Source organism: Mustela putorius, unplaced genomic scaffold (assembly GCF_011764305.1).
Source record: "Mustela putorius furo isolate JIRA1106 unplaced genomic scaffold, ASM1176430v1.1 tig00003972_pilon_pilon_pilon, whole genome shotgun sequence".
NCBI classification, from domain to species: domain Eukaryota; kingdom Metazoa; phylum Chordata; class Mammalia; order Carnivora; family Mustelidae; genus Mustela; species Mustela putorius.
The window spans coordinates 6,689,964-6,826,174 of record NW_025422115.1 but is presented as its reverse complement, the minus strand read 5'-3'; the positions used below and the strand labels follow the sequence as shown (position 1 = coordinate 6,826,174).

The following is a 136,211-nucleotide window of genomic DNA, read 5'->3' as shown; positions in this document are numbered from 1 at the left end:
AACAAGCTTTCTTTTAGTTAGTATTTGTATGATAATTTTTTCCATCCAAAATTTATTCCAGCTCTCCTGTACCATACATTTTAGATTAAAACAGCATATGATAAAATTGTTTTGTTAAATATAATGTGAAGTCTTTCTTTTAAACGAAGTATTTGGTCTGTTTACATTGAACTTAATTACTGGTCTATTTGAATTTTTCTTTTCTCTTTTCTGGGGCTTGTTACTGATCGACCCACTCTGCATTTCTTTTGCTCTCGTTTACTGTGTTCATATTCTCTCTCTCTCTCTCTGTCATTATTCTTTTCTTATTAACAGTGTAGGAATTACTTATTCCTATTCTTAGTATTCTGGGAATTAAAAATACATATTAAAATTTCCAGTTAACCAAGTACCTTTAGTTTCTTAAACAATAGTGCCCTTAAACATTTCATACCTCCCAACATACTATTTATTCTCTTTAAGAAACCAGTCAAGACATCATCATTGGTCTACACAGTTTGTGTGTGTCTTTGTGTGAGTGTAACGAAAGTTACACTCACACATAGACACATTCGTTGTTCCTTTTTTTTTTTGCAGCTTTATTTAAGTATGAGTGATAAAAATAGTATAGTATTTAAGGTATACAATGTGATTTTTTTTTAAAGGATTTTATTTATTTATTTGACAGAGATCACAAGTAGGCAGAGAGGCAGGCAGAGAGAGGGAAGCAGACTCCCCGCTGAGCAGAGAGCCCGACGTGGGGCTCCATCCCAGGACCCTGAGATCATGACCTGAGCCAAAGGCAGCGGCTCAACCCACTGAGCCACCCAGGCGCCCTACAATGTGATTTTTGATAGGCGTATACATCGTGATGTGATCACTGTTACCAAACTAACATATCTATCACATCACATCCTTACATCTTTGTATGGTGAGAATACTTGAGATCTGTTCTCAGCAGATTTAAGATATGCGGTAGTACATTACTATTAACTGTAGTCACCATGTTGTACGTTAAATCTCCAGAACTTAACTCATAATAACTGGAAGTTTGTACTCTTTGATCAGCAGCTCATTTCCCTCCCCCCTCCCCCATCCCAACCTCTGGTAACCACCATTGAACTCTGTATTGCTGTGAGTTGGTCTTTTTATTTTTTTCTTTAGATTCCACATACAAATGAGATCATGTGATGTTTGTCCTTGTCCCTTTTTAGGTCATCCTGTGTATTTCTTTGAGTGGTGATATGCCACTAGGTGCTTTAGAGCTCCCTCCAATGGTTGGTTGTGAAGCGTTTAAAAATGGCTGCTGCTGGGTGCCTGGGTGGCTCAGTGGGTTAAGCCGCTGCCTTCTTCTCAGGTCATATTCTCAGGGTCCTGGGATTGAGTCCCGCATCGGGCTCTCTGCTCAGCAGGGAGCCTGCTTCCCTTCCTCTCTCTCTGCCTGCCTCTCTGCCTACTTGTGATCTCTCTCTCTCTCTCTCTCTCTCTCTCTGTCAAATAAATAAATAAATCTTTAAAAAATAAAAATAAAAAGTAGGGAAAAAGTTTTAAAAAAAAATGGCTGCTGCTTTTCTGAACATCCTGGCTCTTTCCCTTCTTGCTTTTATCTGTACTCTTTTCTCCTTGTCCCTCATGCCCCTGTCCTGCTCAGTTGCAGTCTGGTCCTAGCAGTTTCTCCTGATTGTAGGGCTTTGTCCTGGATACCATTGATATCCTTTGGTATATATAACCATTGATATACTGGTGGTTAGTATTAAGAATGAGGGCCCAAGTTGCCTAGCGCCTTCGGGATTTATCCCAGGCTTGCTTCCCTCCTTATTGGCTGGCATGTGTAGATCTGCTGGCGGCTGCCATCGGACTGACTGACCACTGGTCGTGTCGGAGTACCCTGGTTTGTCACATGCCTCCCTGCTTTCCTTCTGCTGCTTCCTGTGCAAATGCTGGCCCCGTGCAAGAGGTCTTGGCAGCTCTCGGTGTTTTGTCCCTACCTGCTCCTATTTTAGGGTTCTTGCCAGAATGCCTTTTCATCTCCGTTAGTCATAGCTATTGACTGTAGGCTTTTGCTTTTGCTCTCCTTGCTGTACTATATTTTATGGGGTAATGTGGGAAGATTAAAAAACTAACCTGCCCTTGTCCCATAATTGAATCTTTTTTTTTTTAACTATACTCCTTGTCCTTGAATAATTATCCAAAGCAATATGAGGGAGGTTTGAATAAAGGTGCCTGCCCCCAATGACACGATGCCCATGTCACCAGGTACATACAGGTACTGGGGGAAAAACCCCCTCACCGCAGGTTCCAGTTTGAGTTTCCCTGTGTGAATAACTTCCTCTGAAGTTACATAAACTTTGACATGTCTTTCTTTTCTAAATCACTGGTTTAAATTCTAGCCCTTTGGAGGTTGCTACAGGAAATAAAATAATTTTTTTTTGTCTCTTCTGCTGTTGAGACAAACTGTTATGCCTTCAGATCGTAAGTGTAAGAAGTTCAAATCTACTTTCCAATTTGGTCAGTAGTAATTTCTTACACATTTGTGCTGTGCTAGTGCTGTGCTAGGCACTAGGGCAGTAAAAAAATAAAAAGATAAGAGGAGCCCTTGCTAGCAAAGTGATCTGCCATTTCAAAGCCTCAAAATAGCCTTTGGTTTTCATGTTCTTACATGTGGCTATTTCTTTTACAGGGTGATCTGGACCCTTTGGCATCTCTCAAATCACTGACTTACCTAAGGTATGGAAATGATTTGGTGGTCACAGTGAAGTCCTTTATATTAAACATTACTGGCCTTGATCTTAAAGCAGTTAGTAAGAAGGACCTTTTAAAAACAAGAAGTGAGGTTGTCTGGGTGGCTCAGAGGGTTAAGCCCCTGCCTCCTGCTAAAGTTGTGATCTCAGCGTTCTGGGATTGAGCCCTCCATCGGGCTTTCTGCTCCACAGGGAGCCTGTTTCCCCCCCCTCCTCTCTGTTTGCCTGTCTGCCAACTTGTGATCTCTCTGTCAAATAAATAAATCTTAAAAAAGAAAAAAAAAGTGAAAATACTTCCTTTATGTCCAATGCTCTATTAAAATGTCCCTGTTAACTTAATCACACTGAAATGTGAAAAAATGTGAACTTTTCCTTAGTTTATGTACTCATTTGAGTCTATTAAAATGGATCTCTTGAGTGCTGGGCTACGAACAAGATTGGCATTATGCTATTCCTTTTCTCGTAGTATTCTAAGAAATCCTGTAACAAATAAGAAGCATTACAGACTATATGTAATTTATAAAGTTCCACAAGTCAGAGTACTGGATTTCCAGAAGGTGAAACTAAAAGTAAGTATTGTTCTGTTGTAAATCATTGTAGATTCATGTGTTTTCTTTTATACTTTTTTTATGGATATTTGCAGTTGCCTAATGAGTTTTACTGTTGGTTTGTGATAAAAACGTGGGAAAGAAAATGTTAATCATTCATTTTTCATAGCAGAGTTTATAGCAGGACTTGGGTTAGCACAGTCTCGTGTGGACGCATTCAGGGGCAGCACGGTCTCAGACCCGCTGTGAGCACTGTGGACGGCAGACTCTGTTTAGATTACATTCCCTGCTGGAGGGCTTAATATAAGCCATTTTTCAGCAGCTTTAATTGTTAGAGTGATTCTCCCCTTACTGGGAATGTTTTTTAGTTTTGGGGCTTTTTATTTTTTTTTAACCATCTTAGTTCCTCCAGGGTTTCTCCTTGAAACTAGGATGGGGAACTTCCTTCAGGGAGCCTCAGCAGAGAAGGCAATGCCATTTGTCTCCTTTTAATTTCAAGTTGGCTTTTTGGTATTTTTACCAGCCCAGAGTGTTTCAGGAGAGTTTTCTTCCGTGTTTTCTGAGGAATGCATCTAAATGCATGTGGTATTCCTATTTCCATTAACTCTGTGTGTGGTGTTGCTGTAGGAGCGTCAGGAAGCAGAGAAAATGTTCAAGGGCAAACGGGGTGCACAACTTGCAAAGGATATTGCCAGGAGAAGCAAAACGTAAGATACGGATATCCAACTTCACTCTACTTCACCTTCAGAAACACTATCTGTCTGGCTTTTTGCCTCCTACAGAATTAAACAAAACACCTGTGCCTAATACAGTATTGAATTTGTGTGATGATAGCTCGTGACCGTCAGTGGTCCACACATCATATGAGATTTCTACCAGGTTAGCAAATCCTTCCGTTTCAGTCTTAATGCAACATTGTATACTTTTGTATGCTTTTTCGCTAGAGGAAGATGAGAACTGGGTGGTGTTTCTGAAGGAGAGAGTTTCTTGTATCAGTTTGTTAACAAAGATAAGATACTACACTGGTTGAATTACTTTCAAAAGCTTTTTTGAAAGTAAAAGAGAAGCAACTTCCATTGGTCAGGATTTTAACAGTTGCGTTCTTCCCTCCCCCTCCCAAGTTTCAACCCAGGTGCTGGTTTGCCAACTGACAAGAAGAAAGGTGGGCCATCTCCAGGAGATGTAGAAGCAATCAAGGTAATAAGTTGTTAGGACTCTTGGACTGGAGAGAGTTGCCATGGGTTTAGGACATGAAATTTGTAATAGACCAAGTTCTAAACATTGTAGAGTAGTCTCCCCTCTGCTTAGATTCCTGCTGGATTTTACGTATGGAAGGAGCTAGCGTAAAGTTACTGGACTTTGACTTGAATTACTTACATGATCAAGTCAAAGCAGAGGCAGCTCTAGTTCTCATTTTCCCAGGATTTTTTTTTTCTTTGAGCAGTTACTTAGTATGCTGTCTCAGTATTTATCTTAGTTTTTATTTTCAAAGATTTGCTGCCTGAAAGATCTGTGTGATGATCAGTGGGAAAGCCCAGTTTCATAATACTGCTTCCTAAATTATCCAGTAACATAGTTTCAATTAAGTGCTTTAATTCACTAAAATTTCAGGAATGTGCAGTGATTATTTGCTGTCTTGAAAGTGGGTCCACATCTGTTTACCAGTTTGGGCAGTTTATGATTGGGTTTTGGGTTGATTTCAACATGATAGTAAAATTCTTGCCTCAACACAACTATTTAATATTCCAACTCATAAGAGTTCCCATGTCTGTAGAGTTTTCTGTGTGTTTGATCCTCAGATGCAATTAATGGTCTGTCTCCATTGTTTTCTGTCCTCCAGAACGCTATAGCGAATGCGTCTACCCTGGCTGAAGTGGAGCGGCTGAAGGGCTTGCTGCAGTCCGGGCAGATACCTGGCAGGGAACGCAGATCAGGTCAGGACATAGTGGTCTGTCTGCAGACTTCCCAGTTAATATTATGTTTGAAGTGATTCCAGAACGGTTCAGATGCCATGACCCAAGAACATTAGCATCTAATATTTGCAAAATCCCTTTATATGCTTTTTGAAGATAAGTTACTTGATGTAGCATATTCTGGCATAGGACTCTGAGGATTTTTGATGTAAAAGCGTATGTTATTTCCTAGCCATGCAGTGAAACCAAACACTAGAGGGCACCATTGGACTTTCACCCATGTGTGGGGTGGGGGGTAGGAGGGGTGGGTGTGTGTTAAGTTAGATACCTTAGTTGGTTGGAAACACAAGCCTCAGAGCCAAACAGCATGAAGCTCAGATCTTATGCTCACCAGCTCTGATTTTAGGTGAATTTCTTCATCCTCACTTAATCTCAAGTGTGTTTCCTCATCTTTAAATTTGAGATAATACAGAGTACCAACTTCAAAAGGTTTTTGGAAGGATAAGTAAGAGAGTTCGTAGGTAGCACTTAGCGTAAGGTCTGACATGAGCATATATTTTGCTAAGTGTTGGCTGTTCTAATATTTGAATGCCAACTGTATGTTAGGCACCGGAGGTGTAAGACTTTGATTAGACCGGCAGTTCTCACTGTGTAGCCCTTGAGCCTGTGAGCATCTGTGGGGTCCAAACTTTGTATAATAACACTAAGGTGTTACTTGCTTTTTCCACCATTATTAACATTTGCACTGATGGTGCAGGAGTAATGGCAGTTAAGACTGCTGGGACCTCAGCACAGGTCAAGGCCATGGCCTAAAGTCCTCATTCTATACTGCTCTGCACTCTCTTAGTAGAATATACCAGTTTCACTTCAGAATGTCATTCATGAAGCAAAGAGATGAATATTATTAAATATCACCTTTTTTAGTGCACATCTTCTGATATCTTGGGTGATGGGATGGGGTCTGCACGAACCCGTGCCTAAGTTGGATGGTTGTCTCCATGCACTGGAGCAGTTGTTTTCATTGAGAGGCAAGCATCTTCTCGAATATGAAGTGAACTTGTCACTTCAAGGAAGACGAGGTAGATCTGTGGATTTTCAAGTAAGAGAGTATGAAAAGTTCACTGACGAGGTTTTAGACTCCACATTGCAAACTAACCCTTAAGAAACTATCACTTTTGTCAAGTTCTAGAATAGCACCAAACAGGAAAACCCACAACTGTCTAAATACACAGTTAGACTGTTAGAATACACCTTCCTTTCCTGGCTGCATGTCTGTGTGAGGCTGATTTTTCTTCATCTTCTTCAGTGAAAACGATGTGTGGCAGCAGGTGGACTGATGAAGCCAGTACCGGGGTCCAGCTGATAATTCTTCATCAGACATGACAGAGAGAGGCAAAAGTAGAAAATAATGCCAAGCTTCTCACTAAATATTTTTATTTTGGGAAATAAATATATATTATATATTATATTATATATATATTATATATTTAAATATATATATTTAAACAAAATAAACATTAACATGTAATGAAGACTTTTTTTTTTTCTTTTAAAGATTTATTTATTCATCAGAGACAGAGGCAGAGGGAGAAGCGTCTCCCTGCTGAGCAAGGGAGCCCTATATGGGACTTGATCCCAGGACTCTGGGATCATGACCTGACCTAAAGGCAGATGCTCTAATGAAGACATTTTTTAATGAATTACAATTTTTAAAATACTTGATCTTAAATTCTAATACAGTGTTGATGAATCTAATATGGTATTTATAAAGGTACATAAACAAAAGCTCTTTGGGTCTTAAACCAAGTGCGAATTGCTGAAGTAAACAAAGGGAGAGTGACATTCTAGGGGCGGAGAGGGGGAGCTACACAGGCAAAGCACCTGTGGCAAACGGGAGCCTTGCCCAGTTGAAATGAAAGAGGCCAATGGGAGTGAAGTTCAAGGCACAAGGAGAATGTGGTGAAGTGAAGCCAGCAGAGGAAGCATGCCATAGGCCATACAGCCCTGCAGACAGTGTTGGGTGCAGTCTTAAGTCTGAGAGCATTAGAAGTCTGTTAAAGGTTTTCAAGGCTCAGTGGTGACGGGTGGGGAAGAGGCAGTTCACAGTGACTTATTGTTACTGTGCTATGACAGAATTACTGAGCTGATTTGTTTCCCCCAGAATGTTTTATTTGGGCCTTAAAATCTTGGGATTTTCAGTATGATCTGGAGGTTCCCTGGGAGGAGGAAGGGAGATACAGGGTACTCCGTAGATTTCAGTGGGCCTAGACTTCTGAATACACTAAAACTTTACTGACATTCTTGTCTTGGTAGTTTTGTATCTACCAATCTGAAGTTGGGGCTAACTGTAGAAGCAGTAACCTTAAACAAGAGTCATTTTCCCAAACACTGATAGAGTTAAAACATTTCCTTTTTCCGAATACATTGACCCAAATATCTGCTGTAAATTGATGAAGAGACGAAGGATTTTGGGTTGTGGCCATACTTTGTCTGACTTAGAGATGGCAGAGTCACTGAGTATTCCCGTTAATGGGCATGTAGTAGTATCCAGCTGTTTTTTGAGGGTTCCCATTTTCTTTGCCTATGGTCGTGGTTAAGAACGAAACACAAAGTATAAGCTTTTTATTGTCACAAAAAATGAATTATCCGCTCAACCAAAATGGGTTATTAGAATGTCAGACAATGAGTTTGACTTTTATAAAATACCTTTGTGACCCTTTCCCTAGGAATTGACGATCCCATCCCATACCTCCAAAGACAGGTAGTCTCTGGATGCTAAGCTCCTTGAGGGCAGGTGCTGTGATTGAGGTTTTTGTACCTAATCCCGGAACTAACACGGAGTAGCATCACAGAATGTCCACTCGCACTGGGAGCGAGCACATGTTCTGAAATCAATACAACCCATGGTTTTGTGTTCTCTTCAGGCCCCACTGATGATGGAGAAGAGGAGATGGAAGAAGACACAGTCACAAATGGGTCCTGAGCAATGTGGCCGGAGTATCTGCAGGATGTATACTACACTTCCTTGGGACAAGTCCTGCTTGTTGAACTTGGAATAATAGCTTTGTTTGGGTCAGCAAAGTGGAGTTCATAAGCATTGTTGAAATGCTTAAGACTGTTGCTGGTAATTTTGTAATATTATTAATTTTGAAATCTAAATGCCAGTTTTCTACAAATAGTAAAAACACAGCGACGTTCACTGTGCTGCCAAGTTGCCTGTCTTGGTGGGGAGGTGCAGTGCAGTGAGGTATATGGACATGTGGATGTTGGAAATGCCAGAGGGCGGTGTTTCTGAGTACGCTTCCCAGGCCTCTATAAAATGTTTAGATTTTTAAATTCTTAATAAAACTCAGGATTATCTGTGTGCTGCCAGTTGTTATTAATAAGACTAATCTCTTGTGCATTTCTTCCCCACCCAAAGGATAACAGCTTCATTAAATGCAGCTGGGCTTTAATTACTGATCTGAAAAATTATAGGGGAATGCAACTTCTGCTTGTTGGAATCCAGGCAGAGAGGCAGCACATTCCAGTGTTTGGGACATGGTTGGGGGACAGGGGGAGTCTTGGCCCAGTGAACAGGCTACGGCAATTTATTCACAGCTTCTAGATGCTTTGTTCCATTTTCACACCCTGATGTGGCCAGTTTAGGTTAATCGTAAAAACAAGGTGGTGGAGGTGAGTGCCTTCACCATCTGTCTTTCCATCTGTGCAGTATTTCCATCTGCGGGTGTTGGATTGGGTGAGAAATGTGAAAAACACTCTTGTCAGTAGACCCCTGAACAGTCGTGGGTGATTGCTGGCGGCCGGATTCGCTTTTGTAAAGTGCTCACAAGATGCATAAGCCATGAAGGAACTCAGCCTTCATGGAGCTGACAGCCTAGCTGGGAAGACAGAACTGAGGGCAACAGTGGGGCTAAACCTGTGTGCAGTAGAAAAGAAGAGGGCAGAGCATTCAGAAAGGAAATGGAACTTGGGCATCAGGAGAACTTGGCCTGCAGATTTCCTCAGTATGGCCCTAAACCAGTGCTTACCAGCTCCAATGTGCTATGAACGTCAGGGCACCGTGTTCAAAAGCAAGATCATGGGAACTGGGGCTGCATTTCCAGTAGGTTCTCAGGTGCTATCTCTTAGAGGATGACACTCCCCAGACGATTTCCAGCCTCCCCTCTCATTACTTCCTTAACATCTACCTGATGCCATTCAGCTCCTAGAACAGTCCTGTATGACCCATTTATTGTTGGCCAGAACCAGAGTGCATTGCTCTGCTCTTCTTGTACCCTCACCTTGACAGACCGGAAGGCTGATGTTTTTTAATGATCTCCTGGGGCACTCAGGTACCCAGGAACTAACCCAAATAGACGTAGATGGATTTATCCACCAGAAGTTAATTTAATTTAATTTGAAAGCAAGATAATCCTGCAATTGATGCTCTGCTGTTCCCCTCACCAAGGTGCCCTCTGGGAGTAGAGCGTTAACTAAGTATACATGCGATCAGACCAGAAGACCTCCAGGGTGGGAAGGTGGTCTTAAGAGATCTTCCTGAGCTGGCTTAGAATTTAGCTTCTACAATGTCTTTCATGACAGAAGCCACGAAGCTGCCTTTTCTGCTTCCACAGAGCCTGTCAGTGCACATTGACCTGACACGGCTGCTTCTGACAGGACAGCTAAAATGAGTCCAGTTTTTTCCTCCATGCTTAAGATTCAGGAAAGCTGTTGCCATCCTAGTCAGGAGGCTCCCTGCTCCCACCATTTATGAGCTACCTATCAAGGGGACTCTGAATGGGCCTCTGGTCACTACCCTCCGTAATAACGAACTGGTTGCGGATCATTTCCCTCCAGTCACGTTCCTTACCTCTAGCTTACTTCCAGTCCCAGCTTTCAGGCCGTTGCCTGAGTGGATCTATACTAAACAGGATTGTTTTGGCACCAGTTTAGTGGCCTGTGGTTAATGATTTGCAGGGTGCTAAGACAAAAGGAGGTCTTGTTACAGTACTTACATGGTTGTCCCAAGTGAGGATTTTGCAGAAATTGACAAGATGAATGTGAGGGCTCCTTTGCTTAGAGCTCCACTAATCTCAGGACCAGAAAAATGGGGATTGTCTCTGCAGTTTTTCCCTGAAGCACTATGGTTTCAATGTGCAATTTTGCAGAACATGAGATTCACTCAAAGATAACTTCTGTCATCTTATAGTAGGAAATTTTTCCGGTGGCATAGTCATGGCAACACACAAAATAATTATTTCTGTGCAACTACATTGAGATGCTGATTTGAATATTACTAATTTTGTAGTATTGGTGAAGGATAGTTGGAAGAAAGGCACTCTGGGACATGGTGCCCTCCCTCAAGAGGAAACCACCCTTAGAAGGATTTTACACCACCCTGGAAGGGGCCCTCCAACCTTTCCCACCTGATAGATGACAAGAATCTGATTGGATAACAGGTGCAGGGAGGGTAAATCAGATTAAAACAGCACTCCAACAAAGCCCATAAAAACCCCTAGACTTAGAAACCTGGATGGCACCCGTCTGGGAGCCCTTTCCTCTTTGGGAGCTTTGTACTGTCACTTTACTGTCTTTGTGGTCCAGCACTCTTCATCTGGTCTACGTCTTCATTCTTCGGAGTGGCGTAACCAAGAACCAGGGCACTGAAGAAGAAGGAAATCCTGTAACAGCATTTGTAATTAGGTTTTGAGGTTCTAAGAACTATACATTTAGGAAATGTATGTAGTTATATATATACATACATAATTTTACATGTGTAGATATTTAACATAATTTAAGTGCCACAGTAGGGGGCTCCTGGGTGGCTCAGTAGGTTAAACGTCTGCTTTCAGCTCAGGTCATGATCCCAGGGTCTTGGGATCAAGCAGAATGTCCCCCACCGGTTTTCCTACACAGGTCGTGCTCTCTCTGTCTCTCTCAAAATCTTTAAATACTACAGTAGGAATCAACAAGAATGTCATTGAAAGGGTCATGCAAGTTTGAGAAACATTATTGTTTGATTGCCATCTCTGTAATCCCCCTTAGCTACCAACACCTTTAATCCTGCCTTTTCCCTATACTTTTGTGAAGAGGTGACGTTAGGCAGTTTATCGGTTAGCTATTGGCGCAATAATGCTGCCTAACAAACCACTCCAAAACTCGGGTTTTTAAGTGACAACCACCATTTATTCTCTTAGCTGGCTTTGCTTTTCCTTGCAGGTCTGTGGGTTAACTAGAGGATGGCTCAGCTTTGCATATCTCATTGTCCTTGGGCAAGTAAGCTAACTGGGCCATGGCACAAGGAGGAAACAATAGAGACTTCTTAAGACCTGCTCTGAAAACTGACTCACTGCTGAGTCTGCCTACTTGTCATTAACCTCGGCAAGCCACCTGGTCAAGTCCAAAGTCAAAGGGTGGGCAAATAATACTCCTTCCACCCTGAGGCTATTGCGAGGATATGTTGCAAGAAACAATGATGAATTGCCAGTCATTTAGTCTACCATGGTCTGTGACTAGTTGGGATATCTTTGTCCTGTTTTTGCAAATAACCCCTGAGCAGTTATACTGAACAAAGTGTATGTTAAAATAACTCTAAGGTTCTAGATAAGCTAGGGGAGATGCTACACCCTGATTAAAGTGACAAAGGTAATGCATAAGCCAGGGTAGGAAGAATAACTTCTATTAATGGGAATTTAAGAACAGCATTGTGCTAGGAACTGAGGCAGAACCCCTTTATCCTTGCAACCTCATAATTCAAAATATATTAGATTTTAGTTGAATATACTATTCATAATACTGTGAATACATATGTAAACAGAGACTCGTTTATAATAGTATGCAAAGGTACTTTATTCTTCGTGTTTAAAAATGTGCATTATTTTCATTACTGTTGTGCTGGTTTCTATTTTATATCACAATGTCCTGAGTAAGAGGAATTATTCAGTATTTTTGTTTAAATGACAGAGATTAAATGTTAAATTTATTCCATTTTCATGCCTGCAGACGTTGCAGGGCAGGGTCGGTAAACAAGGCAAAAAAGGCAAACTCTTCTCCCCCATTTAACCATATACAATATTTCGGCATTTTTATGATATGCAAGTTGACTTTGGTTTGAAAGCTGGCAACAGTAAGATAGGATCTCTACAAAGTAGGATCTTCCTCCATAGCTACTCCAAATATTATAATTCCTGAGCTACACTGTGAGCTATGAAATGATGTTCACTACAATATTCTTGAAGCTTTCACATCTTAATGTGACACCTCTGTCAAAATAGGGAAGTGTTAAAAACCTTCGCCAAGGCACCTGGGTGGCTCAGTGGGTTAAGCCTCGGCCTTTGGATCTTGTGATCTCTCAATCTCTGCCAAAACAAAAAACAAAAACCAAAACCTTCTTAGCCAACCCACACCAGCAGCAATTTTAATCACTAAGTTACTGTAAGAAAAAAATCAACTTACCAAACATTAATAGAAAATTGTGCCCAATCCCTTTGCAAGATATTAACGCTCTGAGAGACAAGAGAGGTCCTCATCAACTGCTTCCATGAACAGTGACTCCTATTGTATTGGGTACCTTATGTCCAGAGCATAACCAAACAAGCTGGGCAACTCCCATCTCCTGACTAGTTTATCACTATTTATACCCAAGGTATATTTATTTCTTTATTTTTTTTTTTTAAGATTTTACTTATTTATTTGACAGACAGAGATCACAAGTAGGCAGAGAGAGAGAGGAGGAAGCAGGCTTCCCGCAGAGCAGAGAGCCAGATGCGGGGCTCGATCCAGGACCCTGGGATCATGACCTGAGCAGAAGGCAGAGGCTTTAACCCACTGAGCCCCCAGGCACCCCCACAAGTTATATTTAAAACTGATCCCAAATCAAGTATTGCAGTCATAATTCTAAGAAATAGTTCAGTTCTAGCATATTAGGTTCCTGCAAGATACCAGATGGAGGGAGAAACCACTTCAAAACGAAGAGTGATGGTTCATCACCGTTTACAAGTGAGAGGAAAATATCAAGGAGAGAATAAAATGTCGCCCTCCTAAACTCATCAAATCAATGGCTGTCTCCACAGCCTTAACTGACAAAATCCAGAGTCCTCAATTTCCCCATTTCAAGAGCCCGTTTTCAAGGCGAAGAAGAGCTTTGACGTCGCCCCCTCTTCGCTGTCTTTTCACGACTATATTCCGGATTCTCCACCCTCCTTTCGAGACACAGCTAGGCGTGTTCACCTCAAAAGCTTCTCCAAAAACACTCAAGCCCAAATTTCAGATAGGGTGGTCAAAGTAGGCCTGGGAGCGGTAGTGACGGGAGAGGAGTGGAAGGCGGTGGAGGAAGGCTTTGCAGGCCAGGAAAAAGGGCGAGGAAACTTCTGAACACCTCCTCCCGCCCTGCGGCACCTAGTAGTGTTGGACTGGATCCGTGCTGGAGCCACTGCTTTAATTCTTTCCCGGGAGGTTTTGGCTCTGGAGGGGAGAAGAACCGTGAGGGTCCACGGGACTTCCTTAGCCCGAAATGGAACCGGGGCAGCTGAAGGAGGAGGCTGCCAGGGTTCACCTGCACGCCTTGGGGGCGGATCTCGGCGGCAACCCTCATCAGCCGGGTTTCTGCCGGCCTAGTTGTGTTGCCCAGTGGGCCCGGGGCAAGGACGTGGGCGCAAATTCTGCTTCCAGGCGGCCCCTAACCCCATGACCTCGGTGTGCAATCAGTACAAACGTAAACATGTCGGCCCGGAGACCCGTCACGCGGCTTCACTCGGGCGAGAAACGACGCAACCCTGCCACACCGCGCGGTGCAGGCCCGAGGCCTTCTGCCACCGCCCCGCCTACTCTTCCGGCCCCGCCTGGTTGGCCACGCCCTCGCTGTGATTGGCTGAGCCTCAGGGCGGGGTGGCGCCACCATTGGCCGGAACTCTGGGACGCTAGGCTCGAGAGCGCGCCACGTGTATGTAGGGGCGGGCCGGAAGGCGCAGGCTCCAGCTGACGCAGCCGGGCCGCGCGGCTGAGTGGCGGCCATGGAGCGGGATGGGCAGCAGCTGTCCGCGCGGCCGGCCCTGGAGACGGAGGGGTTGCGCTACCTGCACGTCACCGGTGAGTCGCCGCCGGCCACGGGCTCGTACCGCCGGCTCCCCCGGGCGCCGCCATGTTCGGTGGGTCGTCCTCTGCTGCGCGCCGAGCCGGGCCTGGGGAGGCCGGGGGAAGCCTGGCCGGCAGCCGGGAGACACCGCACGCAGGTCCGGGAGGAGGGCCTGGAGCGCGCGCGGAGGCAGTCCCGGAGCCACAGTGCTCTGGGCGGGGCCGTCGGGCTCCTTTTTACGCGAATCCTTTACTTAATGCGACAAGCCCTTCCGGGTTGCGGTGACTGGAGCCGCTCGGCCCTGGGCATTTTTCTATAAGTTCCTGAGGTCTGAAAGGCCTCTGCCCTCCCGAGCCGGATAAACTTCCTTTTCCCCATCAAAACCCGCTCTGCAGTGCCCTCCAGCCTCCGGACTTGCCCCTCAAATCCCCACTTGGTTGAGGAGTCCCTTCTCGGTGACCCCTGAATTGTGCTCGCTTCTATTCTTTCTGCCTGCTTAGGAGGCCATTTCCTCCGCTAGACCCGGAGGGTTTTGAGGGCAGGAGCTACACTTACGTCGTCTTCGTTGAATTTTATGGAAAAATGTGTAGTAGTGTGGTAATGACCTTCGGTTTCTTGAAAACTGTTTACTTCTTTTCAGTGGGCTCCCTGCTAGCCACCTATGGCTGGTACATCGTCTTCAGCTGCATCCTTCTCTACGTGGTGTTTCAGAAGCTTTCCACCCGGCTGAGGGCCTTGAGACAGAGGCAGCTGGACCGAGCCGCGGCCGCAGTGGGTTAGTGTTTAGAAGTTAGTCTGTTAGGAAGAGCAAGAAGTTCACGATTCTAATCTGTGTGAAAGGAAAGCCATTTTATGCTTCTGTAATTGATTTTGGGGAATGTGCGGTAGCTTTTCTTTCCTATTTTTTTTTTCTAATTTCAGGGATTTTAATGAGATGGAAAACCTGCTTGATGGTGGGTAGAGCACTCACTGCGTATCCTGTTAAATGGTTTTTCATTTATAGCGTGGATTGAAATGAAAACGTCACAGCTTCTCCAGACTTGCGGGTCTGCCTGTTGAATCTCTAGAACCATTGGGAGTGCAGGAAACGCAGCCGTGGTTCTTTATATCCACCACATTTTGATTTTCACAACTTCCTCATCAGATCCGATTTCAGATTAACCGTTGGTTGTTTCGAATACATATTCCTTTGGAAAACAGTAGCCTTTTTCACTAGGCAGAAGCTAGTTTCTGAGGACATATCTAAAAGAAACGTCAAGCACTTTTGAGAATGGCAGCTCACTGAAATACAAATCATTCTTCTGACTCAGCACGGTTAGAGTTTGGGGAGAAAAGCAAATGTCGTAATACAAAAGGAGTCACTAGCAGAAATACTTAGGAGTGTCCTTCTCTCAAACATATCTCTCCTCTCCTCCCATGAAATTCTGTGGTCCTGCCATTCTCTCAGTCTTTTTGATTGTTGGCTGTACTTCTGACAACAAACTACATATTGCAGGTGTACACCTTGCATAAATGCGGGATTTCAAGAGGGTTGCAGGGGTGTTAGGAAACAGCGTCGGTCGCCTGGTGAAGCCATCTCTACAAGTGTCGTGCTCGCAGGGTGAGACCCGCTGTTACAACTGAAAAGCAGGTTTATAAGATGACAATACGCTGGGCATTTTTAAAGAGAAGCTTATTTGTTTCTGTGAGGCACTGCAGAAAGTAGGCGTGCAGTCAAAAGTGTTATGTTGTGCTCTTGTACAATTTTGTAGGGAACATGGTTAAAAAAAAATCCACACTCGATTTTCTTCTAAGAATGACCTGAAAGTTAGAAATGTTACCAAAATTTACATTTCTGTGAAGTGGAAGTATGATTTTGTTTTGTTTTTAAAGATAAAGTTCTAGTCATATCTCCCACCACGCAAGCACAGACCCACACATCCGTTGCTACCTGGACCACAACACTTTGGCCCATTTTATGTGGATTCAATTAAGTGCTCTTTTTTCCACCACTGTGTAGGTACTGATGGTTGCTTATACTTTTGGAGAGTGCTGATGTGAACACATAGTTCTACTTATTTTTCTTTAAAAATGGCCACACCGCTGTGTGTGTGCCCTGAGGTGGTTCTGGACAGGGTTGTTTGAATACATGAGCAGGTAGAGAGCTTGACAGTGTATTTATATAAAACAAAGCAGAGAAAACATTGATAAAACTGGGGAGCTCATTTCCATTAATACTAACTGGAAGGATTCTTCTTTTCTGTAGAAACAAGCGTAAAATGCCTAAAGATCTTTACCTCTTTGTGCTATGGATCTGGGCTAAATAAGCGATGGCTAGTGGTCAGAAAATTCTATCTTCCCTTGTTACCTTTTCCAATTCTGGTCAGGTTGGAGACTGCATGATAGAAGCCCAGGTTGTGGAATGGAATCTCGGGGTGCCCCTTAGACCACTTACATTTCAGTCATGGGCCATGCCAGACTCTCTGAGTGGGAATTGCTGAGGGAGCCTGGAAGACATGTTTCTCATAGGGATATCTGGAGCCCTGGACCTTTAACGGGGGGCTAAGATCCATGGCAGTAGGACAGTCTTCTGCCCCCATAAGCAGCAAAATTTATGCACAGCAGGAGAATTTTCATGTAAAGTACATGTTTTTACACTGCTTGACATCAGTACTTCTGTATGCTTCTAATAATACGGACCTCAAGAGTTTCTTTTTTTCTCAAAATTTTTCCTGACATTTTAGAACCTGATGTTGTTGTTAAACGACAGGAGGCTTTAGCAGCTGCTCGTTTGAAAATGCAAGAAGAATTAAATGCACAAGTTGAAAAGCATAAGGAAAAACTAAGACAGGTACGAGCTGGTTTTAATTCAGTACGTGCTTTTAAGAAATATTTTGCTGCTTCGTGGGTGAAAGAGAGAGAGAGAGCACACGCGCGTGCGTGTGTGTGTGTATACGCACACTTGCCTGCATGTCCTCCCCACCCCTGCCCCTTAGGGGAGGTACTGGAAACAACTAATTATGGCAAAATCAATTCCACTTAGCTCAGTATTGGTCAGCATCCTTTCTTTGTGCAATACCTTAACCGTTTATGGAGCAAATACTCTTTAAAAAAGGTGTTCCTTTATTTACCTTTTTACTTTTCAATGGTCTCTTCACAGTATTCTCACCCAAAATTGTGTGTCCCTTTGCCATGCCACTGGACACACAAAGTACACAATCCACTTCTTACTCCATTGTCTGTCTCAGGCCTCATCTCTCACACGATCTAACTTGGTGGGGCTATTCAGTGGACTGAGGGAGAGCCGGGGGGAGGTCAGCAGTGGGCCCAACCCAGGAGTGAGATGGGGAGCAGGAAGGTGGAGTTTTGAAAGATGTTTTTAAAGGCATGTGGTTCGGTTGGGGATCAGTAGGAGGGGATTCTTTCTACTGATCCCCTGCAAACAGTGGAAGCATGAGGTCAGGTATGGGGGGTTAGCTGTCTTGGAAGAGCCGAGGACAGCTGTTGGAAGTGACCTGAGCAGTCCGGTGGGTTGTGCCACCTTTCACAGAAGCAAGGCCACCCACCAGATTTGTCCCAGTCTGTGTAACTGAAACAACCAGGTTATAGATCCTGCTTTCTAAGAAGTTTCAATCCAGATGTTTGTGGCCCTTCTTCATCTCAGAAGAAAGTGTCTGCATGCTCTAAGGCAACAGAGAAATTGGCCTTCCTGTTGGTTTTGCCTGTGTCTCTGGTGTTTCCAGGGTCCTGTGCCTTTCTGCCACCGCTAATGGCTCTTGTGGTTTCTGCATGGTCATCTAGTACGTGGCTGGTCTTGCCAGCGTGGCCGGAACCCAGGAGGAAAGGGCAGAACAAGACCACACCTCCTCCACAGGTTCTTCCTCCTTTGTCACCCAGTCTTGGCAGCCTTCTTCACTGTTCAGTTGCGTCCTTTCAACTTAAACGCAATCACTAACCTAGAGTGAACTAGCACATTACTGTTACTTACTTAATTTTTAAATCATACAAAGTAAAAAAAAAAGTCATTGTTTTAAAAATCTGTACCATGGAAATTAAGTCTCTGATCTCCTTGTTGCTCTACCTGCTGCTGCCCAAGCATTCCATGTTTGATTTTTAGGGTTTTTTCTAGAAATATTTATCTATAATATAAACACCTGTGGAAATTTTTCATTGAAATGGCAGCATGGTATACATAGATGTCATTTTTGAGCCATTCTAGTTTAGTTTTTCTCTTTGTTGATCTCCAGCCATTATTACTGTTTTGTTCCGAGAGCTGTAGACTAGGTTGAGTTCCTGCTTCGTGTCAGAACTGATGACTTCAGCATCTGAGTTTTTTGTGTGTGTTAGTAAAATAGCTTGATCAGTTATGCAGTTTGCTGATGTAGCTGAAAATAATCTTTTTAAAAGATTATTAAGACTTTTTAAAATTAGGAAAGGGACAAAAGCCTGTGTTTGGTTTTAAGATTGTTATAGCACATGGGGTTCTGTCTCCTGTACTTACAGGCAGAGTAGTAATAATAAACTGAATGAGTCTGTCTGACCCACAGCTGAATCAGCTCTCCTGCCTGCTGTCTCAGGACGCATCTGCTGTGTTCCATGCTGGGGTTCTGCATATCAGCTAGGAGTGTAGTCTAGCCTTCAGGCCAAGAGATGATTTCTTCCTTGGCCTCTTGTCCCTGCAAACAGTGGAAGCATGAGGTCAGGTATTGGGGGTTAGCAGCAGCAGCCCCTGAAAGCCGTGGAGAAATTTTCTGGAAATGTGCTTCCTAAGGCATCACATATCCCCATGACGTCACAGTTAACTGGAACAGAGTGAACAGGAGTTCGGGTCTGGCTTCCCTGGGAAGTGAGGAGTATAGGGCACAGAGGTTTGTGCACAGGCAGGTTGCAGTCCTGTGCCTGGCTATTGGGCAGGCATGCTGCTTTACAAGGAGGAGGAAGCAGAGGCGAAGGTCCAGGGCACTGGGTTTCCCTCCCGCCTGGAGAGTCTGCTTCCTGTGTGCTGACAAGCTTTCTCAAGTGCTCATTGTACACAGTTTTCTGCTGAAACTAATTTTCCTTTGTTTACAGTAGTACTTGACTTTTCAGAGTGCTTTCCTATCTGTTCACACTGGAGCCTCACAGTCTGCAAAAGCAGAGGGAGTGAGCGGCTTTCCTTAGGTACCTCCACCAGGCGGCACCAGAGTAGGCCTGCCAGCCGCCCTCACCCATTCCAAGTGCGAGTTCTTCCGTGTTATAAAAATGTCCTACTGTGGGCAAGTTTCAGAACTGAAACAGTATTCTTTTTCCATGACACTTCTTGCTTTCTTTAATAGTTTATAAAAACTCGAGTGCCTGGGTGGCTTAGTCGTTAATGTGTGCCCTCCGCCTCTGCCTTCGGCTTGGGTCATGATCCTAGGGTCCTGGGATCAAGCCCCAGGTCTGGCTCCCTGCTTAGTGGTGAGTCTGCTTCTCCCTCTCCCCACTCCTGACTCACGTTCTCTCCGTCTCTCTCTCTCTCAAATAAATAAAATCTTAAAAAAAAGTTTCTGTGAGTTAAACTCCTACCATTAGATGACAGCAGTGTTATTAACTAAAGAAAACACAGGTGAAGGTTTGGTTTAAAGGACTTTAAAATGAAAAAGTCACCAAAATCAGTGTTTTCTATGGGGAAAGATAGCAGCTTATGAATTCATACTGTTAGCTGTGCAATTCTTTCTCAGCTTGAGGAACAAAAAAGGAGACAGAAGATTGAAATGTGGGACAGCATGCAAGAAGGGAAAAGTTACAAAGGAAATGCAAGAAAGCCTCCAGAAGAAGATGGTCCTGGGCCTTCTACTTCGTCAGTCCTGCCAAAACGGAAAGCTGACAGGAAGCCGCTGCGGGGAAGTGGTGAGTACCAGACACTAAAAGATTCTGAGCAATTACAGGGTAGGTTTACCTCGTAAGAACAAGATTCTGTTTCTTCCTTTTATTATCTATAAATTGAAGCTAATTCCTAAGCTTGGGATTATGAAGATAAATAAAAGAAACCCATGCAAAGCATTCCTTAATGGCTGGCGGTCACCAGCTTGGTGAGCTCAGTGCCCTTGTTGCCCAGTGTCCCAGGACAAGGATGTGAGTGTAGGTCCTGTTTCCAGGAGGCCTGTACCCTCCTGGGCCTCAGTGTCCAATCAGCAAAGAAAAAGAAAAAACAGTAAACACTGAATAAGAAATTGAAAAGGGAGGTCAGTCACGGCTCCTGGGTTGTATGCCTCTCACCCTTGTCCCACATGGCCCTGGCAGGGGAGAGGTAAGCAGAGGGGCGAGGGATAACTTGCCCCCCGCCCCCCACAGAGGAGCATCACAGGGCTAGAACACTGTGGTTTTCGTCCTCCCAGCCATGGCCAGCTTGTTTCTTGCAAATAACTTTCTCAAGGAGACACGGACAGATACTCATTCAGAGCTTTCTTCTGTGTGCAACTCCCACCCCCCATGCTCTAGGTGATGTGGTCGCTCCCTGTCTCCATCCCATTCTTGAGGTCTTTCACATCCTTTTGGGAAGATGTGACTCACACACAAATGAAAATAAGTCATGTTTGTGATCTGCTAGCAGTTCCGCATGGAGCCTGAGGGAGGAGGGGCAAAGGTGCTGGAACGCTTTGTGGAGGAACCAGTTGTAGGCTGAATGCTTCTATTCCCCGTGGGAGGAGGGGCTGTCTGTAGAGGTGCTGCAGAGGCTGGCATCATGGGATCCTGGGGAGACTGGCACGTGGGCTCTGAGGCAGCGTGGACACAAGTTGGGCCACGCTTAAAGGCTGAGCCCTATCCCCTTTATGTCAGACACCCAGAGCTGGCTTGCTGGAGGAGTGATGTGTCTGAGAAGAAAATGCTGTGTTAAAACTTTCTCTCGGGATGCCTGGGTGGTACAGTTGGTTAGGCATCCCATCTTTGGTTTCGGCTCAGTCATGATCTCAGGGTTGTGGGATCAAGTCATGATTCCAGGGTCTGGGGATTGAGTCCCACATCCGACTCTCTGCTCAGCAGGGAGCCTGCTTCCTCCTCTCTCTCTGCCTGTCTCTCTGCCTACTTGTGATCTCTGTCAAGTAACTAAATAAAATCTTTAAAAAAAAAAAATCAGCCAGAAGATATGTTTTGGAGCAAACAGTGATATTTAGGAGAGGAGTGGGTGTTGTCGGAAATGTAATGGGTGACTTGCTTCTGTGTCTGGTCTCTGTCGTTTCCAGCAATCCTGAGCTAGGTGCTGTCGTCTGGCTAGCTTGGTTTTATCAATAAGGGAACGGAGGCATGGGGAGTTATTGCCCAAAGATCCCACAGCAAAACCTCAGTTAAGGTCTCACTGGCCAAAGCCTGAGCACTCAGCCTGGTCACCTAATGTCCATTCACATTAGGTTAATAATGTTAATAATATTCCCATTAACTTTGGGAAGCTAATGAGTGGGCGGGGTTAGGAGTGAGGGCGAGGGCCTATGCATGACTTAGGTCTGACCGATAGAAGGGCAAAGTTCCATTCTGTTTTGATTTTTTTTTACATTTATTTTCTGTAGCTTGCACAGTCCTTATTTGAATGTACACATTTTATGAGGCACTGCAACAGAAGCCTTCATATGCTTAGATCCAGTGATGTTGAGAGGTTTTGGGAACAAATTTATTGGATATTTTGGGGAGTTTTTATGTTTCTGAAGAGTTAAGACCAGGAAGCTAGATGGCTTCTTTTATTCCCACCAGAAAGTCAGTTCAAGCTGCAATGACAGAAGAAAGTATTTTTTTCACATGGTAGCTGAAAGTTTTATGAAAAGGTCTGTGAGAAGAGCATCCATATCTTCGTAGTGCTTTGTGTGTCAGGCTCATGATTTTATGTTTTATACAGAATGTTCCCAGTACTGTTTTGCTTCCTTTTTCTCATCCCAGGTTACAACCCTTTGTCTGGTGAAGGAGGAGGAACGTGCTCTTGGAGACCCGGACGCAGAGGCCCGTCATCTGGTGGATGAGGCTAAGAATCTTGCTAGTGTCGCTTTTGACATTAGCAAGATGAATCGGTAACCCTGAATTCAATTGCCTTACGCACACTTTTCACAGTGACTAGCCAAGGGAAGTGGGGTTTATTTCTGCTCTTAACTACACTGCGTCTTTAACAGTTGAAGCCAGCATAGGATATAGATGTCACCACTAGTGGTAGTGACAGTCGGTCACACTTCAGTTAAGCCAGTGACTGCAGTCATTGATTTCATGGGTAATTGCTAGTTGTTAGATAAAGCCCTCTAGGTGATTAACAGTCTTGATAAAAGAGACCTAGTGATGGTTCTTCACGTTAGAAGTCCTTGCTGGTCGGACAGTCTCTGTGACAGGTTGCGTTGAATGATGTCTTCCTTGTAAATGGTGAGCCCACCAGCGAGGATTACTGATGCAGACAGTTGATGGGGTTGTTTCTGTATATTTATTTTTATGTACAGAACTTTGTAAAAAAGAAACTGTATATATTAAAAAAAATGCAAAAAACATTTTTAGCATATTTATTAAATTCAAGGAAATTTCTTTATGAACTTAAATTTGTCTGCCAAACATTAAACACCTTTTTATCATTCCACCATAACCTCCTATTGCTACTTCTTTTCCCTACTCACTGTTTCTCTCCTGTGGTGAGCGAGGTGAGTGACAGTCAGCTACAATGATCCCCAGAGTTGGCAGGTCCCTTAGGGTTTGTCCATAGAGTTGGGTGCTCGGAGCTGAGTTGCTAAATTAATAGGATAAACAAACATCTTGTCTAGAAGTGTCTCGAGGGCCAACCAGATTGCTAAGGCCCCTTTTGGTTATTCCCCTCACACCATGACTCATTTGTTACGTTCTTGTCTAGAGGCTCTGTCTGGAGTACACGATACAGGGCCAAGGAGTATATATTTCAGGCTGGGCAGGATAATAGTGTTGGGTTTGTGTACTTTTTTAGAAAAAAAAATTATTTAAATTTAAATCCAGTTAATTAACATAAAATGTATTATTAGTTCCAGAGGTAGAGGTAAGTTATTCATCTGTCTTATATAATGCCCAATGCTCATGATATCATGTGCCCTCCTTAATGTCCATCACCCAGGGTTTGCACACTTTTCTACCGAAGATTCTTAGTTCATGGCCTATATGCTGTAGTTTACTGATCCTGCTGTCAAGTCGAGATCATAAGAAGGAACAAAATTAACCTACATAGTAGTGGTAATTAGCCAGAAAAGTATTCTAGAGTGGTCTCATATGTCTAAATTAGTCAACATTTGTTGAGTATCTGGTATGTGTGAAGGATTCTGAGGTCTTCTTGATATATACAAAGGAACAAATATAGTCTGGTCCTGCGGAACTCACAGTCTCTTGCGGAGGGTTGGGGAGAACAGAAACAGGACAGGACACTGGAAGAACAGTGCATTTACAAATAGGTTGGAATAGTCCGGACTAAGAATTCGAGTCTGAAGACATTTGAGTTTAATTTTGGGTGGGGACAGCGGGGGCTCCAGATGAGAAGGTCAGTAAAGACAAGGGTGAGGCTTGTAAGGTTTAGAACAGCCCAGTTCCCAGTTTTTAACTAGATTGGCTTTTAACCAGCGTAGAAGGTTTACAGCATGGGAAGTTTCAGACTTGGATTAAAGTATTTCATCCAGATTCATTGTTTACATTGAGAGATTCCCTTGTAGGCTCCCAAAGGAACTTCTTAATAATTCTTCCCTTCATGTATTTTCTATTTCATTTTAGAAATAGAAGGGCATATTTTGATATACTCTGAGATGTGACTCATCTCCCTCAAGCCTCATTTTTTCCATAAATCTAGAAATTAGTCATGAGCACATGGGAAGAATTGATGGTTGAACTCTGAGCCTTGATCACCATGGTCGACTTCCCTCTTGTGTTCCTAATGACCAAGGGCTGTGGATAACCAGCATGGGCAGCTATCTGGCTAATGAAACAGTTATATGGGATAGTATTATTAATAATGAATATTTTGTTGTTAATTAATATTATTAATGGGTGAAAATCGTGTGCTGCAAGCCTAGGGCAGAAAGCATTCCAAAAGGGTAGACAGAGGAAGCCAGGGATAGTGAGTCTTGCTCTCTTGAAAGGATGAGGAAGTGGGACTAGAACCTGAGGCCTGTGGGGAAGAACGGAGTGGGCCATGGAGGAGCCATGTCAAACTGGGTAGGACGCTGCCCATGCCTCAGTGAGGGGCTACAGCTGGGATGGCAGCTTGGAACTGGTGTGCTAGACGCGGGAGGCACAAGTGTTCAGTGATGACTGTGTGACCCAGTCCTTCCTGATCATGGGGCAACGTTAGTAGATTCTTGGGCAAAATACATGTGAATCATAAGTTGAAACTCTGGTAGCTGGAGTTCTGTCCTTGGCCAACACACCTGCCTCTATACATGGGGAGAAAGTCATTTGGGTCTTATCCCCTCCTCATGGACTCTACTCCTGCCTCTCCTGCCTCTCCTTCCTCTCCCTTCCCCTCTGCCATCGCTGCTAGCTCTTCACCCAATATTCACATGCTTTGCCTTCAGACCAGAACAAGGCCATATTGAATAAACCAAGCCCCGGCTCCCTCTGGTGCCCTTCTCTGCAGTGCAAGCTTTGAGTTGTCGCCTCCTGTCCTCTGCCTCTTGCCCTAACCTCTGCTTCACACCAGGCTCTCACTGGGTCATCGGATTTCAAACTGGTGGGACTGTTGGTCACAGTTTACCTGGCCTGGTAGCACTTGGCCCCTGCCTGCCACCCTCCTTTGTCTGCCGTAGCACCCCCACACTGGGGTTTACTCCCCAACTGCCTACACCTCTCCCTTTGGCAGTTCCCTCCCTGCCAAAGTGTTCTGTATTCCCTCTCCTGTTCCTCTTCCTCACCAACGCTCTTCTTAGGGTCCCCTGTGGTATTAAGTCTGATGGATCATTCTTGATACTCCCCTTCAGCAAGCATTATCTGCGATAATTGAGCACTCCTTGAAAAATACTGTTGTCTTGACTTCTAGAACTCCACACGTGACTGGTTTTCTCCTACCTTTCTGGCCACTCCTCGGTGCTTTGTTTTCGCACTTACTGACCACTGAATGCTGGAGTTAGAGGAGGTTAGAAGAGGCAAGAAGGTAGCCAATGTCAGTGGCATTACAGAAACCGCAGCTGTACAAACACCTTACTCCCTGGTTGGCTGGTGCTCAGCTGGTTAGCAGGTGACTGGGCCTGTGTTTCTCCATCTCCAGCAGCCCAGCTGGGCTTGTTCACGGGCTGATTCAGTTCTAAGAATAGTGTATTAACCTTTCCTAGTCTGTTTGCATCACATTTGCTACCATCCCATCAGCCAAGGCAATTCCTAAGTTCAGGCCCAATGCAAAGGGGAGAGGAAGACTGCTTCTCAAAGGAGGTAGCCAAAACCACGCACAAGATGCAGAGAAGGGAAATAATCTGGCTATTTGCAGTGGAAATACTGTAAATCTTCTTGGATCTTGTAATATCCATCTTTCAGCCTGTGAAATCCCCAGTCTGGGTCAAGGCTGCCCTCACTTGATCCTTGAGGACCATCCCCAAGATTTACAACCAAGAGAAATGCCTCGCAAAGGGGAAGAATCCAGCTCTGATAAATCTGCCACTCCCCAATCCCAGAAGGAGCCTGCAAAATGGCCTGGTAATCTGCAGGGGCCAGCAGGACACATGGCTCCCTCAGACAGGTTGAGGAGTCAGCAAAGGAGCTAACCGCAAAGGTGTAGTGGGCTTTAGGGAAACCAGTGAGGGAGGGTACAAGACTGGGGGCAGCTAGCAACACTGGGGAACCATTGATGCCCTCTCCCCACCACACAGGCCTGAAGAGGCACAAAAAGAACAGCTACCCGGACCCTTAGAGAGGGCCTGTGTGGAGAAAGCCACCTGACAGGCCTGCAGTAGATCGAGCCAAGTGTCACTTCCCAGTGAGAAGAAACCAGAATAAGTCCTCTGACCCCATTTTCCCACCCACCAGTCTCTGCCAGGGTCTTTCACCAGCTGAACTGAGCTGAAACCTGGAATCCCTGCAGAAAACATGGCAGCTAAACTGGTCAGCTGATCCCCTGGTGGTCGCTACAGGTTGAACTACATCCCCCAAAGGATACTTTGGAAATCCTAACCCCCAGGGCCTGTGTATGTGACCTCATTTGGAAATAGGGTCTTTGCAGATGTGATCAAGTTAAAAGGAGGTCTGGGGCATCTGGGTGGTTCAGTCAGTTAAGCGTCTGCCTTGGGCTCAGGTCATGATCCTGGAGTCCTGGGATGGAGCCCTACATCAGGGTCCCTGCTTGACAGGCAGTTGGCCTCTCCCTCTCCTGCCTCTCCCCCAACTCATGCTCTCTCTTGTGCACGTGCGCTCTCTCTCTCTCCCCCTCTCCCAAATCTTAAAAAAAAAAAAAAAAAAAGTGAAAATGAGTTCATTCAAGGCCCTACTGAATGAGGGTGGGCCCGAATCCAGTGTGATTGCCTACCAGCTGCTGGGGCGGCCCCAACAAAGCCCCATAGACTGGGTAGCTTCAGAGAACTTTGTTCTCAGGATTCTGGAGGCTTGAAGTCAAGGGTGTCTAGAAGCTTGCTTTCCTCCTGTCTTGCCTCTTCACAGGGTCTTCTCTTTGTGGGTGGGCACAAAGGATTTTGTCTGTGTCCCAATCTCCTCTTTTATTTATTTATTTAATTCATTAAATAAATAAATAAATAAATAAATAGACTGAGATCTCAAGCAGGGGGAGAGGCAGGCAGAGAGAGAGAGAGAAGAGGAAGCAGGCTCCCCGCCAAGCAGAGAAAGAGCCCAAAGCAAGACTCCATCCTGAAACCCTGGGACTACAACCCAAGCCGAAGGCAGAGGCTTTAACCCACTGAGCCCTCTAGATGCCCCCCCAATCTCCTCTCTTAAAAAGACCAGTCATGGGGTGCCTGGGTGGCTCTTGGGTTAAAGCCTCTGCCTTCGGCTCAGGTCATGGTCTCAGGGTCCTGGGATCGAACCCTACATCAGGCTCTCTGCTCAGCAGGGAACCTGCTTCCTCCTCTCTCTCTCTGCCTGCTTCTCTGACTACTTGTCATCTCTATCAAATAAATAAGTAAAATCTTTAAAAAAAAAACAGTCAGGGGTTGGATTAGGGCCTACCTTAAGCCCTCATTTTAATGTAATGATGTCTTTAAAGACCTTATCTCCAAATGCAGTCATATTCTGAGGTACTGGAGGTTAAAGCTCCAACAGGCGACTTCTCATAACACTGATCTCCATGTAAGAGGAGACACACAGAAGACCACTATGTGAAGACAGAGATTGGAGTGAAACAGCCCCAAGCCAAGGAACGCCTGGGGCTCCCAGGACTGAGACAGACAAGGAAGGATCCTCCCCTCAGGGCACTGGAGAGAGGCTGGCCATTCCCATACTTCAGTTTGGACTCTGCCCTTTAGAACTATAAGAGAATAAAACCCAGTTCGCAGGGATTTGTTAGGGCAGCCAGTGGAAGCAGCTAATAGAGTGGCCTTAAAGATGGCCTCCAGAGGTGGCCCTGAGGACAGCCCTTCATCAACACGTTAAAAACAGTGCTCACAAGGAGGCATCCGTGTTGATCAGTATCTAGGATAGAAATCATGAGAGTGCTGTGTAATTTGTTTACCCCTCCATACCCGCTGTCCACCCCATTCTTGCCACAAGAATCTGACCTGTATGAGCTCCTGAGAGCCATCAGCAGCAGTCCATTCATGCCGCTACCTGGGGGTGCTGATTCTAGGCCACTTTGACCACAGACTGAGATAAGAAGTCTAGCCAATTTGAACACCATTCCCTGGGGCTCCAGCCAACACATTAAACCCCGGATTCCATTTTGAGATGTTTGGCTCCAGTGATCCTTTTATAATTCATTGTCCTTCTGACACCTTTGGAGTCCGTTACTAGGATTCTCCCCAGACTCCAGCCAGCACAGATAGACGATGTCATGCCACACGTTACAGTGTATATATAGCTCTGCCCTCCCATTGCAGGCCTGGTAACTTCCATCTGGGCTATGTTGGGATCAAACTCTTCCTGTGGCCTGGAGACTCCGAGGAGGGGGAGGGATGAGGGCTGAGGCTATAATGGATGTCGGCAGGAGAGGCAGCTGCCGCAGGCGCAGGCGTGTTCATGGAAAGATATTCCTGTGGGGTGGGGGGGAGGCTGGCTGGGGCTGAGGCAAAGGGATTTAGAGGTCAAAGTATTCAGCTTCCTCTGTGTCACCACAGAGCTCAGGGTCCCACTCTTTCCCATCAGTGCCCTTAGCATGAGAGACCAGACAGGGCTGAGCATTTAATTGGCAACTCTGTAACCCTTGCAGTCAGGCTCTGGACAGCCATTTCTCTCCTGCACCCAGACAATGCAGGAATTCCATCAGGGCTTTCTGATTTCCCATTTGGGTTTGGCATTGACCAAAAGTAGCTACCTTCTGTTTGTCCTTCTCCCTGTCCTCACTGTACACTTGGGAGCCATCAGAAGAGGCCAGGTGCACTCACTGTCTTCCCAGTCCCATTTTTTTTTTTTTTTTTTTTTTACCACCAGGACTGTTTCTCAGCCCTTGGATCTCCTATTGCTTTGCTCTCCTCTCCTGTGACATCACCAGTGACACCTTGAATGCCTGAGATGCCACTACATGCCTTGGCTTACCAGTGCCCTGTTGCTCACTCCTTAAACATGTGAACAATGCAGCATTGTCCCCAGTCCCATTTTGAGGGTCTGCTTCCCACACCCACTCCCAGGACAATCATTGTAGGTAGCAGACAGGGTCTAGGCTAGAAAGAGATGGCCTGCACGAACTGGGCAATCAAGAAGAGCCCAACAGAGGGACTGCATACAAAAGCATGGGCAGGGTTTGGGATGAAGAAGGGAGGGTTTAGTGGCCCAGAGGTCACTGGCAACACTCCATCATCACCACCACACCTGAGGCAGCAAGGAGAGTACAGAGCTGGAGCCTTCCACAGAAGTAGGGGGACCAGACAGTGGCCTCTGCCATGTGCTGCAAATGCTCTCTGGCTCTCAGGTGGTTTACAGTAAAGCATATGTGAACAGTGAGGTTAGTAAAGGAGCCATATAAAATGAAGACAAAGAAAGGAGGAAAGGGACCATATATAGTTCCTGCTATTGAGCTTTTAATTTTGTTCTGAGCTTCTCAGTAACCAAGGCCAACAAGGAATCATAAGTTGTTTGCTTCTTGTTACTAGAAAAAAGATGCCAGGCATTTTGGGGGAAGAGAGTTGATCCTGGCACTAAAGCGTAAGATAAATTTCAAACATCGGACTGCAACAGAAGAGAAATCAATGCTAGAAGACATCATAAATGTGCCTAAGAACAGGTTTATGGTAAATTCAAATGTGGTTTTCAAAAACAAACCAGGAATGCTGTCTTTCTTAAAAAGACAAACAGGGGCGCCTGGGTGGCTCGGTGGATTGGGCCGCTGCCTTCGGCTCAGGTCATGATCTCGAGGTCCTGGGATCGAGTCCCACGTTGGGCTCTCTGCTCAGCAGGGAGCCTGCTTCCCTCTCTCTCTCTCTCTCTCTGCCTGACTCTCTGTCTACTGTGATCTCTCTCTGTCAAATAAATAAATAAAATCTTTAAAAAAAAAAAAAAAAGACAAACAGGAAAGTTAAGGGTATTGCATTCGTGAATAATTCAGTGGAGGCAATATTCATAATGGGTCAAGCCCAGGAGGGCCAGTAGGCTTCATCAGTTACTGGTAGTTAGTTACTCTCTGGAGTTTGGTGTGTTGAGAATCACCTGGCTCCCAGGGCTGTGATGGATTAGATGCTACCACAGGCAGGGAAGCAGGGAATGGAGGTATGAGTAGAGGAAATCTGCCAACCTTGGTCTAAGTCGATATGGGCCACTGGTCATATTTGGTCTTAGAATCTACAACACCCAGCAGAGTGATGGATAGCTTGTCCTTTCCTATCAGAGATTTTCAGTCTTTCACTGCCTTCATCTCAGCATTGGTTGCTTGCAGCACCCATGAGCATGCCCAGGGATCACCCAGAGTCCCCAACAGGGCAGCTGTAACTATATGCCTTTTGTACTCACCCCAGATACCAGAAGTGAGTGGAAGTGCTGTCACAGTAGGGATAATGTCATACCTATTTTAATTTCCAGTTTTACAAGTTACCCTGTAGATTCTGGGTTTTAGGTCATGTTTAGAAAGGCTTTTTCTACTCTAAGATTCCCTCATTCTCCCAGTACTTCTTTTAAACCTTTGATCAAAGGTTTATATTTGGAATTTACTTTGATATAAAAAGGAAGAATGTGATCTGACTTTTTTCCCCCAAAATTGCTATACAATACCATCTTCCCTTCATTTTTATACTATACCAAATCCCTAAATATATTCAGGTTTATTTTGGTCTCCAGTCTGTTCTGTGGACATCTATTTATGCATTCAAATGATAGGTTGAATTGTGTCCATTCCCTTCCCCTCTGCAAAAAGATATGTTAGAGTTATAACCCCCAGTACTTCAGAATAGGAAGGAAGGAAGAAAGAAGAAAGATTCATTGGTATTTTTATTGGGTTTATATTTTTCTTTTTAAAGTAATTTTGTGAAAATCAACATCTTTAGACTATGAAATCTTTATGTCTAAGGGCAAGATTAACAAATATAGCCACATAAGAATAAAACATGCTGTGGCTAAAACAACCACAAAGTGAAAGAACAAATTAGCAAAGAATATTTGCAAACTCCAAACCAATAAAAAGAAGGCTAACAGATCAATAGAAGAATGCACTAAGAACACAAATGGTAAGCTTCATAGAAAATTAAAATTGTTTCTAAACATAAATGAAAAGATGTTCAACCTCATCCCTATAAAAGGAATGCAAGGAGGTATCTTTGTTTCCCTTTTTTTATTCCTATCTAACTGGCAAATGGAAAGAAACTTAGTAACTTAAAGAAGCTTAATATATTGGCAAGGGTATGGGGTACCAGACACTCTCAAGTCTCATTTACTGTTGATGGGGGTGTATTTTAGTACAACCTCTACAGAAAGCAATCTGGATATATCCAAATTTTAAATAAACACAGTATCTTTTTAAAGATTTATTTATTTATTTTAGAGAGACAGAGAGAGAGTGAGAGAACACAAGTGGAGGGAGGGGTAGAAGGAGAGAATCTCAAGCAGACTTCCTGCTGAGCACGGAGCCCCAGGCAGGGATTGATCTCATAACCCATGAGATCACAACCTGAGCCAAAATCAGGAGTTGGACTCAACCAACTGAACCACCAAGGCACACAATAGGACACAATATTTAAATCAGCATTTCCTTTTCTAGAAAGAGGTCCTAAAATATATTCACACAATGGTGTGCAGATAATATTCTGAGGTACATAGTACAAGAGTGGTATATCTTATATTAGTACACAAGTTATGGAATATCCATGCAATAGAATACTAAGTAGTTGTAACTGTAAATGAATCTGTAGGTAGGACTACAGAATGGTTTATATTAAGTGAAAAAAGTGGGTCACAGAACAACATGTACAGGATGCTGATATTGAATTTAAAAAGAGGGATCATGCATGTATACACACCTGTACACACACATGTGCTTTGATATGCATCGTGTAATCTCTGGAGCGGTTCAAAAGAAACCAACAGTGGTGGTTGCTCAGGAGTGAAACCGAAAGGTTAACAATCAGGATGAAAAGAAAAAGTATTTTTACCCCTTTCTATCTTTTAAATTTTATCCCATATACATACATTGCCCATTCAAATAAGATATAAGTTTTTGGTTTTTAAACATTTTATTGAAAAAAATCATACACATAAAAATGCACACACTGTGGATATATAGCTCAATAAGTTTTTAGAAACTGATCCCACCCAAGTAACCAAGAATCCCAAACTATTTTAAATATAGATATAACCCATTCACAAACTTCAAGAGCTTGACTATTATTAGTAAATATTTTATTTATTTGAAAAATATATTTCAAGGACACCTGGGTGGCTTAGTTGGTTAAGTCACTGCCTTCGACTCAGGTCATGATCCTGGACTCCCAGGATTGAGTCCTGCATCTGGCTACCTGCTCAGCAGGGAGTCTGCTTCTCCCTCTGACCTGCTCCCCTCTCATGCTCTCTCTCTCAAGTAAATAAATAAAATCTTTAAAAAAAAAAGAAAAAAGAAAAATGTATTTCAACCACTCACAAACTTCTAGAGCTAGAGTCTTAACTTGTAAAAAGAAAAATTACATTTGGAAAACACCAGAATAATAATGATAATATTTTTTTTCCTTTGTCACATCCATCATCTGCTCTAAACCTGTGAAATAGGTTATTCCTGTCATTTGAGATCCATGAAGAAACTGAGATTCAGAAAAGCAAAGTGACTTGCTAATAAGTGGCAGAGCCACTTTAGTTTAAAAAAAAAAAAATTAAATTGTACTTGCCTCAGAATTGGCATTGGTTACTGTGACTCTCAAGCAAAGAATAGACTAGACACTTAAAATAGCACCCTCTCCCTTTTCTTGAATGTATTCCTGCAATGATAGACTGGGTGATTCGGGCCAGGCTTCCTTCTAAAAGAAACTTTTAAAAACCTGTACAAGATTGGTTTAACTTTTTTTTTTTTTTTAAATCATGCAATTATTAGGCCAACATCTGGGAATAAGGTGTGGTAACACAGAAAGATGTACAAAGAGCACTAGTATTCATTTTTGTCCTGGGACATTTGGCAGCCTATAGAGATATCTGAGAGGCTGAGCTGCATTCTTTTCTGGCCTCTCAAAATGAGAAAACATTGTCTGAATCTGGAGCCTGCCAAGAGTGAGAACCTTGGAAATCCCTCACCCTGACTTAAGGGCCTGAGCAGAGTTTGCAGCCTGACTTCCTGTCATCTTGGTGGCTTGGAGAAATCTCAGCCTGGCACCAGAATGAAGGTAGCCATGAACTGTAACTGTTCCAGATGCCTAAAAGAAACAATCACGATCTTTTCTGAAGGAGGGTAAGCCCATCTTACACTTCAAATTATTTCCACACATAATTTTTAAGTACTTGCCAACACACAATCAAAGATAATTAGACACATGAGGGGACAAGACCATATAAGGGAGAACCAGAAAAACAACAGGCATTGGACTCTCAGGGATCCAAGACATTAACACTCCCAGTATAACAACCATAAAATATTCTGTAAACAGAGATGTGTATGTTGTATTAGGAGATTTAAAAAAAAAATCAAGATTGAAATGTTTGCCAAGGAAGTAAAAAACATTAAGAAATGACACAGGATTTTTTTTTTTTAAGTAAATTTTAGGGTTGAAAACAAGTTGTAGCCAAAAATAATAGTTCATGGACAGGCTTAATAGCTGATTAGTCAACACTAAAGACAGAATTAGTTGAATGATAGGTCAAAATAAACAATCTGGAATGAAGCAAAGAGAAATAAAATTGTTGAATAATACAAAAACAAGGTATAGATTGTAGTTGATACATAGTAGATATAGAGAGAAGATCTAACATATTTGGAATTGTCATCACAGTAGAAGAGGAGAGAGAAAATCCGACAGAAGTGTTATTTGAAGGAATAATGGTAGATACCACCCCTCACCTGTTGAAAGACATCAATCCACAGACTCAAAAACCCAACAGAATCCCTATCAGAATCAATATGAAGAAGACTCTTAGACATAGTGTAGTAAAACTACTGAAAACCAAAGACAAAGAAAGAACTTAAAAGTCAGCCATAGGAAAAAGACATCTTTATAGGAGCTTATCATTGATGATCAGTTAGACTGATAGCTGGCTCCCATCAGAACAATTACTGGAGGCCAGGAGGCATTGGAATGATATCTACAGGGACTTGAAGGGAAATAATTGCCATCCTAGAATTCTGTATCCAAGAAAACTATTTTTCAATGATTAAGGCAAAATAAAGACATTTTTTAGACAAAAACTGGGAAGTTTATAATCAGCAAACCTGTACCAAGGGAATTCTGAGTTGTTCTTCAATATAAAGGAAAATGATCCTGGTTGGAAGTTGGAAAAGCAGGATGGAATGAAGAACAACAAAAGAGGTAAAAATGTGAGCAAATTCATGACTGTAAAAATAATATATCACAACATAATATATATTACAAAATCATATACTATCCCATTGTTTGTCTATAGCATAATTTAACCATTTCCCTATTATCAGATATTTAGTTTGTTTCCAACTTCTTGCAGTTATAATCAGGACATGATATATCTTTACAGTAAATCTAGCCAAGCTTTTTCCAGCCATGGCTTATGGATAATTTGATGGCATATTCTGATAATGCCTGCAGTGCAGTATGCTAACATTAAGGGCTGATTCATGCTCTGGAAACTAAACAAGTATTCAGAAAGGTTGGCATTCTCCACTTAGTTGAGAGGTCTAGTCACTATTCCCTTGGTTGTCATGCTGGTTATTAATTCTCTCTTAGCTTTAGTCCCATTCTTCTGTGGGTGGTGGTTGTGATGTGTGGATCGGGACGTGGCAAAACACATCTCTGCTTACCCAGAAGCTCCTTGTCAGTTACTGCCAATGGTGAGACTGCTAGAGGGAGGATGCAAGGCTAAGGGGGTAGGGGGAGGTGAAGGGAGTTTTCTCTCCTGTCTGCCTCTTTTTCCTATGAGCATTACCCCAGCCATGCTTCTTCATCCCAGCTGAGGCAGTGCCTTCCTATAGCAGCAGCTCATGTGATTCAGTTTTCCCTGTGACACAGGAGAGACCAACACTTACTGTCCAGGGTCTTGTCCCCAGATGTCTGAGTTTCAGCTCTGTGGTGCCCACCTCTGAGATTCTAAGTCTTTTTTTTTTTTTTTAAGATTTTATTTATTTATTTATTTGACAGAGATCACAAATAGGAGGAAGCAGGCTTCCTGTGGGGGTCTATACCAGGACCCTGGGATCATGACCTGAGCTGAAGGCAGAGGCTTAACCCACTGAGCCACCCAGGTGCCCCTAATATTCTAAGTCTTAAGAATCCTAACCTCCTCCCAATGTTCCCTCAGTCCTATGAATAGTAGGTCCTTCCATAGCTGCCACTTCCATGATATCATAGTGTTTCCCCTCACCCTTTGGTTAACAAGTTAACAACTTTGTGCCCAGTTAACAAGTCTTTATAATAAGTTCTTTCTTTTTGGATTTCCATCTCCTGCCAAGGTGGCATAGCATTATCTGCTTTACCCACCCACCTGAAACAACCAAATCAAATAAATAACAGTTTCAACATACTAGTCATCGGGTAATGAAAGACAGTGATCCTAGATAAATGAGAACAGGCAAGGTGGTCATATGGCTGCTCCAGTGACTGCTTTCAGAGAGTTTCCAAGATACAACATAGAAGTGAGCCCAAGACGTGCCTGGCTGGCTCAGTCAGTAGAGCATGCAAATTTGATCTTAGGATTGTAAGTGTTCGCTTCACATTGGATATAGAGATTACTTTAAATAGAATCTTGAAAAGAAAAAAAGAAGAATGAGCCAAGTGGGACCTTGCTGACTCCCAGAGTTGAATAGACTGAACTGAAAGTTGGGGGAGACCCAAGCAGTTGGAGTTTGCAATGACAGAGTACCGGGAAGAAAGATAACTCTTGAAATCTGCAAAGAATCAAATATTAACAGAAAGCTTGTTCCTACCAGCCAGAGTGGAAAATGTAATAATTAATAGGACACTGGATAAAGTATTCAGGAAAGTCTTGCTTCAGTGGCAGAAAATAATTAGTCTGGACTAGACCTGCCTAACAAACCATAAAAGCAAGACTCAAAAGGATCAAATTGCTTCCAAGACTTTCAACTGCTTCCCAGGACAAGATTTATAGGAATAAAAAAATATTCAGGACCCAAGGAGGCAAATTTCATAATCTCTGGAACCCAGAGAGATTACCAGGCATGCAAAGACGCAGGGAAACATGACCCATAATGAGGAAAAAATAGTTGAAAATGACCCATAATTGGCAGCGATGTTAGGATTAACAAGAAAGAACATTAGAACAGTTATAACTGTGTTTTCTATATTCAAAAAGTAAAGACATAGAAGATTTTACATATATCTATCTATCTATCTATCTATCTATATATATATATATACAGATATACCTATATGTATATATGATTCAAATAGAACTTCTAGAGATAAAAACTACAATGTCTGAGAAAACAGATGGGATGGGATTAACACTGGAATTAACAATGGAATTAGACATTGCAGAAGACAAGATAGTGGACTTGAAGGCAGGGCCATAAAACCAATCCAAAATAAGACCCAGAAGGAAAAAAAAAATTCCTTTTGGAAAAATGAACATCGAGCCTTGGAGCAAATTCAAACAGCTATATTAATATGCACAATTGGAGTCCTGGGGCTGGGGGAGGCCCAGAAAAAATAGTTGTTGGAGATACAATGGCCAAAATTTTCTAAGTTTTATGAAAAGTATAAAGCCAAGGGTCCAGGAAAAAATATGAAGAAAGCTATACCAGCACACATCATAAATATGTTGAGGAACACAAATAATAAACATTAAATAAAAAGTAAAAATGAAAAAGAAAATTAAAAAATGAGAAAATCTTAAAAGCAGCTGAAGGGAAAAAGACAATAGTACATGCAGAAGAACAGAGATGGGGGGAGATTACTGGGTGGCTCAGTTGGTAAACGTCTGCCTTCGGCTCAGGTCATGATCCCAGGGTCTTGGGATTGAGCCCCACATCAGGCTCACTGCTCTGCAGGAAGCCTGCTTCTCCCTCTTCCTCTCCCCTCACTGTGTCTCTCTCTGTCAATTAAATAAATAAAATCTTAAGAAAAAAAAAAAAAGAACAGAGATGAGATGATAGATTTATTGTCAGAAACAATTCAAGTGTAAAGGGATCAGTTCATCAAAAGGCCATAATTATGCATCTAGTAACAAAGCTTTGCAAGAAAAACTGATAGAATTGCAAAAATAAATAGATAAATCCATAATTGCAGTCAGAGATGTCAATACTTTTGTCAATAATTGATTGAACAAGTAAAATCAGTAAATGATATTTTAGACAACATTGTCATCCCAGTTGACCTAATTGACATTTATAGAACACTTCACCCCAAATTAGAAGGACAGACATTATTTTTTCCAAGCATACATACATACACAGAACATTTACCAAAATAGACAATATTCTGGCCATAAAATAAATCTCAAAAATGTTTCAAGACTCAAATCATACAATAGGTCTTTTCTGACAGTGATATAATTAAATTAGAAATTGATTACAGAAAAGATACTTGGACTCCACCCCCAAAATATTTGGAAACTAAGTAACACATCTAAATAATCAAGGATCAAAAAATAAGGGGGGAAATTAGACAATATTTCCAACTAAATAAAAACAAAAACACAACTTCAAAATTTGTAGGATGCTGCTAATGTAACAGTACTTGTGGAAAAATTTATAGTATTAAACACCTATATTAGGAAAGAAAAAGGTCTTAAATCGGTTACTTCTCCCAGCTTAAAAAACTAGATTAAGATTAAATAATATTTGGGTGGCTCAGTTGTTAAGTGTCTGTCTTCAGCTCAGGCCATAATCCCAGGGTCCTGAGACCAAGTCCTGCATTGGACTCCCTGCTCAGCGGGAAGCCTGCTTCTCCCTCTCCCACTCCCTCTGCTTGTACTCCCTCTCTTCACTGTCTTTCTTTCTGTCAAATAAAATCTCAAGATAAAAAAATTTTAAAAAGATTAAATAACATTAAACTCAAAGTAAATAGAACAAAAGAAATAATAATAGAACAATGAAAACTCAAATCAATAAAAAATGAGACAAAAATAGAAAAAAAAAACCCCAGTGGAAAAAAAGCTGATTATTTGGGGGAAAAAAAAAAAAAAGAGGCAACCCACGGAATGGGAAAAGATATTTGCAAATGATAGTACAGACAAAAGGTTGATATCTAGGATCTATAATGAACTCTTCAAGCTCAACACACACAAAACAGACAATCATATCAAAAAATGGGCAGAAGATATGAACAGACACTTCTCCAATGAAGACATACAAATGGCTATCAGACACATGAAAATATGTTCATCATCACTAGCCTTCAGGGAGATTCAAATTAAAACCACATTGAGATATCACCTTATACCAGTTAGAATGGCCAAAATTAACAAGACAGGAAACAACATGTGTTGGAGGGGATGTGGAGAAAGGGGAACCCTCTTACACTGTTGGTGGGAATGCAAGTTGGTGCAGCCTCTTTGGAGAACAGTGTGGAGATTCCTTAAGAAATTAAAAATAGAACTTCCCTATGACCCTGCAATTGCACCCCTGGGTATTTACCCCAAAGATACAGATGTAGTGAAAAGAGGGGCCATCTGTACCCCAATGTTTATAGCAGCAATGGCCACGGTTGCCAAACTGTGGAAAGAACCAAGATGCCTTTCAATGGATGAATGGATAAGGAAGATGTGGTCCATATACACTATGGAGTATTATGCCTCCATCAGAAAGGATGAATACCCAACTTTTGTAGCAACATGGACGGGACTGGAAGAGATTATGCTTAGTGAAATAAGTCAAGCAGAGAGAGTTCAATTATCATATGGTTTCACTTATTTGTGGAGCATAACAAATAGCATGGAAGACATGGGGAGTTAGAGAGGAGAAGGGAGTTGGGGGAAATTGGAAGGGGAGGTGAACCAGGAGAGACTATGGACTCTGAAAAACAACCTGAGGGGTTTGAAGTGGTGGGGGGGGGGGGGAGGTTAGGGTACCAGGTGGTGAGTATTATAGAGGGCACGGATTGCATGGAGCACTGGGTGTGGTGAAAAAATAATGAATACTGTTATGCCAAAAATAAATAAAAAATAAATTTTAAAAAATCAACAAAATTGAACAATATCTTACCAGACTAATTAGGGAGGAAAAAGAGAAGACACAAATTATAAATACCAGGAGTGAGGAAGATAGTAACACTACAAATTCAATAGATATTAAAAAGGATAAAAGAGAAATATTATGAACTTTATGCCAAAAAATTTGATAATTTAAGGAAATGGACAAATTCCTTGAAAGACACAAACTACCAAAGCTCACTCAAGAAGAAATAGATAATCTGAATATCTCTATATCTATTAAGGAAATTGAATCTGTAGTTTAAAACGTTCCTACAAAGAAAACCCCAAGCTCAGATGGCTTAACTGGTGAATTCTACCAGGGATTTAAGGAAGAATAATAAAAATTCTACACACATTTCTCCAGAAAATTGAAGAGGAGGGAATATATTTTAACTCATCCTATGAGGATAGCATTACCCTGAAATGAAAATCACAAAAACACAAAAAGAGAAACCACAGACCCACATCCTTGAGAGACCCCCCCCCCATGTACATAGGTGTTGAAATTCTAAAGAAAATTTTATGAAGTTGAATTTTATAAAATGCTATAATTTTAAAAGGTAGAGTGTTCATGATGTCATAATCAAGTGGGCTTGGTTTAACATTTGAAAATCAATCAGTATAATTCACTATACTGAAAAACTAAGAAAGAAAAATCATCTGATTATCTCAATAGGCACTGAAAAAGCATTTAACAATATTTAACATCAATTCCTAATAAAACTCAGCAAACTAAGAATAGAAAGAAACTTCCTCAACTTGATAAAAGACATCTACCAAAAACCTACAACTAACCCAACACTTAAAGGTAAAAGACTGATTGCTTTCCTTCCAAGATCAGACCAAGATCAGTCAATATTGTATGGGAGGTTGTAGTCAGTGTAACAAAACCAGTATAGGAAAACAGTGCTATTCAAACTGGGAAGGAAAAATTATTAATTAAATAAATTAAGTTAATTAAATTAAAAATTAAATTATTATTATGTGCAGATGACATGATCATCTAGGCAGAAAACTGGATGGAACTACAGTTACTAGAGCTACTAAATAAATTTAACATGCTTACAGAACCTGAGATCAATATGCAGATGTCAACTGTATTTTATATACTACCCACAAAATAGCAGGAAACTAAAATTTAAAAATTATATTCTCATTATCAAAAATAAATACTAAAATCTGATAAAACCTGTATTTGGAGAACTATCAACCATTTTGAGGGAAATTAAAGAAGACTTAAATAAAGAGATATATTATCTTCATAAGTCAGAAGTTTTCATATTGTTAAGATGACTTTTCTATCCCAGCTGGACTAAAGGTGCCAGGCAATATCAATCAAGATTCCAGCAGGCATCTTTGTAAAACTTGACAAAGTGATTCTAAAATTTTTATACAATGTAAAGTTATCCAGAATAGCCAAAACAACTTCAAAAAGAAAGAAAGAAAGAAAGAAAGAAAGAAAGAAAGAGAAAGGAAAAAGAAAAAGGAACTAACTTGGAGGTCTAAGATTACCCGATTTCAAGACTTATTATAAAGCTATAATAACCAAGATAGAGTAGTGTTGGTATGGAGACGGATAAATAGATCAATGGAGTAGATTAGAAAATCTAGACATAAACACACAAATATATGAAATACTGATTTTAATGATGTTGCCTATGCAATTTGGTGGAGAAAGATGGTCTTTTTTCAATAAAGAGTGCTGAAAACAAAGTTATTTGGGGAAAAAATGAGCTTTGGTCTAAATCTCCTACAAAAATTAAATCAAAAATAGTTCATAGACCTAAATACAAACCCTAAAGCTATAAAAGTTCTGAAAAAAATATAAGAAAAACCTTCTTGAGCTATGCAAAATTTTCTCAGCTACAACAGGAAAAACACAATCTATAAATGTCTGCACTTAAAAGATATTGTTAAAGGAACAAAATGATAATCCACAGACTGGGAGAACATATCTGCAAATCATATGTATGATTAAGGACTCTTCTTCAAAATATATAAAGAACTCTCAAAACTCAAGGAAAAAAAAAAAACAACAAACTAACAACCAGCTGGGAAGGTGGTGGAGTAGGAGCATCCTGAGCTCACCTCATCCCATGGACACACTGAGATAACAGCTACATATGTACAACTAACTCTGAAAATGATCTGGAAGTCTAGCAGAACAGACTTCCCACAGTTAATTGTAAAGGGGAGGCCCACCACAAAGAGGGCAGGGGGGACAGAGGTGCAGCTGAAAACCAGACCCCTGGCAAGATTAATCACAAACAGAAGGATACCATAAGCATGGAGATGTGAGAAGATTCGATCCTACACCAGGTACCCTAGGTATGGGGGAACTCACACTGGGAAGATGAGTCCCCATAACACTTGGCTTTGAAATCTAGTAGGGCTTAACTTTGTGAGTTTTCACAATCAGTGGTGCTTAACTCTGGACACTTTAAAAATGATCAGGTCTAGCTCAGAGAGTGCTGGAAGGCAATAGGAAATGGAGTCCCCACCCTTAAAGAGCCAGCATAATAAATAACCTAGTTGAGACAGCATAGAAGCAGCAGTTTGAAAAGTACCCATGGTATACACAAAGGAGATTTATTTACTAATCTCAGAATATGCTGTCAAGTGGCAGGAGACTTCTTTAAGAACAAAAATGCTAGTGTGGGCGCCATTTCTCTCCCTCCAACCTCCCCTGGTCTAGACAGTGGGGCAGTTGCAGGAACCAACCAGAAAACTGTACCTGTGTTGCTAGCACCATGCACTCTACCCCCATATTCCCTGGTCGGTCCATTCGATACATTCTGCCCCACTTGACAGGCATCCCTCCAAAGCAGTACTTGCCCCAATACCCTATACCCTATACCAATACCAATACCCTACAAGCAACCCCATAAGGGACTGCCAGCTCAGAGAGGGTGCCCTGTCCATCAGTGATGGCAGCCCTGGCAGATGGACTGGGGACAGACATCTGGTCTGACTGCATCCCTGCCTACAGCAAATATCTGTCTGAGGACAGCACGAGGGAACACCCTGATCTATGTGGCTATATAGTTCCAGTAGACAGACTGGTGTGGGGGTGTAGGTATCTGGTCTGACTGCTGGCTCTTCCCAACACTAACAACCTCAGTGGGCAGCCCAGGGAGAGTGCCCTGCACTTTGTCATGACCACAGCCCTCAGAGATGAACTGAGGACAGGCACCTGGTATGACTGACTGCAAGCCTGTGACAGCCCCAGACAGGGGCAGTGTAATACAGGGCACCACAGAACCTCTTCATAGGTAACTACTCTCAAGACCAGGAGACATAGCTGACCTTCCTAATACATAGAAACACACAGAAAGAGTCAGATAAAATGAGGCCAAGGACTATGTTCCAAATGAAATAATAAGACAAAACCATAGGAAAATTAATAAGGACACAGTGGCTTTGAATGACACATTAGACTAGATGGACCTAACACATGCAAACAGAACATTCCATCCCCAAACAGTGAATGTTCTTCTCAAATGCACATGGAACATTCTGCAGGATAGATCACATATTAGGCCACAAAACAAGTTTCAAATTCAAAAAGTTTGAAATCAACCACAACAGTATGGAATTAGAAAGCATTCACAAGAAAAAGTCTGTAAAGAACACAAATAGTTGGAGGCTAAATAACATCTATTAAACAATGAATGATTCAGTCAAGAAATCAAAGGAGAAATAAAAAAAAATAGATGGAGATAAATGAAAACACAATGGCCCAGAATCTCTGGGATGCAGCAAAAGCTGTTCTAAGATGGAAGTTTCTAGCAATACGGGCCTATCCCAAGAAACAAGAAAAATCTCAAAAAGGCTAACCTTACACTTAAAGGAACTAGCAAAAGAAGAATAAACAAATCCCAAAGCCTGTAAGAGGAAGGAAAAAATAAAGATTAGAGCATAAGTAAGTAAAATAGAGACTAAAAAGCAAAAGAACAGCTCAATGAAACCAGGAGTTGGTTCTTGGAGAAGATAAACAAAATTGATAAACCTTCAGCCAGACACATCAAGAAAAAAAGAAGACACAAATAAATAAAATAAGAAATGAAGGATAAATGAAACGGACATCACAGGAACACAATGAATTATAAGAATATTATGAAAAATTTTATGCCAATAAATTGGATAACCCAGAAGAAATGGCTAAGTTCCTAGAAACATGCATCCTTCTAAAACTGACTCAGGAAGAAGTAGAAAATTTGAGCAGACTACTACTAGCAATGAGTTGGAATCAGTAATCAAATAACTCTCAACAAACAAAAGTCCAGGACCAGGTGAGTTCTACCAAATATTTAAAGAAGAGTTAATACCTATTCTTCTCAAACTATTAAAAAAAATAGAATAAGAAGGAAAGCTTCCAGATTCATTTTATGAGCCCAGTACTACCCTGATACGAAAACCAGATAAAGACACCACAGATAAAAGAGAACTACAGGCCAATGATGAACATACATGCAAAAATCCTCAAAATATCAGTAAACAGAATCCAACAATACATTAAAAAAATCATTCACCACATTCAAGTGGGATTTATTCTAGGAAGGCAGGGGGTGTTGTTAGGTGGGGAAGGGATGGTAAAATATCCCTCAGACCAAGAAGGTACTTTGAGACTAAAAAACCAAACTAAATCACTTCATACCATTTACACAGAATTCGACTGTGAATTCTAACTTACTGGCAGGGGGATCAGGTAGGTGGCAATCCAGGGGCTACACAGCTATTTTCTGCCTCCATCTTGACCCTAACCCATAGCTTTTATAGAGTGGGGGATTATGGTGGTGGGGTCAAAGGGTAGTTATCTAAAGTGGGGTGTCCTGTGTACCACTTCAGGTACGATCAGATCAAGCTTCCCCGCATTCTGGTCAGGTCATACATTAACCTTCACAGGGCCTGGAACACGTAGCCCCAAGGGAGGTAATTGCATGGATATGAACAAGATGGAGGGCCAAAGATGGGGTTAGTGTTGTCAGCACTCTGCACTCTACCCTCCCATCTGTGTAGTTTGTATAATCTGTACATGCCATTCTTCCATGATGACTGTAGAGCCGGATATCAGGAGGGGCTTGCATCCCTATGCCACAACAGCAATATTAATATACCTATAAGACAAAGAAAATACTTAGAACCAGCATACTGGTTAATACTTAATGACGCAGCTGCTTGAGGCAGGGAGGACTAGTTATCACAAGTTAACATAAGCTTCCTCAGCAACCCTGTAAAGAAGTTCTCTCTGCAGACCCAACAGCTGGAGCGATTGTGAACTTCAACGTAAGTGATGACCATAAGACAAATGTTTTACAGGCAATAAAATATGGCAAAATTTCATTTAGCAACTACACAGTAGCAATGTGGTCCCCATGAGCCAATACCACCCTTGGCTTAGGTATTTTCCCTTGGCGATGATACCATATATTTTGCCCCTTAACATCATCAGAAGGTGTGTCCATATTGTAGGTAGGCGTTTCAACTGGCACCTATACTAACAACCCTACTGTAGTACCAAGGTCAGGGGTTCAGAAGCAGTTAATTGCATAAGTGTTGGACCCAGACCAATGTAGAACAAGGGGTTAAGAATAATACCGGATGTGAGCTGTTGGTCACAAGGGATTAGGACACCTAACCCTAGCTGGAAGTCAACTTCCAATGAGTTAGAGTCTTACCAGGTGGGAGGCCTTGTGGCAATCACAAAAAGACTTCCTCTTCCCACCAGAGAGGCCTCAACCTCATGCCATTATCTACACCCATTGCACCTGAGCTGTGGGGGTGTGGTTGGTTAGGTGTTCACATGCCAATGTGTGTCCTGCGATGGGCATGGCATCAAGGAGTCACGTGGCCTCTGTTAGTTGTGGAGAATATCCTTTGAGACAGCTGTCTGGTGACATTTTTAACTTTTTTTTTTTTTAATTAATGTATTCATCCTTTTGATTAGACCTGTGGCAGTAGGACTGTATGGCAGGTGGAGAGTCCATAATATATCCTAAACTTCTGGCCATTCTCGGACATCATGGCCAGTAAAATTTGTCCCTTGATCACTATTTGAATTGGTATTCTATATTTGCTCTCTAGTTCCATTAATCCCGAACCTGGTCTGTTAGACCCCCGGAGCCAGGAGCCCTTGCACCCTTGGGCCCCAGTTGTAAGAATCCAGTCAGACAGCAGAGGAATGCCAAATAGGGGGGGGGGTTCCTAGTAACTGCCATTCATGTACCATATATCCACTGGGACAAGCCTACTCCTTCATTTACTTGGGGAGGTGGGGTGCATCATGTCAGCAACTCCTGGAAGTTAGGCTGCATCAATGTGAAATGACTGGCCTTGGTAACAAGTGCAGTTCATGAGACATCAGGTTAGTAATTAGGCACTCCTCTGCTGTATGTAAGTGTGTCTTTTCCGTAAGGGCACAGGTACTCTAAGCTTTGCTGAACATGTCCTACTTCTATCCTCCTATTGACAGGGAGGTTCCTATCATTATGGAAAAGTCAGTTAGTCTTTCTGTCTATTGCCATGCAAGATACACAGCTCCTAGTTATTTCTCAATGACACTGTACCTGGTTTCTGTTCCCTTCCATAATTAAGACCAGAATCCTAATAGGATTTGTTTCCCATTTTATCATTGCCACAAGTCCCAGCCAAATCCTTCTGGATATGAATTTATGTCTAATTCACAACTCACATCTGGTATCAATATCCCCAGGGCCTCTATTTGTTTAACTACCATTTTTGCCTCCAAGAAAGCTTCCTTTTGGTTAACACCCCAATCCCCTATGCTTCCCTTCTAAACCAAGGCATATAAAAGTCTTAATATCTGTGCAAAGGGGGAATAAAAGATCTCCAGTAACCCAATAAACCAACAAAAGCCGTAATTCCTTTTCCACTTTAGCGACTGGGAAGGCTTGTATTTTATCAGTGGCCACCTCTGGGATCACTTCCGCCTCACCTGCCCAGATGATGCCCCCAGAACTTTACTGATTGACCCCGCACTGGGATCTTGTCGGTACTTACATGCCATCCTCGTGACTTTAAGTCTGCCTATAATGACGCAGCTGCTTGAGACAGGGAGGACTAGTTATCACAAGTTAATATAACATCATCTATATAATGATAAAGTATCATGTCCTCTGGCAATATCCATTTTTTTCAATCCACCATCCCATGACAAATGTGGAACTATGGAGATGCCCTTGGGGAGATGCCTTCTATAGGCTTAGCAAGACCCAATTGAGTTGTTTGTCTATATTTCCTCTTGGCATTCCAGATAATACTAGATCTTGCCACAATTATTTATGAGAGAACTTGATCGGCCCTCTTTCTGCCATTCTATCATCGGCAGGATCCTTTGGTTTTGTCTGTTTTTAACCCCTCTATTTCCCTGACAAATTCTTTCAATTTCATTAAATCAGCCATCATAGTGGCTACTGTAGCAATGGGTTGGTTTAACCACAGGGGCAAGGACAGATACTAAAGTCCCATACGATGCTTCCAGGGCTGACTGTAAGATACAGTCTTCTATATGAGGGGAAGATAATTCTTCATCTGGGCCTCTGAAATGCTGGGCATAAATGGCATGTTGTATTCCCAGTTCACATATAATTTCTTGTAGTTCTTCCATAGAGGTCCAGTGTAATAGGGGCGGTGGGTAGGGAGAAGGGAACATCCCCTTTGTTATGCCAGGTTATGCTAGCGTTTATCCAGTCCATCAAATTAGCTAAATGCCTGCGACTCTCACCCATGCCTGCAGTGTATATCTTTGGCCCAAGGTAAATTAAACTGTGATGGAGGCCATTTTTGATGTCTCAAACCCATTTAATATTATGTCATCCCCTCTAATATTCTAGTTGTAACTTCCAAGCTGCCACCCTTTTTTGGCCTTTTTGCTTAAAGAGGCCAGTTAATGCTACTAATTCAGGGTTGATTATTCCCTCACCGTCATTTCCTGATGCCTGGGAATTTTTTCTTGGTCATCCCCAGGCTTATGAGTGAACTGGGTCTTTGAATTGAAGGGTGTGCCTGTGAGTCATTTTCCTCCTCTATGATAATATGCTCCTCATCAGAGAAGTCATCCTCCTGGGGACTCCCATGCTTTAGGTCCCAAATCTGTTGAGATATAATAGTTTCTCACTTTAGTGCATGGTGGTCTGTACCCACTATCCATGCATCTTTAACATCTTACACGCCGTGGTTTCTAAGTGTTCCTCCTGCTGTTGGATTCTTTTGGACCTAATTGTTCCAGGATTTCTTTTCCTTTAGTGTCCAGGGTTCTTGGTCACGCCACTTCAAATAAAGAAGAGGTAGACCAGATGAAGAGTGGTGGGCAGCAAAGCAAAATTTATGGAACAGTAGTACAGAGCTCCCAAAGAGGGAGTAGATCCCAGAAGGTTGCCTTTGGAGTTTCTAAGTCTAGGGGTTTTTATGGGACTGCTGGAGGGCTGATTTTTTGTTTGTTTGTTTGTTCTTTTGTTTTGTTTTGTTTTGTTTGTTTTCAGGAGGGCTGTTGTAATCTGATTAGCCCTCCATGTGCCTGTCATCCAATCAGGTTTTAACCACCCCCTCATCTGGTGGAGGCCTCTGTCCAGGGTGGTGTAGAAGAGCAGGATGGGGTCTTTTTTCCTTTTATGGGTAGTTTCCTCTTAGGATGGGGCCCCTTGCCCCCTGCCTTCCTTTCTTCCAACTATTCTCCATTATAACGTTCATCTTAGATGAATATGCAGCTCCTATATTCTTTTCTAAAGCCTACACTTCTCTGGTATGTTCTAATTCTCTCCTTACAGGGAAATCCCTTTTGTAATGTCTCCTATTGCATAGATCAATGGCCAAGCTGGGGCTGCAACTACTTGTTCACTTTCCCTTCTCTGTTTCTTTTCCACCATCTTGTATAGGATAGTAAACAATCCCACGGGAGTTTTGGAGGCCTCCCCGTGTTCATGCACTGGTCTAAAATGCTCAGAAAACCTGGCTCCCTACATAGAGGTGGTTGGCCTCCCCGAACTTTCTCCCATGGATGTCCGGCTTCCCCCCAGCCCAGTCCCTTTACCCATTCATGTTTCGTTTTTGATCTGCCAGCTTATTAATTAATAGAAGGTGGAGGAGGGACAGCAAAGGGTCCTCCAGACTGAGAGCCCTCTGAGACTGTAAAACGAAGCAGATCACTCCCTACTGTTCACACAGAGTTGTATTCACAGTAATCTATTGACAGGGGGTGATCAGGTGGACAATGTTCCAGATGCTATGTAGCCCTTCTCCATCCCCATCTGGACCCTTATTCACCCGTTTTACAGAGTGAGGGGATCATGGTGGTGAGGTCAAAGGGTAGTTATCTAAAGTGGTACGTTCTGTGTGCCACCTTAGGAAAGATCAGAACAAGCCTTCCCTAATTCTGGTCAGGGCATACACACATTTCTAAGGGACCTGGAGGACATAGCCCCAAGGGAGGTCATTGTGTGGGCAAGATGGAGGGCTAAAGGTGGAGTAAATGTTGTCAGCCCTCCTACAAGTTGTTCAATATTCACAAATTGATCAACACGATATGTCATATTAATAAGAGAAAAGATAAAAACTGTATGATCCTCTCCATGAATGCAGAAAAAACTTTTGACAAAGTCCAACATCTATTCACGATAAAAACTCTCAAAAAGTAGGTTGAGAGGGAACATACCTGAACATAATAAAGATGATATATGTAAAACCCACAGCTAATATCATCCTTAATGGGGGAAGCCTGAGAGCTTCTCCTCTTAGGTCAGGAACAAGACATGGATGTCCATGGTCACCACTTTTATTAAACATAGTGCTGGAAGTCCTAGCTGCAGCAATCAGACAGAAAAAGGAATAAAATGCATCCAAACTGGTAAGAGAGAAATAAAATTTTCACTATTTGCAGATAACATGATGCCATATATTGAAAGCCTTAGATTCCACCAAAAAACTACTAGATCTGATAAATGATTCAGTAAGGTTGCAGGATACAAAAATTAATATACAGAAATCAGTTGCAATTCCATAGACTAATAATGAAGGAGCAAAAAGAGCAATTAAGAAAATAATCCCATTTATAGTTGCATCAGTAAGAATAAGATACCTAGAAATAAATTTAGCCAGGGAGCTGAAAGCCAATTAAGAAAAGAAGAAATTGGGAGAAGGGGGTGGGATTATGGACATTGGGGAGGGTATGTGCTTTGGTGAGTGCTGTGAAGTGTGTAAACCTGGTGATTCACAGACCTGTACCCCTGGGGATAAAAATATATGTTTATAAAAAATAAAAAATTAAAAAAAAAGAAGAAAAGAAAGAAAGAAAAAAGGAAAAACAACCCCTAATATTTTAAATAGGCATAAGCTTTAAACAGTTCACCAAGAAAACCTATAGTTGGCCAATAAGCACATGAAAAGATGCTCACCATCATTAGCCATGAGGAAAATGCAAATTAAAACCACCATGAGATTCTACTGCACATTTATTGGAAAGGCTAGAAAGACCCTGGACCATATTCCAAGTATTGGCAAGGATATGGAAGAACTGGAATTCTCACACAGTGCTGGTAGGATTATAAAATGGAAAATGGTTTGAAAGGTCCTTAAAAAGTTAACTCATACCTATCATAGGACCCAGCCATTCCACTCATAAGTACTTGCCCAAGGATAATGAGAGCATATGTCCGTACAAAGACTTGCATGTGAATGTTCATAACAGCTTTATGTGTAACAGTGCAAATCTCAGTGAGTGCAAATGTCCATCAACAGTTGGATGGATACGCAGTGGTATGTTTGTGGAATGGAATGTTACCCGGTAATAAAATGGAATGAACAATTAGCATGCACAGCGACAAGGATACATTTTAAAATAACTAGTGTGTATGTGTGAAAGAAGCCAGATGAGGAAAGTACATACTGTATGATTCCACTTATATAAAGCTCTGGAGAATATACACTGGCCTACATTGATAGAGGGCAGGTCAGGGCTTGCCTGAGATGGAGGCTTGGGGCAGGGACAGAGTAACTTTTGAAGGGGATGGATAAGTCTTGACTTACAGCCTTAACTGTAGTTGTCTTAGTCCATTTGAGCTGCTATAACAAAATATGATCTGGATGCCAACAAGGCTGGCTGAGGGTCCACATCCACATCTCAGCCCTCTTGATAACATCCTAACATGTCCTCCCCTGGATGCGAGGGAGCTCTGGGGGGTCCCTATTATAAAGACATTGATCCTACTCAAGAGAGCTCCACCCTCGTGACAGAATCACCTCCCAAAGGCCCCGCCTCCTAACACCTCATCTTGGAGATTAGGATTTCAACATAGGAATTCGGTGTTGGCAGGGACACAAACATTCACACCATAGCACTGATATGATATGATTGGATAATATGTGCAGCAAAACTTATCAAATTGTACATTTCGAACAAATATCAATAGACCTCAATAAAACTGTTTACAGAAATTCTTTTTTGTTCAAACAACAGGCCAGTTTTCTGGCCCCTGACTGGCCCCTGATGGCACAGGTGGTCCTGGGCAGGATCAGAGCTCTCTGTGGGATCTTTGAGTTTCTGTCAGCTTTGCTCTCTTGACATCACAAAATTTCACGAAGGATTAAGACAGAGGTGATTTGGGCGTGGTATATGTTCCAGGCAAATGTCACAGCTTCTCACCCTTGCCTCTGATGTTTCTGCTCTTTTAACCCAAGCACTTGGCTCTATTACTAAGGAATAAAATTTAGAAATAGAACGGATTTTGCAATGGCATAGATTTTTTTCTTATTTAATGAAATAACATTTAGTGGAAAATGTCAGGAAACCCAAACATGTAGAAAAGAAAACAAATTATACTAGGTCAGTAGAGTTTCCTCATTATTTTCCTTTTCTTTTAAGATTTTATTTATTTATTTATTTGTCAGAGAGAGCAAGTGAGCACAAGCAAGGGGAGAGGCAGAAGGAGAGGGAGAATCAGGCTCCCTGCTGAGCAGAGAGCCCGATGTGGGGCCCAATCCCAGAACCCTGAGCAAAAAGCAGACGTCTAACTGACTGAGCCACCCAGGTGCCTCTCCCCAATATTTCCAGCTTCACAGAAATGATTGAACTATTCTGTCTGGCAGCAGGGCTAGTTGAAACTTAAGACCGTTTCTAGACTACAAATGACTCATTTCAGGCCAAATGATACCTACAGATTGAAAGTGAAGGGGTGGAGAAACACTGACTATGAAAATGGATGCCAAAGAAAGGGTAGCAATCCTTATATTGGACAAAATAGACTTTGAAACAAAGACTGTCACAAGAAACAAGGAAGGACACTATATAATAGTAAAGGGGACAGTCCAACAGGAAGATTTAATAATTGTAAATATTTATGCACCTAACATGGAACACCCAAATACATAAAACAATTAATGATAAACATAAAAGAAATAATTGGTAGTAATATAACAACAGTAGGGGACATCAACACCCCCCCTTATATTGATGGACAGATCACCCAAACAGAAACCAAGGAAACAGTGGCTTTGAATGACACACTGGACCAGAGATTTAACAGACATATTCACAACATTCCATCCTAAAACAACAGAGTACACATTCTTTTCAAGTGGACATTGAACATTTTCCAGAATAGATCACATGTTAGGCCACAGAACAAGCCCCAACACATTCAAAAGCATCGAAGTCATGCTATGCATCTTTTCTGGCCACAACGCAATGAAACTAGAAATCAACTACCAGAAAAAAAACCTGGAAAGACCACAAATACATGGAGGTTAAATAACATGGCACTAAATGATGAATGAACAGGTTAGCCAGGGAATCAAAGAAGAAATAAAAACTTACATGGAAACAAATGAAAATGAAAACGAAATGCTCCAGAATCTTTGGGTTGCAGCAAAAGGAGTTCTAAGAGGGAAGTTTATAGGAACACAGGCTTACCTCAAAAAAGCAAGAAAGATCTCAATGAAACAACATGAACTTACAGCTAAAGAAGCTAGAAAAAGAAGAACAAAATCCAAACCCAGGAAAAGGAAGGAAATAGTGGAGATGAGATGAGATGAAACAAATGATATGGGAATTAAAACAACAACAACAACAACAACAATAGAATAGATCAATGAAGCCTGGAGCTGGTTCTTTGGAAAAAAAAAAAACAAAATTGATAAACCTCTAGCAAGAATCATTTTTTAAAAAATGTGAGAGGACACAAATAAACAAAATTACTGATGAAAGAGGAGAAAACAACCAACACCACAGAACACAAACAATTGTAATGGGATATTGGAAAACCGACATGCCAACAAATTGGACAACTTAGAAGAAATGGGCAAATTCCTATAAGTAGAAATAGAAAATTTGAACAGACCAATCACCAGTAAAGGAATTGAGACAATAATTAAAAACTCCCAACAGACGAAAGTCAAGGACCAGGTGGCTTCACAGGGACATTCTACCGAACATTTTAAGAAGAGTTACTACCCATTTTTCTCAAACTATTCCGAAGATTACAAGAGGAAGGAAAACTCCTAAGTTCATTCTATGAGGCCAGTATCACCCTGAGTCCAAAACCAGATAAGGACACACAAAGAAAGAGAACTACAGACCAGTAACTCTCATGAATCAAGATTCAAAAATCCTCAACAAGCTATCTAGGAAACCAAATCCAACAATATATTAAAAAGAATCACACACCATAGTCAAGTGGGATTTATTCCCAGAAGCAGGGTGGCTTAACATTCACAAAATGATCAGTGTGATACATCACATCAAGAAGAGAAAAGATAAAAACCATACGATCGGGGTTGCTCGGTGGCTCAGTCGTTAAGCGTCTGCCTTCGGCTCAGCTCACGGTCCTGGAGTCCTTGCATCCAGCTCTGTGTCAGGTTCCCTCCTCGGTGGGAGGTCTGCTTCTCCCTTTCTTGCTTCCTCTTGTTTGTGTTCCCTCTCTCGTTGTCTCTCTCTGTCAGATAAATAAATAAAATAAAAAAAGAGAGAACACCCTACCATCATGTTCATAGATACAGAAAAAGCATTTGACAAAGTACAACATCCATTCATGATAAAAACCCTCAACAAAGTAGGTTTAGAGGAAACATACTTCAACATAATAAAGAGCATATATGACAAACCCACACCTAACATCATAGTCAATGGTGAAAAGCTGAGAGTCTTTCCCCTAATACCAGGAACAAGACAGTGATGTCCACTCTCACCACTTCTATTCAGCATAGTACTGGAAGTCCTAGCCATAGCAGCCAGACAACATAAAGAAATGTAAAGCATCTGAATTGGTAAAGAAGAAGCAAAACACTCACTATTCGCAGATGATATAATAATATATATAGGAAATACTAAAAAGCACTATTAAAACTCTACCAAAGCACTATTAAAACTAATAAACGAGTTCAGTAAATTTGCAGGATACAGACTCAATGAGCAGGAATCTGTTGCATTCCTATACACTAATAATGAAGCACCAGAAAGTGAAAATTAAGAAAATCCCATTTATTGCTGCACCAGAACCAATAAAGTATCTAGAAATAAACTTAACCAAAGAGGTGAAAGACCTGTCTTCTGAAAACTATAGACCACTGATAAAAGAAACTCAAGATGACATAAAGAAATGTGAAGACATTCCAGGCTCGTGGATTGGAAAAAGAAATATTGTTAAAATGTCCATACAACCCAAAGCACTCTACAAATTTAATGAAATCCCTATCAAAATGCCAGCAGCATTTTTCAGAGAACTAGAATGAACAGTCCTAAAATCTGTATGGAACCACAGAAGACCTTGAATAGTCAAAGCAATCTTGAAAAATAAAAATAAAAGTGGAGGTATCACAACTCCAGATTTCAAGTTATATTGCACAGTGGTAGTAATTAAAACAGTATGGTACTGGCATAAAAACAGACACATGGATCTATAGAATAGAACACGGAACCCAGATTATATGAGTTAATTTTTGCAGCAATTATATGAGTTAATTTTTGACAAAGGAGGAATAGCTAAAGGGGGAAAAGACAGGGAAAAGACAGTCTCTTCAAAAATGGTGTTGGGAGGGCGCCTGGGTGGCTCAGTGGGTTAAGCCGCTGCCTTTGGCTCAGGTCGTGATCTCAGGGTCCTGGGATTGAGTCCCGCATGGGGCTCTCTGCTCAGCAGGGAGCCTGCTTCCCTTTCTCTCTCTGCCTGCCTCTCCATCTGCTTGTGATTTCTCTCTGTCAAGTAAATAAATAAAATCTTTAAAAAAAAAATGGTGTTGGGAAAACTGATCAGTTACGTGCAAAGGAATGAAACTGGACCACTTTTTCACACTACATACAAAAATGAGCTCAAAATGGGTTCAAGACCTGAAATGATGTGAGACCTGAAACCATAAAAATCCTAGAAGAGAGCTCAGGCAGCAATCTCTCCAACACTGGCTGTAGCAAGATTTTTCTAGCTATGTCTCCTGAGGTTCCCAGAAGGGAGGTGGGTAGGAGGGTGAGGAAAATAGGAAATGGGGATTCTAGAGTAACTTGTCATGATGGAAACAGATGATATTTAAAAAGACCACGTCTAGCTTGTGATAATAAAGCGTACTAGCTTTGAGTCTCCTCCAGCACTTGCCAGGTGGGAGGGCACATTTTCAGACTGCCCTCTGAGTTCAGGCGTGGGTGGGGGGCCTTTCTTGGGGGGGACACAACAAAGGCAAACATGAGCAGATGACCACATCAGCCCCAGTTCATACCAGCGCAAATGTGTGGTGGTGTTTGGAGGAGAATTGTGAAGATGAGGTTTGGGCCTCAAACATCGGCTTCAAGGGCCGGCAGATGAGCTTCTCCAGTATGAACTCCTCTGCAGCTGTGATCCCAGGCAGATGCAGGAGAAAGCTCCTCCCTTAGCATCTACTACCACGTGCAATCCGTTTACATTGGCTCGTCGTTATCATGGTGGGTGAAATCGACCCATTTCCCACATGAAAGCAGAGATCCCTGGCTCTCAAAACTCTCTGAGTAACAAAATCTCATGGGGGAGCTCGTTAAAACAGACACCAGTCACACTTCCCATTTCTCATTCAGCTTCAGGATGCAAGGGGTCGATCCTAACTGGCCCTTTAGCTCAACTCCTCTCATGTCACAGTTTCACCAAATGGTTGGCCATAAATACAAGACCGGGGTATCGCCTTGGAAGATTCTGGTAAAGTCAGGTCATTAGAAACAGGTTATTAGTAACCATAAAATAAAAAATCTGACTATTCTCTTTGGATCCAAGATTACAGATCTGCACTTACCAGGAATAGCCATATACCACAAGAGGGCGCCATTGTCACAATGTTCTGATAATGCCCGACCCGCCTCCCCCGCCCCCCCTTTATTGTGTTTAAGACTGTGTTACTCCAAAATAATTTGGACAGATTGATTCTTTCTTTTGAATGCTTAAAGGTACACACACACAAAGGACAAGGCACGAATCCCTAAGATTATAGAAGAACCAGGAATAAAGTACAAGATGGAACTAGGATTTAAAAAAAAATGGAGAAATAGATTCTGAAAGAATATAGGCATTTTGATGGTTTGAGTAGGCTCTTCATGCCTTTTCCATGCCGATAGAACACTTGCAATGATGTTAGGGAAAGCTGCCTAGTAAAATTTTGGTTAGCTCTCTGAAATTGCCATTTTAACTGATCCTTAAGTGGTGAGAGACGAAACTTGGGGGTATTTTTGCCTAGAATCTGAGACATTCTGGCCTGGGGTATTGGCTAATAGGCTGGTGGTGGCCCCCACAGAGCTAACCTGGTTTCATCTCTCTGGGTGCCTGGTCCCACTTCCATTAAACAAGGGCAGTCGCACCAAATCAGGAGTCAGAGAGAACCCGGGTCTTTGGTCATCAGTGCTCTGCTAACATCATCTTCGGGCTTCAACTGGTGGGAAATTGGTACCTTTCCTTGGAGGGTTTGAGAGATCATACAATCATGTAACAAAAAACCAGATGAAAATTTAAGTCCCCGCTGGGAAATCTCACTCCCTTTTTTTCCTTTCAACCACCAAGCCCCACACTTGGAGGGTGTTTTTGTTTTGTTTTGTTTTTTAGTTAAAAAAAAAGATTTATTTATTTATTAATTTAAGGGAGGAAGAGAGTAAGCATGTGAGTGGGGCAGGGGGATACAGAGGGAGAGAAACTCAAGCTGATTCCCTGCCAACGCAGGGCTTGATCTCAAGACCCAGGGAGCATGACCTGAGCCAAAATCAAGAGTTGGACACTCAGTGGGTTGAGCCATCCAGGTACCCCCAAACCTGCAGGTTTTATTCTCTTCGGGTGTTTTGTTATGAAAACCCTACAAAAATCCCTATTCTGTTTGCTCTTTGTTCTGTCCCTCTCCCCTCTCAGGGGGAAGGAGTGCTTCCTTGCTCTGTTTGACATCGGCAGATGATTTCATTCTCTGGGTTGTTGTTTCTTTGTCTATTCCCCATGAAATGAAACGGACACTTGGGTCTCATCTTTTAGTGCCACAAACACTGCGGCAGAGAATAACTATGGACAAGGGTCATTTTGTACTTGTATGGCGGGAGAACAAATTCCCAGAAGTGGCATTGCTGGGTCAAAACTCAATGAACTCAGAACTTGCCATTTTGACCAAAGCGCTCTCTAAGTGGGTATGACTTCACTCCCAGACTGTCAGAAAGTGTCTTCCTCCAGACTCTCCAACAGAGTGCATCACGTACCATTTTTATTTCGAACTCCTGTAGAGACCTTAATACCAGGTCTGGATAATCACCCTTCTAACTCATCAGATGGGCATGGGAGTGTTTATGACCCTGGTGTGGGCGTGACCCCAGGGTGTGTGCAAGGTCAACGGCATGGGATCATTTGAGCTGGTGGGTGTTTTCCCATTCTTGCTTTGCCCTTCGTGTGTTTGTGGATCTGAATTTCTGCTGCCTCCATTCAGAGCTCAAACCTTCTCCTGCAGCTTGAATATTTTATTTCCCAAGCAATTTTATGCTTCATTAGGCCATGAGTAAAACAGAGAAGAGTCCAAACTGCACGTTGATGGAACATTTCCGCGAGGCGCCCAGGCCTGACCACTGTATGCGGTCCTCAGGTGGTGATGCTGCTGGCTAGCTGACCAGTGACTGGGTTCTGGTGGTGGGTGGGGGCGCGACACTCCCTCTCCCCCATGGAATGGAAGCTTTGTCTTTGTGCAAACTTTCCAGCTGTGGAAACTCTGGCACCGCTCTGAAGATAAATGGCATTTCTTGGCAATGGATGGGAAAGGCAAACTTCTCTGCTATTCAGGGATTAAGTCTTAGCCTAGAAGCAAACTGTCCCCAGCCTCTGTGGGGAGGTTATCTTCCAGAGAACATTCAGGCAGTTTCTCAATAGCAGCCTGTGCTGGCGTCAGCCAATGTTTTCTAGTTAGTGAGATTACATCCCATCCGGCCAGCACACAGAGTCGTGCTGAATTTCTTCTGTCTCTCAAACACACACATAATGACTCAGTATCTGACAGAAGGAATGGACAAAGCTGATAAGCAGACCAAAGAAGCATGAAGAACATTCTAGCATGACCAGTGTCGGATCCACTCCCATCTGGAAGCCAGAACATAAGCCACAGTCGATTGCCCTTTCCTGCGTCTGCCTGGAAATGCTGCAAACAGAAGGAAATATTGAGCAAAGTAATTAGCTAATGAGGACCTTAAATGCCTGTTTAATAGTGGCATTAATAATAAAGCAAAGTTTTATTGGGTTAATAGAGGTTAAGTGGCAATCTTAGTAAAATGGTCATTATAGATTTTCTTCTTTGCAGGGACTGAACAGAACTTCTGAAAAGACGGATTATTACAACTCCCTCTCCTGCATTTGCTCCTTCTCAAAAGAGGTATTTCTAAAGGTTTTAAAAATGATTACCACCCTTTTTTGCAGGGCCCCCTGTCTGCGGCAGGAGTCCAGGGGCTGCGTCTTTAAAGAAGCCCTTACAGGGAACTCTGTCAGTTGCTCAAGGCTTGCTGCCAACAGACAATTGAGGTATTTACCAAGGGTTTCCAAGAAATTGCTGCAAATTATATGAAATGTTATACCTGTTACAGGCATTCAATGTATTAGCAACAGAAAAAAATGTAACGCGTGTGGAGACAGAGTTCCAATTTGTGAGAAAGTGTTCAGGAACGTAGGTGGAGATGAATTTTAATTACATGTCATAGAGAATCACACTGCATGAAAGCAGACAGGAAGTTAGATCATGTGGCGTTTTTTGAGCAAATTTCTAAATGTCAGTTGAGAATCACTGAGAAGGAACTTTTAAAACGAGATCCGTGGAAAGACCCGTTGGGACACCAGAACACTGAGGCCCTGAGGGGGGACACAGCGAGTCCCGATGGGACTTCCTCACACAGAAGGAAGACCGGAACGCCCACTCTGTACTTGACCCAGCCCCGGCCCCCATCTCAGGTGGGGTGTATGCAGTGGGGAGACGTCATCCTTTAATAACTCTCTAGTTTGGGGTTTCCCTTACAAGTTTTTCTGATTGTGGTTAACACTGCCCCCCTCTTTTTTTCTTTTTAAATATTTCATTTATTTATTTGAGAGAGAGCGAGAGAGAGCGAGCGCGAGCACCAGTAGGGGGAGGAGCGGAGGGAGAAGCAGACTCCCCACTTAGCAGGGAACCCCCTTCCCAAGGCTTGGTCTCAGGAACCTGAGATGGTGACCTGAGCGGAAGGTCGATGTTAAACTGTCTTAGCTACCCGCGTGCCCCACCACTACCTCTTTTTTTGTTTTTTAAAGGTTTTATCTATTCATTCGGAAGATATACAGACACACACACAGAGGGGGAGAGAGAGAGAGAGCACAAGTAGGGGGAGAGGCAGAGGGAGAAGCAGTCTCCCCACTGAGCTGGGAGCCAGACATGAGGCTCGATTCCAGGGCCTGGGGATCATGACCTGAGCCAAAGGCAGACGCTTAAGTATCTTAGCCACCCAGGTGCCCCACTACCCCCTTTTTAAATGAGAAAAATGGTCAATGAGTCCCTTAAATTAAGAGGGCTCCTGGTACTGTGAAATTGAGAAATCGTTCCTCCCTCAGTTTACTGAGGCAAAATGCCTATGAAACCCCATCTCCCTAGATCCTTGCCGGTAATGATGGTGCAGGGACTGACAGGGCTGGTATCTAACAGGCAGGCTTCCATACTGGACTTACCGAACCTCTTTGGCCCTTTGGGTCTTTGGCTGTCACTGAAGTCCTTGGTTCCAGGCATTGGCCTCCGGCCAGGATAGCTCTGCCTCAAAAGGGGGGCCTTGATGGGTAGGACACCTTTAGAAGCTTCCCCAGGAAAATTGCCTCAGCAATTCAGCTGCTGTTCCCCCTCTCTGTCCCCAGTATGGAGGTGTGCCCTGACCCAGTATGGAGGCTCCTGGGGTCCCTGGCTAACTTATAGGTCCTTGGCTCCTCCCTCCCACCATCCCTGGACTGGCATTCCTCTGCTTTTCCTTGGAGGAATTCACCTGTGTCCTATTTTCCTGGTCCAGGCTGCTCTACCTTCAAGGGCCAGGCTTTATGGAGAACAGGGAGTCTTCTAAATCATGAAGGAGACACTTCCATTGAGACCCCAGATGAGGCAGGTGACGTTATTGATCTAGGGGGCACAGGGACAAGTAGGAACCAAGGAATCGAGGAGGACAAAACATTCCACATCATTACAACGTTAAGTTTCATCACATGTTTATGTACTTTTCATCAGATTTCAGTCTAGAAGAGGACATATAGAGACGTTTAAAGCAGGTTAGAAAATATTGAACTCATTCAGTATGTCACCAGATTGAACATCTGTGTCTTGCCAGATTCCTGCTTTATGGAAATCATTGTGAATTATGGGGCTGTTGCTGAATTTGGGGCATCTGGTGACTACTTGGCATTTGTGGCTTATGGTCTTACTGGAAACCCCTTTGGATGGTTTTCGAGCCTATAATTCATGGTTATATGTTCTGTATTTTTCCCGAGACTACTGCTGGAGTCCTGTGTTCACTGTATAATGAGTATTTTATTTTTAGATGTGGATCACCTCTTAGGGAGGGAGTCTGTGGGGAAGGTGGGTAATGAACTATTTTTGAAATAAATAATAAGTGCCAAAGAATGTGGTAATATCCAAGGAATAAAACAACAGTGACCGCCATTCAGTTGCAGAGATTGTGTCTGTATCTCCCACAATTTACCACGTTCAGCTGTGTATTATTTCAAACATTTGGTCATATTAACCACAAGGAAAGATCCAAAGGATTACCCCCAAGCATGCTTACTTTCTGTCCCTAATTCCTGGATTCATTTGGGGGAAATGAAGGGGACCTCTCAGGCCCAGGAAAACACTTTGCTCTCCAGGAGTTTCATTAGAAAACCCCAAAGTATTGGCGACTAGGTAACAAGACTAATATTTGCTCTATACAAACATTTGTTATATGGACACTTTCTCAGCTTTTGTAGCTTTAGCTGAGTTTTTTTGTCCCCCCTAAAGAGGAAATGTATAAAATTTAAACTCCATCCTAGAGAATCCGTTATTCAAAACCTGTCTTAGAAATCCACGGCATTTTTATGGATGAACTGTGTAAAAATATTGACAAAGATTCAGGTAGGTTTGGGGTGCTAACCGACTATCTGCCCACAAAGAATGTAAATAAAAGTAGTGTTTACCATCCACAGGATTAACATCACCTACCATTTCTCCAACATCCATTAAATGCTAGCACTGTTAGGAGCTTGGACATTAAATATGGCCTTTTTTTTTTTTTTTAACTTAGAAACTAGGGGCAGGGAACAGGTAAGTGAATTCACGGTTCACTCTCCAAGCATGCACGTCTCAAACGGCTCCTGAACTGTTTATTCTATATGCGCTCGCTCCTGCCCACAGAACGGCGGGAACAAAGGTACAGTGTGAATCGGGAAGACGCGGACAAGGTAGACGGTCAGGTCCGCCTGGCTGAAGGGCAGGGCGTGGGGAGCGGGGTTTATCTGAGGACAGTTTCAGAGAGGGCACGAGCGCTTCGTGCCGAGTTCGGGGACCAAGAAGCCCCTTCTTCAAAGATCCCTCTTCAGCTTCGCGCTGGCAGTGCATCTCTCAGGATGGGGCCGCCTGGCGGGCACGGTCCCCGGGAGGGGACACCCTGGGGCCGGTGCTGGGCGCCGCCGCCAGGAGCCCGAGCGCGGACCGGCGGGGGCGTGGTCGCCGGGCGGATAACGGGCTGCAGGGCGCCGCGGTCCGGGCCCCCGCCCGCGCCCAGCCCGGCCCCACGCCCCCTCCGCCCCGGCGGCCGAGCCGCAGACTGTGCGGGCGGGGCAGAGCGGGGCGGGGGCCGCGCGCGCCGGGAGGCTTTTTTTTTTTTTTTTTTGTCAAACTTTGGCCACGTGAACCGCCCCCCATTCACTTTTGCGCCAATCCGGCGGCGCGGACGGATCCCGAGAGGGGCCAGGCTCCGCCGCCGCTGGGGCCCCTTCATAACGCGCCGTGCGTGACGTGAGGGGCTCCTGTTGCAATGGCGAGCTAAGCCGGAGGATGTGCAGCTGCGGCGGCGGCGCCGGCCACGAAGAGGACGGGGGCGGGCGCAGCGCTAGCGGAGCCGAGCCAGCCGAGAGACGCGGGCGGGGCGGGACGGGGGTGCGGACTCCGCTGCCACAGCCGTCGCCGTCGCGCTGGCCCCGCGCCCTCGCGCGCGAGCGGGAAGAGCCGCCGCCGCGTCGCGCTCGAGCCGCCACCGGCGCGCGCTGGGCATGGTCCCCTCTTAAAGGCGCAGGCCGAGGCGGTGGGGGTGGGCGTGCGAAACAAAGCGGCGGCGTGGGGCCTACGGACGGCTCGGGGGCCACGATGGGCGCGGCGGGCCCGCGGCGGCCGCGGCGCTGCCCGGGCCGGGCCTCGCGGCGCTAGGGCGGGCTGGCCTCCGCGGGCGGGGGCGGCGGGCTGAGGGCGCGCGGAGCCTGCGGCGGCGGCGGCAGCGGCGGCCCGGCGGGCAGAGCGGCACGGGCATGGCCGCGCGCGGCCGGCGCGCCTGGCTCAGCGTGCTGCTCGGGCTCGTGCTGGGCTTCGTGCTGGCCTCGCGGCTCGTCCTGCCCCGCGCCTCTGAGCTGAAGCGAGCGGGCCCGCGGCGCCGAGCCAGCCCCGAGGGCTGCCGGCCAGGGCAGGCGGCGGCGGCGGCTTCCCAGGCCGGCGGGGCGCGCGGGGCGCAGCTCTGGCCTCACGGCCCGGCCTCGGATGGCGGCCCGCGCGACAGCAACTTTCTCTTCGTGGGAGTCATGACCGCCCAGAAATACCTGCAGACCCGCGCCGTGGCCGCCTACAGGTGAGTGAGTCCCTGCTGTCTGGACTCCGACTCCTGTATTCAGCATCCCGGTGGGCGGCCCTGCCGGTACTCTCTTGGCTTGAGCCTCTTCCTGCTTTCCAGACCGCAAGCTCCCGCGGTGCGTGTGGGATCGGGGTGCCCCTTGGGCTATGGTTGTCCGACATTGGAAACAGAGGTCAGAGGCGGGATGGTGAATGCGACGCCAAAGAGTATGGGCTTTGGGGTCAGGTGGACCAGGTTGGCTCCCGTGGGTGTGGTCCTCAGCCTGACTTTGTGTAAGGCACTTCAGCTTTCTCCGTCCAAGCCGCCTTCTTTGTTAAATAGGTCTGACTGAACATACCTCCCTCGAAAGGTTGTTGGGAAACTCTTAGGACGCAGTATCTGTGATAGTAGTGGCAGTGGTGGTTATCGTTTGATTCTCTGAAATAGGTACCTTTGCTCTTGCAGAGCGAGAGGGGAGGTAAGTTAATGTAGTTAGAGCTCTAACATAGCATACTTGTAGATATCAAGGGGCTGCCAGCTACACACTCGATCCCACCAGTCTGTTGAGTTAATGGAAAGAGAGCCTTGGGAAAAGTAGTTCTTGGCCCATGGTAGATTCGGGCTTAACTATCTCCGTTTGGGGATGTGTGTGTGTTATCCAGTATCTGGGTCCTTGTTGGCCATATGAGTCATAAAAGTGACTGGAATCATGTTCAGGATTAACAGAGGGATTAACCAAAGTAACCTTTAGAAGGGCGATGATTTTGGAATGGCAGATTTGTGCTGGAGTGAATTTGAGGTAGGAGAAGGGTGTGGATCCAGTAAAGGGATTTAATGGAACCTTGTATGTGTGAAGTACAGAAATGCTCTCCATGTGGAGAAGATTTGGGATTCATTCAGCCACAGAACAAACCAACGCAGGGAGGTCCTCTGAGAAGGAACTTTAGAGCCCTCAGCGCTGAGCAAGGCCAAACTGGTTGCTCTTGGTTCTTTCTTTTCTTTTTTTTAAAGATTTTATTTATTTATTTGACAGACAGAGAACACAAGTAGGCAGAGAGGGCAGAGAGAGAGAGAGAGAGGAGGAAGCAGGCTTCCTGCTGAGCAGAGAGCCCGACGCAGGGCTCAATCCCAGGACTCTGAGATCATGACCGGAGCTGAACGCAGAGGCTTTAACCCACTGAGCCAACCAGGTGCCCCGGTTGCTATTGGTTCTTAATTTATAGCCAATCCTTTGAAACTTTGGCTTTTAAATTTAATCCTGGTCTAAATGTGCAGGCATTAGATATGAGGGGAAAAACATATATGGATCTTTATTCCTCTAAGGGAAGAAGTACAAGATTGAAAAAGAAGACAAAGAGCAATGGAGAATGTCAGCACTCTCAGTGCATTGACTCCCCATTCCTGCATCTTTCTGTGAGGATCATATTTAAGTCCAGAGCCTAGGTTCTGCCGGGAAGGATACTGAGTGCCTGAAAAACCTTAGAATGTAGTCACTTAGTATAAAATTAGACTGTGTTAGTGATTTAGGAGTCCCCAGGTGAAGATTTACTCCCAGATCTTCCATGAATTACATGGAATTTTATGCAGATGGTTCTTTTTGCCAAGAGAAATGGCTACATCTGAAATCAGGGCTGGGCTGTATAAATTGTTCAGAGAATGGTTTTGAAATGTAAGCCTACATAACTGCCATTGGGTGACAAGCCCTGCGAACTTGCAACTCTGGAGATGATTATCAAAGTAGTTTGGACAAATATTATATTGCCCACCAAACAGATATATTTTCATGGATTCAGAGTCAGTATAGACAAACCAGTAGGGGTCCTGGTACACCAGCAGTACTCAGAAAATGTAACACAAACTGGACCTACTCTTCTACACTTGGAGATGATCTTTTCCCTAAGCCCACGCTTGACACTCTGACTTTTGGTCTCCTTTTCCAAGTCTCCTACCTCATCTTTTTTGGATGCAGGATTTTTATCTCATTGTTTATTTTCTTTTGGACACTTAATGGAAAGTAGAAACACAATTTGCCATCTGGCCCCAGTTCTTCCTCCTTTGTGACAACTCTGCCTTTCTGATAAAGGGAAAACCCTTATGAGGAAACAGTTTATCCTACCCAGGCATCTGTCAGCTTTCCTGCAGCTCTTTCATCTTTTGATCTCAAAAAGTCCCATTACTTGAAGCTTGGGGGTGGACTTAGCTTTCCCATTAAGATCCTCTGCCTCAAGCCTCTGTTTAGGCCATTTGCAGGAGATGGCCCAATACAGTTTTAGTCTTAAGGAACTTTGGGGGAAGGCCTGAATTGGGATGGAGGTTACAGTGTGTAATTGATTATGGCTCTGCTGTGCTTTGCAACCCAGGCCGAAACTCCATACTCAGCTCTTAAAACGGAAGTTGCACGCCGTTTGGCATAAAAGTCGGTTTGAATCTTAACAGGTAGAACTGTAGTTTGGCACTGGGTGTGCTCAGTTCTAACTTCTCTCCTAAGAGGCAAATTCATTCTATACCTTTAGAAAAACTTGAATGTTTTTTAGTCTAATTTTTTTTTTCTTTTCAAAGAAAATTAGTTTGGCTTTATGGATGTAAGGAGATGCTGGCATTTTTAGTAATCTTATGCTAAGGTACTGAAAATATCAGAATTTAGGTCTGGCTACTAGTAATTGTTCGAGGTCCAGAAGGGAAATCTAAAGCCTTTGGGAAATTCAATGAGCTATGCCTGTCTGCACTAAAGTTAGTGCATTTTAATGATGGAACAGCCCCATCATTGCAGACTTGTACTTTCTCGACCTGCCAAATGCTTGAAGTGGTGAGAAGGGCCACCAAGGAATGTTAGCAGTGCAGCAACGGTTGATAGCATGCAAGAAACAGCATATATATATATATATGGATGCATTTATATATATATATAAAATTTATTTATTTATTTGACAGAGAGAGACAGCCAGAGACGGAACACAAGCAGCAGGGAGAGAGAGAGAGAAGCAGGCTTCCTGCTGAGAAGGGAGCCCGATGAGCAGGGAATCTCCTTCGGGACTTGATCCCAGGACCCTGGGGTCATGACCTGAGCCAAAGGCAAAGGCTTACCTATTGAGCCACCCAGATGCCCCAAGAAACAGCTTTTAAAAACCAGGCACAACAAACCTCAAAGTGTAGCTGATCAGAGTCTGACCAGGGCTAGTTTCTTCCATAGGCCCTGAGCAGACACCATAGCTGTTAAGTTCATAGGAGTGATCCTGGTTCCTAAAAGTACTCAGTTACACTTAAGATTCATCCCTTTATTCAACAAATACATACATGGGTCCTCTGTGTCGAGACTCTGTCGAGGACACAATGGTGAAGATGCTTGTTCTCGTGGCGCTTCTGTATTAGTGGGAACCAAGATGCTGAAAGAGTTAATGATGGGCACTATGGAGAAAATAAAACGGTAAGGAAAGAGTGGGGTGGTGTCTAGAGAACTTAGGATTTGGGCTGCAGTCTGGTGGTGAGGAACTTGTTCTATGAGTATCACTGAGGAGCAGGGGAGCAGAGGGAAGAGCTGATAGGTTACAGACAACAACCACCTTGGAAGGGAATAAAAGAAGGGAAATAAAAGAAAGCGGATGAGGCCTGATAATGTCTGGTCTCCTGGAATTTTTCCTAGGTGAATTAGAAAGCCTTTGGAGGGTTTAGACAGGAAAGGGAGGTGATGGCGTTATGTTCTAAAAGTTAATTCTGCCCATTGTGTGGAGATCGGATTGTAGAGAAGCAGGGAGATTTTAGGAGGTGGTCTGGCTGGAGGTGGGGGTGGCAGGGGGCGGCTGTGGTGGCTGTGGCCATGGAAAGATGTGGAGAATTCCAGGGGATCTGCTGGAGCAGAGCTCAGATGTGCTGATTGAACGCGGGTTGAGTGGTGAGGCATCAATAGTGCCTTCCAGGGTCTTGCCTTGAAAGACAAGTGTGAGTGGTTGTATTACTTACTGAGCTGGGTAAGGACGTGAGTCAACAGGTCTGGTTTTGCACAGGAAAAGTTTGAGGAAGGCCTTTAGACATGCAGGTGGATGTATCCTTAGCTTTGTAAATGCAGTGAATTTATGAAGAGGTTGAGAAAAGATTTACATCTGAGGTGGCTATGGTGCTGGAGCTCTGAAGCCTGCCGGAGGCCTCTGGGTTCTGCAAACGCATCAGGAAAGTTGTTTGGACTCATCTACAGAGTATTTGTATTCTCGGTCATTTCACTTCGGAATGGTACCTGATTCCTCCAGAGGGATGTATTGTGCCAGGTAGTAACAGATCATCAGATCCCCTGTGTTCCTTGTGTCTTTTGTTACTAGCTACAGTTCATATTATTTCTGTATTTTTTCCTTTGTTCTTAGTTTGATAGAAATTCATGTAGTTCAGTTTTTACTTTTCTGATTTTGGGGTTCCCCCCACCCTTCCCTGTCCCAAGCTCAAAAAATTAATGCCCTGGAGAGATTTTTTTTTTTAAAGATTTTTTTTAATAATTTGAGAGGGAGAGGCAGAGAGATCACAAGCATGGGGAAAAGCAGAGGGAAAGGGAGAAGAGGGAGAAGCAGGCTCCCCGCCAACCTGGGAGCCCGATGTGGGGCTCCATTCCAGAACCTGGAGAACATGACCTGAGGTGAAGGCAGGCACTCAACCATCTGAGCCACCCAGGTGTCCTCCTGTAGAGATTTAAAAAGCAATATTTTTTCCCCCTGATTCTAGAAAGGGTAGAAATCATCTCAATCTCATTTCCCCCCCAAAACAGTACATTGTCTTAGCAGCATCTGTTTAATAAGCTCCCTTTTCCCTACCAGTATGAAATGCCATCTTCATCATACTCAAAATTCCTGGGTATGTTTTGGACTTCTTATTCTGTTCCAGTGATCTTTCCCTCTGTTCTTATGCCAGTACCACCCTTTGAAATTACTGGAAGTCGAATAATTTTTTAATATCCGGTAGACAAGTTCCTCTTTGTTCCTCTTCTGTTTCAAACATTTCTTGGCTATACTTACCTGTTCTTGCCAGGAGAGTTTTGATACCATTTGGATTTTCTTTTTAATTAATGGTTTGATAAAAGAGAAAACATGCATACTTTGCTTTTTAGTCCTTTCTTTTGCCCAGAACTCTAAGCTAATCCAACACCTTATATTTGTCTTGGTTTTTACCTCCCCTGGGCTGAAGATGGGGAACCGTTTTGTTCTTTCTCCACTTTCTCAGAGGAAAGCGGTGGATGGTTTCCCTTCTTTGCCCTGGGAGTGATAAAGGGCACCATTAAAGATTAGCATCAGTCTGTAGGGAACTGTGGGAAGAAAGTTTGAGAAACACTAGCTGTAGCTATAGGAATCTTGTTGCAAGATGTTGTAGTAGTTAATGGCCTCTTCCGAATGCTTTCAGTGAAGGCACACTGTTCTTTTACCAACCTTAATGAGCAAACCTGAGTCCCTTTTCTTACTCTTGAACTCAGTAAACCATGCTTATCTTGAAACAGTTTAGAGTAATACTTTCTCAGCTAGAATTCAGTTTGGCAAAAACTCACTGCCTTCTATAATCCAGATAACTGACCTGTAAATGAACTTTTGAGCACAACCCCTTTCACATTGTGAATTACCTGTCTAAGGTGACTGGAGGACTCTGCAAGCCCTGAACGTGAGTTTAGCTTTTCATGTCATGGTTCCAGATCTTGGTGCCCTCAAATAGTTAGAATATTGCAAGGATAGCTGTGGTTGTCAGCAGAAGTTTATACACGGTTGTGTTTTCATCACATGGCTAGTTTCACTTCCCTTTTTCCTTCATTAAGCTGCTCTGTATTGAAAACAGATTAATAGTTCTATCCTGGCAGGGTTGTCTTCTAGGGAGGGAAAGAAATGGTAATACTGATGAGGAGGGCCTACAGGGTGCCTGAACCTTAACTGCTGTGGGGACACAGCACAAAGAGGCCTGCACTGATTATGAAGGGGATCAGGAAGGGCCTTGCCCACACACTCCTGCCCCCTTTCCCTCGCTTAGTCTTGAAGGAGTTTTCAAGGCAGAGACAACAGATTCCTGGAAATGTGGAAGAGCAGGAAGTAGTGAAGGAACAAGGGGATTGTACATTTTGCGGCTGGGATCTGAAATTTAGCATTTCCTCTAGAATTTTTCAAAGGGATTTAAAGATGTGCTCAAAGATCTATGCATGGAGTGGAAAATTATTTTTTCTTTTCTTTTTTTTTTTTTTCTAAAGATTTTATTTATATATCTGAGAAAGACACAGGGAAAGAGGGAACACAAGCAAGGGAGTGGGAGAGGGAGAAGCAGGCTTCCTGCTGAGCAGGGAGCCTGATGCGGGGCTCCATCCCAGGACCCTGGATGATGACCTGAGCCGAAGGCAGACACTTAATGACTAAGCCACCCAGGTGCCCGGAAATTTTCAATGTCTTCAGTGTCCTGCATTAGGAACTGTGGACCATAATTGATTTTGCTGATTTATCCATATTGTGACCCACTTCTCTAGCCACAAAAACGATGTGGCTGAAATTTGTGTACTGAAATGAAGAGCGATTCACAATATATTTAAATTAAGCAAGACTAGGGTATAAAATTATATTCTGGGTATGAAGCCACTCTTGTTTAAAATCAAAGAAAATAATCTGTATGTGTAGTATAGAAAAGAAAATGTGACAGAATATATACACAGTGATGTTCAGTGATTTTTCATATTCTTCTTGGCCCTTTTGAGTTTTTCTGCAGTGAACACTTACTTTGTAGTAAAGCTACAGAACTAGAGCATAAAAAAAAAAAAAAAAAGGAGGAGGAGAGGACAGCTCTTGGAAGGGAATGGAAGTGCAGTTTTGAGTGTGTTGAATTGTAGGTGCCTGCAACAGTGCTGGGCACAGGTGGTGCCCTGGGCTTGGGTCTGAGATCATTCTGGTTTCAGTAAGTAGCAGTTAATCCTGTCCTGATAAAGTATTCGGATACTGTAACTGTATTTACCTTAGTTCCGTAACTTCACAATTCCAGGTAGTGCTTGGGAGAATCAGGTGACAGAATTTTTAATGTGAGGGCCCTGGCTTCCACACACGAATGTAAATATTCAGTGTCTCCATCTGTCCTGCATGTGGATGGAATTGGGGGAACAAGAAATTTAGTTACGATTTAAAAGTAATGAAGCTCTCCCATCTACTCATCTTAACTAGGTGTCATTTCTAAAACCTCTGTAGCTGTGATATTTGTTCTGTAACCAAGTACCTTGGTTTGTGGATGATTAAAAAGAAGAAGGTATGGGGCTTCTGGGTGGCTCAGTCAGTTAAGTGTCTGCCTTTGGCTCAGGTCATGATCCTGGGGTCCTGGGATGGAGCCTCGCCTATGTGGAGCCTGCTTCTTCCTCTCCCTTTGCCCTCTCCTGCGAAATGGTTCCCCCTCTCCTCCCCCATCCAAATAAATAAATAAAAAGTTTTGTGGGTTTTTTTTAAAGGTGTATTCTGCTGATTTGGTGTCGACCCTGGGTTTGCAAACCCAGCACCTGAGGATTGTTGAAAATATATTTGTCCGTGGCATTAAAACAATTGCTTGTAAGTTGAGCCTAGGTGTGAGGGCTGCTTTTGTGTTGGGATTTTCTTCTGTTTCCAGCCTACTGCTGGAAAGTGATCTGGCAGGATTTACAGTAGTGAAGGGACCCAAACGGAATGAGGCTTTCAGAAGCTACCTTCAGAGTAGAGTTTCTGACTGACTTTCAACTAATCCAGCTCAGACTCAGAAGAGGTGTCCTCAGTGGACAGGTTTCTGCCAGGCAGACACAGTGGAAGTGGCTGAAGTGGGTGTAAGGTTGCCCTCCTTTTCTGGGATGACTGTTTTCTCAGCCTCCTCAATGGAGGAGGGACTGCAAAGAAAACGTGGGTGATAACCTGGAAAAAAGTGTGCGGGATGAAGGCGGCAGCAGAGGCTTTGGAATCAGACCCCATTTGAGTTCTGGCTTCAACATTTATTAGCTCTATGATCACGGGAAGTTATTTACCTAGCCTTGTGCCCCAGTTTCCTCATCTGTGAAATGTGGGTAACGGTACCGCACACTGCATAGAATTGTCACAGGCTGAGTTTCTCATGCCCGCAGCGCAGTGCCCTGCACCAGGTGACTGCTTGGCTGAAGGGTGGCTGTGGGCTGCTGTTCAGCGGGTTGATACCAGGAAGTGCCTTGGTACAGGAGACTGACTTGCAAAAGCGGTCGGCCAAAGTGGGTTCAGGGTGGTTTTATTGTTTGTGTCAAAGAACACTTTTTGTGGGACGCCTGGGTGGCTCAGTGGGTTAAGCCGCTGCCTTCGGCTCAGGTCATGATCTCAGGGTCCTAGGATCGAGTCCCGCATCGGGCTCTCTGCTCAGCAAGGAGCCTGCTTCTCTCTCTACCTGCCTCTCCATCTACTTGTGATTTCTCTCTGTCAAATAAATAAATAAAACCTTAAAAAAAAAAAAAAAAGAACACTTTTTGTTGCTGCTGTTTTTTGTGTGGCTTTGTTTGCTTAGATTTAAATTTGAAATGAATTTTGTTCATGTGTGATTAAGAATTAGTTGCATATTTACACTTTTAAATGTACGGTGGCAAAACAAACCATCTAAGGTCGCTCTCCCAACATTTGAAGCTTTGGAAATGTATCATGAGACCAGAATTCGCCTTCTATTATTAACACTCCAAATTTTAATTCTTAGGTTTCAAAGAGGGCGTTTTTGTGGTCTGTGCTGAAGAGTATTTCCATTGTTTGCTGTGAACCTGGGCTCAAAGGACAGGTTGCTGGTAGCCCTTAATATCTTGGAACTGCCTCCTGGGCTAGTGCCCAGGCCATTGTTGAGGTGGGAAGCTGTAATCCACCCGGCAGGAGGAAAAAAAGTCTTACTGCTTCTTTTCACCTTAGGCCCACTTTTTAGGATTAGTGGTAAAGAGTATAATTTGATTTGTCTTAAAAAAATTTTTTTCCCACTGTTTTATGATTTCTGTTCTCTTTCCCCACCTACTTCCAAAAGAATTGAGATTGCTCACGTCATAAGTTTACGCAGTAAGGCAGTTAGAGACTTTAAAAGAGGAAGCCATGTATCCGGAAACCACATAAGAGGAAGAGAAACCAGCTCAGTACGCTCCATCCTCATACCCGCACAGGACAGAGATAGTGGACTGAGTAATGCTTACAGCATCCGGCCCGAGGGCATTCCTTCAGCTCCAGGAGAGGCCTTGAGTTACCACTTGGTAGCTTTGGAAGACCTCTGAGTTCCCAAGGTCTGATCAAGTTCAAGTGCATGGCTGCTCTGACTGGCAGCAAAGAATTGCCCTCCATGTACTTTTTTGGGAGGGTGAGCTCAGACTGCTGCTCCATCAAACTTGTGCTTCCTATAAGGACACTCACTACCTGTGACTTCCTTTCCCTCCCCTGGACCCTGCGGGACAAGTTTCTGTCAGGTCTTAGTGTCTGGAATATCTCTCTTACTTAACCCTGAGCAGTGGGACAGAGTCCTGCAACATCTCTTGGTTGCCTGCTGTTTGGGACCCACCATTATCAGACAGAGAGACCATGTGATGGCAGTTGGTCTCACCACGTGGGCTCCCCCTTCAGGGTGGCATCTTTTCAGAGGACTCCAGTTGGTTCCCCGTTTCCCACGGGCATAGAGCCAAGTAGGCAGCCCCTACCAGGATTTCGCCATCCCTGGTACCAGTACTGGTATCCCGCTCTGACTACTTTTGTTTTTCTTTGGCTTTATTTTCTTGCTCTTGTTTTCATGCTGTATTCCTTTTGGTTAAGTTATTAAATTTCTTCTGTTATAGGAAAGAATATAAACATATGCCTTTAATTCCCATTATCTATCAGTTCTATAAGGGGAAAAAATGATTTCTCCCTTCCATGACTCCAAATTCTGAGATGATTTGATCAATATGAGTCCTTTCAAACTTACCACTATAACTGTCTGGCAATGTATTTAGTTGTTTTTTTGGGGAAATCACAGAAGATCTCCCCTTTTTACTTGTAAAAATTACTGTAGCTATTAAAATTTTAAAAATGTGAAAGTACTCAATCTCACTCCATTTTTCTTTTAGTTTTTGTCCATTGTGTAGAATAAAAAAATGTTTATTACAAAAGTAGCATTTTCTGATGTCAAATCTTTTCATTTCTGTGGATGCTTTCTAGCTTAAAGTTTTTTTCCAGATTTAAACAAAAAAAAACTTTCCCCCCAGCTCTGACTATACTTGTTGCAGAAAATTTAGAAAATGTAGAAAATATGAAGAAAATTAAATGTCTTCTGATCCTCCATCCAAAAATAACCACAGTAAACACTCTGGGGTAAAATTGTAAAATATTTTATTTTTGTATGTGTACTTTTGTTCCCTTAATAGTACACATCACAGGGATGTACCCTTGCCTGCTTGTTAAATTTACCCATGTATTATGAATGTGAACTTAGGATGGGAGTCATGCTGTGGATGCAGTTTTGTACACAAATGTATTTTATGTAGTTTTTCTTAAAATGATAACAGAAAGGAAGACTATGAAGTCCTGAGTCAGCAAAGGCATTCCTTAGCGAAGCTAATATTGTCCAGCTGCAGCACTTAACTGTGATTTAACTCGGTGTAGGGATAGTGTTTAGAGGCCTGGAGGAAAAGATGATAGCTTACTTGGCTCTCTCCAGTTTCAGTTGTCGTATCTGTGCTTTAGCAAGAGTTGGTTATCCGTGCATTGAAAATTGAGCTTGCTGGCAAGGACCTCTGCAAATGTTCTGTGGTTTCAATTAAGGGAGCATTCTTTGCTCCTGGTAACAAACTCGTCGATGGCAAAGTTGACATTTGCTTATGAAAATAAGGAGCTTGACCTGTTTCTGTCTCGGAAGGAGGGCCAGCTTGCTTCCTCAGCAGTGTCTCCTTTACTTCTTTCCCATCACTAAGGCACCCCGCCCCTCCCCCCGGTCCCCCAGGATGGTGAATCATGATTCCCGTTCCAGAACACTCGATCTTTCCTGAGCTCTTGAAGCCAAAGATACCCTCAATGAAAAGATCATACTTTCTTAAGGTTGGAGGATTTACAGAAACTTTTTGAGAGATTTCTCTCCAACCACCAGTCATTTAGAACAGAAAAGGGCAGCCTGAGGTTTTTCCCTGGGTTACCTAAAAAGGAAAAGATAATAATTGGGTGGAGTTACCATAAAACTGCAGAGAGGCTTTTAAGGATGGTTTGAGGTTAGATTGTCTGTTTTTAAAATTAATTGGTTTCTCTTCTTGGACAAATTACATGATTTCAAGTCATGGTATAGGCGTTAATCGCCTCAGCGAGGGTGGTTCTCGAGAGAGGCTGGCGCTTGCTGTCCGTGTCCTGTGTGCTGCAGCAGGTAGGAGCCCAGACGCAAAGGCACTCTGATGCTCGGGCTAATAGGAAGGATTCTGGCGTTTCAGAAGTGAAAACACTTTTAAAAGTTAAAGTCTCAGTAGGCTTCTACCCTAACGCTGATTGACAGTAAAGCGGAATTCTCCTAGATTACTCGAGTGTCAGGTTTTTAGCCAGAAGTGGTGAGGGGTGGCGTTTTCCATAATGTCTGCACACTGGTTGTCGTCCTGTAACTGATTGCAGCATGTTCAGCCCACACTCCCCTGTGCCCTTCATTTTCTCTTTCACTGTCTTACTTTATTTGCACACTCCTGGCTTCCCTAATAAGTCGCACTTACATAATGCTTCCTGCGTGCTGGGCAGACGTGAGCACTTTAGGTCGAAGAATCCACTGGCCCTCACAGCAACCCTATGAGGCAGGTAGTGTTATTATCCCCAGCTTACAGACAAGGAAGGGGAGGCACACTGTGCCTTATCCCAAAGTGGAGCCAGGACTCTCACCCCAGGAGCCTGATTCTAGAACTCACGCTCTGAACCTGTGTGTTGTCTCTTGAGGAGGTGGTTCCTTTGGAGGCAGACATTGTCTTACCCTCCCCATGTCTCTGGTAATGTCGTGGTGCTTTAGTATCTTAATGGCTTCTGGGGTTGGCTCCTTCTGCACTTAACATTTCGAACTTGGTCTGTTTTATTAATCACATTGTAGTTCAGAAGCAATGGGGTGGAAGCTAAAGTTAGGTTGATTTTATTCACTATTCATGTATAATCGATTATGAGATAATGCAGAGTGTTTATAACTTAAATTTCAGAAGTACTGTGAATGGTAGTGTATTTTAACTCCATCACGCCTGTGAATTTTACCTCTTAATTGTTTTCTGGTTGTGGCTTGAGTAAGTCAGGCTCTTTTTCAGCGTGTAGGGATCGTAGTAGATAGTAGTGTGTGTCTTATGGAAAGTGACACTTTAAGTCACTTTTTTCATGCAAGTGAGCAGGATGTATTGACTTCTTTTATGTGCCAACTATCGAAATTAATTACTTTTTCAAAGAATTGTTGTGACTGCCAAACAAAAATCATTTCTACTGAAGGAAGGAATCGGGGCTCCTTGACCAGTTGGGGGTCCTCTTAGTACATCTTCATTGTCACCAAGTTCCTGGGGTTGGGAAGCCATCTGCCCTCTAGATACCACGTCAGAAGGGGGTCTTCAGGGTATTGTACATTCTGTGTTGGTTGTAGTTCATTCTCATTTTTGAAAGAGACTTGTCTCTTTATGGAAAGGGTGGGTTTCTTTTTTAATTAATTGCCTTGCTCCGGCCACGTTCACTTTTCATCCCTTTTTTTAGGAGCTTATGTGAAAATTTGTGGAAATGCAGTACAGTCCCTGTGACAGCATCTAGAGTCCATATATGCCGAATTCTTTGTTAAAGAATTTTGTAAATGGCCTAAGACTCTATAGGTCCATTTTAAATCCATAGGCATAAAGGGAAAAACATTACTGCTACTGTTAAGACTGCTACTATTTTAACAGTAGCAGTAATGTTTTTCCCTTAAACATCATTCTGAGATGTACATTTCCCTGTCCCCACATTTTAACATCGCTGAAATCAGGATGCATTTTACAGTTGCATCATGTGATTAAGAATGTCACCTTTTTTCTTTGTTACTGGTACAAAAAACAGTGGTGTATTTTATAGTCGAATCCTAGTTTTAATGAAAAACGATGTATGTGTAGTCCTCAGAGTTTTTGAGAAGCATGTTTGACAGAAAGTTCGTTTGAAGTCATTTTGTATTCCTTACAATTTGGGTTAGGAATTGAATTTAAAAACCAGTAACTTCTTTTTAAGTGCATCATTGTAGATTGTTTATAAAATTACAAAAATAATACTGTGCTTTAGAAATTTAGTTTTGTAGCTGAAAAAGTTCTGGAGGCAGAGGGTGGTGATGCTGAAGTATGTTGGGGATGTGTTTAATGCTCCACTGAACATTACTCTTAAAAAATGGTTAAGATGGTAAATTTCAAGTTACGTGTATTTTATCACAGTTAACATTTTTTCCAAAAAAAGTAATATTATGCTTATAAAAAGTTTCCTCCATTTAGAGAGATACAGAATAAAGAAAGTTTTCTTTATCCCTTCCCCCATCCTTCTCATTTCCCTACTTCTGTACCCCTTCACCAGAGGTTTGGTGTGTACCTTTTTCGACTATTTCTCTCCCTAAGACTTTCCATTTAAGATATGTGTAATTTTCGTTGACTCGTCAAGTTCACTTTTCACCACTACAATACATATAAGTGTAACAGATAAGTAAAATAAAAACATATTGGGGAGACAGTCACCTGGGAGGGGTCCTTTTTTTTTTTTTTTATCTTATTAGGGCTATATTGACTGCTTCATTCACATACTGTGATGTTTTTCCTAGAAGTGGTCTATGTAAGTGTATTTTGTAGCTGGACTGCTTCTAGTATAAAGAAGGCACAGGGACAGATGTAACATGGTGGCCTTAAATCAGTTGTTCAGCAGCAGGAGTCCTGACTTTTTCCTTCTGCAGTGGGTGGAACAGTTAGCCCTGATGACACCATGTCTGGGTGGCTGTAGCAGTTCTCTGCTGGTGGCCTCAGCTGGCTCCTCCACCCCTGAGGACTGCGGGAAGCCCAGCTTTCATCCGCGTCTGGTCTGCCCCATTCTTTCGGTAGCTGGTACTGTTGAGGGGCCCCAGCTCTAGGGGGCCTGCTCCCCTCGTGGCAACCTGCCCTGTCCCCACGTGCCACTTCCTGGGCCTGTTTCTCATCCTCGATGTTCACTTGGGTCTTGGGGAAGCAATCTGTGCACTGTATGTCTACTTTGTGTTCTTTCTGTATGCTCTTCATGGTTGTGCACCTTTCTTTCAGGGTGCTGGTTTTAATTCATACCAGTAAGCCCATTGGTGTGTGACTGCCTTGATAAATGTCTGTCTCTCCTGATGACAGCTCTGTGAGTTGGCCGTCGGTGTTATGCTTGCTCACTGTGCATCACCCTGGCTTTGCACAGACTTGGCACTTGATGTGCATTCAAAGAAGCTTTGTTGAATGAAGAATTTGATTTTTTTTTAAATTTAATTTTACTTAAATTCAATTTAGTTAACATGTAGTGTATTATTAGTTTTAGAGGTAGAGTGTAAGGATTCATCAGTTGTATATAACACCCAGTGCTCATTGCATCAAGTGCCCTCCTTAATGCCCATCACCCAGTTACCCCACCTCCCCTGCAGCAATTCTCAGTCTGTTTTCTATAGTTAAGAATCTCTTGTGGTTTGTCTTCCTCTCTGATTTCTTCTTATTTTACTATCTAAGCGAAAAAAAAATCAATTCGAGAAAGACGATTATCATATGATTTTATCATATGTGGAATTTAAGAAATAAAACCAGAAGATCATAGGGGAAGAGAGGAAAAAAAGGAATTTGATTTTTGATTATCTTACAGAGTGGAGAAGTTTGTGGGTAAGGGCTTGGTAAGTATCAGAAAATTTACAGGGAGATCTAGACCTCAGTGCCCTGCCAATTTGGTTTTCAGACACAGCTAAAACTTATTTATCCTGGAACTATTTGAACACTTTATCGTTTTTTTTTGTTGGAATTCTTTTGAAAATGAATTTGGGCTTTGCAATACCCTTTAGCCTGGGTTTCTTTCAAGGGGAGGCAAACAGATCAAGTAGTTTTTTGTCATTCCTTTTGAACACACAGTCATTCAGCATGAGTAGATATATGAATTTCTGGAAATGAGAAGTTTGAAATAAACTGTTCTCTCACTGATACTTATTTTAATTCCAGAACATGGTCCAAGACAATTCCTGGGAAAGTCGAATTCTTCTCTAGTGAGGGTTCAGACACATCGATACCAATCCCGATAGTGCCACTACGGGGCGTGGACGACTCCTACCCACCCCAGAAGAAGTCTTTCATGATGCTCAAGTACATGCATGACCACTACTTGGACAAGTATGAATGGTTTATGAGAGCAGATGATGACGTGTACATCAAAGGAGACCGTCTGGAGAATTTTCTGAGGAGTTTGAATAGCAGTGAGCCCCTCTTTCTCGGGCAGACAGGACTGGGCACCACGGAAGAAATGGGGAAACTTGCCCTGGAACCCGGTGAGAACTTCTGCATGGGGGGGCCCGGTGTGATCATGAGCCGGGAGGTTCTCCGGAGAATGGTACCACACATTGGAAAGTGTCTCCGGGAAATGTACACTACTCACGAGGACGTGGAGGTGGGAAGATGTGTCCGGAGGTTTGCGGGGGTGCAGTGTGTCTGGTCTTATGAGGTAAGAACAGAAAAAAAAAAATCTGTTAATTTCATCATTAGTTCTGAACCAATCCTAGGAAATGAGTGATGATATCTTCTTTAAGGCTCAGAGTTGGTATGAGGGTATTATACATTTTTACCCAAGTTTTTAAAATTTGAATTCCTTCTTTGTATCTTTTATCCTTCATTTTTAGAACATACTTTCTATTCTTTGACCTGATACCTTAGTGAATAAATAATGGCATTTGGAGCCCAAAGAAATGATATGGTTTACTGTAGGTAACAGCAATATTTTTATGATTATCCAGAACATTCATTTAATCTGACTTCCTCTGATTCTGCCGGTGTGATTCTAAGTGTGTCAAGGTTCCCTTTCCCTCTTCTCCTGAAGGCCTGACTTTTCTGTTCATGTTGACCCACACAGTTTTGAAACTCAGCATGTTTAGAATTCATAAAAATGAGTAATGATTTAAAAAAAAAAGCCAATTGCATTTGACTTTACATTTATTTAAAACCTTGACTTTTTAGACAATATTTGTGACCTGGAAGTTTGCAATATGGTTGTTCTCTTCCGAATAGTTGGTAGGCAGTCTCGGAGTTATCTTGACACACAAGTGCAATTTTTGGTAGGAAGTCTACTTGTAGAGGTTTTGTCTTTAAATGTTCTCGAGAACATGAGTTCGCTTTTGACTTTTCTTTGTTTTTATTGGCAGATGTGCAACTCTTGCCTGCAGTTACAGGATCTGATATTAGTCAGAGTGGAAAAAATTATTTAGGTTGTGTTGTGTTTAGATTGATAAACTACCCATAGTTGTGAGGAACAGAGGGAACTTATAGACCTTTGCCCAAGAAAAAGAAGCACACTTTCTGATGTAAACTGTTAGCTTTTGTTATGAGTTAATTTTCTAAAGTGCTTGAGTGAAGAAAGAGTATTCTTGCCCGTACTTGTCTCCCCCCCAGACTCGCTATTAAAGGTTTCCTAATAACTGTTTCTTTCGTTTGAACTCTTAGGGAAGTGGACATTTTCAAGAAGACAGGAAGTAGTTTTCATGTTCATTTCTAATTATAAAAGATACATTTTAAATCTCAACTGTGATTGGAGTGAAACCTCTGATCTTTGTGGGTCTCCCCCCAACCTTGCATGCAGGGAGGTTTGGTCACTGGATCTAGGGGGGAGGTCGCTGTGGTCATGAATTTTTGCAGCGAGGAAGCCTCTTTAGGGATGTCTTGCAGTTTCCAGTAGAATACAGAAGGCAGTGTTTCTGCATTTTCCCCATTCTTAGTTTAGTAGTTACAACCTTAGCATGTTTCATTATGGTTAAAACATGTAGTGCCTTGTGTATTTTGGGATGTTTTATGCTATTTCTGATCTCTGAGAACCTAGCCTTCCTGCGGGAATTGTGGAGGATAGGCCTACTTTTGAGAGAGAATTTTTAAAAATACCTGTCTTATAATCTGTCACGTACAACGGTTACTTGTAAATACAGTAATTTGTTTTAAAATTAAAAGCACCACTTTTACTCATGTCCTTTCTTCAATACTCAATTATTCTATCATTTTGGCAGTGCAGAATTACATTAAACACTTACACAGTTTACAAATTTCACTATGTAAATTCCCTCAGATATTTCAAGGTACATGAAAACAATTAGTCTACTTTTCTTAAACATTCAAAATACCTACATCTCTACCTAGACAACAAATGTTTCCTATTACTTACAAAACTTTTAAGTTTAATAAATTATATATATATAAAAAATACTTGTCTTAGTGTTGTAGTGCTGTTGTATCTTACGTGCTGCTAGATAGACAGCCGCAGAGCCAGTACCTTGTTATCAAGAACTCTAACCTAGTGTTAGTGCGAAGACATTAGAAAGTATTGTCCTGGGGGGCTTCAGGGATTGAGAGATAGTTCAGCACTTTTTCCCCCATTATCTTGTAAGAACCAAAATTCTCTCGGGCCCGAAGTTGGGATGCTGGAAATTGTCCCTTCTGGATGCTGGGAGCCACCTCTTTGACCAGAAGCACCTGGCAAAGGGATCTGGTGGAGGAGGAAGCTCCCTCCCTGGGTGGTTCCCCATCCCTGCCTAGTATCCCTGAGGAGTGGAATGTGGAGGCCTGTGGGCAGTGTGGGGGTGGTGTCCCTGCTGCTTTTCTTGTGTTTAAGTGTCTGATGATGACAGAGCTTTTCCTAGGTACTGCCCTTCTGTGAGCTCCTTTTATGGGAGATTATCTTCTCCCAGAATATGGCTTGTCTTTTCACTTTAAATGTGATACTCAGCATACAAATTGTGAATTTTAAGTGTAGTCTAGTTTCTTTCTTTTCCTGTATGGTTTGTGTTTTCTGTGCCTTGTGTAAGAAAGCCTTCACTTCCTTGGGTGGCAGGAATGTCTTCTACATATTTTTCTGCAGATTGGAAGTTTTGTGTTTTATGTACAGTTCTTCATCTTTTTCTTTTTTTAAGAATTACATTTGTGGGCACATGTACCATTTTATTAGACCTTAAGTTTCTTTAGGCCTTTTTGTTTTGGTAGTGCTTAAAGTCCTCTTAACGTAAGTTATTATTAGGATTTATCATTGTGTTCACCACTCAGGCGAGAATAATCCCTCATGTGGATGAGAACTTTTATTAAACTTCCTGTAAATGTAGTTTCTCCATCAAGGTTCACATTATGAGAAATGATTGAGGTGGAGTCTTACGTGAAAGATTATTACGTTAAGCTTTGGGTCTCAGAAGGTGCTTATTTAGCTCTTACAAATCTAGATGGAGGGTGTACATTTTTTTTTTTTTTTGCAAGTTTGAAATAATGCCTTGGGATTACACTTAATTAAAATGACTCACAAGAAACAACTGTTACAATCAAAATCCAGATTCATTTCTAAGCTTGTTTTGATTTTTATTCTTGTTTATAGACTTGTTTTGATTTTTATTGGTGTTTATTAATATATGGCTTTAAAAAACTTTATTTGGAAATAATTTTAATTTTACAGAAAAACAAAATAGCACAAAGCACATCTGTACGCCTTATGCTCAGATTAACCTGTTAACATTTTACACCACTTGCATTATCATTTCCCTCTGTTCCTGAGTGTATCCCCCCAATCCTGCGTACAGGGACATAGGGCTGTTCCTCATTTAAGAGTAACTAAACATTGTGGCTCTTAACTTGAACTAACATCGATGTATTTTGACTAAGAATAGGGAAATGCTCTCATGTAACCATAAGTACAAATGGAAACTTTAACCTAGTGTTGATACTCTGATTTTATCTGCTGATGAGGTACAGTCCCACATCACAGGACCCAGCCCAGGGCGAGGGATTGCATTTGATTGTTGTCGTGGCTCTAAAGCCTCCATTAGTCCTGACCCTTTGCACAAGTCTCTTTCTTAATCCCTTGTGACTTCGGCATTTTTGATAAGTGGCTTTAAATACTTTATTTTCATAATAAAAAATGTGCTACCGTAAGGTGATCTTTAGTAATGCTCCTCAATGCTTACTGAAACCTCCCAGCCCAGAATGAGAATGTGGGCCGTGAGGCTGTTAACAGTATTGGCAAAGTGGAGCAGGCAAACCTGGTTCCCCCTTATCTCATGTGGGCTCGGCCTTACAACTCAAGTTACATGGGATTTTTTGAAGAAGTATTATTATTATTATTATTATTATTTTTCAAGATTTTATTTATTTGAGAGGGGGAACAAGTGAGAGAAAGGAGTGGAGGAAGGAGCAGAAGGAGAGGGAGAAGCAGACTCCTCGCTGAGCAGAGAAACAGGGATGTGGCGAGATTGCAGAACTCCAGGACCATGACCTGAGCTGAAGGCAGGTGCTTAACAACTGAGCCACCTTTGAGGAATTATTGAAAAATTTGAAACAATTTACTTAGGCAAATAAATGAAATACCATACAACTCTTTTAATAAGGGAATAAAAAGACAATTGATCTAAATAATCTTTTCATTTTTCTTTTGACTTTTTATTGCAGTGTATATTATACCTATGGAGAAGTGCACAGATCATCAGTAAGTGTAGAGCTCAGTGGATTTTCTTAAACAGAACACGGCTAGCTAACCAGCAACCGGATCTTGACTTTTTTAATTGTAATTCAACATTTGACTAGTGGTGAAGGTATTTCGAGTAGAAAATAATTGTTAGTAATGAAAGTGGGAGCTAGGCATAGGAAGATTTGGCAACTTTAAAAGATTTATTTCATGCCATCACATGGCTGAAAATTCAGAAGCTGAAAGAGTTTATCAGGACAAGTTTTCTCATCTCTGTCCACCAGGTTCCCCTCAGAGTCCACCACGGTGGTGCAGCCTTAACAGGTGTGCCATATGAAGATAAAAGCCACAAAGTCTATATATCCTCCCGCATGTGTTGCTTACTATCCGTATCTTGCTGGTTTTCACTCCCAAGTCTTACGATTTTCCAGTTGCTACGTAAGAATCTTCGTCTTTTTTTTTTTTTTTTTTTTTAATGGACATTCAAACTCTTTTCAGTTCTTTTCAGCAGTGTTTCTAATCAGTCCCTTAACCCAGTGTTTTCCGGCCTTTTTCACATCATGATACACACACTGAGGTATGTGGGGCCCCATAGGGCTCCTGCTAACCCACCCTCTACCCACGGCACTCCTCGACCCAGACCTGAAGGGATTGTCATCTTGGCCCAACTATGGTGTCTGGGATACACCAGTATATACGGAGACACACCAGCGTGATGCTCTGAGTTAGCCAATATTCATTAAGCAAGCATTAGTGAGCCCAGTACTGGCTTTCTAAACAGGTTGGAAACTACAAAAGCACAAAACACAAATGGCCGTTTTTTCTCTTTCAGGGCTGTCATCTAATTGAGGAGACTAAAATATTTATGAAATGGTTGAGAAAAATGTAAACGTGTAAAAACCCTGTGATAGTGATCTTAAAACAGTACAGGGAAGGGGTAAGATCAGTGATGTTCTTTTTAAGGAAGGCATATCATCAAGGGAAACTGGGAGTTTAGAGCAAAATATGTAAAAAGAGAAGGTTTTCTTTGTTAGTCTGACTGGCTTAGAAAGGAATGTTGAATATCTTTGTATCAGAAGCCTGGGAATTTTTTCCTTTAATGATGGAAGGGATAATGTTTCAGCTGCTGGTAGTCATGGAGCTGGTTTGTGTCTAGTGGTGCCTTCTTCACACCTTTAGGCTGCTTGTTACCCTTACCTGGCTGAGAACCAGGCAGGGCCCTAAATAGCTAGAATAGATGCTCCAAATACAGATCACTGTCACTGGTTGTTCTTTGAGGCAAAGCTCCTGTGTGGTTTTATACAGAGCCTTTTGTTCTGGCTTGAGGGTTCAGTCTCCAAGCTCTTAATAGATCATAAGGGCAAATTGTCATCCAAAAAGGGCGCTGCCATAAAAGACTATATCAGCAGTGAGTGGGAAGGATGTGAAGAAGATGTGAAAAATAAGATGAAATGAGACTGTGAACAGCACAGAAGTCTAAGACCCACCATTGTGTTATTGATTTTTAATTTCATTCCATATGGTTGGAGAACATACACGTTGTATTGTTTCAGTTCTTTTAAATTTATTGAGACTTTTTATGACCTACATATGGTTACCCTGGAGAGTGTTGTGTGTGTACTTGAGAAGAGTGTGTTGTACTGTTGAGTGTTCTACGGATGTCTCTTTGGTCTAGTTGATTTGTATGTTAATTGTCCTTTTCCCTGGTCATCTCTTTGTCCTACCCATTATTGAAAGTGGGATAGTGAAGTCTCTGATACTTCTGGATTGTCAGTTTCTCCCTCTCAGTTGTGTTGTTTTTTGCTTCATGTATTTTGGGGCTCTATTGTTAGGTGCATATGTGCTTTTATCATTATAAAATGCCTTCTTTGTCTTCAGTGACAATTTTTGTCTTGAAGTTTATTTGGTCTGATAGTATAACCATTTCAGTACCTTGTAGTTACTATCATGTGCTTTATCTTTTTTCGTACTTTTGCTTTTAGCCCGTTTGTGTCTTTTTTTTTTAAGATTTTATTTTGGTGAGAGAGAGAGAGAGAGAGAGGTGTGTGCATGGAAGGAGGGGCAGAAGGAGAGGAAGAGGGAGAAAGGGAATCCCCAGCAGACTCTGCACTGAGCGCCAAATCCGATGTAGAGCTCTACCTCATGACACTGAGATCATGACCTGAGCAGAAATCAAGAGTCAGATGTTTAACTGACTGAGCCACCCAGGCACCAATGTTTGTGTCTTTGTTTTTAAGATTTTACTTAATTATTAGAGAGAGAGAGAATGAATGAGATGGGGGGAGGAGCAGAGGAAGAAGCAGACTTCTCCACTGAGCTGGGAGCCAGACGTGGGGCTCGATCCCAGGACCCTGGGATCATGACCTGAGCTGAAGGCAGTCACCTAACTGACTGAGCCATCCAGGCACCCCGTTGGTGTTGGTGTCTGTGAATTTAAAGTGTGTCTCTTGTAGAGAGCATGCAGTTGGATCAGTTTTAAATTGGGGTCTTTAATCCATTTACATTTAATGTCATTACTGATAGGGTAGGATTTGTGTCTGTCATTTTGCTCCTCCTTTCCTAGGTCGTCATGTCTGTTTTGTTTCTCTGTTCCTGCAATGCTGCCTTCTTTTGTGTTAAGTGGTTTTTGTACATTTTCATTCTTTTGTCATTTCTTTTATTTTTTAAGAAGCTACCCTAAGTATTACAGTAAACATCTTAACTGATAAACAAGAAGTTTGGATTAATGCCAGCTTAATAACTATAGTATACAAAATCTTGGGCTTTGATAAAGCTCCATTTTCTTCTTATTCCTTCCTATTATTGTCACACAAGTTATATCTTATATGTGATAGGGCAGTCAACACTGATTTGTAATTACTGCTTTGTGCAGTTGTCTTTTAAATCAGATTAGAGGAAAAAATGTTAACAATATATTTATATTTTTATAAAATTTTTAAAAAGATTTTATTTATTTAATTTTCAGAGAGAGCGAGCAAGCGAGCATGCACACACAAGCAGGCAGAGTAGCAGGCAGAGGCAGAGAGAGAAGCAGGCTCCCTGCTGAGCAAGGAGCCCGATTTGGGACTTGATAGCAGGACCCTGGGATCATGACCTGAGCCGAAGGCAGCGTCTTAATCAACTGAGCCACCCAGGCATCCCAATTTTTACAAATATTTTTATAAATTTTCTGTTTGCTTATGTAGCTTTCCTTATTGGGCTCTTTATTCACATGTATTTGAGTTAATGTCATGTGTCCTTTCCTTTCAGTCTAAAAAGCCTCCTTTAATATTTCTCATAGGACAGGTTTGCTTGTAACAGATTCTCTCAGGTTTTTTTTTTTTCTTTCTTTCTTTTTTTTTTTTTTTGTATCTGGGAATGCGCTAATTTCTCCTTCACTTTTGAAAGATGGTTTTGTTGGTAGAGAATTCTTGGTTGACAGTCTTTTTCTTTCAGCACTTTGGATCGAAGCTCTCTGGTTTCCATGGCTTCTGGTGAGAAATCAGTTGTTCATCTCACTGAGGATCTCTCATATGCGAAGAGTCTCTTCTCTTGTTGCTCTTGAGACTGTGGCTTTCAGTGGTTTGATTACGATATGTCAAGGTGTGGCTCTCTGAGCTTATTGTACTTGCAGTTCATTGAGCTTCTTGGGTGTGTGGATTGTTTCTCATCAAATTTGGTCATTTTTCAGCAGCTATTTCTTCAGAGGTTTTTGTCCTTTTCTCTTTATTGTTCTTCTCATTATACAACTGCCATATGCATATGCTTGGTTCTGTTTATTTTTCTTTTCTTTATTCTTTTTTCTTTCTCCCTTCAGACTGCATAATCTCAACTGACCTGTCTTCAAGTTTACTAATCCTTTATTTCACCAGTTCAAATTTGTTGTGACTTTTTTGTTCCAAGTATTGTGACTTTCAACTCCAGAATTTCTACTTGGTTCTTTTTTTTTTTTTTTTTTTTTTTTTTTACAATTTCTACTTCTTTATTGGCTGCTCCCCTCCCCCTTTGTATGTCTCATAATTTTTTGTTGTAAACAAGACATTTAAAATAATATAGCAACTCTGGAAATCAGATTCTGCCCCCTCCTCAGGGTTTGATGATGTGGCTGTTATTTTGTTAGTGATTTTGGGGGGCGGGAATTTTGTAAAGTCTGTATTTGTGTGTGTGTGTAACTACTAAAATCTGCTTGGTTTGCTTTGTGGTCAGCTAATGATTGGACAAAGATGTCCTCAGAGACCTGGAACTAAGAACTCTCCCTGTCTTTGGTTAAGGGCTTTGTGTACTTGTTGGTGCTTGCCTGCAACGCTCACTGTGCAGTTTTCAACTCTCAGCCTCACTTCTTGCTTGTGCAGAGCCTCACGGTCAACCAGACGTGAGAGCTTAGGGCCTTCTCTGATTTTCCCTGGGCATGTGCACAGGTTCCCACAAATATATTGAAACTCTTCAAAGCCCCTTATGGACATGCCATAGCCCGACTTTTCTTTTTAAGCTTTTTGGTTAGCCTGTGTTTTACCCATACTGTTAGCCACCTCCTGAGGCAGCATGATATTCAACAATTGCCTATGATCATTTTTAACAAATATTTCCTCCCTTCCCCACCAACAGCTTTTTTGGAAAAGGAGGGCTCTGAATCAGGACAAATAAAGACAGCCTTATAAATAGGGTCTTCTAAGAAACCACTAGGCAGGTCAGATAATAACAGTTCTCTGGGAATGGGGCTTTGAAGGAGCTCCAGTCTTGCTCTGTCCCCTTCCAGTGGCTGTCAGGCTGCTGGCTTTCACCATGATTGTGGACTGTTGGTTTTCAAGGTTACCACATTGCTCTGGGCAACAGGGAAGAGGAATGGGCAAGTTAAAATGCCACAGGATTCACTATTCCTACTAAAATTTCACTGTTTTTCTTGCATAAACACTTCCTGGGTTACTCTAAGCCTTTGGCTAATATCCAGGTCCTGAAAAGGTTGCCTGAAGCTGTTTTTTGCCCATGTTCTCTTTGCTTTTATGGGGGGGAGAATTTTTGGATGTCTATACTTCATCATTTTCATTGATGTCACCTATGACCATCAGTAATGGAGCCTCAAGGGTGCCTGGGTGGCTCAGTGGGTTAAAGCCTCTGCCTTTGGCTTAGGTCATGATCCCAGGGTCCTAGGATCGAGCCCCACATCGGGCTGTCTGCTCAGCAGGGAGCCTGCTTCCTCCTCTCTCTGACTGCCTCTCTGCCTACTTGTGATCTCTGTCTGTCAAATAAATAAATAAAATCTTAAAAAAAAAATAGTGGAGCCTTAGCTTCACAGCTTAAAATTTGCCTTTTCCAATTGTATAAATCACTCTGAATATCCTCATCTTCTGCTTAAGAAGTCAGGGAATTGTGCTTTAAAAATTAGAAAAACTTTCAACCAATCAGAATATTCATATGTATTTATTTTTCAAATAAATTTTGAACATCCGGTAAGATCAAGACACTCTTCTATTTGGGGGCCCAACAGTTCAGAAAGGAGGCCTATTCTCTCCTATTCTGTTGGGGCTGGGCTGGGCTGGGCTGGGCTGCAAAGGGACAGAGAGTAAAGTGTAATGTGTGAGATGTTTAAGACATAGCAAGGGGACAAGTGTTGGAATAGGGTGAGCAAGGGACAAGAGGTGTTAAGATGAGGCCAGGTGGCACACATGTTGAGGAAAACGGGAGTGAGTGGTGAGGACGTGCCCTAGGACACAGTAGGCCTGGTTTTGAATCTCCACAAATCATTCATCATTCTTCACCAGCTGTGTGATCCCAGGCAACAAGCTGCATAACTTCTCTGGACCCTTACCTCCTTGCAAAAATGGCATAAGAAATTGCCTACCTTGTAGGAACGTTTCAAGGATACATTGAGATGCTGCATATTAATCCGAGCTAGTGCTTGGCACAGAGCGAGGGCTTATGAAATACTTCAAGTATCTGAAAAGCTAAGCTGTTCAGAGCCCATTCCGTGAGGACTTTGCATAGGTTTTGACCTGTATAAACAGGTACTTGAATATGATTTGTAGGAACACTGGGGTGTTGGACTCCTTGGTTTTTGCTTTTAAAATTTAGAGAAGAATATTCTGACAGAACCAGTCAAGGTTGACCGAAAATGGAGAAGTTAGTTGCTTTGGACCTGTAATAACTGGCAAAACAAAACCGTCCGTAAGTACGTCAACATCTCTGAAGTGGTTTCTCTGTTTGGGCTATGAGTCTTGTGCTTGCAAGGGAGGAGGTGTGGATCTAAAGGCAAAGGGCTCAGTCTTCACCAAGTTCAAATTTGGTAGGAATGTGTTAAAGATGTTCTAGGTTTCACATGTTAGTCCCCTTTCTTGTGATAAGGCTGCGGCTAGACATGTTACTGAGTTGACAGGAGAGGGCTCCTTAGCCATGTTATCAGGAGGTGGGATCAGTATATCATTTTCTTTATCTTAAGCTAATAGCTGAATAGTATTTTCTGTATAGTTGGAAAGATTGAGATCACATATGTCATCAGCTCATTTCCTGTGATAAACTGACAGTCTACTTTTTAAATCACGTTAGTATTCATAGTGCTGTATGAGCCATTTTGAGGTAATAAGAGTAAAATGAGCTTTAAGGACTTGCTATCAGTATGTGAAAGTGGACAAATGTATATGAAAAATACTGTACTACCTCATAATAGTAAACCAGCAAACCAGGGTGGAATAGTGTGAGCAACACAGGTCAGTGTGGAGGGCTGGGGAGCCACTGGGATGGGTGGGTAGGGAGGAGAGTGCACAGGAGGCTTGCATTATCTGGGTCACCCCCGTCTCTAAAAGTGACTGGATTTCTGGACTGTTCTGCACAATGAGGATGGTATCCCTTCACATTTGTAAGAGGTTGAGGGATGGCAACAACAAAGCTTTGTAAAATTTTTAATTCCAGTAATTAATTGTCCTTGTTGAACTGAACCGGTAAGACCATCTGGCACCGGCAGAGTGACCAGTGAGGGAACAGAGGCAAGAATGAACCCGATGGTAGCCATGTGGTCTGGGTCAGGAAGAGACAGTCAGAGGTGAAGCTCCTTCAGGCATAAGAGGGTGTGTTGGACGTCAGTTTTCCAGACTTAGTGATGGGAATATGTGTGTGTGTGTGAGTGTGAGTGTGTACTCCAAGCATTAACATGGTCCAGAGGTCTTCTGCTAGGCTGCTCTTTTTCAAAGGGAAGCTGTTTATACAAGAATCACTTGAGGTGTTTTCTGTAGAGCAGGTTTCCAGGCCCAAACTGAGAACCAGACTCTTGGTGGGTAGATTTCAACGATCTAGGCTTCTCCGATAGTTCTTCCTGCTCATCTTTGAGAACCATAGATGCCATGAATACTCAGCAACATTTCTTATGATCCAGTGACACTTTGGTACTAGGTAGAAACTGGAGTTATGTTTTGGTTAATTGGCATCTCATTTAGCTCCTGTCCTATGCGGAGCATTGCCCTGGTAGTGGAGAAGACAGAAAAGGGAGTTTGGACTGTGGTCTTTCCAGTATGAGACTTAGTCAAGGGGGCAGGGAAGCAAACTTGGCATCTCCCTCCTCATATGTTTGACAGACTAATGCTTTATAATCTTTCTTCCTTTCTTCTCTTCTTTAAGCCATGTTAATTGCAGTGAGTTGTGTAGCCGGATGAAAGTCCATGAGGGTTGAATGCTGGTCAGCAGTAAATCTTGCGTAATGACAAGGGAAGAAGTTCTATTTGATGTGATGATGAAAACAGAGAACTTTTGGCCAGAGATTAAACTGAAAAACACTTTAAAGCTAAAACCAAATGATATTTTTGAAGATCTTTTTTGTCTCTGCAATTGATGATTTAACAAATGTCTGTTTATGTGGTCTGGTTATAAATCTTCCTTGAGCCTTTTTTCTTTATCCTCAGCTTTTGCCTTGAACCATAACTTGCGATTTGTTTAATCAAACAAATGTCAGTTAAAAAAAAAAAAGAAGGAGTTACAAAGTCTATTAATTACTGTGGTGGTTTTAACATTCACAGGTTGTTTGGAATAATCTTCTCTCCTGGTGGTGGAGCTAAATTTCCCTCCCCTTGACTGTAGGCTGTACTCATTTTTAATGAATGGAGTAGGGAATAGGAAGGATAGTAACTTCTAGAAAACCTGGCAGACACCCACTTGATACCAGCAGTATTAAAGTAGTCATATTTATATCATGTACTCCCAAATGCGATGGGATGAGACGGCTCTTCACCTGTGCCTTAGTCCTCCCCAAGCCGTAACTCCAGTCTGGTCATGAGAAAACGTCAGATGTCTACAAAATACCTGACCATTGCCCTTCCAAGTGCTGAGGTCATGAAAAGCAAGGAAAGACTGAGGGACTGTCACAGATGGACAGAGACTGAGGAGACAAGACAGCTGAAAGCATTACAGGGTCCTAAATTGGAAGAGAAGAGGCATTCATGGAAAAACTGATGAAATCTGAATAAAGCCTATGGTTTAATTAATAGCATGCGAATGTCAGTTTCTTAGTTTTAATATGCACAGTGTAGAGTGTAGTTACAGAAGATGTTGACATTAGAGGAAGTTGGGTCAAGAGATGGGATCTCTCTCTCTACAGCTCTGCTATTAACCTGAAATTATTTCAAAATAAAAATTAGTTAGACCCCAGAGATGATCTAATCGGACACACAGAAGTGGAGTGTACGGTGTTGACCGCTTGGTGCCCTGGGGAACCGGGGTGAAGCCACGGAAGACTGGATCTTCTGTGAGTCTAAGTGGATATTGTGCAGGATGTGATTTTTAGCTTATTGACTTCTAGGAAATCCGAGACAGAAAGGTCTTTGTTTGAGAGAGTTTGCAGACTTCTAACCCTCATAAAGAGCTTATCATTTGAGCAGGCTTATAATGTACCGTGTTATTACTGTAAGAAATTTGTAATGGTACCATGACAGCAAAACTTTTCCCCTGCTAAAAAGAATCTTTCAGCATTCACTCAGCAATTTAATGCTAGTGCTCTTACTAACGTCATCATAGTTAACCCTATCATGTTTTGTTCCTGGGTTTTCTCTCAGTGAGCCCTTGTGAGGATAAAGAAATCGGTACAAGCTTGTTTTCTTTGCTGTCTGGCACTTATTTTCAAAGACTTTGCTTTTGAAAAATACTGTAGGTGCTACTTTTCCTTTTGTATACGTTAGCCCCTGCTTTCCCCTTCAACAGAATATTCAATTTAAAGACTGAAGACTTTTATTTATAATTATGTGGTTTACTTAAGGCAGAAAGATGAGTTCATTCTTGTTTTTTACCACCAAAGGAATGCCTGTTTACTTTTTATATTATGAATTGATTCTGCAGTAATTTAGAATTCTGGTTGTTATGGGTATGGAAATCGAAGTATCCCAAATGATATAAAAACACTTAAATTTTTTAAATGGTTAACTCCTTAAATGAGCCACCTGTATGCCTGCCCTCTGACAGACCCTACTCTAGACACGGGCTACAGCAGTGAGCACAACAAAGCTTTCTTGCTTTCTTTCTTTCTTTCTTTTTTTTAAAGATTTATTTATTTGAGATAGAGTGACAGTGACAGAGAGCATTAGCGGGAAAGAGAGGGAAAAGCAGGCTCCTGCCGAGCAAGAAACCTGATGTGGGGCTCAGTCCCACAACCCTGGGATCATGACCCGAGCCGAAGCAGACGCTTCAGTGACTGAGCCACCCAGGTGCCCCAAAGCTTGCTCCCTTGATGCATTTACTTCTTTATGGGGATGTGAGAAGAGACGAGTGTATACTGGAGGTGGTACTAAGCTCTCTGAAGAAATACAGCATGGTAAGGGGATAGAATGCTAGAGGGATTGGGGAGTGCCAGCCCAGCTGGGAAAGTGTAAGTGAACCAGGGACGATCATCTCTAGCACAGGGAACTGGGCATGCAAAGGCCTGGAGGCAGGAAGTGTATGGGTGTGTGTGATGAGGACAGCAAGGAGTCTGGGTGGCTGGGGCACAGAAGTGGAAGGGGCCAGATCCTATAAGGCCTGTCCCCAGTGAAGGCCATGGGTTCTGTACTGAGTAAGCTGGGCAGGCACCAGAGGATTAGGACAGTGGAGTCCAGGGAGCTGTTTCAAAAGGACCACTCTGGTTGGTGTGTGGAGAACCCTGTAGGGGAGCAGGAGTGGGGAGGAGGGAGACTGGTGAGCAAGCACTTCTGGGAACTCAGAGAGAGAGATAGCTGGTGCAGGCGATGAGAAGTGATTAGCCTGTGGATGAGTTTTCAAGGTAGAGCTGATAAGACTTGTTGAGCAATGATATGTGGGAGATAGGAAGGCTGCCTGAGCCGTCAGAGGGATGGAGTTACAGGGATGGGGGAAGACAAGGAAGTTCAGGCTAGAGATAGCAGTGCGAGTCAGCTGCATTTATTTCCATGGTACTTAAAGCCAGAGGAGCAATGACATCACCGAGGGAGTTAGTGGAGATAGAGAAAAAGTCTAGGGCTGAGCCCAGGGCTTCCAGGGGCTAGAAGTCAGAGATGAAGAGGAATCCAGCAAAGGAGACTGAGCCAGGGAGGCCAGGAAATAGGAGGAAGGCCTTACCTTTGGTTGACATTAGCTTAGTTTGAACTTGAAAGTATTTGAACACTCACTATTCAGACTTTTCAATCTCCTGATGACTGATGCTTGGGAATACTTCTTAAAAGTGATAAAGCTCAGGGGGGGAGCCAAGGACTGGTGGGCCACAGATGACTGGTGGGCCACAGTTGGGCAGAGGCTGGAATATTGTTTGATTGGAGTAAGTAGCAGTGGGGCTTGTGTCCCTGTGATACAGAGGTCATATTTATCATGGAGTTTGACATTCTGGTACGTTCATTTAAATCTGCATGGTTTTGCTTATTTTGAAAAAAGATAAGCCAGTCACTCCATAGAGATGCATGCATCGAGCAGCTGTTTCATATCTGTAACTAACTGATAGAGAAATATACCAGAGATGTAGCCTTTCTGGTATAATCTTTGACGTATAAAATTTCTAATAGACAAAGAGCTTGCTGATTACCAAGTGATCTAAGTCACTTTGTAATAGTTACAGTAGATTAATAAAGTTTCCAAGTGGGCACTTACCAGGAGGGCAGAAATTACTGTTAATTTCAGGAGAAAGTTATAATTGAACATCGATTCAGTTAAGCCTTTGTAGTAAATAGTTTGGTTTTGGAGAGGATGAGGGTTGAAGGACATCCTGCACTTTTGCTGTGTCTAAATGTGTCTAAACTGTGCTCTCCCAAGCCTTGGTTACTCTTTTCTCTGAAAACAGGTTGTTGGATGCATCCTGGATTGTACAGATGCTAATGTGCCCAATTCAGAATTTGAATCCAGGGGGTCTAACTGCAGAGCCTACCATCTAACTCTAATGCAATTCTGTTTTCTTTTTCTGTATCAGACTGCACTGTACTCTACCTTTTTATTGTAAGTGTTGCCAGGAGTCCTTTGAAAAGAACCAGTAACGTTCAGTTGTTGACAATTTTTAGACAAAGGGAAAACTTCCATGCTTCATGCATTTCTTTGGTAGGATATTTTCAGTATACTCATCTGTTTAAGATGATTTTCAACGGGCAGTAGTTAGACCCCATAGTACTCTGTAAGTTTGATTTGTTAGACCCTTGCCAAGCTAATGTAAATGTCTAGCTGGAAACCACTGGTTTAAGTGGGTTTGAAGTGGTGGACCTCAACCCATGAACCAACAAAAAAAGTGCTTGCTCTCCAGTCCCTAGATTTAGGAAGTTTTTAATGCAAAAGACAGGAGCAGAGAAAATACTCCTGGATCAGTTTCTCAGATCTTTAAGATAGTCTTAAAATTTCTCAAAAGTTACTTTAAAGATGCTGATTGATCAGTCTTCTGAAACAAGTCCTCTGAATTCTCTGGCCTTGATGAAGGTGTTTATTAATGGTATAATTGAATTTTTAGGTAGTAGAGAAGATGGTAATATTCTGCATTCAGAGTTGATTTTATGTGGTATTCTGAGGCCATCCCTCTAGGAAGAAAAATAGTGCCAGATCTTTGGTTAGAAGTCTTCATTCTCGGCTATAATTTTGTAGGGGAAATCCACTGATGTCATCTTGACTTAGAGTATGTGTAGTAGATTGAGTAATGGCCACCCAAAGATACCAAATCCTGATCCCTTTAATTAGTAAATACTATCTTATTTAGAAAAAGGGTCTTTGCAGATGGATTTAAACTAAGAATTTTAAGATGAGGTTAACCAGTTGGGTCCTAAATGCCATTGTTAGAGTCCATATAAGAGAGAAGCAAAGAAAAATAACACGGACACCAAGGAGAAGATAGGCAGAAACTAGAGCATTGTGGCCACAGGCCCAGAAAGCCAGTAGCCATCAGAAGCAGGAAGAGGTGAGGGGCACAGTCTTCCCTAGAGGGAACACGGCCCTGTGGGATTTCAGACTTGCAGCCTCCAGAAGGTTGAGAGAGTGAATTTCTGTTGCTCTAAGCCGCCTGGTTTGCAATGGTGTGTTCCAGCTGTTCAGATGAGTACAGTCTGTAACCCAGACATGTAGCCCCTGGAGAGAGCAGGACAGAGGCTCCACAGTCCTATCATGTCGCTGTGGCCCGAGGGAGACCCCTCTCTTTCTCTAGTGTTGGGGGTGTTTCTTAAGTCATGTTGTGGTAAGTACTTCACAGATGGTAAGCATTCACTAATGGCCATTCTTAGTGCTTGGTTTGTCCTCACCTGGTTCTGAAGTCCCACCCATCAGAAATCAGAACTTCTGTGCGGATAATTATACATTACCATGTAGCAGAGACACCTGAGGCGCTAAAACACAGGCTGTTGAGCCCCATCCCTGGACCCGATCCAGCCCATCTGGGGCAGGGCCTGAAAACTGGCATTTCTAACAAGTTGCCAGGCGGTTCTGATGCTGCTGGTCCAGGAACCACACTTTGAGAATCACTGGGCTAAGGTTTGGCGTGGTTTACAGAACAGTGAGGAGAGAGAGATTTAGATTTGTTTGTTTTGTTTTAAAATAAACTTTGCCTTTGGGAGAGTTTGGGATTTATATATCTTTATCATGAAGATAAAAGCCATACTTTATTTAGATGTTTTTAGTCTATACCTGCTGTCCTTTTTTTTTTTTTTAATTTTAATCATTGCATCTCCTTGGACCCCTCTGGTCTGTGACCGTTTCTTCTGCTTTCTTTGTTTTTGATGACCTTGACATTTTTGAGGAATACTGGTTAGATATTTTGTAAAAAGTCCCTCTTTAGGATTTATCTGACGCTTTTCTTGTGATCAGACTGGGGTTATGGAGTTTGAGAGGAAGACCACAGAGGTGAAGTGCCATTCTCTGCACATCGTATCAGGAATAATACCGTCAAGGCGACTTAGCACTGCTGACGTTAGGGCAAGTGGTTGAGGGAGTGTTAGGTTTCTCCTCTGTAAAAACTCTCCTCCCCTTCCCCGAGTATGCCTTCTGGAAGGAAGGCATTAAGCACAGTCCACACTAAGGAGTGAGGAGTTATGCTCCCACAACCCGAGGTTGGACTGACTACATGTATTATTTAGAATTCTGCACAGATTTGTCTGTTCTTGCCCATTTATCTATTCAACTGTTCATTTGTATCAGTGAGGACTCATAGATGTTTATTTTGCATTTCAGGTTACACATTACTTAATTTGGTTGCTAAAATTACTCCACCCTGTCCATTGGGAATTCTTTCAGTTAGATTCCCCCCACCTTTTCCTTCCCCTTCTCCCCCTCCCCCTGTTCCCTTCCTCTCTCGAGCACTTCCTTAGTCTCTGGCACTAGAAGATACTGTAGGCTCATCTTGTAAATTTTTTGCTGAAGTCCTGGAATCAGCCCTTTTTTTCAAGGAGCCCACTCTCCTATTGGAAAATGGCACTAGAAACCAAGATCTGGGTACTTGGTGTACTTGTTGCTGTTGGGGTGTCAGTTGCTTCTAGGTCCACTCGTATGACAGAGCCAGGAGGCTTGTGTGTGTACTGGCCCACGTGTATGCACAAATGTGTAACCATTTCTGAGTGTGATCTCCTGGATCTACATAGTAGGCATGCGACGTCTCTAGGTCAGATCGTCAGCACATGGGGTGTTCCGGCCCCCCTCCTTTTGCTTTACTGTAATCTCCTGCTTGAGCAGTGAGAACCCTGTCTGTCTCCACTCACCATCCCTTTAGTTAATTGTTCAGTCCCAGTGTTCATGTAGAGTGGTTTCTGAATCTAACATGTGTCCCCATGAGAAACCTTATCAGACACAGTGCTCTTGGACAGTTTCATTTCCCCTTAGTCTTAGTTTCTACTCATTTCCAAACTTAGGTCAGCAACCTTCCCCCCCCCCCCTCCCCTTGGTGTGATTGTCTCATACATTTGTAGAACAGTTTCTTTTGTCATTGGCTGCATTCCATCCTGGAGTCCCCTCTCCTCTTAAATGACTTAAAAAAAATGTTTATGTTAAGGTTCACTGTTTGTGCTATAAAATTCTCTGGGTTTTGATCAGTATGTACCCATCATTCTCGTGTACACTGTGTGCAGTATAACGTGTCCATCCCTGTGTCCACAGTGTCCTGTGCCCCTCATGACCGTGTCATACAGAACAGTTTCCCTGAACTACAAGATCCCAGGGTTCTCAGTGCTCCTCCCCTGCACCTTCCACCCTCGTAAGTCCTTGGCAGCCTCTGATCTTTTAACTGTCTCTGCAGCTTTGCTTTTTCCAGAATGTCATAAGATTGGAATCATACAGTATGCAGTTTTTTTTGGACTGGCTTCTTTCATTAGGAGTATGCATTTCAGTTTCATCCACCTCTTTTGTGGCTTGATAACTCATTTCTTTTTATTACCCAATAACACTCCATTGCCTGGATGTTCTACGGTCTGTTCATCTCTCGCAGGACATTTTGATTGCTTCTGGTTTTGGCAATTACGAATAAAGCTTCTATAAAACATTTGCATGCGTGATTTTGTGTGGGCATACGTTGTTAGTCGTTTGGGTAAATATTTGGAATTGTGATTGCTGGACGGACGGTAATAGTGTGTTTAGCTTTGTGAGAAGCTGCCGCCCTCTCCCAGAGTGGTTCTTCCGCGCTGCCTTCCCTCCAGCAATGAATGGGAGTTTCTGCCACTCTTAGGCTCTCAAGCACTTGGTGTCGTCAGTGTTCTGGATTTAGCCATTTTAATAGGTGTGTAGTGGTCAAGGAGGAGGTTTTTATACCCTACTTAATGGTTAGTCCGGGCTGATGTGCTTTTATTTGGTACTGTTCTAACCGTTTGTAATCTGGGCAAGGGGCTCTTTCCATTTTTGTATTTTAATAATATTAAATTTGGGCAGGTTTGTGCTTGACTATAATGAGGATATGGAAAATTGTTGAATTGATCTTCTCTGAAGATGGATTTGATTTTTTTTTTTTTCTTTCCCTCCATGTTCTTTTTTTGGTTGTTCATGTGCCTTAGGCATCTAGAATATTAATGCAGAGCACTTAACCTTAACAGTAATGGCAAAAGTTTTCAGAACAAGTCTGAACAGCTTAACAGAAGATGATCACATTCTGTGTTTCATACCGAGGTGAATATTAACAAAAGATGAGAGTGATTTTGAAGAGATGTACATGAATTGTTCATCATTTGTTCATTCATCAGTTAGTTAATAAATGCCTCCCAGGAGATGGTGGTGTGGTAAAGCAGGGGTACCAAGCTGAGTAAACCTGTACCCATCCTTGCTGTTGTGGAATTTTCTAAAGGGAGAGACAGAAAATATATAAACATCTGTGATTCATTCAACACTTAGCAAAAAGTTGTGTGCTTCCTGTGTGCCTGACACTGGGAAGTCAGGGGTGAGCAATGGGGAGGTCCCTGCACCCCCAGAGCATACGTCTGTGCAAATGCACTATTGCATTCTTTACAGTGTGGGGTTCTCTGTAGTACGAAGACAAAGTACAGAGGGCTGTTAACAAAAAGAGCAGGAAGGTCTGACCTGGGCTGGTGGGGCAGGGCCGCCTCTGTGAGGGAGTGTCTGAAGGATGAGTTACGAATTCAGTAGGTTCAGAGTGGGAGGTGGAGGATGAGGAAGGTAAGAAGTAGAAGGAGCCAAGTTGAGCGTATTCAGATAGTCGTTCGTGCCTGGGATGTTCTTAGAATCAGCTTGCTTTCATCCTGATGATTTTCTCCCAGCAAGCAGTGTTACAGTGCTCAAACCCCAACCCCTTCCTCTTCATAGGTAAATAAGAGTGCCCAGTGGAGTAATTCAGAGTACTTCTCGCAGAGACTAGCTTTTTTTAGATGCCATTTTTACCACCTGATAGAAACAGCACAGACTAATGCGCGAGTAAAAAGCATTCCCCTTCTTTTAGCCAGGCAGCAGAGTAAAGATGAAAAAGACAAGAACCTTACTTTCAAGGAGCCTCTAGTCCTTCAGGGGAGGGATGGTGTATAATCCCACATCTCTCAGAGAGGTGGTACCAGCAGAGCCAGGGACAGGGTGTTCTAGGAAACCAGTGACAGACTCTGGGGGTGGAGGAGTGGGTGGCATGGAGAAGTCCGCATAGATGGGACTCTTACCCAAAGCCTTGTTGACGGACTCCAGAGGATGGCCAAGGTCATATAGCAGTCTCTTAGAAGCATGTAATAAAAATGCTGGCATCAGAGAGGCACCTGGATAGTTCAGTTGGTTAAGCACCTGCCTTCAGCTTAGGTCATGATTCTGGGATCCAGGGATCAAGCCCCATATTGGGCTTTTTACTCAATAGGGAGTCTGCTCTTCCCTCTGCCTCTGCCCCTTCCCCTGAGTGCGCTCTCTGCCTCTGTCATGCTCTCTCTCAAATAAATAAATAAAATCTTTAAAAAAAAAATGCTGGCACAAGAACACTCTAAATCTGTTTACAGTTGGAAATTATTTTGATTTGAGCAATTATTTTGGAAGAGTTTACTTTCCTCTGTATTTTAAAATTATGTGAGAGTCTGTGCCCTGGCAGCCCCTTGTAAGTCTTACTCAGTAGCCACTAAAGATTCTATACATACCCCTTCGTTTTTTTAATGGCCTTTCAAACTTCAGTTTGCTCTGATTGTAGGCTTAGTATACTCCAAGAAAATCTTTTAAATCATTGGCTCCATGAGTGATGGTCTTCACCTAGTATTTTCAGCTCTTCATACATCGTTTAATGTACCAAAGTACATAAAAATTTATTAAAATTTTAGAGGATGTACCAACTGAAAATAGTCTTTTTTTTTTTTTTTAAAGATTTTGTTTATTTATTTGACAGAGATCACAAGTAGGCAGAGCAGCAGGCAGAGAGAGAGGTAAGCAGGCTCCCCGCTGAGCAGAGAGCCCGATGCGGGGCTCGATCCCAGGACCCTGGGATCATGACCTGAGCAGAGGCTTTAACCCACTGAGCCACCCAGGTACCCCAGTCATTTTTTTTTTTTTTTTTTTAAGATGGTGGATAGAGATACAAGGAACTTGTGGGCTGAGGCTGATGCAGACCTTGCTATGGTCAGTGTCTCCCCAAAAAAGGGATGTAAAAATGGTAGTGTTTTATGATACAAATAGGCCTGGTAAGTCTGTGTCCAGTACCTGTGGGGACAGGGGAAGTATGAGGTGCCTGGTGACGTGAAGTTGCCACTCTCCACCGCACCCCTGTGTCTGACATGAGGGACTCCTCCGTCTCTCCCCCGTCTCGCTGCTGCAGTCTTCCTCCTTACCGTGATATTTTTATTACAACTTCGGTCTGAGTTTGTCGGTACTCACAGTAGCTACTTCTGATTTTTAAACTTAAGAGGATTTGAGATTCAAAGCAGTACTTTGAGATTCAAAGCAGTCTTCCTCCTTACCGTTGATATTTTTATTACAACTTCGGTCTGAGTTTGTCAGTACTCACAGTAGCTACTTCTGATTTTTAAACGTAAGAGGATTTGAGATTTCAAAGCAGCACCCATGTAGGTATCTCGGTATCACTGCTAGGCTGTTAGAACAGAGTGCATTTTTCTGGCAATTGCAGTGTTTTTGCAGGGACAAGTACGGTTTCCAGAGGTTGGTGTCAGGTGTGGTAGAGCCTTCAGCCTCTTGGCCTCCTGAGCTTTCTGCTGTGCGATCTTACCATTCCAGTGTGCCTGTGGCCACATGTTTCAAAGCCCTGACCAAAAAAAGGTACCGTCTAATCGCAAACTGTTTAATGAGTAATTACAGTCAAATCTTAACTCCAGCGTTAAAAACAGAGCTCAGTTTTGAGCCTCCCCCTCCCCGCTGCCCCTGCTCCAATCCTTTTTTTCCTTTGCATGGTTTTTACCAGAAGCATTCAGAGAGTTTTTCCAGGGCTAGTGGGTAGGTGGGGGAAGAGAAATACTAAACCAAGAGTTAAAGACAAGTGCTTGGAGAAGCTTGATCGGCATTTTAACAGCACTAAACCTGTAGGAATCTTAAAGAGTCGAAATTATAAAGTTGAAGGCACTTTTTATATTTTCTGTGTTGGTCTTGTCATTTAAGTTGTCTTTTAGTGCAGATCAATCACGTGCCAGTAACCTTGTTTGTAACATAGCCCTGTATCTGCCCAGCCTTCCCATAAGCTAGAGCATGCTACTGTGTGCATCTTAAACAAACACGTCTGGTGTTGGAGCAGTTTCTGATTTGTTTACAGCTGATCCTGGAAATTTAGCACAGAAAATACAGAAAATTTCTTTGCACTGCCTTTTCTTCTCCTTTGTTGACTTCGTGCAAACATATTTCATTATTGTTGCATAGCAACTGACTTTGTGTTTATCATTTTTGTTTAGCAGTTTTTTTCCTATGGAACGCTGAATTTGTATAACAATTTCCAGTCTCGAAGCCTCAGTGATGAAGGTTTTTAACTTAACCCTTTTTCCTTGAAACAGAAAAACCTACATGGCATTCTGGGTATATATCCCTTTGTCATGTCTCTAAAGTTTGTATGAATTGAGGTTCTGTTAAAATAGATGGCATTTTCAGTGCTCTGAATGTTCTCTTTAGTCACCTCCAATCTGAAATAGTTCTGCAGCCTTTCTTGCCTTGATGTTTAGACCTTGACACTCTGGGGGATTACAAGCCGGTGGAGTGTTTAGCCATTTGGATTTGTTTATTGTGTCCTCCTGATTAGATCCAAGTTGTGCATTTTGGGCAGGAATATTACCAAAGCAATGCTGTGCTCATCTTTTATTCCAGCAGGTCATGATTTTGATTTATTCTGTTATTGCTGGTATTAACACTGATCACTTGATTGAGGTGGTATCTTCCAGTTTTTTACTGTAAAGTAACTTTCTTTTTCTCATTAAGAAATGTCCTGTGGAGAGATACTTTAAGGCTGTGTAAATATCCTGTTCCTCATCAAAATCACAGCTGCTAGTTTTAGCAACCCTTGATGTCTCTTGGCTGAATACAGTATTATTATAATGATTGCCAAATGGTGCTTTTCTATTTCCCTTCTTTCTGCTTTTATTAGTTGCAAGTAAGGAAAAGCTTGTTTTTCCCATATATCTATTCATGTGTGTGTTTGTGTGAGTATAGACTCATTTATTCCTCATTTATTCAGTGGGTTACAGTGCTTTATTCATTTATTTATTTATAACTATTTCACCCTGCCTTCTTACTCACCTCCCTTCTGGCAACCTCCAGTTTGTTCTCTGTATTTAAAAGTCTGATTTTTTTTGTTTGTGTCTTTTTTTTTCCCCCTTTGTTTTCTTTCTTAAATTTCATATATGAATGAAATCGTAATGGTATTTGTCTTTCTCTGACTTATTTCACTTAGCAATACTCTCTAGCTCCATCTGTGTTGTTGCAAATGTCAAGATTTCATTCTTTTTTATGGCTGAATAATCTTCCATTGGATTTATATACTACATCTTTATCCACTCATCAAATCAGTGGACACTTGGGTTGCTTCCATATCTTGGCTCTTGGGTTATAATCTTTTACTATTAGTTTTCTGTGTTTAAATCATCCCAGATTCATCCAGTGACAGACAGCCCTTTCTTGCCAGTTTCTGTGTCTTTCTGATGTGTCTCTGTCATTCTTGGGGCGATTTCTTGCTTTCTGGCACAGCAGAATATCTCAGGCTTTTATATTTTTCTCTGCCACAGCTTTACAGTCTGCCATTTCTCTAAGAGACCCTAGTTCCTCTTCATGAAAAATGTCTAGAAGCCTAGGCCTCTAGGCTCTAGGTGTGCTCAGTGCTGTTGGGGTATTGCTGCTCCCAGCACTGTTCAGTGAACTAAACCAGACCAAGTGTGTGTGTGTGTGTGTGTGTGTGTGTATCTGTGAGTTGATACTGATACCCCAAATCCCATTTCAGCACTAAAGAATTTATTCCTATTATCTTCCTTCTCATATTTTTATCTCCTTTCTTTGACAGTTGAGTCATCTAAGTCCCATTATCCTCAGATATAGTTACTCATTGGATTAATTTGCATTGTACATGGTCAGTCCACTATTTCTGTGACACTCGTGAATACATAGGTACCTTACCTTCAGGGCTCCAGCACCCATTACTGGGCCACTGTGCCTGGCAGCCCTCTCCCCATGATGGGACCCTGTCTTGCTCAATCCCACTGAGCACTTTTACTCCAAGAAAAAGGGGGCGGGTGGGCAGGAAGTCTAAATCCATCTTGAGATAGCCTTGTATAATTATAGTTCCTTTGGGTAATACCTGCCCATGTTACAGAGCAGCATAGTCCTCCTTTTAAGAGGATTTCTACAACTATTGGTAAATTTAGTAAAACAGTCTTCCTGTTTTGATAATATGGTCCTTGAAGATCAAATTTCTTTTTGAGTGTTTCTTTGCACCAATGTTTGACTTGTTTTTTTTCCCCTGGTAGATTGGGTCTTGTCTTAACCATTTCTGTATTCTAAGAGGCTTCTGCATTAGACACTTAGATGTTTGATAAATTAGCATAGATAGGGAATATGATAGAGGTACCTTGAGGTTTAAGAAAAGTATTCTGTTAACATTGAAATTGAAATATTGTATAAAGTACTAGAGTCTATAGCTGTTGGCGGCCAGCCAGCATCATGAGTTGTACTCTCAAAACTGGAATGAATAATTTTTAAAATACTGTTGTTAGTTGGCAAACTTGAGAAGCACTTGGTGATACTAATTCTTCCCATTCTGAAGTTTTATATGGGTGTAACTTTTTCCTCTTCTTTTAGCCAAAGATTCTTTTTTTTTTTTGTTTCCAAAAAATGAGGTATAGAAGAAAAGCCTTTTATTCCCATTTTAGGTAGTGAGTGGTTTCTTTTTCTTTTTGACTCTAAATGCTTGTTAATATGAAAAACAGTTGTCAGGAGTCGACTGTTTTTGAGAAATGTACTAGACAAATTTGTTTCAGATAGCCCATTTAAGACCTCACCCCTCCTCAAATTTTGTCTCTTTGTTTTTGGTTTTGTTTTGTTTTGTCTGGTCTTGTTGCTTTTGACATATAATTTTAATTTTGGAATCAGGTTTCTCCAAAATGGTATCTAGGTATGTGCTGATCTATGCCAGTAGCCAGAGGATAAATGTGGCCTAAGACCCCAGAACACTGTGATGCGTCAGGATTGGGAGAGAGAGAGACATTTCACAGTGACACAGACATGGGTATCAGAGAGTATAATGCAAACTTGTATGCGTTTTTTTTTTTGTTTTTTTTTTTTTTTTGAGCAGTTACCTGTAGTTTTATTTGTTTGTTTGATTGATTTTTTACTTAATTTTATTAACATATAATGTATCATTTGCTTCAGGGGTACAGGTCTGTGAATCATCAGTCTTAAACAATTCACAGCACTCACTATAGCATATACCCTCTCCAGTGTCCATCACCCAGCCACCCCATCCCTCCCCCACCAGCCCCCTAGCAACCCTTAATTTGTTTCCTGAGATTAAGAGTCCTTTATGGTTTGTCTCCCTCCCTGGTCCCATCTTATTTCATTCCCCCTTGCCCCCGCCTCTCAATTTCCTCGTATCAGAGAGATCATATAATTGTTTTTCTCTGATTGACTTACTTTGCTTAGCATAATACCCTCTAGTTCCATCCAGTCATTGCAGATTGTAAGATTTTGGGGTTTTGATGGCTGCATAGTATTCCATTATACACACACACACACACACACACACATACATACCACATCTTCTTTATCCGTTCATCTGTTGATGGACATCTAGGCTCTTTCCATGGTTTGACTATTGTGGACATTGCTGCTATAATCATTGGGGTACACCTGCCCCTGCGGATCACTACATTTGTATCTTTAGGGTAAATATCAGTAGTGCGATCACTGGGTTGCAGGGTAGCTCTGTTTTCAACTTTTTGAGGCACTTCCATACTGTTTTCCAGAGTGGTTGTACCAGCTTGCCTTGTATGCATTTTTAAGAGTAAAAATGAACAAAGAAATTTAATATTTATCAGAGGACCATTTAGGCTATGCCTTTAAACTGTGGGAGTATGCATTCATTCTACCCCACCCTTGGGGTCCTTCAGTGTGCAAAAAAAAAGAAAAAACTGCACTTGTTTTCTCATAGGTCGTATAGCACTGTTTTAATCCTTGCTTCTCTTCTGTAGCTGGTTTACTGATGTGGTCTAACTCTGCTTTCATTTATAGCTTCCATAGCACCTAACTTATGTAGGGCACCATACTCTGCCAGTGAATACTGTGATAACTTTATTTTCTGAAGTGTTACTTCTATGCAGTTGGCGCACAGAAGTGCTTTGTTCCAGACCATTTTTGTAGGAAACCAGTCTCAGCTGTGACCCAGCAGTTAGCTTAACTTTGTCTTCAGAGCCGGGGATGCGGAGCTCCTTATTCACTGCCCCCTGTGTCACGAGGTGTCCTCCACCCCACTCCTGTCCCCCATCCTGTCTCCGTGGCTTAGTTGCTTTCTTTCATGGACTACATCATGTACTCTTTAAAGACAATCACCCGGGAATTGGTGCTCCTGCTGCTTTGAGGCCAGTTAAGTTTTCCATTTTCTGTCTATAAGCTCATGCCTGGCATGTGGGCCTGACCATGCCCCTGTGGCCTTGGTCTGTTTCCTGGATTGTACCTCTTTGCCCAGAGACTGCCTGTAGGACTGAAAGGAGGGCAGGCTTGGGTTTGGCTTTGAAGTTAAACTTCTCATTTCATCATGCAAACACTGTGTCATAACCATCAAAAATTAAATGCCCTTAAACACTATTATTTTAGCAGTGGAACATATTACTAGCTATAGGTACTTGAAATAGAAAACAAAACCATGTCTCCCGACAGGGGAGACAACAAATTATTAGGAAACTGTCATCAAAATTAAAGTTCTTCACTTTGAGCAGAGTAAGCGTATATGGGTCTTTGAGCAGAATAAGTGTATGTGGGTTTGTGTATCTGAATATTGGAGTGGCTGATACTAATAGTCCTCACTAGAAATGTCAGATTCCTAATGTTTTGTAGTTATAGGACCCTTTAGGTTTGAATATGTATCTTTCAGCAAGTAGCTAAAATAGGATCTGGTAGAGCTATATATACTTTTTCCTACTTATCAGGAAGCTTTGTAGAATGCATGTAGATTGATGGCTACTTTATATTAAGGGGAAATGTAAGAACCAGTCTTTTTCTTGAACAGCTGATGAATGTGCTAGTTCTAGTAGTACATTCTGGGTTTTTTTCCCCCTTTGAATCATCAGTGTGTATGGTGGTAATTTAGTGACTAGGAGGTACTTTAAATTATTGGTTATAATAAATTGATGTCATGCTCGCAACACAGCAGGCAAAAAAGGATGAATTAGAGACAGAAATAGTAACAGGTTTTTGTCCAGGAAACCTCAAAGAATGTAATGAAGTATTGCCATGTTGATTATTTTAAAAAAAGGAGAAGGGAAAAAAAGATCCAAGGTAAAATACTGGAACCTTTGGCTTACTAAAACAGATTATATAGATCAAAAGGTTCTTGCTTTAATTGCTAAAAATTTCTTTGAACTGCTAAGGAACGCTTAAGAAATCTTTTTCCGTAGTTTGTGATTTTTATTTGGGTGGATAGAGTATGTAGAATTGCAGAAAACCATCACTATCATTTTTACCTCTCTCCTTGGTATTTTTTTTTAGATTTTGAAATAATTTTAGCCTTAGAACAATTTCAAGAACAGTACAAAGAACTCTGATATGCCCGTCATCCAAGTTCCCTGATTGTTAACATTTTCTGCATCAGCCTTAACCGTTTTTCTCTATCTGTGTATATTCTTTCTTGAGCCGTTTGAGAGTAATTTGTAGACATAATACTCTTTTTTGCCCCTAAATACTTGTGTGTATTTTCTAAGAAGGATACTGATTTATATAAACACAGTGTGATCGTCAGAGCCAGGACATTAACATTGACATAATACTGTTTGCTAATCCACAGACTATATATCACTAGTGTCCTAATAACATCCTTGATAGCAAAAATAAAAACAAACTAAAAACAAACAAACAAAAAGTACCATCCAGAGTGTAGTTCAGGGTCATATAAAGCATTCACTCAACATGTCTCTTAGGTGTCCTTTAATTTTGACCTTGCCTTTGACATTCATGACCTTGACATTGCCAAAAAGTACTGTCCAGTTATCTTGCAGCATCCCTCAGTTTGGGTTTATAGGCTAGGTCCCTGGCTGTGACATGTGTTCTTCTTGGGGCGTCATATCAGGGTGCATACAATGTCATTATGACTCCATGGGCACAATTAACTGGTCTTTTGCTAAGTCTCCACTGTAAGATTACTGTTTACCCATTTAATTAATACATATTTTATTGGGAGATCTTTTGAGAACCATCCTTTTCTTCCTCTAGTGGCCATCCACTAATTTTAGCATCCATTGATGATTCTTAACCTGAATTGATTACTCTGTTTGTCAAATGGTGATATTCTTAACTTCATCAGACAGTAGTTTTCATGCCCAGCAGCTTTATAGAGGGGGCTTTGGGAAATTGTTTACTTTCTTAGAAGTAGTTTGAGTGACTCTAAATTTTGGAAGCCTTTGTATTGAAATTAAGTGGTGTCTGTGTCTGTCTTGTCCTCTGTTGTTTTGTTCTCTTCGGTGTATGTCCTCCATCTGTAGAACTGGTGATGCTGTGTGGCTGGGGGGACTGTTGACAGGATTTCCGAGTGCCCCCAGGTGCCTGCTCTGCTGTTCCATATTCTGCCCCCCTCCCCCGCCCCGCCACTTCCCTCTTTCAGGGGCTTATGGCTCTGGAACCCAGCACATTCAACTTTAAAGCTCGGTTTTGGGAATACAGTTCTTACTACAGTTGATCTGTGGCTGTTTTCTTTACCTGAAATTAGCTGTTATTGAATCCTGTTATCACATATTTTAAAATTTTTATATGTTAAGTGATGCTATTAATGTTTTCTTCTAGAAAGAAGTGGCCAAGTGGCCTTTCTATGTAGTGCAAAATAGATTAAAAAAAAAAAAAGGAATCTAGGTCTATGTATAATATAAACGCAGACCATGGCATTTCCTCCGTGAATTATAGTTGGTTCATGCTTGTAGGAAAAAAGCCATCTAAAACACAAAAACAACCTGTGCCACCTTTTTTTTCCTTTTTTGATTTCCTTCTTTTTTAGCTTCTTCTTAATTACTGGTCCTCATTTTATAATCTTTATTGTTTAATCTTAACTACCTCTCCAAAATTCCCAAACATGCAAACTATGTATAGATCAACCTTTTTAAAGTATTAAAAAAAAAATTAACAAAAAAACAACAGCCTAATTTGGGATCACCTTGTCCCATCTGTACCGGTGAGTGCTGCCAGCAGTCCCCGATGCCCTGGTCCTTCACTGCAGACCATACCTGTAATCTCAGACCCCACCGCCCCCCTTCCAGACCTCTGCCTCCTTCTTCCGTGGCAGGCTAGGTAAGAGAACTTGTCAGAAGCAGTCTCTGGAGTTGCTAAAGCTCACGGAATGCCGTCTGGCCCATCACATTGGCTCAGATGGAAAGCTCCAAGGCAAGTAGTCTTGTCCTCTACTGCAGTGGTGGGCCCGGCTGGCTTGCTGCTGACTTGAGATCACGGCCAACCCATCACATCACTGGCAGGCAGGCATGAAGGCAGTTCTCTCCTGGGCTCAGCTCAGGAGAGGTGGAAGGTGACAGTCCTCCTTTCCTTCCTATTCATCGGATTAGCCTGGTCTCCCTGAGAATACATACATCCCTCATATGAAAAAAAAAGGGGTAGTCCCTCCCAGCCCAGGGCCACCAGAGCTGCCAGGGAACGCCCGTCTGCGTTTCTTCCCCGCCGCTGATACTTCTGACCTCTTGTAATCTCTCCATCCCGTGACTCACAGCTCTAACCTTGAGCTGAGATGTAGCTCCTCTGATTTGGTGCCTTCTTGCCAGCCCTCCCCACTTGCCCCGTGGTCTCCTGGAAAGGAGCCCCACTTCTCCACTCATTAAATGCAGCAGGTTGGCCCCAAAAGGACGCTAAGGATTGCAGCTGCGATTGCTAACCAACAGCGTCTTTCTTATGTAGTGCTTTCTAACTCTGTTCCCCACCTTCTTCCATAGGACTCGAGAGATGGTCCTTCCTGCCAGAGTGCCTCTTTGTTGGTATTCATGGGAAGGGTCGGGGGAGGAATAGGCCGCTCTTCCTGAGGTCCCTTTGTCCAGACGCCAGCCTCATTATATCTTTATGTGGTGGGTTTTGCCGGGGATGTGCATCGGAATTCCAGGTGGTGGAGAGTCATGCTCTTTGCTGTAAGACGCACACAGGAGACTGATCTTCTGTCTTTCCTCGTAAGCTCTCCTGACACACACAACTCCCTTGTAGGTACACCTAGGGGATCTTGGGAGAGAATGGCATATTGTGTGACAGAAAGTGCACAGGCCCTCTGCGGCCCACAGACCCAGGCTGAGGGAAGGGCTGAGTCCCAGGGAGGCTGACCATGCCTGGAAACTGACCTGTATGGAGAGTAGGAACCTGCTTGACCCAGTCACAGAGCTGCCACGGAATTGGGCCTGGCGGTGGTGGGGGCTAGAATGTGAGGAGACCTAGGGGTTACCCAGAGGAGCCCTTTCGGTGGATTGAATTATTTCCAGCAAGATGCAACATGACTGAGGTTCTGTATTTGCTAGAGCACCCCAGCAGGCATGGGGGACGGTAAGGCCAGGAGTGGGGAGGACAGAAGGTTTGGGCTGTAGCCGGGTGAGTAAAAAGGAGGGTCAGAATGAACTAAGAGCCTTGCTGGTGGGTTGTGGGAGGATGGATGCTTTGGAAGGACTTGGGCTGCATTGCCCAGAGTCACTGGTCACTGACTGATTTGGGGGTGCAGGTGGAGGCAGGGAGCGGCCAGTTGTCCTTATCAATGCCTGTTTTATTGTACTAGAGAACTGTCTTCAAATGATCTTTCAAATCTTGTCTGTACTATTAATTTGCCCTAGATTGTAACCCTGAAAGGGATTTTCATGTTTAGCCCCCTTATCTCCCAGTTAAACTGGGACTTGCTTAAGGTCAAACCGCCTGTGGTACAGAGCAAGCTCTGGTCTCAGTGCTTGCCACACATCATACTTAACCGTTGCATTTGCCATTACAGCATAGCAAACCCTAATAATCTTAATTTTGTAGCAGGGGTGGGGTCATAGGATTTTTTTTTTTCCCATTGAACTCTACATCAAAAACCAATGTAGTCTTCCTTTTTTGTTGAAATGTCTCACTTTTTTTTTTAACCTTGAAACTCATAAAAATCAAAATAAAAAATGAATTCTGGAAGTAAGTTGGCTCATGAAATGACTCCAAGTGGTGAAAACACTGTATCTTATTCAACCTAGCTTGTCACCTGAGTGATGATGAGTATTTGGAATTCAAAATAGTTACTTCAGGCTACAGAGTGTTGGACGACTATACAGCTTTGCCTAGTGTGTGGTGAGTAGACAGGAAGGACTTGTATGAAATGAATTGTGTGTATGAAGTCAGTTTTTCTTGTACCTTATTCACAGTGATGCTTCCGAGAGCTTTTGTGACTCATTCATATCCAGTTGCTGATGCAGCTGGAAAGCTGGTTAGAAATAGGGATAAAATGAACATACTCTGCTGGTTCGCGGTCTTTGAGGGTTCTATTTTGGGGAGCGCTGTGTCTGTTTTTAGTTTCTTGAAACTGCCTTTTATGCACAGAACTGAAGTAGAATGATTGTATACCACAAAGTATAAGGCATGCAGAATTTGATTCATTGTGTTTTCTGTTTCTGGTGTTATTACTTTCAGGTTTTTAATTTAGCTTGAATCAAATATGTTGGTTTTTGAACAACTTACATAAAATTTTAAGTTTGAGATTACTTTTTTTTTTTTTAAGGAGTCTTGTTAGCACCAAAAGGTAGGAAACCAGAGGTGTTGGGTTCCACAGACGTAACACGGTGTGCTGGGGAGACACAACACAACCTAATGCTGGTCGAGAGTGGGAGGTCTGGGGTCAGGGAGCAGAGAGCAAGGACACGTCAGCTGTACGTGGGAAGGGGAAATCACGTGGGGAGAACACTGCATCTAGAAACGTGTTTTGTTTAGACAGTCTGCACGCGCCTGGACTTTATCCACTGGTGGAGGTGCTGTCATGGTGAATGGGCCTGGGTCAGGGCTCAGTGGGCTTTTTCTGTCAAGGGCCAGGCAGTAACTGTTTTAGGCTTTGGTGGGACATAAAGTCTCTGTCTCCACGAAAGCATCCAGAGACAAAAGCTAAGCAAAGGTGCAAAGCCATGTTCCAGCAAAACTTCTAACAAATAGCAGGCCAATTTTCAGAGTTGGCCTGGGGATGGGAGTTGCTGACCTCTGCTCTGGTTGCAGACCTGAGGGTTTTGGTGCCTGACTCTGCTCATAACTCTGTTCTTCGTCAGTTCAGCCACTTTCTTAAAGCCCTTTTTACGCTTTGTAAAACGGGAATAATACATTTGACCTTCAAACAATACAGTTGGTTCGGGGCACCCTAGCTGTCCAAAATCCACGTGCCGTTGAAAAGACAACTTTTAACTCCCCCGGAACTTACCTGTTCGCACCCTGCTCTTGATGAGAAGTCTCACCTAAATAGTCGATTAACACTGATTTTGTATGTTATGTGTTGTATGTTATATGTATTATTTACTGTATTCTTAAAATAGAGTAAGCTAGAGGGCAGAAAATGTTAAAAACCATCAGGAAGAGATAATATACTTATAGGACTGTTCTCTGTTTATTGAAAAAATCTGCGTGTAAGTGGAGCCAGGCAGACCAGACCCATGTTGTTCGTAGGTCACCTGTACCCCGGCTGGCATGAGAGAATATGAGATAATATGTAAGCTCATATTCAGAGGATAGTAGCAGTTGCCCTGAGTCCTGTGTGAGATGTCATCCTGTCAAGTTGCATATAAAGCATAGTTTATTCATTGGCTCCTGCATTGACTCCAGAGGCAAATTTATAACTTTTGTGACTTGCAAAAGGGCCAGCCACTGTAACAGGGGTTACAGTGAGGAATGCAGCAGAGAGAGACGCTGATTTCTTTCTTGAGGAACAGTTGCTGTTCCAGGGGAGCAGGGACTCTGTTCCTTATGGTCATTTAGGGAACGGGGTTCTGCTGCTGCTTCTCTGCTGTCGCCCGTGGCATCATCCTCAACCGCATGGTTATGCTGCTCTGGGGACCAGAGCTGCAGGAGGAGAGGGCAAGAGCCTGTGGGGACAGAGCCAGGCCTTGAGGAGGCACAGGCTGGAAGGCGAGCCCATGGCTTCCATTCGCACTCTGCAGAAGAGGACTTGGATGTGTGGTCACGCCCAAGTAGCTGGGCTGGCGGCCGGACCCAGCCACAAGCTTCTCACCACGGTGGAAGGGAGGACGGTCCCAGCAGTCAGTTCACAGTTGGTGCCACGGGACCCAAAGCAGACTTCACATATCGTCCCAAACCTCTTCATCCAGGGTACACCCTTCTGCGGGTTTGGGGATGGAGTTAGTGTTTCTTGGGTTGTAGGCGCAAGGCGATGGACTATCGCTGGTGGAAACTGTGGCCATGTACAGAGGCCAGACGTTGAAGAGCTAGAGTTGGGCAGCACAGTTTAGTTTTTAACTTTTACATTAAAGAGCTCCTAATAGGAGGGGCACCTGGGTGGCTCAGTGGGTTAAGCCTCTGCCTTCGGCTCAGGTCATGATCTCAGGTTTCTGGGATCGAGCCCTGCATCAGGCTCTCTGCTCAGCAGGGAGCCTGCTTCCTCCTCTCTCTCTGCCTGCCTGTCTGCCTACTTGTGATCTCTATCTGTCAAATAAATAAAATCTTTAAAAAAAAAAAAATGCTCCTAATAGGAGATCCAAATAGGAAATAGTCTTCTCTCAGGCATTTCTATTGGCAAGAGTCATTGCCTGTTACAAATTGGTCATCAGTAAATTTTGTCATTGTGGTCTTATGTTTGTTGTATTGTGTGGTGCTCTTATAATTTAACTTTATATAAATGCCCTCTTTGGGGTGTCTGTGGATATTTCACCTAAATTTTTCTCTCCTGAAAAATCATTCTGGCTGTAATGGTAAGGCTAGAAGGACCTGGGAATATTCTCAAAATATAGTATCAAACCAGCAAATCAGTCCAAATGGGAAAGTTTCCCTTAGGGTGTCTCCTTTTAAGTTTACAGTATATTGCTTTTAGCTTTGGCCCTACCATAACATGGAGACTGGGAATGTTTGTGATTAAATTTGCATTTGGGGAATGTGGAAATGCCTTGCTTATAGTTATCACAGCTTACCCTGATGTTTAAAGAAGGAATATAATTAACGGGCTTGCAGTCAAATTGATCAATAAGTAAGGAAAATCTCTAATTGGATTAATGCCACCTTCTGTGGGAAGAAATAAATCAAAGTTTATGATTCTTCCTTATTTGTTTAGTTACATACTTGTGAGTAAGGTAAAACAGAGAGTAAAAGAATTAAAAGTAAACATGTATTGCTCTTTTGTATTTTAGGAATTGTCCTGTTGTTCCCTGGGAATTGCCAGGCGTACATACACCTAGTGCAACACTGTAGCACTAGCAGACTAATGCATTTGAAAAGAAACTGGAACATTCACATTTAAATTTATTTTGACATCACTTGGAACTTAAGATAGGAATAGTGGTAGGGCTGGGGATCAAGAATAGAATTCTTGTTTCATTTTACCTCTCGGAGTTTTCCTGGTTTTGAGCAGTGAACACGGGCTGTGTAATAAACTTTACTCTTCTTCTTTTTTATTTTTTATTTTATTTTACTTTTTTGTTGTTGCACTGGCACAGTATACTGTATACTCTGACACCTAGCCCTAACATCAGTATGGAATACCAGAAAATGCCTGACCAAGAGTCTGGGAAAGAAGGTGATTTTCATCTTCCAGTGCAATTTCGTATTTATGGAGTTTGACAAGGAATATATTGTTTAGTTCGGAGTGTGCTTATGTCACATATGCATTTGTTTTGTATATTTCTAGGTAATTTATTTTGACTAACTTGGGTCAAGATAATATGCAACTTGAATTTGTTTCTATGTGAAATTCTCGTTACCCACCCTCCCTTTAAGAAAAAAATTGTACTTCTACCCTTCAGTCGACATATGATTTATTCCTTTACATCAATCTTCAGGCTTTCTCACTTTTGTGAAATGTTTGTTTTTCTTGTAGCTTATGACTTTAGTGTCTCTTTTTCTTTGGTTAAAAAGTTCTGATTGACAAATAGTAGGATAGCTTGATTTTATTTTATTTTTTATTAAAGATTTATTTATTTGAGAGGGGGCAAGAGCTTGAATGTGGGGTAGTCTTCCAACAGACTCCGTGCTAAATGCAAAGCCTGATGTGGGGCTCGATCCCGTGACCATGAGCTCATGACCTGAGCAGAAATAGAGTTTGAGGCTCAACCTACAGAGCCACATAGGCGCCTCTTAATTTTAGTTAGCAGTTAGTGTTGTTAACTGTTTCAGAAATATAAGATGTTCCAAAGTAGAATTATTATTTAGATAGGCTATACTTTTAAATATATACATACTGTACAGTTTACAGAGTATATTTGGTTCTCTTGCCTTGTATATGTGCATTGGAACAAATATTTTTCAAATATTCCCAAGTAGGTTTATAAGTGACTCTCCCTCCTTTCAGTATTTTATAATGAATGTATACTGCTTTATAATAGTAAAAAAAAAAAAAGGCAGGGAGTGTAAAAGTAGTAATCATAGGTGATTTAAGCATTTCTGTAGGATGGCATTTTAAGAATCCCACGGCTCCTGGCACAGACAGGAAATACTGTGCACATAACTGCGCGTCATTCACGAAGTCCCCCTTTATTTCCTTGTACTTGTCTTTATTATAAGGTATATATTGTGGAATCTGATGGAAAGTTTGGGCAAAGAAGTAGATGAGATCTTATCTTTCTGTCATTCTTTTCAGAAGTGCACTTTTGAAAACAGAATTTTGACCTTCAGAGCCCCCAGTGGTCATCCTCCCACCCCCCTCCCATCATGGCTCTCACTGCGTCTCCTTTCCCCAACTAAACACAGGTCCACACAGGGGCAGGGGTTGCGATTTGATTTAGAAGTGGAGGCAAGGTATGAAAATGAGGGTGTGCAGAGACTTGGGGACTGGGCGTGTGCAGTGGGATCTAGCCGGAGTCGAAAGTTCTGGGCGTGACTGATTAATACCAATGCCTTTGACCTGTAGAATTAGATCTCCCCTCCTCTTTCTAGCACTGGATTATTGGTTATTTAATAGTGCAGGATATTAGACTGGAAACAAGGACTCGAGGGGCATGAATGACCGCTGGATAGTTGTGTTGGCCACAGAACTCAGAGCCAAGTTAACTTAGCCATTATCGTTTAAAATGCAGTGGTAAAAATATATCATTTTGAAATACTTTAAAGTGTTACCTACCCTGCTTGACAGTTTCTTGCTGAGGTACTCCCCACAAAACGTGTTTGTCAATATGAACAGGCAGGAAGGGGTAGTAGAGTAGGCCATTTAAATTAGTTGAGGTAGGGTTACCTTACATGAGCTTTTTCTTTCTTTCTTTCTTTCTTTTTTTTAAAAGATCTTATTTATTTATTTGACAGAGATCACAAGTAGGCAGAGAGGCAGGCAGAGAGGGGGGGGGAAGCAGGCTCCCCACTGAGCAGAGAGCCCGACGTGCGGCTCGATCCCAGGACTCTGGGATCATGACCTGAGCCGAAGTCAGACCTGAGCCACCCAGGCGCCCTTACCTGAGCTTCTTCATTCTGTTTCCTTTCAGCTTAGAGTGCTGGAGGCCCATGTGAAAATAAATGTCAATAATAAAATGGGTTAGCCATTCTTATTTTTAGGAGTGGTTTTTATTTTCATTTTTCTAAATTCCAGATCACTTGAGGACATCACTGTCCTCATGTCCACATGGCTTTCCTGCTAGAAAAACGGTAGCTACATCCAGAGGGCCAAGCGGGCATGGGGGCGTGGGGGGTGAAGAGGGTGGCAAAAGCTGCTTAGTCCTTTCGAGGCTCTTGCACTTTAAAAGACAGCTGGGCTGGCATTTGGAGTGGATCCCAGTTCGTTCTGGTGCTGGGCCAGGGCAGGGCGGTGAGCAGCTGCCGGTAAGTGAGGGAGGAAGTGGGTGGAGAGAGAGGTGTGGAAATCGTGCTGAGTGTGAGCGACACTGCCCCTTGGAAGGGTTGTCCCTCTCCTGGCGCCCCTCCCCCATTGCTGAAACTCAGTGCCTCCGTCCACTGACAGCGTGAAAACGATCCTGTTGTGCTCTGTTTTGCCAAGAGAGTGGGTTTTCTTAGAAAGTGAAGGTTCCTGAAGGTTGACATCATCTTGGTGTGGGGGAGACTGGTGCTGTCATTGATCTTCCCTAGCGCCAGGAATGTTGGCGCTGTTGCTTCTCCACTCTTGTTTGCTCTTAGGCTTCATCTGACCAAAATATGATTCCATGGAGTTTACTTACATGGTCAGAAAGTCTGGGGTGGCTTTGAAGCCTTATTGATGATCCTATTAAAATGCCTCCCCTGCCACACACGCATTCCCTTTCCTAAACCCAGGCTTATGAGCCCCACCACACACATGAGCCGCCATGGAGAGGCTGGTGTGGATTGAGTAGTTTGGGAGGGTACCTGCCATCCTGGCTCAAGAACTCCAGGGTGGATGGTCAGGCCAGGTGGCCCTGTCACGGTTCCTGCTATTTGCTCCCAGATGCGGCCCTTGCACAGAGGAGGTGAGTCCTATTTGCTGAAGAAATGGGCGTTCTAGAGGGAGTAGGGTGTATCCTGGAGTCTCTGACCCAAGGTGCCCTATGGAACACTTCCCTCCTCCTCACTTCTGTCAGGTCTCTGCTTTGGATGATTTCCCCCGGCCAGAGAGGCCTTCCCCTACCCATGCCTGTGAGATCCCACCCCTCTCCTCTCCCTTGCCTCCCCCCTCCCCACCCTGGGGGTTTCTTCAGGGCTCTGGTCCTAGGCTCCCATGTTCCCCTCCCGTCCTACCTCTGGAGCATGAGCTGCAGGAGAAGGGGGGCCCGCCACCCCCTGACCTCTGCATGTGCCCTGTGCCCAGAGTAGTGCCTGCAGGAGGGCACTCTGCTTGTCACATTACTAGTCTTCAGGCAGCTGTGACAGCAGGGCGCCCGGCGAGCTGCTGTACATGAGTCTCCTGGTTGGCACACGTGGACACTGAGGGCACCACCTCGCAGGCTTCAGTGACTGAGTGCGCGGAAAGTGCCCGCAGAGCTTCTGAGAGATGTCGCTCATCAGGGTCGTAAAATCAGAAACTATAACTTCCACTTGGGATTGGTGGTTATAAGGATTAAAAAAAAATCAGGTACCTCTGAAGGGTTAAAGGACAAGCTTTCCATTCAAACATGTTGCCTAACATTTAACCAACGGAAAGGTTATGTTGACGGTTGTGTAAGTCGGGTAGGTTATTTTGGAAATATAGGATGATTATCTGTTTAGTACACCAAAATGCTCTGTTACTAACATTTTATCCTTTGAGTAAATGTTTATTGAGCGAATCGGTTGTGTGCCAGGCTCTGCTGGAGCCGCAGGAACATGGGTGAGGTCTTCCTTCCAGGGCCCTTGGTCCAGTGGAGCCTGATAGTAAGTGAAGTTTTTGAGAATTCTAGATGATTCTCTTATATGGATGCTTTTCCTCTTTCATGTCTCTGAAGATAGAATCTGTATTATAGAGGCCTGTTTCGTGAGGTCTTGCTGCCATATCTGTTGGGAGTTGGGGAACCGGGTGGAAGCTGACAGGGTGTCAGCCTTGGGCTGGTCTGCCCTGGAGTATGAGGGGCAGGGTTGGGGTTGGGGACTGGGGGCAAGGGCTACCTTTACTTGGAGGACAGCTGTGGTACGGTGAACGTGTTCTCTTTTCTAAAGTTTTGTTAGCTCTTCTGTGGAATGTGGTGCTTCTCTTTCACTGTGATGTTTAAATACTGTTTGGAGCCACTTACAGTGTTAAGTGATTCATCCTTTAGTCCTTGCTCTCAAAATGGGAGAAATAATACTCATTTGTTCAGCAAGTACTTATTGGGCAATTACTTATGTCAGGCTCCTAGAACAAAAGTAGGTTTTGCCCTTAAGGGGTTTAAAATTGTGAGGATTCAATGTGTGTGTGCTTGGGTCAGGGGAAGGAGGCAGGAGAGGGAGAAGGGGAGAAGGGCAAGAAAGGTCTCATGCTAGATGCTCAAAGACTCAAAAGAAAAAATCTCTTCTCCTTTTTATCCCTTGGCTTTTTACTTTACTGTCTTAAAGACCAAAAAAATCTTACTCATTGTGAATTGTTAATCACTTCTGCTTTGTTTCTACCCATTTCTTTGCACAAAGGATCTGACGTTTAGAGTATGTTATATATTCCTCTAAAGGTTTGGTTTTGCTTAGAGCAGGGAGCTGATAGATGAGTGAAGGGAAGAACAAAAGAATTGATCATAAATAACAAGTCAGAGAAAAGGGATTAATTAACTGTTTTCCTCTAGAATCTATTTCAACATAAATAATTTGAGGGTTTTTCTCCTAGTAGGTTGCCCATGGGCTTTTAAAAATTAACTTTTTTTTTTTTAAAGAATTTATTTGAGAGACAGAGATCACAAGTATGCAGGGAGAGAGGAGGAAGCAGGCTCCCTGCTAAGCAGGAGCCCGATGTGGGACTTGATCCCAGGATGCTGGGATGATGACCTGAGCCTAAGGCAGAGGCTTTAAACCACTGAGGCACCCAGGTGCCCCCACAATTAACTATTTTTTAGAGCAGATTAGGTTTAAAGTGAGATTAAGCGGACGGTACAGCGTTCCCGTGTACCCCTTCTCTCCCCTCCAGCACCCATGCTACCAGCATCCCCACAGAACAGTACTTTTGTTACAGTCTACGGACCCCCACAAACACATCAGCATCACCCAGGTCCTGAACTTACATTGGCATTCCCTCTTGGCATTGCACATTCTTCGGCTTGGACAGATTTCTAGTGTCTCCTATCCACCATTACAGTGTGTTGAGTAGTTTCCCCGCCCTGAAAACCCTCTGTACTCCTCCCCTCATTCACCCACCTCTCTCCCCTAGCCCCAGGCAACCACTGATCTTGTTACTGTCTCCCTGGTTTTGCCTTTTCCAGAATGTCCTATAGCTGGAGTCCTACAGTCTGTAGCCCTTTCAGACTGGCTTCTTTCACTCAGCAATATATATGTGAGGTTCCTCTGGGTCTTTGCTTGGCGTGATAGCTCCCTTTCTTTTTAGTTGTGAATAAGTTTCTACTGTCTGGATGTACTGCACTTTACGTATTCACCTACCAGAAGGACATACTGGTTGATTCTGAGTTTGGGAATTTATGAATAAAGCTGCTCTAAACATCTGTGTGCAGGTTTTTGTATAAACAGATGTTTTCAGTTTAGTTGGGTAAATACCAAGGAATACAGTTGCTAGATCTTAATGTAGAAGTACATTTCGTTTTGTAAGAAACTGCCAACTGTCTTTAGAGGATGTGCTATTTGCCTTCCCACCATGTATGAGGGAGAGGTCCTCTTGATCCATATCCTCGCCAACAGTTGGTTTTGTCAGTATTTTAGATTTTGGCCATTTTAGTAGTTGTGTAGTGGTGGCTGGTTTTAATTTGCACTTCTTTAATGTCATATCGATTTTGAACATCTTTTCACATGTTTTCTTGGACATCTGTGTATCTTCTATGGTGAGCTCTCTGTGAAGGTCTTTTGTTCATGTTTTAAATCAGGTTACTTATGTTATTGTTGTTGAGTAAGTTCTTAATACATTTGGACAACAGTTGTTTATCCAAGATGTCTTTTGCAAACATTTTCTCCCAGTCTATGGATTTTCTTTTCATTCTCCTGACAGTGTCTTTTTCAGAGCAGAAGTTTTTGATTTTAATGAAGTTCAGCTTCAGTTATTTCTTTCGTGGATCATGCCTTTGGTGTTGTATCTAAAAAGTCCTCTCCATACCCAGGGTGGTCTAGGTGTCTCCTGTTATCTCCGAGGACTTTCATAGTTTTGTGTTGTACATTTAGATGTGTGATCCATCTTGAGTTAATTTTTGTGAAGTGTTCAAAGTCGAGGTCCAGGTTGATTTTTGTGTGTTTTTGCACGTGACTGTTCAGTTGTTCTGGCAGCATTTGCTGAAAAGACTGTCTTTCCTTCATTGTACTTTCTCTTTTGTTGGTTGCCTGTGTTTAGACACTGTTTATTTCTATCACTTCTCTAGAAACCGATACTATGGAGGTTTTTTTTTTTAAGATTTTATTTATTTATTTGAGAGAGAGTGAGGAGAGCACATGGGGGAGGGGCAGAGGAAGAAGCAGACTCCCCGTTAAGCAGGGAGCCCCCTTCGCAAAGCTTGATCCCGGGGACATGAGATCATGACCTGAGCCAAGGGCAGAGGCTTAACCAACTGAGTCACCCAGGAGCCCCAATACTCTAAAATTTAAAGCAGTAAGAGCTACCCTTCCCCCCAAACATTCCCTTTTCTTCCATTTTTCCCTTTTCTTAAAAAAAGCTTTGAAGAACTCAAGCCTTTGTGTGATAATCGTGGAGTGAGAGTCACTTCTCGGACTTCCACGGGGTGAACTCAGGATTAGTAAACCAGGGTATCCAAAACACGCTCCGTCCTCATCCCTGCTCCAGACTCCCTCACCATCATTGGGCTGGACGTTCAGAGGCTTGGGTGGACAGGAATTGGGCTGTGCTCTTGTTTCGCCTCATCACTGACCTTGCTGCCCTTCGCTAGTGGCCGTACCTTGTGACCACAGCTCCAGTGGGCTGCCCTAACTCAGTAGACCTTCATCATTCGAAGCCTGCTTGGATCTTTAGCAAGTATGTGGGTGTACGATATTACTAGATAGACATGGTAAGTTAAAATGGTTCAAAATGTGTTTATTTAGAATGAGATTCCACAGCAAATCAGGAATCTTGACTAAAAAAACCCAGAAGAAAATGAGTTTATAGGCCGTATTTGGCCCGCAGATTTGGCTCATATTTCTCTGTCTCTCATTCTAAAATTTGGGTTAGTTTCTAACATTTAGAAATTAGGAGGCTCTACACAAAAATAGCCCTCTTCCTCACTTTTCTTTAAAAATCAGAAGATCTGACCCCACTGGGCCTGGATTCCTGTGTCCCTCCCCAGCCTGGTACACTTCCCCCATATTGCCCCTGAAAGTTTGTTTTTAGCTTTGTTTTTGTTTTGGTTTGTTCTTTGGTGATCCCTTAGACTGCGGCTCACGTCGGTTTTGCTGTGGATTGTAGCTCCAGTGTGAGAGCTGGATGTGTTCACGTTGACTAGCATTAGTAAGGAGCGCCGTGAGGGGCCGCGACTGTGGTGGCCTGCCATGACCGTACCCGGACACCGGCTACGAGACACCTTTAGAGAGAGCCCTTCCCATCCTTCCCCCTCCCTTCCCCCACGAGCAGGCCCAGGACTGGGCTTGTCCCGCTGCCCACTCAGTGCTTTATCTTTGTGTGCAAGCTTATCTTCTCTTTGTACTTGACCTTTTAGATGTTCCCTGCCTGGTAGAGTGCCTTTAATGTGAGTGTTCAGTAAGTCTTTGGAGCCACATTTACGTAAGACTTTGTTCATTTGAAGATAGGTGTGCACACATTCATTCTTCTGAACCCTGCCACGTTTACTTCTTTATCTGCGGGAGCAGAAAGGGGATGTCTGGAAAGCTTAATTGACTCGTGCAAGGTCAAAATGTTATTAAAGGGCAGCAAATGGGAGTTTAGATCATTTTCTGACTGCAGATAAGGGTGTTCTCTTTCCACGGTTGCTGTTGACCGTTCATGCTGCCAGCTGTCCACCGCAGACTCTTGATTTCAGTGGGATCACTTTGCTTAATAAGTCTTACATACAAGGGTCAAATTACTACCAACAGTTTTTGCCATACTTTGCCAAGCTTAATTCCCAGTTCTTTTGAAATGTATCCGACTTCTCAAAAAGGTGTTTAGATTTCAGATTTCGACACTGCTGGTTTGAGACACAAACATACAGCTCTCATTTTTTACTACCAGAAGCCCAGCGTAATTCCTATGAAAAATCTGCTTTTTTAAATGGACTCTAAAATATGAAGCACCTAATCCTCGAACTTAATTGGATGAAAGTCAGCAAAGCCTATACAAAACGAATTAGGAGAGAGACCTAATATGGATTGTAGTGGACCATATGCCCTGAGAGCCAGTGCCAGGCCAGTATATGCCCCCGATCTTGGCCTAATTATTAACAGATTTTCTCTTTCATCTCAAAAGGCCCTGCCCCAGACAATAAATTGTCTGGAAACCCTACTTCTAGGTATATGAGAATGTTAATTTAAATATTTAAAACTTGTGAATAAGATTATTTTGAAACTATTATCAGGTATGGTCTCTTGATATTTAGCAACCCATATTTTCTGTGAAGCATTTTTCAGCACAAAAGGATACAAAAAATCATCTGCGGAGAATTGAAGCACTGCACAAATCAGAATTAAGAGATAACTATCAATCTGGAGCAGTGACTGTTGATGTGGCTGAAATACATATTTAATGATAGACATTAATGTGAACAGCTACTGGGAAGAACCATGACTTAATGAGAATGTTGGCCTTCATTGCAGAGGACGCCGAGGACATTTGCTAATGCAGATCGTAGACCGTAGACCGTGTTCGTTAACTGAGGATTAGATGTGGATAGTTGATGGTTATTCCCAGCTGGACTGGAGGTTCCTGGGAATAGCGTGACCTTGATATTTATTAGCCCCTCTCAGATTTACCATGGAATGAGTCACAGTCCTGAAGCATGTCACAGTGCAGGAGATGGCTTTTCTGGAGTCCAGGATTATGGGGGTACTTTTTAGAACAAAGATTAGGGGCTGTTCTAGGGACACTGGAAATTAAATGAAACCACAGGGGTACTGTATGCATCTTAAAAGGGCTTCCTTGGTGTTTTTTAGCCAAGGAATGACCTTGTAATTATAAAATAACCCATATGCACACCAATTTTGTGTTTTCTTCTGCAGTACTTTTTAACTTCCCATTTTATAATATTCTTTAAGAGAATGTACCAAATTATAGATTATTGAAATACTTTAACGAAGTCCTTTTAAAATTCAAATTTGTTGACATTCGAAATATTCTTTTTTATTTTTTTAAAGATTTTGTTTATTTATTTGACAGAGATCACAAGTAGACAGAGAGGCAGGCAGAGAGAGGAGAAGGGAAGCAGGCTCCCTGCTGAGCAGAGAGCCCGATGTGGGGATCGATCCCAGGACCCCAGGACCATGACCTGAGCCGAAGGCAGAGGCTTTAACCCACTGAGCCACCCAGGCACCCCTCGAAATGTTCTTTATAACAAAAATGCCTCCTTATTTGCCACTCATGGAATTACTAAAATGAACCATTACAAATCTCCTATCCTTAACTTTATTTATAGCAGAATTGGAAGTTTGTTTTTATAAGATGAAAAAAGTTAACAGGGTGCAATGTGGTGTTCTCTTCTAATGCTCCAAACACAGTTTGACTCAGTGAGGGTAGGAGCCTGTAACATTTGAATACTGTATCTTTGACCACATCAGAGTGAGTGGGTAGAAGAACATTAGGGCATGATTTTAGAATTATATGTGACTGTTTTATAAAACTAGCATATAAAATTTTTTTAAAACATAAGTTTTATAAAACTAGCATGTAAGATTACATAGTATCTTAGAATTCTTCACGTTGAAGGAACCTCTTGTATGATATAGTCATTTTATAAACAGGAAAACTTGAGATCCAACAAATTCAAGTGACTCCCCCAAGACCTTACAACTTACTGGTAGCATTAAGTCAGTAAATGTCTCCGTATAGTCTTATTTCTTAATGTTTATTTTACATTGTTACATTCTGTACTTTCTCCCAGGGAAATAGCAGCTTTAACTTGCTAAACACTTACTTTAGACATGCAATTATACCTCTTACGGGTGTAGGGGACTTCATTCCTGTTGAATCTGGGAAATTGCCCGAAGTCCAGAAATTAAATCTTACCTTCATCTTACTTGCTTAATGGGGAACATTGTAGTGAATAGAAAATTGGCTCTAATGTGGAGAAAAGAGGTATAATGGACAGAATATAGAGACGTTCAGCATAATGTTCCAGCTATTTCTCATTCAAGAGCCCAAAGCAGAGTGGTCCAACTTCTTCTCACCTTCAGTGTGCACACCTTCTTAAATGCAACAGCCATCTTTAAAGGGAAAAAAAGAAAAGGTAGGCAAAGTCTAAATAATAGCAAGGAAGCTAGGAAACAGTCAAGATAAAAACAAGGATGATTTGAGGAGAACTTTGCAAAGGATTTTCAAAACAAAAGCAAATGCCTACAATACTACAAAGGCAGAAATGAGATGCAGAAGCACTAAGATCACTTGATGTGAACAGGTGGAAAAGGTGATTTGGGGTAAAAGTGGAGGAGGGATAGCTGGTGGCTGGGGAAGGTGTTGTGAGCTCTTGCCCAGAACCCAGCCCACTGGGATGTGGACATAGAAGTCTGATCAGTGGGACCAGCACCCAGCTTTCCCTTCTGGTGTTTCCCTCCCCATCTCTGTGGCAGGAACCGCAGATGATTTCTGGATCATTTGTCTCTAACTTAGCCTTAGTGTCTGCTTCATTGAAATTTTTGCTTCGAATTACACTATATTCCCTGTTCTAAATTCTGAAGGTGCTTTGTGACTCATATTCATATTTAAAAAAAAAGTTTCCTTGAAATCTGCATTTCCCCCTTTCTCTCCCCACTGCACTGAGGGTAAAAAGAAAGTTTCCTGACCTCTCCACCAAAACCATTTATAATAAGGCTTTGTATAGACGCTGATGGGGATTGGTCAATGTGCTGAATGACCGAAAAGGTACCACTAGAAACTGACTTGGGCAGGGTCTTTGTTTCACCATTAATACCATTATGTGGAGGTGCATGGCTTCGCCTCTTCGGTACCTCTGTCCACATCTGCCCTTTCGGAAGAGGAGCTGTTCATTGGCATTTATTGAGATTTTTCTTAGGATCATAGCAGGTGCGTGGCTTCTTTGTTGAAAATGTTTATTTTGTAGTGATATTAGGGTGATGCAGGAGGGGAGGGCACCAGCTAGTCTGGACATAGACTTGGCCTTATTTTTAACAAAACAAGTGCTTTCCCCCAAACACACACGTGCTTGCACTTGTGTATGCCTGCACGCTCCCCAGCCCTTTCTCTCGTCTTGCAAAAGATTTCATTAAAAAAAAAATACCTACACCATATATCTGTACGAGGCTGGGTGCAGTGTCAATTACGAGAGATATTTATATATCCCTATATAAATAATAAATTATTAATAATAAATGTGTCCTATAAAAAAAAAGGATATAACAACATTCATTCAGACTGGTGGAGGTTAGCCAGAAGGTGCCTACAACAACTTTACTACAGTTCATGATCTTGGTCTCTAATGGCTCCAGGGGGTTTAAGGCTTTCATAAAACCCGGTTAGTCATTGTCAGCAATTTTCTTTTCTTTGTGTTTATCCCTTTAGCACACACATGCTGTGTTTCCGGTAAAGCTTACCTAAACGTCAGTTACTGTGAAAGTCGTGGCCTCAGACAGCTTCTAAAAGATGTTTAGAGGGGCACCTGGGTCGCTCAGTGGGTTAAAGCCTCTGCTTTCAGCTCAGGTCATGATCTCAGGGTCCTGGGATCAAGTCCTGCATCGGGCTCTCTGCTCAGCAGGGAGCCTGCTTCCTCCTCTCATTCTCTCTGCCTGCCTCTCTGTCTACTTGTGATCTCTGCCTGTCAACTTAATAAAAAAAAAAAAAAAAAAAGACGTTGAGAAACATAGTCCTGAAAAATGCTTGGGGTTGTGGTGTCCTGGGAGTGGGTAAGAAGAACCAGTGACACATGGCAGACCCTGCACTCCACACCAGACCTTGGAGCTCGCTTGCCGCGGGTGGGGTTTTGATAGCCGAGAGTAAGATGTGCAGTTATCTGTTTGGTTTTCTAGAGAGTAAAGGACAAATAACAACTACATCCTTTATCTGGAAGGATATTTATTTTTCCTCAAATATACTGCTGATTTTTGCATTTAAAAATATATTCTAGCCAGAGGACCCCAGCCCTGTCCCAGTATATTAGTTACCACTTAGTTATCCTATCTGTCAGTCTTCATCAGCTGTGCTCTTCTGCATTGAAATCATGCAGCATTTTCTTGATACCTGCTGTGCTAAAGACTTTACTGTTTGCCATAAGTTCACCAAATACCTGCCCAGCGTCTCGTGTCAGGCCTGAGCTAGACTCTGAACATAAAGGTCGTGAGCGTGCGTGCGCTGGTTCCCTCAGCCCACTCTGGAGCCCTCTGCCTCTCCTGTCTGTTCGGGCTGCCAGAACGAAAGTTCGGTGGACAGGGTGGCCGATGCAGCAGACGTGCATTTCTCCCCGTGCTGGGGGCTGGACGTCCGAGGTGGAGGCGTCCCTAGGGTCAGGGTCTGGGAAGGACCCTCTGCCTGGTTTACAGAGCTGCTTTCTTGCTGCATCCTGCCATGGTGGGGAGAGAGTGCTCTAGTGCCGTCTCAAAGCCCTATCTGGCCCCCATCCCACCGTGGGAGCCCCCCCTACAGCCTCTTCTCAACTCAGTTCCCTTCCAAGGGCCACACCACACACCCTCACACTGAGAGCGCCTCAGCGTGTGAATCTGGGGCGTGCGGACATCCCAGTCCACTATACTCTCCTTGTGGGACCTCCTTGCATTGTCGTTCTAGGCGCTCTTTCTTCTCTGTCGTACCCCTTGTTTCCAGGATGCTGTGTGATCGTCCTTTCCGATATATTCCCTCATTCTAGAAGGGCACATCCTTCCAGAGCTGGGAAAGGCTGAGTACAAGGTAGGACCGTCCTCCACTGCCTGAAAATCTCTCTTCTGCCCTCCTGCTTCATGGATCATTTGGTTAAGAGGAGAATTGTACGTTGGGAATAATTTTCACTCCCTCTTATTTCTAGATGGCCTTTTTTTCTTATCTTGGGAAGTTTTCAGAGTGCTTTCTTTGTGGTGTTCTGAATTTGTATTCTTTCTACCAGGTGATTGGGATTTAATTCAGGCAACTAGTTCTTTTATTCTGAACCCATTTTCTGTATTGTTATTTTCTCCCCCGGTGTACTTTCTTGTGGTAGAATGAATACTTTTCTGTTTTCTGGTTTTGTTATCATTTTTGTTTTCTGGGATATTCTTTAACTTTATTTTCAAATTTTACTCTTCTTTTTTTGTGCTGCTAGTTTATGTTGATTTTCAAGAGCCTTTTTGGTTTTCTGATTTTCTTATAGTATTCAGTTTTGGTTGCATGGGTGTATTATCTTCTATGTGGATGCCTTCTAGGTTTGTCTTTTGTTTCTCTTATTGGGCTGGGTGGGCTGTTCTGACCTAATTTTGAAAAGCAACCTGTAAGGTTCAGTGTGTTCACATTCTTGGAAATGGAGGGACCTTTAAAACAAGTCATGGTCCTTCATGCTCACTGTTAGAAATTTGGAAATTATAAGCAGACAAAATGAAAATAATATGTAATTATAACAAATATCTATAAAACTATTACGTAGCCCTCCATCATCTTGCATGCAGTAGTTATTTTACTGGTTCTAGTTGTGGAGCCTTGAGCTGGTGCTGATTTCTTGGCTGTGGCCTTTGCATAGTCTGTTCGCTGCAGCGCACCACCCCCCACCCCCCACCCCCCACACACCCCGCCGCACCCAGGCCGTGTCCTCAGGCAGGTTTGGGGATCAGATAGCACACCCACTGTGGGATGCATGTCCTGAAGGCTGACCTTGTGAAAACTGGAAGAAGGGCCTCCAGGCTCCTGTTGGGGCATGCGGTCATGCAGGGGGTAAAGGGTGGGACCTTAGAACCTGTGGGCAGATTTCATTTCTCCTGGCTTGGCAACCTCACGGGACACTCACTTGTCCCCTTGCAGCCATTCAGTTGGCACCCAGGAGGCAGTCTGGCTGGAAGATGAATGTGAACTCCTGGGGCAGGAAGTTCCTGAAACCTCTTTTGTTGTCACCCATATAAAAAGAAAGGCACATGATCAGTTTCTTGTCCAGCCCCTGTCATGGGGTATTTACGTTACTGTAGTTTTTCTCCGTGCTCATGTCTGTGGCCTTATAGCCAGGCCTTGGAGGAGCTCAGACCTCCTTTGCTTCACGCTTTCCCAACTAAGCAAACCCCAGACTGCTGCTTTGCTTCGGGCTGTCCTGCAGCTTCCTGTAGATCAGAGGTGTGGGGAGGCGCCACCCGTGCTGGCTGCCCTCCGCTGGGAACAGAGGCCAAGAGCAGCCTCTGCACGGGGGTCCTGCGCATCCTGCGTTTGCCCTTTGCCTCCAGGCACGCTGAGAGGCGGGGCTGCTCTCCAAGGCTGGATATGCTGCGCTTCCGTTCTTTTTTTAAACTTTGACTGCCTTTTCTAATTAATTGCAAAATTTAGAAATGATTTGAGCGGGTAATTCCATGTCTCCTTGTCCTGTGTTGATCACAGACCATGTGGGAAGCAAAGTTGAAAAGAGTGAGGGCCTTTCTGAGATGTTGGTATTCCATGCCAAGTCCTAGTCTGTGGACAGACCTCGCAGGTGTCCAGGAGAGGAGAGAGCTGACCTTGAGAAGGTCAGCTTTCGCCAGACTCTCAGGTCCCTGAGAATGAAGTGAGCAAGTGGATGTGGCTGGAGGCCTCGCACAGAACCTGGCGTGCATTCCTCTGTCTCGTTCCTTGAAGTGTTTCCCTTCTTTTTATTCTTACTGGCTTTATTTAGTAGTAGCCTGTAGTATTGCATAGAAGAAAATGGGATGTAAAAATGCTAACCTGCGCTTTTCTGTTACGGTGATTGCTATGTGGCGGGAAAGAAAAAAGTAAAAAATAGGACTTTCCAAAGGTAAATAAGTAAACTGCCTGGTTCAAATACATATCACCCTATCAAGAGTTAGTATTTAGCAATGTGAACAAAACCCAAAAATGAGCCACAAATGCAACGGGACTCATTGTAATGATTTTTGTAGATTTTTATTCTTTCTTCTAGAAGGTGTTGTAGACATTCACCAATCATCTTGTTGCTCGGATATACAAGGGAATTAAGTACGTTCCCTGTCTGACTTGAGGGAACATGCCCCCGTTGGGGCTGATGGACTGCCACCCTTTGTCCTCCCTGCCCCCAAACCTGTATCGTAGGACAGGGGGCGGGATGGTGGAATAATGAGTCCCCTCCCATTGCCTGCCTCTTACTCAACACTCTGAGCCTGTGGCTGTGCTGGTGCTGAGCACAGAGGATACACCCCTTGCCCCCAACCCCAACCCTCCACCAGTGCCTACACAGAGGCTGCGGGGGAGGGGCGCACTTGACACAGGAACTTGCAAGCATTTGAAAGGATTTTCAGCACGTCTTGGTGTCACAGATGGCATCTCCCTCCCGATGGCCAGCCTCTTCTCTTTCCTTCTCTTTAGCTCACTGGCAGCGGCACTAATCCTGGGTCAGGTCGTATTCCGGGAGCTTTCCTTTTCACTCTGTCAGTGCAGTTTATTCCTACAGCGCGCCCCTGCAGGGTCTGCTGTTCCAGAAGGATGGCGGCTCCTGTTGGGTGCCAGCCTTCAGTGAGGGGAGGGGGCCTTGGCGCTTGGGTTCCTTGCAGGGGCTTGGTGGGGACGCAGAGGGCCTTTCCTCCAGGTGCGTGCACTCGGTGCCCTGCAGTCTCAGGATCACCCTTTTCCTGTAAGAAAACTTTCTCACACTTCTGTTTGCCCACAGAATTCTGTCGGCCAGCTCTGCTTATCAATGAGCCTTCTTTCTTGAAGCAGTTTGCATTTCTTCTTCTTCTCATCTCATTGGACTGCGGGAGACCTGGCTTTTACCTCAGGCCTCCGGTATGCTGTGGCTCATTTGCAAAGATTTCTGATATTGAGAGTTCTGTTTTTTTTTTTTTTTTTAAAGACCGTGTAGGTGTGTAAGGAACAGTAGAAATAGAGGGACAGAGTCACATAACACTAAAACAGCCATATTTCTGTGTTTATTCTCTTAACAGATGCAGCAGCTTTTTTATGAGAATTATGAACAGAACAAGAAGGGCTACATTCGGGATCTCCATAACAGTAAAATCCACCGAGCCATCACCCTGCACCCCAACAAAAGCCCACCCTACCAGTACCGGCTGCATAGTTATGTGCTGAGCCGCAGGATCGCCGAGCTGCGCCACCGCACGGTCCAGCTGCACCGGGAGGTCGTGCTCATGGGCCGGTACAGCAACACTCAGGTTCCCAAGGAGGACCTCCAGCTGGGGATCCCGCCTTCCTTCATGCGCTTCCAGCCCCGCCAGCGGGAGGAGATTCTGGAGTGGGAGTTTCTGACCGGCAAGTACTTGTACTCAGCGGCCGAGGGCCAGCCCCCTCGCAGAGGCATGGACTCCGCCCAGCGGGAGGCCCTGGATGACATCGTCATGCAGGTCATGGAGATGATCAACGCCAATGCCAAGACCAGAGGGCGCATCATCGACTTCAAGGAGATACAGTACGGCTACCGCCGGGTGAACCCCATGTATGGGGCCGAGTATGTCCTGGACCTGCTGCTCCTCTACAGGAAGCACAAGGGGAAGAAGATGACCGTGCCCGTGCGGAGACACGCGTACCTGCAGCAGACCTTCAGCAGGATCCAGTTCGTGGAGCACGAGGAGCTGGACGCCGCAGAGCTGGCCAGCAAGATCAATCAGGAGTCCGGGTCCTTGTCCTTTCTCTCCAATTCCCTCAAGAAGCTCGTACCCTTTCAGCTCTCTGGGTCAAAGAACGAGCACAAAGAACCCAAAGAGAAAAAGATAAATATCTTGATTCCGTTGTCCGGGCGTTTTGACATGTTTGTGAGATTTATGGGAAACTTTGAGAAGACGTGTCTCATTCCCAATCAGAACGTCAAGCTCGTGGTTCTGCTTTTCAATTCTGACTCCAACCCCGACAAGGCCAAACAAGTCGAACTCATGAGAGATTATCGCATCAAGTACCCCAAAGCGGACATGCAGATTCTGCCCGTGTCTGGAGAGTTTTCGAGAGCTCTGGCCCTTGAAGTGGGGTCTTCCCAGTTCAATAACGAATCTTTGCTGTTTTTCTGTGACGTTGACCTCGTGTTTACTACAGAGTTCCTTCAGCGGTGTCGAGCAAATACAGTTCTGGGCCAACAAATCTATTTTCCAATCATCTTTAGCCAGTACGATCCAAAGATTGTTTATAGTGGGAAAGCTCCCAGCGATAACCATTTTGCCTTCACTCAGAAAACTGGCTTCTGGAGAAACTATGGGTTTGGCATTACTTGCATTTACAAGGGCGATCTTGTCCGAGTCGGTGGCTTTGACATTTCCATCCAGGGCTGGGGGCTCGAGGATGTGGACCTTTTCAACAAGGTTGTCCAGGCAGGTTTGAAGACCTTCAGAAGCCAAGAAGTAGGAGTGGTCCATGTCCACCATCCCGTCTTTTGTGATCCCAATCTCGATCCCAAACAGTACAAAATGTGTTTGGGGTCCAAAGCGTCCACATATGGGTCCACGCAGCAGCTAGCTGAGATGTGGCTGGAAAAACATGACCCAAGTTACAGTAAAAACAGCAATAATGGCTCCATGAGGACAGCCTAACGTCTAGCTCTGCTGGAAGAGACGTTTTTAATTATCTAATTTATTTTTCAAAAATTTTTTTGTATGATCAGTTTTTGAAGTCCATACAAGGATATATTTTACACATGATTTTCTTACAAAGGACTCCTTGATGATTGAGCTTTTTGAACAAAAATGTGATCATGTTTGCCTTTGAACACATTTTTTTTGCTGAACATTGTGTAGCAGACCTGCTTAATGATGACTTGAAATGTACCTGATGAACAAAGCTTGTTTGGTTTTGTTCTTTTACGCATTTCCTTTTCAGACGACTCCCCCACCCCCCGACCAGTCCTCTGGCAGAAAACATGACCGTTCTGCAAAGTATTATTGTAACAGAACACTGTAACTCTGGTAAATGTTTTGTTGTAACTGTTAACATTGCACAGATTCTACCTTTTGTCTTTTTTTTTTTTATGACAATTATTTTTTTCCCCAAGCCATTTTGTGTTCCAATTGTAAAATAACGAAATGTGATTAATAGCCGTATCATCACCATCGGGAGAGCGTTCCGAAATTGATTCTTTCCCCCAAACTTGTGCTCATCATGGTCACGTATTGTTTTAAAAGCAGGGGGAGAAGGAGCGGCACAGTTAGATGTGTGGCTGTTCTTGTGGTCGTTCGTGTGGCCTAACGGACCTGGCATTCAATTCCAAGAAGGATTTGTTGTCTTTTTGTTTTTTTTTTTTTTTTCCTCCTCCTGACCCTTGTCTTTAAAGGGTAAACTATTCTTAATATTCAGAATGACAAAGAAGAATTATTGTAATAAATCTAACGTACACAAGCTAAAACAGAAACAAAAACCCGCCCTAATGGAAGCATTGGGGGAAAATGTATTTTGATTTTGTTCACTTCATCTTGTTTGTGTTACATTATTGGTGGAGATGGTTGTTTCATTCTTTAATTACTGTTTTGTTTTATTCTTTGTATCTGAAATACCTTTAATTTATTTAATATCCATTGTTTAGAGCTCTGTCATTTCTCCAGTACCTGTTAGTTATTAGTATTTATGTGTATCAGGAGTGTGTTTAATGTTCTTTTATTTGCAGTAAACTGATCTCCAAAGATTTCCTTTTGAAAACGCTTTTTCCCTCCTCAATTTTTACATTCCTTCCTGTTTTACTAAATACTAAGTGTTCTTTGACAATTTCGGTGCTCGCATGTTTTGGGGACAAAAGTGAAATGAAGTCTGTCTTGACACCAGAACCTTTTGTTTGTTTTCAACTCACGGATCAAATGTGCCTTAATAAATTTTTTTTTTTTTCATTTAGATTTCAGTCAGTAATAGACTTGCCATTTTAATGCACATCGTTGGAGATATGCTCATTTGTAAATAGTCTATTTCTCATTCGGGAAAATAAACCAGTGAACAGTATTTTTCTATTGTACTTTTCAGGACCATTTTGTCTCATTACTCCCGTTTTAGCTAAAGAATTGTATTACATTTGGAGAGTAAAAAACTGAAACACTGATTTCTAAAGGTTTCCAAGTTATTTGAAGGAATATTTTGTGTAGACTGCAGTTTGGGTGTGGAATGGATCTTCCAAGTGCCTCTTCCTCTGTTTTCCCGTGGAATGAATTTGTCCCATGTTCCTCCTCAGCTTGCCGAATCTGTGTTCCCTAGAACAAGGGTCTTCAAACCCATTCTCAGCCTCATCTGGCTTCTTTGTACGCATGCGCCTTCCTGCCCCCAGGGTGGGCCCGGCTGGGCCCATTAGAGCTGGCATCGTAACAGCCGCCCATGTGAGGCTGTGTGCTCGAACGCTCTCGGGGCTTTAGGATAGATCTAACTACCGGATAAATTGTGTACAGTGATATATAATCCAAGAATCAAAAAAAGTAAGACCTTTGATGTCAAGGTAGCAGGCTTCGTGGAAGCCAGTCCCCCTTCCAGGACAGCTACTTAGCGTGTAATGACAGTTGAGGCCCAGTATAATAACATCGTGCTCTCAGTAGGAATTGCTGTCATTCAGCCTAATTGTCATTTACTTGGTGGGATTGTTTAGTTTTTCTTTGGAAAGAAGCACATTTTTATTCCTCAGTAAAGAAGAGCACAGTATACACCTTGATGACAAAGTAATTTAAATTCTCTATCATAATAGCCAGCCGTCGGGATTTAGGACCGGGTGTGTATGAGCCGTGGCCTTGTCGAGCTTGAATGTCTGTCCAGCATCATGGTGATGCTTTGTTAAAGTTCACCATTTCCTTCCTACTCCCACTCTTGCTCGTCTGTTCCTCTTCCTGATGCCATGTGGATATTTATGGAGGTGTTGCCCTCCCTTCCTCAAGATTCCGCTGAGGCACCGGGGTGGCTCATTCGGTTAAGCATCTGCCTTCAGCTCAGGTCATGATCTCGGGGTGGAGCCCCACATTGGGCTCCCCGCTCAGTGGGCAGTCTGCTTGTTCTTCACCTTCTACCTTTCACCCCTGCATGCTCCCTCTCTCTCTCCCCTCTCTCAAATAAATAAATGGAGTCTTAAAAAAAAAAAAAATAGAAAGGCTGCTGAACCCTTTCCTTCTGGTCCCCTCCCCTGGTCTTGCCACACCTGGGCTCTGCGCCCACTGTTCTCCTGGTTCCCTTTCCTCCTGGCCTCTCCTCATTCAGCTGGGCCAGGGTCCCTGAATGCCTTCCTGCCCAGAAAGCGAGCCCTGGAGGCCCCCTCAGGAACCCCCTCCAACCAAACCGGGCTCCTGAGTTCATGGGGACATCAGGGTCTTTCCTGCAGACCCCAGTCTGGAACTCTCCCTGCACACCACTCTGCTGGCCTACTGGACTGATACTCCAGGAGCCAACTGAAACTCTCCCGTCATCCACACTGGTGCCTCCCCGGACCCTTTCAGTGCAGAGGTGACATGGCAGGACTTAATTCTGTGGTCATGTGATCACGTCTTCATCACTGGACTCTTCCCCTGGTCCCCAGGCATGTCGAGCCCTCTTGTCTAGGATGACCGTGTCCTCCACTGTCCCCAGCCTTGGCATTAGCGCACACCTCTCCATCTTGTGTGTTCCTTGCAGTGGAAAGTCCACGTGGCCCGCCTCCCCGCCACTGCATTCACTGTGGCCATGTGACCCACGCACACTCGTGACCTGGAAATAATGGCTGCTTCTCCCAAAGCTCTGAAGGCTTTCCGGTTGTGCTCTTTGTTTCACTTGTTACTTTATACTTCGTGTGCATTACTGTATTTTAAATACAGAAAAGTATTGAAAGGGCCCATAACCCCACAAACCAGATAACTCCTGTTAACAGCCCTTAAAAAGGAAGACTCCTGGGGAGCATGGTTGGAAGGGGGAAGGTCACGCGGGTGCAGAGGCGCGAAATGGAGCCTTCCTGCTCCCTCCAGCCATCCAGTCCTGGGGGCCCTCCCATGAAGAACTACCAGCTCTGTGTAGCCTGGTGGAGAAGGGGCCAGGTAAACCCTAGATGAGCTAGGTCGGTAGCATTTTAAACCATTTGTGCAAATGAGAACCACATGCTTGTTTGCTTGTTCAGGAGGGCCCCAGTGAGCCTCTTGCTGCTGGACAGAGGGACCTGGAGCTCTGATGACCTGGCGGACATGTTTCTGTAGAGCAAGGCAGGGCCGAGTGGGCTTCCCAAGCCTTGTGGGTGTGCGCATGGCGTGGGAGCCCTGCCTGATGGGAGTAGGAGAGTCCTGTCTCGCAGAGTAGACGTGGAGGGCACCTCTCCTCTGGGAGATGGGATCGCTTTCCCAGCACTGCTCTTCTGGGCCAACATGAGGCCACAGTATGCACACAAACCCTAGCATCCCAGGACTTTGATGTTTGGAGACAGGGCTGCAGTCACAAAGTACACGTCATGGGACAGTCCCCCTTTGGCTGCAAAGCTGGCAGCCTGGGAGTGAGGGAGGTGTGTTCCCTCTTGCCAAATGCTGAGAGCAGAAGGGGCAGGTGTTGCTGGCGCACCACAGCTGGGACCCTTCCTGAGTTCAGGGCACAGAAGTAGCCCTGACCCTCCAAAATGGCTTTCTTTAGTCTCCCGAGCTCCACCAGCCCAGTGGGTCAAGTTCTCTATCTCTGTGCCCCCTTCCTGCCCAGCCTTTTGACCTGTCCTCTCAACGAAGCTCACCAAGCCTCAGTCCTGGCTCAGCGGGCTTGTGCTTTATCTGCCACAGGTGCAGGGGACACGGCTAACATGAGTCTTCAGTCCCCACAGACAAGGGACGTGGACCCTTTGTCGTGTGTGATCGAGCATGACAGTTACGGTTTGCCTCAATCCTATGCCCTTGAAGGGTCAGCTGGAGGAGGACAACAGGGAAGGGGAATGGTGGGTTTTCAGAGGCCTGCTGATGCCAGCGTCTTCCTCCAGGAAGGCGAACGCCTGCGGGACTGCCTGCCCACCGGACTCCTCAGCTGCCCAGGGGAGCTGCGCTGGCCCCAGATTTCCACCTCTCTTCCTTGTGCTTTCTTGTCATGGAGGGAAATGATGGCCAGCCCTCCTGCACCTGCGCTGGCGTCTGCCCTGGGGGATTAGGCTGTGTCACTGCGTACAAATTGCTGTAATCTCTGCTGCAAAGGAGCTTATGTGCCCCAGTGACTGGGGGCCTGCGGGGCGGGGGGGGGATCTGTCTGCTAACGTGGCTGCATAGAGCTCTCTGCGTACCGCGGTGGGTCCCGCTATGCTTTCCCAAGCCCTCGAAGGATGGGCTTCTGTTCCACTTGAAGGAAAAGGCTGCTCCTACCAAACCTGCTTAGTCAAACTGGTTATAAATGCAGCGAAAGTGTCAATGTTGCAATGCATCAGATCAGATTACAACAACTCGTTTTCTATGACTTCAGTTCGTGAAAACCTACTGTTAGTTTGAAAACCTACTGTTAGTTGTGCTGTGCTTCAGGGTTTGGAGCTTTTTGCAGGGATGCATGGGGCTGGTGGAGGGATAGGGAGGTGGGAATGGAAACATCTCCAACCAGATAGGGAGGTGGGAATGGAAACATCTCCAACCAGAAACCAAAAGGCCAGTGAGATTAGGGACTGGTTTGCCATGAGGGCAGCAAAACCACTTACGTGCCTGTCGTCAGATACTTTTTCAGTGCATTAATTTGCCATGTACTCTATTCCGGTTATGACAGTTTTCCTGTCTTACTACGACAATCAAAATCCAAATTTTGTCCTTTAAAGAACGTTCTAGCTGCATTTCCTTTAAAACGAGTTGTCATGCCTGACTGATTTCTAATGAGAAAATGTAACAAGAAATTCATCAAGTCATTTAATAATGCAAATTAGACAAGCTCTGGAATCTGTTTAAAGGGGGCCGAGGCATCTGTGATGAATTTCTCTCCATCCAGCAGTTTGTCACAATTAAGCCAGCGACACCTCTGGGCTACCACCTTTCCTTTCCTCTTGCTGATTTACCT

General features: G+C 43.2%; 3 protein-coding genes across 3 annotated transcripts in view; all 3 read left to right on the top strand.

Annotated features, from left to right (window-relative positions):
* Positions 1 to 8,545, top strand: part of SNRPA1 (small nuclear ribonucleoprotein polypeptide A') — a 15,086-nt gene extending 6,541 nt beyond the window's left edge. The window contains exons 4-9 of the mRNA XM_004759845.3: positions 2,660 to 2,706; positions 3,187 to 3,289; positions 3,896 to 3,975; positions 4,390 to 4,465; positions 5,109 to 5,202; positions 8,106 to 8,545. Coding sequence (XP_004759902.1) covers positions 2,660 to 2,706; positions 3,187 to 3,289; positions 3,896 to 3,975; positions 4,390 to 4,465; positions 5,109 to 5,202; positions 8,106 to 8,164 — 459 coding nt within the window. The 3' untranslated portion in view covers positions 8,165 to 8,545. The remainder of the gene's footprint in view (positions 1 to 2,659; positions 2,707 to 3,186; positions 3,290 to 3,895; positions 3,976 to 4,389; positions 4,466 to 5,108; positions 5,203 to 8,105) is intronic.
* Positions 8,546 to 14,101: 5,556 nt separating this feature from the next.
* On the top strand, positions 14,102 to 22,695 carry SELENOS (selenoprotein S). Its single transcript, XM_004759844.3, has 5 exons — positions 14,102 to 14,250; positions 14,877 to 15,011; positions 16,960 to 17,066; positions 19,918 to 20,086; positions 22,106 to 22,695. The coding sequence occupies exons 1-5, from the start codon at positions 14,175 to 14,177 to the stop codon at positions 22,183 to 22,185; spliced, it is 567 nt and encodes a 188-aa protein (XP_004759901.1). The 5' UTR covers positions 14,102 to 14,174; the 3' UTR covers positions 22,186 to 22,695.
* Positions 22,696 to 61,924: 39,229 nt separating this feature from the next.
* Positions 61,925 to 132,312, top strand: CHSY1 (chondroitin sulfate synthase 1). Its single transcript, XM_004759842.3, has 3 exons — positions 61,925 to 62,318; positions 77,413 to 77,908; positions 129,233 to 132,312. The coding sequence occupies exons 1-3, from the start codon at positions 62,005 to 62,007 to the stop codon at positions 130,820 to 130,822; spliced, it is 2,400 nt and encodes a 799-aa protein (XP_004759899.3). The 5' UTR covers positions 61,925 to 62,004; the 3' UTR covers positions 130,823 to 132,312.
* Positions 132,313 to 136,211: the final 3,899 nt, after the last annotated feature.

Excerpts from the sequence above, each read along its gene's own strand:
- CHSY1 (XM_004759842.3), top strand. The coding sequence starts at position 62,005 with ATGGCCGCGCGCGGCCGGCGCGCCTGGCTCAGCGTGCTGCTCGGGCTC. Across the intron at positions 62,319-77,412 it reads CGCGCCGTGGCCGCCTACAG|AACATGGTCCAAGACAATTC; the intron begins GTGAGTGAGTCC and ends TTTTAATTCCAG. Across the intron at positions 77,909-129,232 it reads AGTGTGTCTGGTCTTATGAG|ATGCAGCAGCTTTTTTATGA; the intron begins GTAAGAACAGAA and ends TTCTCTTAACAG.
- SELENOS (XM_004759844.3), top strand. The coding sequence starts at position 14,175 with ATGGAGCGGGATGGGCAGCAGCTGTCCGCGCGGCCGGCCCTGGAGACG. Across the intron at positions 15,012-16,959 it reads CCGAGCCGCGGCCGCAGTGG|AACCTGATGTTGTTGTTAAA; the intron begins GTTAGTGTTTAG and ends CTGACATTTTAG. Across the intron at positions 17,067-19,917 it reads ATAAGGAAAAACTAAGACAG|CTTGAGGAACAAAAAAGGAG; the intron begins GTACGAGCTGGT and ends ATTCTTTCTCAG.